The 144,179-nt window shown below is 42.1% G+C and overlaps 2 protein-coding genes and 1 pseudogene across 6 annotated transcripts; 2 read left to right on the top strand and 1 right to left on the bottom strand.

Annotated features, from left to right (window-relative positions):
- The first annotated feature begins 38,226 nt into the window (after positions 1-38,226).
- CXADR (CXADR cell adhesion molecule) lies at positions 38,227-95,855 on the top strand. Of its 4 annotated transcripts, XM_079766567.1 has the most exons (8): positions 38,249-38,446; positions 62,870-63,036; positions 68,975-69,179; positions 75,411-75,566; positions 76,396-76,518; positions 77,664-77,802; positions 79,335-79,518; positions 95,190-95,855. In XM_079766567.1, exons 1-8 carry the CDS (start codon positions 38,404-38,406, stop codon positions 95,229-95,231), a joined length of 1,059 nt encoding a protein of 352 aa, XP_079622693.1. In that variant the 5' UTR covers positions 38,249-38,403; the 3' UTR covers positions 95,232-95,855. The 4 variants fall into 4 exon arrangements, with proteins under 4 accessions (XP_079622695.1, XP_079622694.1, XP_079622693.1 ...); XM_079766566.1 differs by lacking the exon at positions 95,190-95,855 and having other exon boundaries at positions 38,250-38,446; positions 79,335-83,491; XM_079766568.1 differs by lacking the exons at positions 76,396-76,518; positions 77,664-77,802; positions 95,190-95,855 and having other exon boundaries at positions 38,246-38,446; positions 79,335-83,491.
- A 102-nt stretch (positions 95,856-95,957) lies between these two features.
- On the bottom strand, positions 95,958-115,204 carry BTG3 (BTG anti-proliferation factor 3). The gene is made up of 5 exons (XM_079766570.1): positions 114,961-115,204; positions 110,290-110,467; positions 105,819-105,956; positions 100,261-100,468; positions 95,958-96,580 (listed from the first exon to the last, which is right to left on the bottom strand). The coding sequence occupies exons 2-5, from the start codon at positions 110,460-110,462 to the stop codon at positions 96,338-96,340; spliced, it is 762 nt and encodes a 253-aa protein (XP_079622696.1). The 5' UTR covers positions 110,463-110,467; positions 114,961-115,204; the 3' UTR covers positions 95,958-96,337.
- Positions 115,205-115,882: 678 nt separating this feature from the next.
- Positions 115,883-136,184, top strand: LOC307097056 (peptidyl-prolyl cis-trans isomerase A-like; annotated as a pseudogene). Its single transcript, XR_013815240.1, has 3 exons — positions 115,883-116,080; positions 133,146-133,267; positions 135,334-136,184. The product of XR_013815240.1 is annotated as a peptidyl-prolyl cis-trans isomerase A-like (transcript).
- Positions 136,185-144,179: the final 7,995 nt, after the last annotated feature.

Below are 144,179 nucleotides of genomic sequence, written 5' to 3'. Positions count from 1 at the left end.
TTATCACTGAGTTCTAACTCTTCCTTCCTCTATAGGAAGTGGGGAGTACAAAACAATATAAACTTGCAGAAAAATATTAAGCAGCATTTTTTAAGTGGAGGTAAAAGGCACAAATAAAGGAATTTATCACCCATTCCTTCCTCTCCAATAATTCCCTCAACAAATCCTACTCTGAACCTAGAAACCACTCAGTAGGGCAAATTACTTGACCTGCTGGGCTGACTCAAGTAGTTTATTAGCTAGCTTTCTTTAGACATTATTTAAAATAAATGTTTAGCCTCATAATGTAGTAGCAATTCAGAAAAGTAGGTGTGGTTCATTAGCAGTTTAGGATGAATGTTACTAAACACAGTCTGATTCAAAAGGAACAGATATTGGAGCAAACATACATTTATTCCCTCATCTGCACCGATTTGTGCACATGAGAGAACAGACATTTATGGCAGATTATATTTTTTTTTATCGTGTAAATTCTACTATTCACTAAAAGTACCTCAAAGAATCCACATGCTGCTAAGATATTTCACTGGTAATATTCTATCCCCTTCTCTGTATCCCACATTTAAGATTTGCATGATTTCTCTTTCCAGGCTACCCCATGACTTCTTTGTAGGTTAAAAGATGTGTTAGCATTGGCCCAACTAGTGTGGCTCAGTGGTTGAGCACTGACCTATGAACCAGGAGGTCACGGTTCAATGCCCAGTCAGGGCACATGCCCAGGTTGTGGGCTCGATCCCTGGTTGTGGTGTGCAGAGGGCAATCAATTATTCTTTCTCATCATTGATGTTTCTATCTCTCTTTCCCTCTCCTTTCCTCTCTGAAATCAATTAAAAAAATAAAAATTTTTAAAAAGTTGCACTAACATTAAAAACATCACATTACACGGCTGGAGAAGCGGCCTACCAGGCCCAAGTGTTCTGCCTTTCTCAGTCCCCATGTTCCCAACAGTATGCGTTCTGCGTTTTCAACAGGCATGTTAAACGGTAACTTGAAGGTAGCTTACTTGTATTTAAACACAAGAGTAGCTGCAAACGTTGGTTTGGTTTGTAAGAAACGCAGAAAGTAGCAAGAAAAATGGTCCAGTTGTCCACGCAGTCCTTGTGCTGGCTTGGTTTCAGGTCTTGTGTCTGAAAGTGTATACAACACATTCCGAGGAGCTCTCATCCAGCACTTCTTTTATTGTTTTACTAGCTCACTTCTTGGAATGTAATACACACACACACACACACACACACACACACACACAGAAAGTTCTCGGTTCAGTAAAATTGCATAATGTGACTATGTTGGGACAGGTGCCATAACAGTTATATTCTTACCGGTAAACACTGCTGGGGCTGGTTAGAAGACACCGACTCACTCTTGTTCCAGCTCTTTCTTGCCAAAATATACAAGGAAAGATGTAGCTCCCTGAGGGAGAAAGAGAGAGCTGTTGCTTCATTTTAAATGAACAGGGTTTAAAGTTACAAACTAGAGTCAAGTCAGAACACAAACATTTTCCAAGGAATAGTAAAATACTTGTAAAAGAGCTGACGGGGCCATAGATCTTTCATTATCATCATCATACAAGTTAGTCATGCCTATTTCATATAAAAATAGGAAACATAGAGAAGCACAGAAATCATTAAGATCCCCCCACAATTCCACCTTCTAAACATGTAAACTGTGTTTGTAGAGACATATACACAAAAGAATCTGATACAAACATAGAGAAATGTTTCTTAGCCAAATAATATCACAAATTACATCTTTTTGTATAAATTGCCTGTTTTAACAACAGATCATGAAAATTTCACCAGGTCAGATATCTCGCTGGTATGCCACATCATTGTTAATGGGTGCATAGCATTCTTTAATGTAGTTATACTATAAGTTATTTAACAAATACCTTATGGTTGATTAAGTTCTTTCCAACATTAATAGTTATAAACAATTCTACAATAAACATTTTTCTACATACATTTTTGTGTATGTTTCTGATTAAATTTTAGGGTAAATTATCAGAATTGTGATTAATAGGTGAAAAGTAATGATTTCTTTTATTTATTTAAGTTTATAAGTAAATAAAATTCAAAATTAACATGTAGAAAAATACTGCCAATTCATATCTCACCAATGTGCTTTACCTTAATTATTAGTAAAGTTGTGTGCTTTCTTTATGCTTATTGACCATTTGTATCTTTTCTTTTTTAACTGCCTTTGCCCTTTTGCTTTTTGATTTGTCTCTTCCTAACTATATTATAAGACCACTCTTATTATAGAGGTTATTAGAACTTCATCTAAAATATTGCAAACCTATATGCATAAGCCTTGGACAGAGACAATAGGGTGGTGGTGGCCTAGGGTGGGGGTGGGGACGGGCTAGAAGGGATCACTGGGAGAAAAAAGGGAACATATGTAATACCTTCAACAATAAATATTTTAAAATAATAAAAATAAAATTAAAATAAATAAAATAAAATATTGCAAACATTTTCCCAAGGTAACCCAGATTTCAGATGTCCCTTGGTTTCGGGGAGGGGTGGCATGGTGTCCACATAGTTGTCTTTGCGTTTATTCCATGGCTCAGACTACCATGATATGTGAATTCCCCATGTCTTTGATGCCCTTAAAAAAATCTTCTCAAGCAAAAACCCTAATGACCGTAACTGGAGTTTTCATAGGAAATATGGAGAACAGGTTTTGCAAAACACACCCTCACAGAAAAATCCCTATTGGACATGCCAGTTCTTATTCATTATCAGCTATATGTGGGGCTGAAATAGGGAGTGGTTTGCAAACAATCCAGTTCTTCAACTTGCTTTCTCAAACTTGTCTTGATGTTCAACCAAATAAAGGACCTTCTAGTTACCAAAAATTGCCCTCCTTAGAAGATAGTTAGTGATCATCTTAACTGATTTTGAACATGCCCTTGGGATATGATGCCCAACTCAAGCACTTTACCAGAGTATTTCTTCTGATCTTTTTATGTTAAATCTCTGGAGAGCATTAATTTTCTTCACCTAACTTCTACCCATTTCTTGTCGATTTTGTTTTGAGTATCTTTTTTTTCCTTGACTGCTACTGTAATCAGTAACTTTGCCCCACAATATTATTTAACTATTCTTTTTTAAAATATATTTTTATTGATTTCAGAAAGAAAGGGGGAGGAAAAGACAGATAGAAACATCAATGATGAGAGAGAATCACTGATTGGCTGCCTCCTGCACACCTCCCACTGGGGATCAAGCCTGAAACCAGGGCCTGTGCCCCTGACTGTAATTGAACCTGGGACCCTTCAGTCCACAGGCAAACGCTCTATCCACTGAACCAAATTGGCCAAGGCAACCAGCTATTCTTTATGTATAGGAAAACTATCAATTTGGAGATTTTTATAAAGAAAAACATGATTAATACATTCTACTTAGCTGTGAATGAATAAATACTATTTTTTTTTGTGTGTGTGAAATGAACCACCTTACTAATTTCTCATTGTTTCTAATAACATTTTTTACTTTTGTTTTTCTGAATATATTATCATCATCTGCAAATAATGAAAATTGTGTCTCCTTTCAAATACTTATGCCTCTTATTACTTTCTCATGTCTAATTACATTGGTCAATATTTCTAAACGAGGAGTACTAGTGGTGGTGATGATGTTCTTTGTCTTTCAGCACAAAAAGTTCTAAAGCTTCCATTAAAAATTATGATGGGGGAAGTGGGGGGACACCTGTAATAGTGTGAACAATAAAAAATGATTAAAAAATGATGCTGGCTTTGCTATACTACATATATATACACACATGTATATAAATTTAATGTCAAAGAAGTTTGCACCTCTTCCTATTATACTGATGGTTTGAGTTTCTAATTGGTATATATTTTTTAAATATTCATTATTTTCTTCTTAGGAAAAACAGGAAGTTAGAGAAACACACTACACTTTACAGCCCACGTTAATTTATAGTTGGTCTAACCATAACTGTCACAGCTGTCAACAGTATTAGCTGTTTAACCAGAACCAAGGTGTTCACTCCTGATAGAAGGTTACATGGACAACAGTAGAGGACTGAGGGTTTTCCCTGAGAGAAGCATGAATCAGAAGTTACTGAGACAGCCATCCTCCTAAGCAGCCCCTTCTTTTCCATTTGGGAGGATTTGCCTGATGTAGCTGGTCAGCACTTAGAACAAGTGCTTCCTCTCCCTATAAAACTACCACCCTTTCCCGAAGCACTTGGGCTCCCTAAGCGCTCACAGCCCCTGACCCAAAATATTAACTAAGATCCTCATCATTGCAGCACTCAGCCTCAGTAAATTTGGAAGCAGGGCCCATAAACACCACCAATTTATATCTATGTGCTTATAACCACAGGCCTTTTAGTCACCTTAGCCAGATCTTAAGATTAATTAAAAATGACATAAAGTGCTTTTAGGTCCTTAGAGATATTCATGATGTAAATAAGTGGTTTCTGATCAAGAATGATAAATACAAAGGTAAAAATAGCTCTAGCTAGATAACCTTATGGCTCGGAGTTGGACAGAAAGGGCATTCTTCCCTATTGCATTCTTAGTCATTTTATTCCTGCCATTTTTAAAGATTTATTTATGTAAGGGAGGGAGAGAGAAAGAGAGAGAGAGAAACATCAATTTGTTGTTCCATATCTGGATGATGCTCTACTGAGCTGTTGGGAAGCCAGGGCCTCATGCCTATTTTTATCTGGAATCCACAGACTGAAGGTTACACTCTGAGGCTGAAGCTTTCTTTATTTCTTTTTTTTTTTTTTTCATGATTCAAAGTTTTTAATTCAGTAAAATGTGACAGCTTTAGTTTTCTTATTTTATCTTTTATATTTAAACTAGAGGCCTGGTGCACGGATTCATGCACTGGGCAGGGGGGGGGGTCTCAGCTGGGCCTGCGCCCTCTTGCAGTCCAGGACCCCTTGGGGGATGTCCACCTGCCGGGATCAGGCCTAAGCCGGCAGTCAGACATCCCTCTCTCACAGTCCAAGGCTCTCACAGTCCAGGGCTCTCACAGTCAGGACTCCTTGCTCCTTACAGCCTGCCTGCAGCGGAGGCGGGAGAGGCTCCCACCACCGCCGCTGCGCTCGCCAGCCATGAGCCCGACTTCTGGCTGAGTGATGCTCCCCGTGGAAGCACACTGACCACCAGGGGGCAGCTCCTGCATTGAGCGTCTGCCCCCTGGTGGTCAGTGCACATCATAGCGACCAGTCGTTCTGCCCTTTGGTCATTTTGCATATTAGGGTTTTATTATATAGGATTATTTTCTCTTTCATTATCTCCTACTTTTCATATCCACACAACAGACAAGTCAAATGTTGGACATCATTTGTTAATGAACAGCAGAAGCCAAACGTTTAAACTTATCCTAGTACAGCATTACAATTCCTCTCCTCTCCTCCCACATTGAGGTTGATGCTCTCAAATGACCCTAGTTCTAGCATAATTTTCTTCAATTTAACCAGTAGCTTTTGTAGTATTCTGCACCTAGTTCTATAATTTTAAGCGTCGAATTCAAAGAAACCTAGAGAAAGTCATGTCAGATGACTTTCCCCTCCCCAGAAAATTCTTAAAGGGACTTTTGAAACTTTCTCCCAAAGGTAGAAAAAGTAACATCCAAAAAGGTACCAGTCTGCCTTAACCAGTTTGGCTCAGTGGATAGAACATCGGCCTTCGGACTGAAGGGTCCCAGGTTCGATTCCGGTCAAGGGCATGTACCTTGGTTGCAGACACATCCCTAGTAGGGGGTGTGCAGGAGGCAGCTGATCGATGTTTCTCTCACATCGATGTTTCTAACTCTATCCCTCTCCCTTCCTCTCTGTAAAAAATCAATAAAAATATATCAAAAAGGTACCAGTCCAAGGGAAAGGGACTCCTCCCACCTCATGACTACGACTGTTATTTAGGTTCCTAGTGCCCAAAATTAAATGGGCTGGAGTTCAGGGATGGCAGGACAAAGATGTAGGAATTAACCTAAATATCTGTAGAGGGAGCAGAACAAGCAGCAAATACTTCAAAGGAAAAATAAGAGTCCGGCGGCAGTGGCTCAGTGGTTGAGTATAGACCTATGAACCAGGAGGTCATGGTTCGATTCCCAGTCAGGGCACATGCCCAGGTTTTGGGCTTAATCCCCAGTGTGGGGTGTGCAGGAAGCAACCAATGATTCTCTCTCATCATTGATATTTCTATCTCTCTATCTCTCTCTCTTCCTCTCTGAAATCAATCCTACCTAATAATAGACAAATATGCAAATTGACCGTACCTTCACTATGCCCCCGATTGGCCAGGAGGCGCGGGGGGGCGGGACTTGGGGTGTCCGGGGGGGGGGGGGGGGTGCGATTGGGCCGGCAGAACGCTGAGCTCGCGTTGCCAGCGGCGGCTCGAGCTCAGCGTCTGCGCCATGGCTGTGCTCTGGCACAGAAGGGGCCTCTGGGGCAGCGAGCTCATGTCCCACCCCGGACCATCAAAAGCGGGGGAGCTGGGTGCCTGTCCGCTCAGGCACCAGGCCTTTCAGAAGCCTCCGGCGGGGTGGAGGTTTCTGAAAGGCCTGGTGCACCAGCGGACAGGCACCCAGCTCCCCCGTGATCGAAAGCGAAAGCGTGTAGGGGACCCTACACTTGCATGATTCAATCATGCACTGGGCCTCTAGTAAAAAAATAAAAATAAAGATTATATAGGAAAAGGAGTTCAAGTCAGAAAGTATAAAGGGAAAAAATAAGGGAATCATAAACTTGGAAAGGCCCACGTAAATGGTTCATCCAGTGGTTTCTAACCCTGGTTGAGCTTTTGAAAAAATGCCAATGCCCAGGTCTTAACTGAAGGGAATCTGACTTAGCTTGTCTGCTATGGCCAAGGGGTAGTATTTTTTTTAAAATTCCTCAGATGCTTTTCCTATGGACTCAGAATCAAAAACAACTGATACAATCCTTCTCCTTCATTTTGCTGATGAAGTTAACACGAGAGGTAAAGTCACTTGGGTGGGTTTGCAGGGGGACACACTGAGAATAACCAAGATTCCCCAACACTCAATGTAGTTCTCTTTCTGTTAAGTCAGACTTCATTAAAAACAAGTTACTTCTGTCAAGTTGAGGAGACAAATCCTGTAAAGTCCAAAGAAACTGTGATTCATTACAGAAGGAATGATCAAGGAAATCAGTAGCTCCGGAAGAACCTCCTCACGTAAATGACCACTACGGGTGAGAGTCACTAAAGCAACCACAAACTGAGTGTGGCATCACTTCAAAACAGATGCAGTGAGAAGTGATGTAAAGCAAAAAAATAAAAATAAAACCCAATTGCCAGGCAAAGGCAGGATCTGTACAGGAAATAACTTGGCTGGATAAACAGAACTAAGGACTAGTCAAGACAAGCTAAGGCAAGATTACATAAACATGAGATTTATTTCTAAATCCGACAAAGCTGGACTATATGGCAACTGTATTTATTTGCAATTGCCTATGTGTACATAAATTTTATGCTGGTAATAAGCATGTATTTACAGCTTTCTGTAAGTTTTATCCCTGAGAAAGAGAAATAAAAGGAGACTCCCAAGTTCACAGGAATTGAAAATACCAATTACATTGGTGCTAAAGGTCAAATTTTTCTCGGATTTAATCTTGCAAACTTAGAATGTTTAAAAAGTTAAGTGGGGAATGACAATGAGGAAGGTCAATGGAGAAGGTCAATTAATATTTATTGGCAGAGAAGCACAGGAAAAGGAAGAATTTGTTGTTTTGTTTTGTTTTTCCACAATAGCTCCAATCTCTTCATCCTCCTTCCAGATGGTCTTTAAGGTTCAAGACTCAAAGAAGTAGTCTTATTCAAGATAAAAACTGCTTGCCATATTATCTGACTTTTTCATGTAGTCATCATTTTAAACTATTTCTCAACTTCTTTAAATATATAATCTTTCAGTCCATACTCATCCTCTCCCAGTTTACGAGCCTGAGCAAATAACAAGTAACACAACTCTCTGAATAAAGTTTCATAGACATTTTTAGAATACTTATCTCAATTGCCAGTTTTTATACACACACATGCACATAAAATTTCAAGTTGAATTTTGTGCCTAAGGACACATGATAAAAGGCCCCAAATAGTGTTACTATCAGGAAACTCTTGAAAAATGTGGCTATAGTGCAGGAAGAATAACAAGGGCAGAACTGTCATGGGTTCCTATCATGTGTCCTAAACTGGTGTTAACATTGACATCTAGGTATCATAATAGAAAAATGAAATGCTAAATACCATAAAGTAAGGACTACTATTAGCAAACAGGTTACACTCACCACAGACAAGTGGTAACCTTCATTTTAACCAGGTTAGAGTAACTTCTAGTTATTTCAAAGGCTGATTGGTCCATGTTTAGGCGGTGAAGACCCTTTCCATATCTAGCTCCTTCAGGAGTCAAGCCCGGGTGATGTGGACAGGAAGAGGAAGTAAATTCTTCAACCCATCTCAACTGTTTCCTGTTAGTAGCTTTGGTAGATATTCTGGCAATTTGAATGAAGGACAAGTAATGATTTGAGCCTCAGAAATTACCTGTAGATGTTATTCATCCAGGTTCTACTTGTGGAAAACTGTGAGTTGGTTGAAATACTCAAACCACTGTATTTTATGTTATTGAATCGTGTGTTTCACAAACTCAGATCTCAGAGCTACAGTCCCATTTTAGATCTAATTTATATGTCAGCCACATAGAAATACTTCACCCAAATGTGACTTCCCATCATCTTAATGGTAAGCCCATGAGAAGATACAAGTCCGAAAGACTTTCTAGCTCCCTATATCTACCATCTACTCTCACAAGATAAAGCGGTATCTAATAATGAGTTGCAAGTTCTCTTTGGTTTCCTCTTATGGGACCCTTAGCAATTACTAAACTCGGATTTAATCTTGCAAACTTGGAATGTTTAAAAAGTTAAGTGGGGAATGACAATGAGGAAGGTCAATGGAGAAGGTCAATTAATATTTATTGGCAGAGAAGCACGGGAACAGGAAGAATTTTTAACAAAGTAATGACACAATCAGAGTTAAGCAATGTGTTATATTCTAATTTTTAAAAAAGATTCTGATTCAGAATTATTCAGAGAAATAGAACCAATAAGAAACAGATAGATAGATAGATAGATAGATAGATAGATAGATAGATAGATAGATAGGTATTTTAAATAGTTGGCTTGTACGGTTATGGAGGCTGGCAAGTCCAAAATCAGCTGGGTAGGCCAGTATGCTACAGACTTAGAGAAAAGATAAGGCTGTCTTCAGTTCAAGTCTGAAAGCCACCTGCTGCAGAATTCTCTCTTGTTTAGAGGAGGTCAGTCTTTTGTTCTATTCAGACTTTCAACTGATTAGATGAAGCCCACCCATATTACAGAGGGCAGTCTGCTTTGCTCAAAGTTCACCAATTTAAGTGTGAGTTCATTCAAATAAAATAAATAAATAAATAAATAAATTTTAGTTAATTCTAAAACACCCTGACAGAAACATCCAGAACAATGTCTGACCACATATCTGAGCATCATGATCCAGCCACGTTAACTCATAAAATTCATCATGAACAGTTTTTTGGTCAACTGGATAGAATCCCATCACTGACAACACAAAAGCAGAGGCTGTCCACCTGCCTCGGAGGAAAACTGTAGAGGTGCTGACTGGGAGGCTGGACTGGACGACCTCTGTGCTTATTTGGGATTCTGAGTCTGAACTGCGGCACTGCCTCCTGGGAAGAGCGACACATGCCTTCTTCCTCCCTCTAACCACCGCTGTAGAACCGTATATTCTTGTGGTTTATGTATGTACTATTTAGAAGTCAGCTGACTTCTTGGGGCTGTCAGGCAGTCAACTGCCACTTCTTGATGTTATTGCTGTGTCTGCTGCGAGCAGCTAATCATGGATGTGAAAGCCCTTTTGTAATTGTTAATGCCAAGGAGATGTGTAGCTCTGGTCTTCTGTGGGCTAGATAAACCCAGATAACCCAGCTTATTATAACCATGTCTAAAATGAACATAAATAAATAATGAGCAAGAGCCTGAGTAGTTTCCTCATGGTTGAAAAGTACTGAAATGACTTAATGCATGAATCTTGTAACATCTACTTATATGCATAGAAACTAGGGTTTATTCTATTTTCCCATCTGGGTTCTAGAGATGGGAGACGGCTGGATGTGGGAGTGTGGCATCAGTGTGATGTTGTCCTATGTTGCCTGTCATTTCTGCCTAAGTTATCTGTAGAACAAAGAGCCAAATATGTAAGTAAATATCACAAATAATAACAATTCTCCAGTCTCAATCATTACTTCCCTACTCACACACTGGAGAATTAATACAGTCTTTCTGCCTTGCTGGTTATTAGTAAGTTCCTTTACTTTCAAACTCATGTTCATGAAGTAAGGTTAGAAATGCAGGCAAGGGAAGACATCTGTTTAAAAATGTACCACCATTTATTTTTAGCTACCACTTTTTCCCACCTAAGTATTAAAATACATAATGATTAGGAGCTAAGCCTATTCCATAATCTGCCCTCATTCTCTCACTTCACCAGGCCCATCATTAACCTTCCCATTAATTCTATATCTTTCAGATCTTCCTAAATCAACACTTACTCTAAATTACTATTCGAATTAAACCCAAGCTTTACATCTGCATTCTCTCTGTTCTAGTCTGAAAAGCCTGCGAGCTTTGCTGTCTCGTCTCCATTTCTGCCTCACTCCAGAATCTGGCTCAATGCCTGGACCTCCTCGAATCCAACTGCTGGCAAGCAAATCGTCTACCCATCAGCTCTCTCACGTCTGCGTATTAAAAATAGCTAATAGGACTTAGCAAACTAAAGGCCAGCTCCTGCGCCCCAGGGCTAGGAAAGTGGAGAAGGGCGGCATAGGAAGGAGAGCATCAACATTCAGAAATAAGTCCCTAAATTTCATATTGATGTTGAATTTGTCCCTGCTATGTCCATCAGGAAACATACCTGCAAGTGATTCTATGCGGAATTTTGCTTTTTTAACTGATCTTCCTGGGAAGGTACATTTTCTTAACTGTCAGGATGGCTAATGTGGCCCTGTCACTTTTATTTACGGGTCACTCTGTTTAGACTATTATTATAATAATGACCCTATTTTCAAAAATGGTTTCAGTCAAACTGTCTTCTGCCTTAGCATTCTGAAATGACCCCTTTAACACCTTCATTCCTTCACGGAAGAAGCATTATGGGCCCTGGCTGGTGTTGCTAAGTGGTTAGAGTATCCACCCAGACACGGAAGGGTCTCAGGTTTGACTCCTGGTCTCGGGCACATACCTGGGTTGCAGGTGCAATTCCAGGCCAGGCATGTGCAGGAGGAAACCAATTCATCTCTCTCTCTCTCTCCCTCTCCCTCTCTCTCTCTCTCTTTCACTCTCCCTCTCTCCCTTCCTTCCACTCTGTCTAAATATCAATGGAAAAAATATCCTCAGTGAAGATTAAATAAACAAACGAATGAATGAATGAATGAGTATGGAATACCTTCTATGGTGAGCAGGGCTGCCATGTTCCCCAACTCCATTATTTTCTCTGGAGTAAGTTGGGGGGCAGGGGAAGCATATCCCGGAAGTTGTATATTTACCAAAGGAGATAAAAAAGGTTGTCACCTAGCCCAGGCCCTCTGGGAGTAATCAATAAACACTTTTCAAAATAAGTAGATCATTGTGCATTCATTGTGTTAGTCACTCATACCTGCTGGTTATTCGTTAACGAATAGCCTAGGTCAGTGGTCGGCAAACTCATTAGTCAACAGAGCCAAATATCAACAGTACAACGATTGAAATTTCTTTTGAGAGCCAAATTTTTTAAACTTAAACTTCTTCTAACGCCACTTCTTCAAAATAGACTCACCCAGGCCGTGGTATTTTGTGGAAGAGCCACACTCAAGGGGCCAAAGAGCCGCATGTGGCTCGAGAGCCGCAGTTTGCCGACCGCGGGCCTAGGTTTATGTGTTTTGGCCTCCGTCTGGTGGCTTTCTCAATGTCCAGATTCTCTCTATCCCTGCATGAAAGTGCTCTTAGTAATCAGCGTAAGCCCAAAACAGGCAGAGTTTCGAAACCAACTGTGAACCAGGCAATAAAAATGCTCGCTTTCATATAAAGTCCCTGTCTTTTAAAATGTTAACTCTTATCAACCAATGAAATAAAGTCCAGCCCTACACCCAATGCATGACATGACCTTCATAAATGACAGAAAGTCAAGTTTGACTACCATGACCATTCCATCTAGTTTTTTTAACCAAGCAATGACAGAAAAACTGCTTGTCCAGGAAGGCCATAAAATCTGACCGTGAGAGGTTTATTTATTATCATTTGTAAAAATGTTCTTTCCATCAAAAAACTTGTTTCCTAAAAGTAACTGACCTTAGTCATAATTCTTTTGCACCTCTGTCAAACATTTCTAAGACTTGACATAACTACTTATGTTAGCTGGATCAAAACACCTTGTGATTCAGGTAGAAAAAAATTCTTCAAGCAAAGGAATTTATATAACAGTGCCTTTTACCATCCATTAAGCAGCTTTTTATGTTGGGCCAACTTGTAATGTGTATTAATGTCAGCTTGTAAGAGGAAAACCACAGTCGGCATTTTTGCTGGTTTTTCATAAGAAATCCCTATTTCAAATAACCTTCATTCGATAACTAGGCTGTGCTGAGTGCTGGAAGGAGGTACAAAGATGGACATGACATTCTCTGAGCTCTCTCTGCAATCTGGTGCCTGGGACCCAGGTCTACTCAAAAGGCAAACTCACAAGGGCTATCACCCAGGATTAAAGGGAGAGCTTCAAGAATATGAGAAGATTAACTCAAACTGGGGGATTTGCAAGTGTGTATAGTGACCACGTGGGGATGTCAGAGGAATGGGAAAACAAGGAGATTAAGAAATGAAGAGAGACTTGAGAAATTTAAGAGTGGAAGTCTGGTTGCGGAATGTAAATCCTGGGATTTGGAGGTAATATGCTCCGAGTGGTGTTTCCTGAGCTTGGTTTCATGCATTCCTCCTGTTTCATACAGGGTGCAACCTGGAAAGTATTAGTTCAGGTCTACAAAAACCTGCCCTAACCTACCTTCTTGCTGATCCTCTTGCCCATTCCATTCCTGTCTGAGGACTCCATTAATGATGAGAGAGAATCATCGATCATCTGCCTCCTGCACGCCCCCTATTTCGGATCAAGCCCACAACCTGGGCATGTGCCCTGACAGGGAATCAAACCATGACCTCCTGGTTCATAGGTCAACACTCAACCACTGAGCCACACCAGCTGGGCAATATGTGCTCTTTTAAGGGTAGGGTCTGAAAGGGGGCATTTCATAAGTGTAATAATCCAGATGCACAGAAATGATGGAAGGGCTTAGGTAAAGCAAAAATAAACCTTTTACTAAAGAAGTTATATCCCCAGGGCTTGGCTACTGAATATAACCTTCCTGGTTAGAAATTTATGATCAGATCACCCTGTGAGGTGTCTTTCCATAGAAACCCCCTTTTCATCCACAACCTTCAACCCAAGACAATCATCTGAGAACTTTTGAAAAATATTGATGACCAGGTCCCACCCCAAACCAATTATATCAATTCTCTGGGGTGGTAACCAGCATCAATATTTTTCTTTTCCCTTGATGATTCTAATCAAGGCACGTGCTGGGTGAGGTTAAGAACCACTGAATTAGAGCTACAATCAACCTGGATCCGAATAGGTCAATGAAACATTATAATTATTAATTAATTCAAACTATTAAAGATCCTGAAAAGTAACCATCTGGTTATAGAGGAATGAAAGCTAAAGATTTAAAAGATACTTTTACCTTAAGTATCAGGTCTGTATTGGAAATAAATACAGTTATTCTCGCCACATTTTGTTTTTGTTTCCTAATAAACCATAACAATCACTTGACTCTGGGAAAGGGGGTCTCTCTCTCTCTCTCTCTCTCTCTCTCTCTCTCTCTCTCTCTCTCTCTCTCTCTCTCTCTCTTTCTCTCTCTCTCTCTCTCCAGGAAATGAGTAACTCACGCATTAAGAGACCTTTTACATAAGCCCCTCTCTTATCTGCTGGAATTTGAGTGAGTTCTCTCAGCCTCCCAGTTTGTGTTCCTGAGTTTACACAATAATAAAATACACACAATGACCCTCTTACTCTTCTTTTACCAGCTGATTATTTAATACTGATTAGCTTTGAAATGCAAATAGCCCTATCAAATAGCCAGCTACTTGCCTTCACCTGAACTAAGACTGTATTAGAGTGTAAGTCAAAACCATTTTATGAAAAGACAACACAGTCCATCCAAAAGCCCCTAGGAGATCTTCTATTTTTTCAGGATTAATTTTCAGGATATGAAATTCTTTGTACTGACTAACAGACGATTTTTTTTACTAAATTCCTTAACCTTTTGCTGATCATTAACTGAACTTTCAAAGCAAACATAAAACTTCTAGCATTTGTATTTATATCAAAATATGACAAATGCACCCTGGCCAGGGTGGCTCAGTTGGTTAGAGCATAATTCACGGGTTCGATTCCCACTCAGGGCACATACCCAGGTGGTTGGTTTAAACCCCTATTGGTGAAGCAACTGATTGATAGTTCTCTCTCTCCCTCTCCCTTTCTCTCGCTTTAATAGCAACATTAAAAAAAAAAATCCTCAGGTGAAGATTAAAAAAATATATACAGGGTGTCCCAAAAAAATATACATACACTTTGAATAATTATAAAGGCAGTGTTTATTAAAATACATTTCATTTTCAAAATTGAGCTATCAGCTGTTAAAGTGTGTATACATTTTTGGGGGACACACTGTATATATAACAAATACCAGTATAAGAATTTCTTTCTATAGAGAAACTTCTCTAGCCTATTACAACAGGATCACTGTTTGTTTGTCTTAAACTGAGAGTAACAACTTTAGGGCTGTAAAATACTTTCGAGATTACCTAATTCACCCTCTTCAGTTTACAGATAAGCACTGAGGTCTAGCATGCCTTTACTAGGTCAGTATTTGGGCTGGAGGAAGCAGGGTTGGGTTGCTGAATAGTAAATTCCTGGTGGGGTGAAAACTGAGCTGACATTGGCAAGTAGGTGTCAAACCAGCTGGAGTCCCTGAGCTGAAATTCAAGGCTTGAAAGGAAAAGTCAGAGGCTGAGCAGACCCTACAACAGGATATTAAGCAACAGGAGGAGATGGGGCTGCTGTCAGGCGCCCAGCCCAGGCAACGCACACCAAGGACTCGGCTGCTGGACACTGCCTGGCCCCTGTAGAGCCAGGTGCTCTGGACACACTGGACATTCCCTTGTGACTTTTATACAGAGAAGTCATATTAAAATCTCAGTGTGCCCTAGCTGGTTTAGCTCAGTGGATAGAGCATCGGTCCGAGGACTGAAGGGTCCCGGTTCGGTTCTGGTCAAGGGCATGTACCTTGGTTGCAGGCTCAATCCCTGGCACGTGTGGGAGGCAAGCAATCAATGTGTCTCTCTCACATTGATGTTCCTCTCTCTTTGTCTCCTCCTCCTCCCTTCCACTCTCTCTAAAAATCAATGGGAAAAAATACTCGGGTGAGGATTAACTAACAAACAAAAAAAAAGGAAGAAAGAAAAATTTAAATCTCAGCATGTTACCTACCGGTTCAAGAGTTCATGTGCCCAATGCTTCAAAAGGCCAATACTCAAGATGTCAGAGTTCAGAGTAAGGAAAGGTTTATTGATTTAAAAGGCACCAGGCTGAGAAGATAGTGGCCTTAGCGGTTCCTCAAATCCATCTTAAGAGAGCCTAGAATTCAGGCTTCTTTTATGTAAAGAGAAGGGAGAAAGGGCGGGGCAAGTAGAGATTGACTATCACAGACATCTGGGTGCCAACAGGAATCCAGGGAAGAGCACAACATTTCTAAATCTCTTCATTCCTGGTCAGCCCTTGACCCCTGCTGATTGAGTCTGGTCTTGAAACTCCTGCAAATCTTTTATAAACAATCATTATTTTGTACATATTTCCCCACCTTCTCTGGAGAGGCATCCCCTAGCAAGAGGCTGTTCTTACTAAAAACTCAAGCCTCAAGCAGAATTCCTATAATGGTTAGCATATCTATAGCAGGAGCTATTTGCCTGAAGTCCATGCAAAAAAATATAGAATTAAGATCCAGTCAGAGAGACTGAACATTTCACCTTGTTACAATTAGGATAGTTTAGAAATGACACAGACCTGGGGGAGAAATGGAATGCCTGCCACAAGCTATGGAGGTACCATCCGGTTTCCACTCTCCTTAAAAAACACCTGCTATTACAGATATCTGGCTGGTGGTTGTCAGGGGTTGGGGGTGTAGACCAAAAAGGGGTTCTATGGAAAGTAACTTCACAGGGTGATCTGAACACAAATTTCTAACTGATTAGGTCATGGTGAGTAGTCAGGTCCCGGGCATATTTTTCAGAGTACAAAAGGGAGAATCAGACCACGTTCACAGAGCTGACGGAGGCAAAAAAGAAACAGCCGTCTAGAACCATTAGCCTAGTGCAGATGAAGAGTCTGAGCGTTTCAGAATGAACCTTGAACAGTTGTAGACTGAGACTTTTGTACAGTTTCTATATTTAGCCCCACACCAGGAAGTTCCCAGCTGCGCATGCATCTGTATGGTACAACTAGGAAGTGGCTGGTACGAGAGTTTCGAAAGGATCAGCAGGTGATTCAGAGCCAGAACAATCAAGAGAACAAGTCAGAGCTGTTTATCTTACTTTCAGCTACAGGATTTTTCTGTTTGTTTTTGAGAGAGAGAGAGAGAGAGAGAGAGAGAGAGAAGGCCTCATCCAGCACCCTGACTCACCTGCCTGCTTCTCCCTTGCATGATCACTCAGGACAATAAGGTTCTGACTGCCATCAGATAATCGTAGGAACAAAGCCTGGGGTCTGTTGACCACAGAGACAGGGTCCAGGTCAAACTAGAGATAAAATCTAGACCTCAGTTGTGTTTTAGCTCCATACCGAGAAAAGTGGTGAAACCAGACAAAAAAATGTCATGGCTAACATCAGGACCAGATGCGATGAGCCACCCCGTGAGGGCCAGCTACAGGTCTTTCTAACACCCTGCTGAGGTGTTGAGAGTTAACACCTTTGTCACCATAATAAATATCCAAACCTGTAGCAAATTTTTATAAGCGTATATTTGTGCCAAACTGATGACAATTGCCAGGAAGCAAGATCTCAAATGCTGTGGAAAGTGACAGCTGCAATTTATCTCCTGCATTTGGAATTAAGAAGAGAACATGCCCTAACCGGTTTGGCTCAGTGGATAGAGCGTCGGCCTGCGGACTGAAGGGTCCCAGGTTCGATTCCAGTCAAGGACATGCACCTTGGTTGCGGGCACATCCCCAGTCGGGGGTGTGCAGGAGGCAGCTGATGGATGTTTCTAACTCTTTATCCCTCTCCCTTTCTCTCTGTAAAAAATCAATAAGATATATTTAAAAATAAAGAAGAAGAAGAAGAAGAGAACGTAAGGAAGATTACATGAAGGTGGGAGAAAGCAAGGTGGGAACTGGACTACAGAATAGTTAACAAGAGTATGTCCTCCCTTGAGGGTGGTTGTTTCCAAGGAGTCTGAAAAAGAGGATTGCTCTGGCATTTCAAAGGTGTATTAACCTAGATGCACAAGAACAATGGACAGGGCTTGCTTAAGGCAAAGATAAACCTTTTACCAAAAAAGTTATATGCCTGGGGTGTGACTACCCACTAGACCTGCCCAGTTAGGGAGTTATGATCAGCTCACCCTGTAAGATTTCATTCTGTAGAACCCCTTTCTTACCCAAATCTTTGTGGTCATATGTAGTCTAAATATCTTGGTTCTCAAGTATATCGGGAATTCATATGTATTTACATTTAAGTAAGGCAAGCCGAGGGTAAAACTATGAGCAAAGGCAACCACAAATTTGCATTTCCCCAGATCTCCTTTTATCCTGTGGGAACTCCCAATTTTCTCATATTCCTCCAGAGTTGTTCTAGGAGGGACTAGAGACTATTTTCCACGAGCAACTTGGTCTATTCTTGAAACCATTTTTTTTCCTCTCCTACTCCAGCTCACTGCAGTTATTAAATATGACTCTAGTCACTTCCAATCTGCTGAGCAGCAACTGTGACACCAGTGTGTGCAGAAGTTGCTGCCACTGCTGTGGTACACTCAGAGGTGTGTCATCTTGGGGCCAATGTCTAATGTAGAAGGCCACACTTCCTTTGTCTGATCTATGAATAGCCAGATGACCTCAAGTTCAAATTCCAACTTTGCCATCCACTGGGTACATTAATATTGACATATATCCGAGTATTCATTAGATGGGAATTTTAATAGCCCTCACCTCATAGAATTGTGGTAATGACTAAATAGCAATATAATGCACATAAAACATTTAGTTAACGTTTATTGAGTGCTTAGTTCACTGTCTTAATCCATTCAGGCTGCTGTAACAGAATATCATGGACTGGGTGGCTTATAAATAACACAATTTTATTTCTCATAGCTCTTGAGGCTAGAAAATCCAGGTTCAAGGTACTGGCAGAGCCCCTTGTGTGTGGTGCGAGTCCCCTTCCTGATGCATGGAAGATAACCTTTTCACTGTGTCTTCAAACGATAGGAGGTCTCTGGGGTCTCCACCCTCATGATCTACTCTCTTCCCAGAGGGCCCACCTTCTAATACCATCACATTGGATGTTAGGATTTCAGCATAGGAACTCTGAGAGGACACAAGCATTCAGTCTATAGCCGGAGCTAAGCAATGAACTAATACTGCTATTATTGGCAAGAAGCATGGTGAAGATGTCACTCTTCATATTCCATGCAATAAGTAGCTCTGCCCATTTTTAAAAACATTTTTATTTATTTCAGAGAGGAAGGGACAGGGAGAGAGAGAAACATCAATAATGAGAGAGCCACAACCCGGGCATGTGCCCTTGACTAGAATCGAACCCGGGATCCTTCACTCCGTAGGCCAGTGCTTTACCCACTGAGTCAAACCAGCTAGAGCTCTAATGTGAATTTCTTTTAAAAAAGCATGAAGGGCCCTAGCCAGTTTGGCTCAGTGGATAGAGCATCAGCCTGTGGACCAAAGGGTCCCAGGTTCAATTCAAGTCAGGGGCACAATACCTTGGTTGCAGGCTCTTCCCCAGCCTGGACCCTGGTCAGGGCCTGTGCAGGAAGCAACCAATGGATGTGTCTCTCACATCGATGTTTCTCTCTGTCTCTCCCTCTCTTTTCCACTCTCTAAAAATCAATGGAACACTATCCTCAGGTGAGAATTAACAAAACAAAGAAGAAGAAGAGGAAGAAGAGGAAGAGGAAGAGGAAGAGGAAGAAGAAGAAGAAGAAGAAGAAGAAGAAGAAGAAGAAGAAGAAGAAGCAGCAGCAGCAGCATTTTGGTAGCTCCAATGTAGCATTTGAATTTTTGTGTAATTTCAACAGAAATGAAGTACAATCTGGCTTGACCAAGCAGAAATGCACTGAGTGCGTAATTGGACTCTGTTAACATGATAGCAATTTTCCACACTGTGTCCTGTAGATGTGTTAGGCCATATATTTTTTGCGTTTTCTTATTTCATTGTTATACATTTCCTACTTGCTTGATTAAAGAAAGAAATGGGCTTTGGGTGAGTAATCCCAACATATCCCATATGGCTCTCAACAAACGGCTGCTGGCTTTCTGACATTCCTTTTGTGCAGATGTTCCTTCACGCACAAAAATTGCTTAATGGACGGGAGAAGAATCAAATGGACAAACATTGGCAACTCAAACAGAAACTCAGATGGCGGCTCAAAGTGGATAATGAGGTTTGGTCTGCAGAACAGCCAAAAGCCATCTGCTTAAAGACATGCCTGCAGGTTCCAGGGACCAACTTCTTAGAACTACTAAGACTCCAACAACTCTCAAAAAGGATGAGAGTCAAGTAAAGGTAGTAAGAAGGAAGGGTCTCAATTCAAGTCAAAAAACAAATAAACCAAAGTAGGTTGTAATCTTCAACAGAATAAGGAATACATATATTTAGCTCCTGATAGCCTAGGTCTAATCCTTTTTCACTCTTTTTATTTTCTTCTTCGGTCCCCAAAGGGCTGCTGAGAATTTTTAAATAACGATGCTGGGCACAGAAGCCTAAAATACCAGGAAGAGTAATGAATTTTCTCCATAAGCTACCCGTAGTGTGGTATGGAGTATAAAGTAGGGTTGAATTTAACTATTGCAGGAGGGATGAGTGAAACCAGGTGGTTTCCAAAGATGGATATTAATTGGGCCCATTTAACAGGCATTCTGACGTTAAGATTGGTTGATTAGTGTAGATGACCTAAGTGACACAGAATGGATGACCTACATGGGAACCCAAAGGTAGGGGTTTGACTTGGACTAACGCTGAGGTATAGATTTGAGTGCATGTTTTTGTTTAGAAGGTGATCCCAGGCAGCTCAAGTAGAGAAATGGGGAAGTGAGACAACCACGGAGGAAAGCCAATAGAAGGTATATTGATGAGCAGATTGATTCTATGGACAATGGGTCAATCCCAGTGGGAGATCCTAAAAGATTATGTAGAGTAGGTCTTGGTATTGTCCCATGTGAAGTGTGAGGAGCTCGGGTGTTTATCTATTGATGGCTAAAGGCTGTTCCTGGGGATATTAACGCCCCAGCATTCCTCCTCTTTAGGGGTCCAGCACACTCCTTCAGTTGGAGAAAGTCTCAGGCAGACAACCAGTCCTTGGTTCTTACCCATAGAAAACATAGGAACAGAAAATGCTGCGTGAATATGGGCCCTGCACCTACAGCCTCTGCTACATGGTTCTTACGTTTTGTTGGTTATCAACCACATGGAGAATTTGATTAAAGTTATGGAACCTCTCACTAGAAAAAAAAAAAAGACTACATATATATAAATGATTTTGCCTTTGACTTATTAGGATTTAAAAGTTCTACCTGAAGTGTCAAAGAATCCCTGTCTTTGGGGATCTATACTGATCTATAGAAAAAAGATTACCGTGTCTTAACTTGCTCGAAAGTGAATACAGGGTGTAGGGGAGAAAATACGGTGAGATCTGAATGATAGAGTCCACAGTTATACTGAAACACCATGTTCTTAATGGAGGAATGGATGACATTGTTAGCAGAACTCAGAGATGTGAAGGAGGGAGGTGTTCTTGTAGCAGGTGGTATAACTAAAACATGATTATAAAAGTGCTATGCCAGAGATAGACCTAGAGATTGAACAATAGTGTTGCTAGAAATTAAATGTTTGTGTCCTTCCCAATATTTACATGTTGAAATCCTAACCACCAATGTGAATGTATTGGAGGTGGGGCCTTTGAGAGATGATTAGGTCATGGGGGTTGAACCCTCGTGAACAGAATTAGTGCCTTTATAAAAGAGACCCCAGCCCTGGCCAGTGTGGCTTGGTTGGGCATTGCCCAGTGCACTGAAAGGCTGCCAGTTCAATTTTCAGTCAGGACACATGCCTGGGTTGTGGGCTCCATCCCCAGTAGTGGGTATGCAGGAGGCAGCCAATCTTATTTCACATTCACATTGATGTCTCTCTCTGTCCCTCCCTGTCCCTTCCTCTCTCTTTAAAAATCAATTTAAAAATATTTTAAAAGACCCCAGAATACACCTGAAACTAATATTGAATGTCAACTGTAATTGAAAAATTTTAAAAAATAGTAATAAAAAAATAAGAGACCCAAGAGAGCCTCTTTCTTAGCCGTTTCCACCATGTGAGAACACAGTGCAAAGGAGGCCATCTGTGAACTAGAAGCAGGCCCTCACCAGATACTGAATCTGCCACTGCCTTGATCTTGGACTTCCGTCTCCAGAATGGTTTGTTACGTAAGCCCCCAGTCTATGCTATTTTTGTGGTGGCATCTCAAACAAACTAAGAAGTATCTTCCCAAATTGGGTGAATTGTGAACCTTGATTTGCTTCCAGTAAGGCCATCTAAGATTCCTATAGGAATCACAATAGCCTGTTTTATTTTACATTTTGAAACATGTTGTCTTATTTACTTCTAGTGTATCTTAATTATTGTTTAAAATTACTCATTATTGCACAGCTGCCGTGGCTCAGTGGTTGGGCAGCAACCTATCAACCAGGAGGTCACGGTTCGATTCCCAGTCAGGGCACATGCCTAGGTTGCGGGCTTGAGGTAGGAGGCAGCAGATCGATGATTCTCTCTCATCACTGATGTTTCTATCTCTTTCCATCTCTGCTCCTCTCCGAAATCAATAAAAATATATTAAAAATAAATGAAATTACTCATTATCATAAAATTATTATAAAATCAATATATGTAGATTATAAAGAATGTATGCAATGCAGAAAAGTACAAAAATGAAAGTGAAAAAATAATCACATTCTTTCATTAATAAGTAGCACAGTAGCAAACCTCACTTAAGACATTTTTCAGACTTGTACGCATGCATATAAGCATAACCAATGGACACAGACAGTAGCGGGGTGAGGGCATGTGCTGGGGGGTGGAGTGGCCGGGGAGAGGTCAATGGGGGGAAAAGGAGACATAGGTAAATACTTTAAACAATAAAGAATTTAAATTTTAAAAAAGACATTTTTCAGTGAAAGGAAGAAGAGTGAAAGATAAACTCTATAAATGTGATAATAATATAAATCTTATTTCTAAACACAATTTAATATGCACTGTAAGAAACAAGTGAAACGAAAGAAATTATGGAAATTAAAACTCAGGACATAGTTCTTCACTACAGGAGACAATCGTTTCTAAAAGATTCCTCTTAAGTTCACAATTTATGAAAAATACAATGAGATTGGAGTCATGTTTATTTTTTAAATAAAATCCTTACAGCTTAGCGGATAGTAATTAGCATCCTGCTGAGAAAAGATGTAGGACCTCAGTCAGCACTCCTGCAGTTCGTCTCAATGTTGTTGTTTACATTATTTTTATTCTAGTTTACACATTGTATGATTTTTTTCACATTTATTTTTCCAGTCAATAGCAAAATTTCTATAGTAACTTAATATCATTTCTTTATTTTAACAGTCATTACTCACTTTTTTTCACCACAATTTCTGTTTCCGAATTCTTTGCTTTAATCTCTTCATTGGTTGTATACTCTGAACAAGTAGTTCTTTTAATGGCTCTTGCATTGCCTAATGTTTTTAATTTATGAAAATATCTACTTGTTCCTTTTATTCTTGAACAATATCTTGTTTGAATAATTATTCTTGGGTTACACTGTATGTTAGTTTTGGGCCCCACAGTATTTCCCTTTTTGAGGATTGTTTTAATTATCTATTGCTGTGTAACAAATCCCTAGAGATTTTTGCCACTTACAACAAACCTTTGTTATCATTCGGTTTCTTCGGGTCAGGAATTTGAGAGCGGCTTAGCTGTGAGGTTCTACTTAGTTATCTCATGATAACCTGTTCAACTTATGGACGAGGGCTGAAGTCATCTCAAGGGCTGACAGAGCCTAGATCTGCTTCCAAGATGGCTCACTCACGTGGTTGCTGGTGAGAGGCTGTTTCTCCCTGGCTGGTGGCGGAAGACTTCAGTACCTCATCTCCTTGGGCCTTCCTTGCATAGCAGCTGGCTTACCGCAGAATGAATGATCCAAGAGCATGGGATTGCAACCGGCACAGAAGCTGCAGTACCTTTTGTTTCTTGCAAAAACACTTGTTTCCATTTGGTCCAAGGCATGGGAGGAGGCTCCAGGGTGGCTGAAAGTCTGCCTAGTGGTTTCGGGGGGATGCTCAGGCAGAATCCAGAACCAGGGGGACGCAGAGGGGTCCCTCATAGGCCTCTGGTCACATGCCTGGGTTGCAGGCTTGATCCCCAGCTGGGGGCGTGCAGGAGGCAGCCGAACCAATGATTCTCTCTCATCACTGATTTTTCTCTCTCTCTTCCTTTCTGAAATCAATAAAAATATATTTTTTTGCAAAAAAAAGAAAAATTCACATTAGATATGTTTAAATGTTATTTCTTCAGTTTTCTTAAGTTTCTACAAAGGGTCCATTGCCACCCCACTCCCACTCCCACTCAGCACCTCTTGCCCCATGGAAGTTTGTCTGACTCACTGACACAACAGAAATTAATATCCCGTCAGTGACACTGTCTATGTTCCCTCCTTCCTTAGCAATAGCATCTCCAGAGGGAAAACAAAAAACAAAAAAAAACTCATGAAATCAGCCACAGTTTATTTTTATATGCAAAAAGGTTTAAATAAAAGTGAAATTAGAATGCTCAGAAGTGACAAGAATGCTTTTTGTTGTTGTTGTTTAACCTTACCCGAGGATATTTTTCCCCATTGATTTTTAGAGAGAGTGGAAGGGAGAGGGAAAGAGAGAGAGAGAGAGAGAGAGAGAGAGAGAGAGAGAGAGAGAGAGAGAGAAAGAGAAACATTGATGTGAGAGGGACACATCGATTAGTTGCCTCTGGCACGCATCCCGACAGGGGCCAGGGAGAACCTGCAACCTACATAGGTGCCCTTGACCAAGAATCGAACCCGTGAACCCACAACCCTTCAGTCCATGGGCCTACACTCCAACCACTGAGCCAAACCAGCCAGGGTAAGAATGCCTTTTAATAAAGGGCAACTTCTTCAATCTTCCCAGTGCTTTTGAATCAGGAATGCTTAGTTGACTTAAAGCTATACATGTAGGAACAGGTAAGATCACCTTGATAACATGTCCATCTACACAATAGAAAGTTTCTCCTCTACCAGTGATTTACAAGTTTCCTAGTCCTTTAAAGCTTGCACTGTAAATTGGGATAATATGTTCTCATTATTAGTAATCTAAAATTAGAAATATCCAATATCCCCATGAATGGCTGAACTAGCCAAGGAGTCACCTTGTGGTCCAAGGAAAGCCTTTTTGTGCCTGTCCCGCCCTCCCTTCCCCCACCCCCCTCCCTTCCCCTCCCCCCCCCCCATACTTCACCTTCCTTCTCTTCTTTACTACTGATTAGCAAAATGCATGGCTGATAAAGGTTCTGCTCCCCAATTGCAATTAAGTGTTGGGGTGGGGGTGGAGGGTGTTTCTTCACAGCGCCAAGCAATTCTCTGACAATATAGCTGTGTGTTCCATAATTCAACTCAATTCTGACACTATCTACCCAGAGATTATATCAGACTAGAGGCCCGGTGCACGAAATTCGTGCACAGAGGGGGGTTGTCCCTCAGCCCAGCCTGTACCCTCTCCAATATGGGACCCCTCGAGGGATGTCCGACTGCCCGTTTAGGCCTGATCCCAGTGGGCAGTCGGATCCCTAAACGGGCAGTCGGACATCCCTCTCACAATCCAGGACTGCTGGCTCCCAACTGCTTGCCTGCCTGCCTTCCTGATTGCCCCTAACCACTTCTGCCTGCCAGCCTGATCACCCCCTAACCACTCTGCTGCCAGCCTGTTTGCCCCCAACTTCCCTCCTCTGCCGGCCTGGTCACCCCTAACTGCCCTCTCCTGCATGGTTGATCACCTCCAACTGCCCTCCCTTGAAGGCCTGGTCCTTCTCAACTGCCCTCCCTTGCAGGCCTGGTCCTTCTCAACTGCCCTCCCTTGCAGGCCGGGTGCCTCCCAACTCCCTCTCCTGCTGGCCATCTTGTGGTGGCCATCTTGTGTCCACATGGGGGCAGGATCTTTGACCACATGGGGGCAGCTATATTGTGTGTTGCAGTGATGATCAATCTGCATATTACTCTTTTATTAGATAGGATAGAGGCCTGGTACAGGGGTGGGGGCCAGCTGGTTTGCCCTGAAGGGTGTCCCGGATCAGGTGGGGGTTCCCTTGGGGCATGGGGTGGCCTGAGCGAGGGGCCTGTGGTGGTTTGCAGGCCGGCCACGCCCCCTGGCAACCCAAGGGGAGGCCCTGGTATCTGGAATTTATTTTCCTTCTACAATTGAAACTTTGTAGCCTGGAGCAGAGCCAAGCCTGGGGCTCCCTCCGAGGCCGGCAGCCATTTCTGTTGGGGTTATAATTGAAACTTTGTTGCCTTAAGCGGGTGGGCCCGGCCAGGGTGTGCAGAAAGCTTTGCTTCCCCTGTTGCCGGCGGCAACCCTGGCCTGCTCTCTCAAGCTCCATTCTGCCGCCATTTGTTTGAATTTGTTTACTTTCTATAATTGAAACTTTGTAGCTTGAGTGGAGGCTTAGGCCTGGCAATGGCAGGGGGAAAGCTTGGCTTCCTCTGTTACCTAGGAAATCTTGCTCTCTGTGGCTGTAGCCATCTTGGTTTGGGTTAATTTGCATGCTCACTCTGATTGGATGATGGGCATGGCTTGTGGGTGTGTCTGAGGTATGGTCAATTTGCATATTTGTCTATTATTAGGTAGGATTCCACAGGTTAAAGGCTTAGTCCTACAAGACACCCCCAACACCTGCCAAACCACTTCAGAGGCCAGTAGAAAGACCAGATTATCTATCACCGCTGCCCATGCTTCTGACAAACTGGCTATAGATTGGGAGGTCCCGATGACCCTTCTCCTGGGTTTAAATTTGTTAGAGCAGACTTCGACGCCAGTGGCAAGTCCAGGTTGTTACATGTATTTCTGTTACTTCTGCCCCACTGGCTATGAATCAGAGGTTCCTTGAGTTCAATTAATTTGCTAGAGTGGCTCACAGAACTCGGGAAACCCATTCACTCACTAGATTATGGGCTTATTGCAAAGAATGTGAAAGGCTATGAATCAACGATCAGAGGAAGAGATACACAGAGCAAGGTCCCAAATAAAGGAGCTCTGTCCTCATGGAGTTCGGGGCCCAACACCATGGCACGTGGCAGAGTTCTGGCTCACCAACCTGGGGGCTCTCTGAATCCCCTTCTTTTGGACTTCTGCGGAGGCCTCATTACATAGGCACGATTGGTTAAACCACTGGTCATGGGTGATTTATTTAACTTCCTGCCCCACTCCCTTCTCCGGAAATCAGGGGGCGTGACCGGAAGGCCCACCCTTCTATTCATGGTTAGTTCCCCCTGGCAACCAGCCCCCATCTTTAGTGGATTTCCAAAAGTCACCTCATTATCATAAGCCCAGTGGTGGTGAAAAAGAAGCTTGTTATAAATAATAAGATACCCATTTTATACTTATGGCTCTAAAGCTTTTCTGACACTTAAAACAAGAGACCAGATAGTATAACAAAAGATGTTCCCATTGCTCTTATCACTGATTCAAAGAGTCTTGAGAGCTGTGAGCCAGGAACCATGGATGCAGACCAAATACATACATAAGAAATAAGTTTTGGTCATCTGAATTAACCAAATATGTATACATATACATTTCTCATAAATTACAGTATCACAGCTGATAATTTCCCAAACTATTCATAAGGTCACCAAAGCCGCCGGGGATCTGTGGTCTCAGGCTCTCCATCCTTGCTGATTCACCACTCCTGCCACTCACTCTGTCAGCTCTAACCAGGGTCCTTCACTGTTACTTTCCACTGTGTCCCCATCCACGTCTTTCCATGCGAGATCCCTCTTCCTTGCCCGAAAGATCTGCCAATTCTCCCTCTCACTTCTTTAAAAGCAAAGACAGTCCCATTTCCCTAAAGCTACACACAACACTAGTTTCACTTCCTAATGTATGCAGCTTGCCCTTAAACTTTCTAGGCTCCATTGTTCCCGGGAAGAGAATCAGGTTTGGCAAAGACGTCTTGGCTCCTAATCGGATGCCTGAGCGAGAAAAGTTGCTGTAAAGCAAATCCCCAAAGAGGCCTTCTCATGACTGACATTTCACCCTGCCCTATCAGGAACACTAAAGTCTAAATGGGTGTTTATGGATGTCCTTGGAAAATTAGCCACATTTACAACATGGCCGCAGTAAGATTTACAACCAATCTAAAAAGCAAACTAATTCCTCAAAGGAGCGTAATCTAGGTTCGGAAATCTGGATCTCCAGCCAGGTCGTCTCCCTTTCTGGCATCTCCATGTGGATGTCCCTCAGGTGCCAGAAACCTAACATTTACACTCCACCAAACCTGCTTGTCCTCTATTCCCTACTTAGTTAATAGCGCCCTTATCCACTGATTGCCCACACCTAGAAACCTGAGAAGGCTTTGATTGTTTTCTGTTCCTCTTTGTCTACCTCCAACTGGACTCAAATCCTGCTAGTTCTTCCTCCGAAATATCGCCCAAACCTCTCTCACCGCCACAACTTGAGTTCAGAACCCATCCGCTTTTACTATAACTGTGACAATAATTTCTTCAATATCTCCTTCCTTTTGTTTTGTCCTTCTCTCGTCAGATCCTATCCTTGTTACTGCCTCTAGAGCAGTGGTTCTCAACCTTTCTAATGCCGAGACCCTTTAATACAGTTCCTCATGTTGTGGTGACCCCCAACCATGAAATTATTTTCGTTGCTACTTCATAACTGTAATTTTTCTACTGTTAATGAATCGTAATGTAAATATCTGTGTTTTCCGATGGTCTTGGGCTCTACAGGTTGAGAACCGCTGCTGTAGAGCCTAAGACCATGGGAAAACACAGATATTTACATTACGATTCATTAACATGAAGTAGCAACGAAAATAATTTTATGGTTGGGGGTCACCACAACATGAGGAACTGTATTAAAGGGTCGAGGCATTAGAAAGGTTGAGAACCACTGCTCTAGAGGCTTTTTATCCCCCAAAACACAGATAGGATTATGACAGATCCTGTTTAAAACAAAAAACAAAACAACAACAACATACACACACACACATGCCTTGGTTGCCCTATTCTGTTAAATCAAAAGGCCTGACTTTGAAGAAGAAGGAATCTTGCCCAGTGTATGTTATAGTTGGCCAACCAGTCGGCACATCTGAGGCTTTTGCTGGTAGCAACTCTCTAGGAGTCTCAGCTGTGAAACATCCAATAAGGCCAGGAAATAGACAAGTCAAATGCATAGTCTTCCCTCGGGCTTCCTCAGGTGCCCTAGAAAAATCCCTCCTGACTATTCAAGTTAACGTGAAAGTGCCTAGAAGCCAAATATAAAGAGAGAAGCCCTTTTATTTTTTTCAAGTGGGAACTCCTGTTATAGAAATAACCACTGGCTTCCCTGTCTAATCTCACATTTCCAAAGACCAGACATACATTTTGTAGTAAGTTGCAGTAGCTCCCCTTAACTACAGTTTTTCTGAGCTCTATTCCTTTCACTATTTTCCTAATTTGTCTCTTTTCATCATACTAGAATTTTAAGCGTTGGGGTTTTCATTAAATTATTAAGGCATTTTATATACTTTCCAATTCAAACATGTTAGAATAATCATGTAAAATGCCAACCATTTTCTTTCTGATTATAATTCCAAGCTGAAGCTCAGGATTTGGGTTCACATACTAAAAGAACACCTTTCCTAAAATCTGAATTAGCTCAGTCAACAAATACGTTTTGAGCCCATATCCAGCATCACACACTACAGTAGATGCTGGGGCTACCATAGTAAGGAAAAACATATATGTTCTCTGCCTCCAGGGAGCCTACAATTGGGTGAGTGGGATAGGCATTAGTCAAACAATCAAATAACACATTCAGGTATAAAATTGCAGCTGTGGCACGTGGCCTGAGGCGGGTGCCTGGTACTTTGAGAAACTGTAATTCTGGGATTTGATCTAATCAGGGTTCTCTTAGGAAGGGACATTCAATCTGAAATGGGAAGGATCGCTAGGAGAGACTCACTTGAGAAGGTCAAGTATTCCAGGCAGAGGAGACAGCATCTGTAAAGTGGCTGTAGCTACAGAAGGGGTTAGGGAGTATGGAATGAGCTTGGAGAGGTGCATAGGAGCTAAATTCTTCATAGTCAAGAAGTACTATCCTTATGGTGAACACAACTGAAGGCCCTGAAGAGCATATCTCCATGGGAAGGGAATATATGCTACCCATTATGGTCTAATCCAAAGAAAGGAGAACTTATTCTGAATTCCATCTCTGATTCCTGAAATGCCTTGTTAACACCTTAACACCTCCATGACTGTAGTTTCTTAACCCATTTACCTCAATGCACGTCATCTTGAGTTTTGTAGAGATATTTTAAGGAACAGTGAGTCATAATTGCCGAGTCCTTTCAACTCCTTGGATGAAAGATGTTGTGCGGTCTGTAAATGTAAAGCATTGTTATTACCTATCGGACAGAAAGCTGACTCCAGCCAAAAAGAAACCAGCAAGATGTAAAGTATATGGAGGCTCCACCTACTTCTGTAATATTTAAACTTGTAACCTGGGTGTAAGTTAAATGGGTTTAATGCTGGGTATGCACAGTATCTTTGATCTAAAACGCCCAGAGCACGATGCAAACATTGTCATCTATTCTCAGAGCACCCTCTGTGCACATCACAAACACCAGCCATGATAATTCTTCCTTCTGAGGACTATGATAGAGTTCAGAGTTGAATTTTCTTTCTAAAGGTTACCACCAAAGTTAGTGTAAAATCCCAGAAAGAGGATACACTCTCGGGGTTGATTCTCCAGTCCTATTTCTTTTCATTCAAACAAGGAAACAAAAACCTCAAAGCCAAATACAAGCTATGGAACTGTGGAGATGAAGGAAGAGTTTACATTTTATAAGCAACAAACTTGTATTCCTAGGTAAACATCTGTCTCTTTCTCGTCTTTAGTACAGGGCAAATTTGGTATTTTGTAGGTTGTTTTGGTCCAAGAAGAAAAGTACAGCAAAGATACTAGAGATGAAGATACCCTAAGGATAGGAACTTTTGGCAAAAGAGGTGAAATAGAGACAGAGATGAGAGGGAAATTTGTAAGTTCACTTCTTTCCTTCCCTTTTAAAGGTAACCTTTAATATTACTAGTATCACTGCAACAACTTATACTAGGTGGAGAGAGGGAGGGAGACAAGCAATGCTCAGAGCCAACGTATCCAGAGCCTGTAAAAATGTTTTCACTTCTTTTAAAATCAAAAGAAACAATATGATCCAGCGTGGATTAAATGTGTCTTTATACTAACATACTAGTAAAAGGCAATTTTAAATATTTTTTTGAGATGATAGAGATCCACAAATGCAAAAGTCAGAATGTGGCTCTGAAAATGCCTTGATTTAAATATTGGTAGGAGAACTTGTTGAGAAAATTCTTGACAAATTGATTTTTCTATCTAGCTATTATGGAATCTCACAAAAGCAACTAAATATAATATAAGTGATTAACAAACTGAATGGAGCAAACTAAGTGAAAAAACCTGGAGCGGGGGCAGGCAAGTAAGGGAGACGTGGTTTGACTTCTCTAGACAGCGCATCTACAGAGCACGGGAGTACGCTTTTACATAAGAAAGCTGTTGAAGAGAGGAGAGCGATGAACCTCATATGAGAATTTATAATGCCCTCCCTCATGCTGGTTTCAGATCCAAATTTACATTAATTGTGTAATCTGAGAAACTTAATGTCAAGAATTACTTTCAATTTTTCCTGAATTGGTAGCGACCCCTAGGACCCTGGCAGAAGGTAATACACATTCTCCCTCAAGAAAAGCACTTAAAACCCTTAAATAATTCACAAAGATACAGTTCCACAAATATGAGCTTATGAGAAAAAATAAAACACAAGAGAAAGGAAGCCTAAAATAAGCAAGAATCTGCATTTAAAAAAACAAAAAATAAAATCAGACACAAAGATTTCAAATTATGTAATTACTGCACACATAATATATATTGTGTGTTTATTATATTTACAGAAATATAAAAGATAATTGGAATTATAAGAAGAAACCAAGCAGATGTAAGAAAATGATTAAATATCTATACATAGATATGGATATGCCATAATCATATCCATTGCTTCCAAAACTTTCCTCCCAACCTCATTATTTTATTATTGTTGTTGTTGTTATTTGTGTTATGAACACAAACATAAGACCTATTCTCAGAAAAATTTAAACTATGCTATATAGTATTGTTAACTATGGGCACTATGTTGTACAGTAGATCTTTAGGATTTATTCACTTCGTATAACTTTGATTATTTTTTATATATTCTTTTTTTTAAAATATATTTTTATTGATTTTCTACAGAGAGGGATAGAGAGTTAGAAACATCGATGATAGAGAAACATCGATCAGCTGCCTCTTGCACAACCCCCACTGGGGATGTGCCCGCAACCAAGGTACATGCCCTTGACCGGAATCGAACCTGGGACCCTTCAGTCCGCAGGCCGACGCTCCATCCACTGAGCCAAACCGGCTTCGGCTATATATTCTTATTAATTTCAGAGAGGAAGGGGGAAGGAGAGAAAGAGAGATAGAAACATCAATGATGAGAGAGAAACGAGCCAGGCCCAGCCAGGGTAACTTTGAATATTTTAGATTTTTCATATATGTAAGAGGTAACATGTAATATTACCTTCTCTGTCTGGCTTATTTCACTTAACATAGTGAAATGGTTCTATACATTAAATATGTACAGCTCTTTGTATGCCAATCATATCTCAATAAAGTGTTTTTTAAATTAAAAAAATGTATAAAGGAGAAAAATAATTGTAATTAAAAACCACTTGGAGCTGGGCCAGCATGGCTCAGTGGTTGAGCATTGACCTATGAACCAAGGAGGTCATGGTTCGATTCCCGGTCAGGGCACATGCCAGGGTTTCAGGCTCTATCCCCAGTATGGGGTGTGCAGAAGGCAGCCAATCAATGATTCTCTCTCATCATTGATTAGAGGCCCGGTGCATGAAATTCATGCACAGGTAGGGTCCCTAGGCCTGGCCTGGCTGATTGGGGCCTTCTGGCTGCCGGCCTCGGGGCCTTCCTTCATTCCATGCTGCCCCCCTGGTGGTCAGTGCACATCATAGTGAGCGATCGAACTACCGTTCTCCAGGTCAAACTCCCAAGGGGACACTTTGCATATTAGCCTTTTATATATATAGAAGATGTCTCTATCTCTCTCTCCCTCTCCTTTCCTTTCTGAAATCAATAAAAATATATTTTTAAAAAAAACCACAAAACCATTTGGAGAACTAAGTAGTAGATAACACAACTAAAGAGCAAAGTTATTAACTGACAGATAAAACTAAAAAATATGACCAGAATATCAAATACAGGTACATGAAAAATATGAGAATAAGATGTGAAGGACAAAATGAGAAGGTATAACATACATCTAATTAGCACCTCAGAGGTGTTAATAAAATATGGGGAAAGCAATATTGAACAAGAATTTGAATACTAACATTTTTTTTTCCAGAATTGAGGGATGACGGGAATTCTTTCAGGCTCAAGAAATCCTTGGCTAGAAAATTAAAAATATATTTCAACCTAGACACATTGTATTGAAATTGAACAGCAAATCAAAGAGATCTTTTAAAAACAGCCAGATACAAGGACTATTAGACTTCCTTCTTTGGGGCAGCAAATGAAGCCATTATAGACTGGAATAGCATTTTGAAAGCATTGATAGAAGAGACCAGTAAGCCCCAAATGCTATACCAAGAACTCTACCTTTTAAGAATGAGGGGCAAATTAAAAATACTTTTTTTATACACAGAAATCAAGTTTACTTTGAAGAGATACTTAGTAAGGGAATTTGTAAAGAACACACTTCTGGAAGAAGGAAAATCATCCCAGAAGTAGTTTGAGATGCAAGAGAAAATGGTGAACAAAGATATGTAGACAAACCTAATTAAACATTGGTATATATTTTTTAAATGTATAACTTATAAGACGATCAGAACAAAAACACTGAATTATAATTAGGAGAGGGATTTCATAGGAGTTAAACCAGTCTGGGACCCTTGTATTAATCAAGAGCGAAGTAAAGATGTTAGTTTTCTTCAGATTTCTAAACTTTTATATGCATGGGGACATTGTATCCTCATGGACGGCAGATTTTTAAAATAAAGATGGGGAATTAAACACATGCCTCTACTCCTCCCAAAAACCACATTAAAATGACAGTAAATGACTTTTTTAAAGGCCTTCTGATACAAGGACAATGATAACAGGACAGGAGATAACAATACCAGATTTTTGGAAACTGGAAAGCAGATGGATGAAAGTTTACTGACTATACTTAAGAAAGCTGAGTTCTAAGCCCTGAGTGGTCCAAATGAACCTTCAAAGATTTTCAGGATGTGGCGGCATCAGGCCCATTTGAGAGTGGAATCACAGTGGGGCTAAAAACAGGGCGATTGGTTCAAAGTTAGTTTAAAAAGAAGTTGAACACTGAGATCCACATTTACCCCCCTCTGCAAGATGGCATAAGACTGGAACTAAACAAAGGTCTTTGGACAGGAGCTATCCAGCAGGCCTAGGGTGGGGATACTATTGTATACACAGGGATTTATCTACTAAAGTTCTTTTCCAGCCCTTCTTCTAGAAAGCTGGCTACCTAGGTTTAAGCCCGAATGCTGGACTTTTATAAAAGTAATTTTATTTGGCATCTCCCCAAACTGAGACCACGACTGAAAGTATCACCTCCACAATTCAGAACTTTCAACATGCTTCCAATATGCTTCTTATTTTCTGTTCTATTTTAATCTTTAAGCAGAAAATGAAGATTTAGCAGACATTGGAGGAAAGCAACTGGTATGAAGTGACAAAGATCAAAACAAAGAAGAAAGCAACTAGAAGGAACATTATTCTTGGATAAGAGCATTTTATTTATGTATATGTATTTTGTTTCAAAGAGGAAGAGAGATAGAAACATCAATGATGAGAGGGAATTATTGATCCGCTGCCTCCTGCACACCCCACATTGGGGATCTAACATGCAATCCAGGCATGTGCCCTTGACAGGAATAGAACTCGGGAACCTTCAGTCCACAGGCGGATGCTCTATCCACTGAGCCAAACCAGCTAGGGCAGATAAGAGCATTTTAAAAGGCCATCAATAAAATCCTCAGTTTGGGTCTATATAAACATCACTTTTGTGTATTCATTTTGGAATCTACATTATTAAAGAACTAAAAAAATTCTGGGTCACTGGCTAAGGGTTGATTTATAAATACAATATACCTGCCATAAACTAAAAATGTATGTATTTACAAGTTCATTTGCTTCAGAGTAAAAAGAGGACTTGGATGGTATTAACCCATAAAACCAATGTTCTTGGTAATATAAGTAGAACACACTTGTGAGAAACCTTCATTTCTTGTAAAGAACAGCACTATCATTTTCTAGAAAATATGAAAATCATCAGTGTCAGGTATGAAAGAGAGTTTCTCGCTTCACATACCTTCATATTCCAGGCTGAGAAGAGGTGAAAACTCCTTTAATTCTAAAGTGCAAGCCAACTTCTGAATGTAATCAGAATTTGAATCACCTGTGGTTGTGTTGAAAAATCCGTTACTGCTGAGAAATCTTTAGAAGGACAGAGTTATTTACATCTCTGTAATTATCACCTTCCGATGGGCCAGGAATCAGCTTTCTGTTGGTTTAGAGGCTATACAATGTGCAGTGCTTGGTGTTTTACTAAGACAGGGTAATTCATTTAATGAGTGCTATTTCTTTTGTTTTGTTTTTGATGTTAATCCTCACCAGAGGACATATTTTCCATTGATTTTTAGAGTGGAAGGGAAGGAGAGGGGGGGGGGGCGGGGAGAGAGAAAAGCATAAATGTGAGAGCAGTTGCCTGCCGTAAGTGCCCTGACTGGGGCCAGGGATGGAACGTGCAACGTAGGTACATGCCCTAGACCTGGAATTGAACCCAAGACCCTTCCATGCTCAGACCAACAATCTAACCATTGAGCACACTGGCCAAGGCTCTGTGTGCTATTTCTTAGCTTGTTTTGAGGATACCAAACAATCAATAATGTATCTTCCAGAATTAATGAAATTATTTCATTACAATTTCCAAGAGACCATCATTTCTAAGCTGACAATAGTTTACAAAGGCTTTTTAAGGTAGCATTGAAGAAGTTTCATATAACTGCATAATTTTAGCTACTGCTTACATGAACTAATGTAGTCACAAACCAAAGATGTGTTCATTAACCTGAAGTATAAAACAGTAATTTTGCAAAATACACATTTTCAGTACCTTCTAAAAAGATAAATTAAGATGTAATAATTTGTGAGTTATTGCATGGATATATTTTCGATATACAAATACAGGGGTTGGCAAAAGTAGGCTTACAGTGTGAATGGTATGTGAAACAGATTATTATTTTTTCAAAAATATATGTATTTTATTGATTTCAGAGAGGAAAGGAGAGGGGGAGAGAGAGAGAGAGAGAGACAGAGAGAGAGAGAGAGAGAAACATCAATGATGAGAGAGAATCATTGATCAGTTGCCTCCTGCATGCTTCACATAGGATGGAGCCGGCAACCGAGGCATATGCCCTGACCAGGAATCAAACCGTGACCTCCTGGTTCATAGGTTGATACTCAACCACTGAGCCACGCCAGCCCGGCAAACAGTTTATTCTTGTATTATTTTATTCATTATTGTATTTTCCATAAGAACAGTATAAACCTATTTTTGCCCACCCTCTATATGAATATATTCAATTCAACAAACACTAGGGAGCCTACTATAATGGGCTGTGCTTCCAAGAATGACAAAGATAAATAATGTGCCTTTTTGGCCTCCTAGAAATATTCAGAGTAAGAGAAGTGATAGAAAGCTATGAGAATGCTTACCACAAAAAGAGCCCAAAGATAGGATTGTGTGTTTTTTAAAGTACCAGAGCAGAGAGATTAAGATCTTAGGTGATCTGTAAATATTTCCTCTAATAAATGGTTGAGATGATCCCTGAAGGATGACTTTAAGGAGGAGACACTCCGAGTAGTAACTTTATAGCAAATGTGTGCTTCTTTGAAGTAAATTAATACTAGGAAAGTTTCCATAAAACAGTCTGAAATAGATAGGAACAACTTTAATACTTAATCTCTAATTTCATAAAGCTTAATGTCATAAAATTTCAAGTTACATATATTTTAGACCTTCGATTATATCCAGTAGAATTCCTATTTCCTCAACTAATAGGAAGTCCCTAGTGCTTACCCTGGACTCTCTCGCCTCACATCGGCCAGGATTCCACTGGAGAGACATTAAATCAGGATATCTAGAGTGGGGCTCAGGCATTGCTATTTTTGTGAACGTCCTCCAGATAATTTTAATGTGCAGTCAGGGTTGAAATCCACCAGGCTAAATTGCAGTTAGGCAATGTTGGTCTGGTAGCTGACTTCTCTTTTCTGGTTCAATAAATAAGAATGTTCCAATATTATTTTTATTAGCTTCCACTTTGCTAAGTATTTACTATTATGCCAGGCACGGTGCCAAGCATTCTTCTTCTTTTTTTTTTTTTCATGATCTCATCTAATTTTCCTAGCTACCACTGTGGCAGGAGCTAACTTTCTAAGTAACTTGTCCAGTGACTGCACCATCTCGGAGCCCAGGAAATTACCCACCGCGCAACGCTGCTCCTCTCCTGTAATTCAGTCCCGATATGGAACTGCTGGGAACACCGACGTCCCAGCAGCTATAAATAAACGTTATCTGAAAATAGCAACTGAGAGCTGGTGGCAACATGACAGAGGAGCAGGTAGGGAGGACGCCAGGAGCTAGAAGCGACAGTGCAGGGTGGACCTGGCAACTCCACATGCCCAGCTCCCGGGCCCTCCAACCCTGCGCCCCCAAGCCTTTTCACCACCCTCCCTGAGCCCCACTTCTCAAGCTCACTGGCCTTTGTTGGCCAATTTCAGGGCTCGAACCGCCTTGCAATGCTAGGCGGGGAAAGCCAATCTGGGTACTCCTCAAATCCGGAGCTGAAGTCGAGCGGCTCAGTCATTGCAGGAAACCGGCAAAAAAAAAAAGCCTTCTCGAGCCTTCCCTCTCAACCCACCCAACTCCCGGAGCCGGGAACCAATGCGGGGGCTGCCCAGTTCGCTTCCCAGAGCCTCGGGCGGGAGCTCCCGCCCCTGCAGCGGAGCGCCAGAGGTGGGGCGCGTGGCCGGAGGCGCCCCAGCCGCTCCTGCCCGAGGGGGCGGGGAAGGGGGAAGGCAGGAGCGGCGCTTTAGATCCCCGGGCGGACGGGCGGGCGGGCGGGCGAGTGTGGCGCGCGGTCGCCTCTGCAGCAAGGGCGTGACCACCGTGTAGCTGCCTGGGGACGGGGGCCGGCCCCACCCCGGTGCACAAATCCCGAGGATCCCGATGTCACCGCAGGGACGGAGGCGGGTGCCGCGCGGCTCAGGCTGCAGCGCCCCTTGACGCCCAGCGCCGCCGACCCGGGAGTTCCCCGCCGGAGCCGATCGGGTGCAGCCCGCCGCGCGCCGCACGCCGCACCCGGTTGCCATGGCAACCCCACGCGCCCGGCGGAGCTCGCCGGCGCCGCGGGACTCGGCCGCGGCCGGAAGTGACGCGTTTCACCTGCGGAGCGAGGGCGGGGTGGCGCGGAGGTGCAGAGGTGCCGCAGCTGGCAGCCAGTCGGGAGCGCGCGAGGCGCCGGGAGACCCGCAGCCCCGGCCGCAGCCCCTACCCCCGCAGTCGCCGCGCACGGCCGGGCCGCCACCATGGCGCTCCTGCGGTGCTTCCTGCTCCTGTGCGGAGTGGCGGGTGAGTGGAGGCGGTGCGGTGCCTGCGGTCCCCATTGCCCGGCCAGCCCCGGGGCGCTCGTGCCTGCGGCCACCCGGGAACAATGAGGCGTGGGGGGAGGGGGCGGGCGCGATTTGGGGGCGCTGCGGCACGGGTGGCGGTGCGAGTGGAACCGCACCGGGTGGTTTTGCCGGGCTGGGCGCGCGAGCCGAGAAGGTGGAGGGGCTCCGGAGGGAGCCGTGCGGGGGCGTGGGGTGTCTGGCGTTGGCGGAGCGGGGATCCGAGCCCCAGGATGAGGGGCACGGTGGAGGGGCTCCCGGGGCGCGCCGCCGGGTGGGTGGGCGCGGCGCGCTGGGTCTGCGCCCGGCATCGCTCCCGCTCCGTTCTTTGTGGCCGGTGCGGGCTCTGCTTGTATTTGCTCGTGCCCTTCCCTGGTTGGCGGCCGCGCCGTGTCCGCCCGGGGTTACCCGATTTCAGAAGCCCAGGGCGGCGAGGGTGCAGGTGTGGAAGCGTCCAAGCGGGCAGACGGAATTACAAGCGCCATGATTCAATGGACACCGAGCCCGAGATCGTCCAAGGTGGGGTTCCTGGAGGAAAGGGGCGCTGAATGCACGGGACCCCCGCGTCCCCGGGCTGGTCCCCCGAGGCGAGCCCAGCGCGCGCTGGGCGGTCACTCCACGGAGCGGACGGTGGGAAATCAAAAGTGGGTTCCTGCAAAAATGCAGTCCCTGCAAAAATGCAGTCTTGCTCTCCGCAGTCTCGGGGCAAAGTGCGTAGGGAAATTCATAACCTCGCGATCGACCTCATTTTGAAGATAAGATGGGGTGATGACGAGTCCAGGCAGTTCCTAAAGGATTTGCCAAGTGTGTTTTTCAGCTGTGCCTTTCTCGGGACGGAAAAGAGAAGAGGGCATTTTAAAAATGGTGTGCCATTAGGAAACATCATTATTTGGTCCTGGAAAACGCGGGTCTATTTCCTTGTCAGGGTTTTAACCAACTGATGTTGTCCAAATAAGCATTTGTCTCATTTTGTAAACAAATGATTCATTTAAAAAAAAGAAATCATGGGTGGGACCTTAGGAGACACACGTTGTGTAGCCCCCGGAAGGGTAATTTTTGTAAGTGCTCGAAAGCAGGATCAGGTGGCCTTTTCTGTTGGGATGGCTCTCTACTTCCTGTTGAAATGTTAATTCCATTGTTGGATGCCACAGCTGTGAGCATTACTCATGGGATCCACCTTCTATTAACAAGTCTAATCTTCGTTGTGAGTCTAGAGCACTACCTCCACCTTTTTGATACATATCATTTAGCCTTGGCTGCAATTTCCAAAGTAGAGCTTTCTGGAAAAGATGAAGGGTCAGTAACCAGTTTACATGGTCCATTCGCATTTTTGTTCTGTCAAGGACTGAACTGAAGTTGAAGCTGAGCACACGGTGTTTGTGTTCTCTGTGGGGGAAAAGATATTTTAGGCTGCATCTAAACCAGAAAAGTAGAAGAACAAACCATGCGGGAGAATTATCTTTTCAGGGGTATTTGGATAATTGGATTTTTCTGGATGCCTCACTTCGGTAGGCACAATCACAAACAAGGGTATTTTGACACACAGGCCATTCTGCTCATCAAGTGTACAGTAGGGTACAGCGAACATCTAGCTAAACTGGACAGCTTTTTTTTTTTTTTTAATCCTCACCGGAGGATATTTTCCCATTGATTTTTTTTTAGAGAGAGTGGAAGAGAGAGGGAAAGACAGAGAGAAACATCGATATGAGAGAAACACATCGATTGGTTGCCCTGCAACCACAGTATGTGCCCTTGACTGGAATTGAACTCAGGACCCTTCAGTCTTGGGGCGGAGGCTCTTATCCACTGAACCAAACCAACTAGGGCCAGAGAACTATTTTTAATTTTAATTTTCCAGCCTAGGAGACAACTCAAAAACTATGTAATTGATGTATGGTTTTGAGTATTTCTTCAGCTACTTCTTGCCACTTCAGAAATTTATGAAGAACTCCAGTTGAGTGGTAGCATAATCCTGCAGTTGGCAAAACAAGGTGGGGACTTAATATGTTTTAAAAATTGCAGTGCTGTGAGGGGTAGAGCTTCCCCTGGAGCTAGCTGTCTCTGTATGGGTTGTAAGGAGTTTGGTGCCATACTCTGGTTGCTGATAGAACTCCTTTGGATGCATTTTAATTGCCAAACTAGCAACAAGTCATCCCACAGCACTGGTAGTGGCAGTAGTAGTAGAGCAGTAGCAATGGTAGTAAAATTAAAGCCTCGATTGAACAGTTACTAAATACCAGGCATTCTTCTAGGCCCTAGAATCTAGGGCTTCACATATACTCTATCTAGCAACCTTAGAGGGGATATATTATGATGATTCCTGTTGTACAGGTGTGGAAACTGAGGCACAGGGTGGTTCTGTAACTTGCCAAGATCACAAATTTCCTTCTTCATTCTTGCTCTTATAACCATGCCATTCTGCCTCTAAAAGCAGCTACTTTGCTCTTTTAAAAATTTTTTGTTGATTGATTTGAGAGAGGGAGAGAAACGTGGATTTGTTGTTCCACCTAGTTATGCATTCATTGGTTGATTCTTGTATGTGCCCTGGCTGGAAATCGAATCCAAAACCCTGTATTGGTACAACGCTCTAACTAACTGCGCTTCCGGCCAGGGCATACTTTCTTCTTTGATTACTCTAATCCACATCCTAAATTCCTATTAACTGGTTACTAGTCATTTATTAAGAACCTACTATTGTCTTGGCTGTGTGCCAAGTATGGAGGTTTTTATCATTAGCCCTTTGAGTCCTTTATCTTTGTTGAAAACCCGAGGATCCAGGGCTCGGACTGTGTTGCAGACTAATGTGGCTCAGGTCCCTGCAGAGCAGCAGCACCTGGGCACCTTGTTAAAGCTCGGGTGCTGCTGTGTCCCACGCTGTCAGCGTGAGCGGAACTGAAAGTGCACCGGTCGGTGATTCTGGTCTCCCAATCCCTCGTTAGCCGCTGGATGGAGCAGGCCTCTGCCCTCCTGTGTGCCTCACTCACTTTATGTGTCAGGAATGGGGGTCCGACTATCTCAGAGTTGTTGAGGAGCAAAGTGAAACATTTCTTTTTAGTTTTCCTGGCGTCTTTTAATAAAGAGGATTATTAGATGTGAACTTTATCCCTCCACGGACCTCTCAACATTTACATTCCTGCCATTATCCCAACCCCCAGAGCAGAAGTTGCCTCTTCTTCAAGGGGAGCCACCCTACCTTGGCTCCTGAACCTATGTGCGATGGGATCTCCACCAGTGACTCCATTTATCTCCCTGCGCCAGGTCAGAGGGCAGGGGCATTCCCTGTGTTGTTTGTTGTTACAGTCCCAGGGTTAGCCTGTGGCTCGTGGCAGATAGCCAGTGTTCAGCAAATGTTGCGTGACTAAGTTTTTAACCTCTTTTTGCCACGAGGCTCATGTATATGATGTAGCTCTCGTCAGTTGCATTTCTCTTTATCTCCCTTCTCATGCAGTGGTCCTTGTAGTGATCATTTCACTAGCCCTGACCCATTCAGTTGTTCGGCTAAAGAAGTTAAGCATCTGCTTTCTCTCTGTCCTCATTGTTCTTTTCCACTTCCCCACCTCACCTCCAACCCCACCCCAGCTTCAATTGCCAAAGGTAACAATAACGGGGTGCCAGGTCCATTTATTTTGGGGGGAGCTCCTAGACACCTATTGTGGTCCTTTCCCACCCTGCTAACCTGATTTACTTACACTGCCTTCTACAATAGGTCCCTTCAATGTCAGCCTTCCCATGATTTGGCTCATAGTCGTCTTCTCAGTCTCCATCTTAAACCTGGGTGACCTTACCTATTCATTACTGTAACCTCTGAAATAGTTTGCTACTGACTTAAAAGGATTGCCAGCTCAGCTCACCTCTCCTTTGAACTCTGGGCCTCTATTTCCAACTGCCTAACATTCAACTTCCACCTGAATGCACTTCAGAACCCGAGGCTCATCTGTTAACTGATTAAATGACCCAATCAATGACTTGTTTCTGGCCCACTGTGTACCGTCTTGCGCTAGGGGCTCTTACATTAGTGTAGGCCTGCAAGGTGTAGAAGGTTTGATAGGACCTTCCCAGCAGATGATATAGCTTTTGAAAGACATAGATCTGAAATGGTACGATGTGTCTTGGGAGTTGAGAAATTCAGTTCATGTAAAGCAGTGGTCGGCAAACCGCGGCTCGCGAGCCACATGCGGCTCTTTGGCCCCTTGAGTGTGGCTCTTCCACAAAATACCACGGGCGGGCGCGCACGTACAGTGCGATTGAAACTTCCTGGCCCGTGCGCAGAAGGCGGTTTTCGGCCTGGGCGAGTCTATTTTGAAGAAGTGGTTCTAACACCGAGCCACACTCAAGGGACCAAAGAGCGGCATGTGGCTCGCGAGCCGCGGTTTGCCGACCACTGATATAAAGCATCTAGCCAGCACTTCTCAAACTTTTGATGTGCACTTGAGTCATTCTTATAAGAGATTCTGCATTTTAACAAGGTCCCATGATGTCACTGCTGACCACACTTAGGGTGGACAAAGATCTAAAGGCTTTTCCAAGAGCTTATTAGGAGATGAGAAATGCTAGACATCTGTCAAGATAAAGTGCACCCCTCCCCCCGGACCTCCCGCAGCGGCACCAAGAAGCCGGTGGAGGCATTATGAGGTTAGACACTGACATCATTCCCTTGAATGATGCAGAACTCTGCAGCAGCTCCAGGGCAGGCAGACCTGATAGAGCCAACGCAGGACTCCATCTGGGATGGCCCTGACGTAAGCAATCTCTGTTGAAACACAGCAGAGTGCACAGCCGGGCTTCCTCTTTGATCTGGAAAGTTGTTTTGAGGAATTGCAGTGGAACTGGTTGAATGAGTGGCAGGAAGAGGTTGGAGAGAAGCAGTAAGATTTTTGGCTTGAGGGAATGGTGAAGTCAATAGCCCATAAAGAAAAGAGGAACAAGTTTTAGGGAAGTGACAGTGAGCTTAAGTTTGAACAGGTTGTATTTGAGGTGCCTGAGGGGATGAAGGGGGAAAATATCCAGTAAGGAGATGTAAACCAAGGTCTGGATCTTAGGAGAGAGGCGAGGATTAGTGAGAGAGGCAGGAATCACCGCTGATAGGTGGCACCAGTGTGAGGTTAATCAGGAAAGGCAGGAAGGACTGACTAGAGGAGAAGGTGAAATGGGACACTGGGGAACACCAACAGCCAGCAAGTAGACACAAGGTGAACGACGAGGAGTGACGGGGAATGTAGGAGAACTAGAGGGTGCGGGGGTCTCAGACACTGAAACGGAAATAAGGCCAGTGGGTCTTACCATTAGGAGGTTATTAAGAACACTCCAGGAAATTAATCGGTTCCACAGGGAGGACAGTGTCTGTAAGGGGTGAGAGTAAAGCCAGATTGTAGTCGATGTACTAGTAGGAGTGGCCTCAGGCGAGTGGAATGAGAAATCTCTGTGCACTTGCAGTTGTGTTGACAGTACGGCCGTGACTCATGGCCGTAGTTTCACGAGTCAGTAGCAGACCCAGGGGAGAAGGGAGAAGCCAGCCCATAAGGACTCCTTTAACTTCCAGTTTCCTCCTTGTACCTTCAGTGTTGGGGTTTCTCAGTTTATGGCTTCAGCTACCATGTGAGTCTCCGCAGCCTCCAGCCTGTTTCTAGTCTGTTCCCAAGCTCTGCCCATCATTTCGATCCACCCACTGTTGACTCCCCGGAGGCACCTCCGGTTGAACCTGTCTACATACCACGGTGGCCTCTCACATTCCATGGCATTTTCAGCCACCAAGATGGCCAGGCAGAAATCTGGGTGTCTTCCTTGACTCTTCCTCTGCTTCACTTGCTTACAGTCAGTTTCCAAGTCACGTGCATCTCTCCAGCCACTGTTCCCGGTTATCTCAGTATCTCTCAAGATGGCTGTTGAAATAGCTTCGTCATTGGCGTGCTCCTACGTGAGCTTACCCTGTGCTCCGGGCACTTCCCGCTGCCAGGCATGTGTACACCTACCAGGTGTGCCTTTATCGCGATGGTTTTCCTTCACCAGGCTGTACATTTTATGAGGTCAGGGATTGTCTGTTTATTCTCCCTGGCATTCCCAGTACGTGGCACAGTGCATGTGAATTGAATAAACCGGGAAAGGTGTACTAGACAGGAGTTCATGTTTGTTGACTTGAGAAAAACACCTAGAGGGGAGGGAGCATTTGAAGATCAAGAATAGGTACGTCGTGGAGGAGGTGAGCAGGGCTGGGCCCAGTGTCCTGCCCAGGCCAGCGTGGTGCGCCAGCTTTGCCACGAGCCACACCTAAGTAAAGTTGAGAATAGAGACTGCGGATTCTTTTTTTAATCCTCACCTGAGGATATGTTCTCTTTGATTTGAGAGAGAGAGAGAAACGTTGATGTTGCCTCCCATACATGCCCCAACTGGGGACTGAACCAGCAGCCAGGTAGGGATGTGCCCTGACTGGGAATCGAACTCCACAACCTTTTGGTGTACGGGACACTCCAACCAGCTGAGCCACCCAACCAGGGTGAAACTGCGAATTTTTTATTTGGTTTGATTGGTAGCCAGCAAGTAATGTATGTGAGCTTTAAAGTAGTTACTAATGCCCGGCCAATCTGGCTCAGTGGTTGAGCGTTGACCTATGAACCAGGAGGTCATGGTTCATCAATTCCTGCCTGTGTTGTGGGCTCAATCCCCAGTGTGGGGTGTGCTGGAGGCAACTGATCAATGATTTCTCTCATTGATGTTTCTCTCTCTCCCTTTCCCTTTTCTCTCTGAAATCAATAAATATATATTTTTAAAAACATCTTATGTTTAAAAATAAGTTATTAAAGTAATCCAGAAAATAATTAGAATTTACCTAACTAAAATGAGCTTATGCCTTTATTTTCCTGTCTTTCACCTATCTGGTATAGTTTAAGAAAACAAATCTAAATATTCTAGAATAATCGTTCGATTGGTCTTAGAATTACATGGATTTCTGTTAATGAGTGTGGTGCTAAGTGGAAGTAAAAAGCAGTAAAGTTTTCCAGGACTGGCTCCCTCCCTCATTGTCTACGTGGTCTCTTCCGTGGTCCTGAAAGTACAGTGGAGGAATGTGAGGGGATGGAGAAGGCCACCTGGGCATGGCGAAGCGATCTACGCAGGAAGCCAGCAGAATTCAGGATTGACTTTGCTGTTCTCTTGGGGCTCTGTTAGTGGCATTTCTTTGTAATTTATACCATTTGTTGAATCCATCCCTATCTCCAAGTAAAAGAAAGTGGGAAGGAAGTTGAAAATGTTTCCACATTCAGTGGCAAACTTGTAACTTAAAGAGACATTTTATCTCTCTTATGCTTTCCCATCTCATTGACTTTCTTGACTCACCCCTGGCTTCTAATAAAGAGTTAGCCAGCTAGAGTTTAAGCCTTAAAGGCCTTAACTTGACTCAGCATTATTCGCAATTTATTTTCACTGTTAGGAAGCTCTTAGAACAAAAGACTGAGGGAAGGAGATAATAACAGTCTATTTTTAGGGTAAGTGTGAGATCAATGGCCTGGTTTAGTTTGCCCTTTGATAGTTGCTGAGAAAAAGGATTAAAGGTCAAATTAACCAGTGTGTTTACATACTGAGACAGTGCAAATTTCTTTGGAAACTGTTAAATCACTTCCATTCTTTCGAAGTTTTTTCCCCCATTGATTTTGAGAGAGAGTGGAAGGGAGGGGGAGAGACAGACAGAAGCATCAATGTGAGAGAGACACATTGATTGGTTGCCTTCTGCTCGTGCCCCAGCCAGGGCCAGGATCGACCGTACAACCAAGGTATGTGCCCTTGACCGGAATCAAACCCGGGACCCTTCAGTCTGAGGGCTAGTACTCTGTCCACTGAGCTAAAACGGCTAGAGCCTTTTGAAGATATTTGTTTCCATTTATTTTTAAAATATTTTTATTGACTTCAGAGCGGAAGGGAGAGGGGGAGGGAGAGGGAGAGAAAAACATCAATGATGAGAGACAATCATTGATTGGCTACCTCCTGCACACCTCCCACTGGGGGTCTAGCCCCGCATGTGCCTGGACTGGGAATGGGACCTTCTAGTTCATAGGTGGATACTCAACCACTGAACCACACCAGCCAGGCCCCATTTACTTCTAAGAGATAAAAATGTGTATAGATTTTGAGTAGAAACAACATAACTAATGGTGGTTACTTTTCACCTTCCAATAGGGTAGATGAGAGATTTGTAACCGTGTGCTGCAAGAATCTTGAAAACATGCAGTATACCTGACTCTAGTCAGGGCCACACACAGTGTCTTTTCCCTTAGATTGTCAATTAAAAAAACAAAAACAAAAAACGGCAACAGACAACACAACACTATGAATGAATGAATCAAAATTATACCTTTTCTTTTTTGTCAGATTGGCAAAAAAATATATATTTTTGGGTGTGCTGCAGAATTTTAGCAATTAGTGTGTGTGCCATGAGATGAGAAAGGTTGAAAATCACTGGGGTCGATGTATGTTTGTGAGTTTTAGAGGTTCCTCCAGAGGAAGGGTGCGTTGGCTGCACAGGTGAACTGCTCTCAAGGAACATTCAGATACACTGAACCCAACGTGCTGAGCCGTGTCTTTGTTAAGTTGTTACAGTGACTCTACCTGACCCCCCTCAGTCTCCGATTCCCCAGTGAAGAGAGCTTTGAACTCCTGAATACCAGAGGATTCCCCTGGGTGTTTTCTCCAATAGACCAGACAAAAACTCTCTAGTGCTTTGTTTTGGGGCACTTCTACAGTAAGAATTGAGAAGCCTTTTTAACCTACTTGGTTGTACAATGTGAAACCTGATTCGTACGGTAACTCTGGGCTAGAAAAGTGACTCTACTTTAGTTTTTAAGACAATGTCACACGTATGTCCTTTGAATCCACTCTCCTGACAACCTTGTGGTAGGAAGAACACTTCATACTACTTTTTTTAATTAAAAAACTAGAGGCCCGGTGCACGAAATTCATGCATGGGGTGGGGGGTTTGTCCCTCAGCTCAGCCTGCACCCTCTCCAATCTGGGACTCCTCGAGAGATGTCTGACTGCCCGTTTAGGCCCGATCCCAGTCGGACATCCCTCTCACAATCCAGGACTGCTGGCTCCCAACTGCTTGCCTGCCTGCCTTCCTGATTTCCCTAACCACTTCTGCCTGCCAGCCTGATCACCCCCTAACCCAGTGATGGCGAACCTATGATACGCGTGTCAGCACTGACACGCGTAGCCATTTCTGATGACACGCGGTCGCTGAGGCGGCCGCATGCCGAGGATGAAACATTTGCTGCTCCTGAGGATGAAACATTTGTGAAATAATGTTTTTTCCTCAAAGTGACACACTACCCGAGTTATGCTCAGTTTTTTGGCAAAGTTTGACACACCAAGCTCAAAAGGTTGCCCATCACTGCCCTAACCACTCCCCTGCCAGCCTGATTGCCCCTAACTGCCCTCCCCTGCCAGCCTGGTCACCCCTAACTGCCCTCCCCTGCAGGCCTGGTCCCCCCCCCCCCCCCCCCCGAGCTGCCCTCCCCTGCCGACCCAGTTACCCCTAACTGCCCTCCCCTGCCAGCCTCATCGCCCCCAACTGCCCTCCCCTACAGGCCTGGTCACCCTGAACTGCCTAACGCCCTCCCCTGCCAGGCTCATCGCCCCTAACTGCTCTCCCCTGCTCGTCTGGTCCCCCGCCCCAACTACCCTCCCCTGCAGGCCTGGTGCCCCCCCCCCCCCAACTGCCCTTCCTTGCAGGCCTGGTCCCCCCTAACTGCTCTCCCCTGCAGGCCTGGGTCCCTCCCAACTGCCCCTCCCTTGCAGGCCTGGTCCTTCCCAACTGCCCTCCCCTGCTGGCCATCTTGTGGCGGCCATCTTGTGTCCACATGGGGACAGCCATCTTGTGTGTTGGAGTGATGGTCAATTTGCATATTACTCTTTTTTATTAGATAGGTGTTTTTTTCTGGTCTTCCTTAAGCACATCCGCAGATGTTATATGAGCAGTGGGATTCAGATGGAATTGGAGCTCTCGGGCTCCTCCTCAGCCCCAACAGGTTATACCTGGTAGGAATATTGAGGCCAGAGTTGTGAAACATTCTATTTGTTTAACCCAAATAAGCTAGTTAGAGAAAAAGACAGGTATCACATGATCTCCCTCATATGTGGAATCTAATAAACAAAATAAACTGATGAACAGAATAGATCTAGAGACACAGAAGCATGGAACAGGCTGTAGAATCTCAGAAGGTGGGGGTGGGTGGGAAGAGATCAACCATTGGTTATATGTATAACCAATGGATACAGACAATTGTGTGGAGAAGGCTTGGGGCAAGGGTGGACTAGAATGAGGAAATGGGGGGGGGGTGCACATATGTAATAACTTTCAACAATAAAAATGGATGGAAGGAAGGAGAATATATTTTGTTTAACCCAAAATACAAAAAATATTTTCATATGTGATCTAATTAAACATTAATGAGGTAAATTCTTTTTAGAGATCTGGTCAATATTTGGCCTTCATCTCAAGTGCTCAGTAGCCATATGTGGCTAGCACCTACTCTATTTATTGGTCAGCATGGGTCTAGAACTTGGAGCTTTAGCTCCAGTTACATTCCACCATATCTAGTCTCAGAACATCTACTAACTAAAAAAAGCATGGATGTGGCGTGCCATCAAAATAGCTTTGTCAGATGGAACATGCCTTTGGAATTGCTTTCGTGAGATTTTAACTAGAAAATAATTATTTGTATTACAGGGTATTCCTGTTGGCAACTAGTTAAATAAAATCCCTTGTTTTTTACTTAGTTTCTTATAACATTAGAGCATTTGTTACTTACACACAAAATTATATCAGCTGTCCATTTTCAGTAGTTACATGCATTTATATTTTTGGTATAAGGCATAAAGAAACAAATATATTCACAAAAGTCACATTTTTAGCTTGCCTATGGGGGAATAAATGCATTTATGGAGAGAATAAGAATAGAATGGTCCCTGGTGATGTTGCTAGGGAAATTGGAATTCATTTTGGGATATTAGAAAAGAATTAATGCCAAGATTGAGGCAATCAAGTTAGACATGCTTATAACAGGGGTGATTTTCTTATTGTAATTAACCCTTTCTTTATTAACTTTGGGATTTTCCAGAGATAACATTATTTACTCATTTTGGTATTATGTCTATTTCTTTGCTTTTTTTTTTATTTTCTGTGATCTCATCTTTATAAGACACTTCACCCGAGTTTTTCTTTTTTTGCACCAAGTACTCAGTTATTCCTGTCTCATGCTAATTAAAGGAAGAGAGCCTGAGGTTTTTATGAGCAAGGAAGCAAAGGCAGATTGCTTAAAATGGAGCGATACAGATTATTCTATGAAGGTGGTGAAAATATTCACCATGGCAACGGATCTGCTTTACCCGTAATGCAAAATACCCTATTTGCATTTGTTTTGTCAGAGAATTCTGAAACTAGTATCTCTGTATTAGAGAACACGGGGAAGGTAATATGCTACACAGTTGAGAAAGGGCTGAGGCTTAATTTTGATCAGAATTAAAATCTGAATGCTAAAAAAAGAAAAGAAAAAATAACAAAAAAATTTTTAATGGTTTCCTGAGATGAGTGTGTGTGGGTGAAGGGAATGGGAAGGGGTGGGTCCCAATCCAGGACAACAAATACTTAAAATCTGTCTGCATGTCTACATTCTGAACTCCCCTTGTCTGGTTTTCAATTATAATTTTCTAGAGGCCCGGTGCATGAATTCGTGCATGGGTGGGGCTCCGGGGTGGCCTGTGAAGATCGGTGCCGCAGCTCACACCCCCAACCTCCCAGCCCCACCTGGCACTGCCCCCTCACCTGCTCCACCACCCCGCCTGCGGGGCGATCGATTGGGGCGATCTGGGAGCTGGGTGGTGGCTCCGCCCCCTGCTGCCGCTGCTGGTCTCAGGGCAATTGGGCCCATGCTCGCACCTACCTTGGCCTGGCATCGCCCCCTCACCTGTTCCACCATCCCACTGGTCCCGCTCTCATCGGGGCCCATCGCCTCCACTGCCACCTGCTGCCAGCGCCTGCCATGTTCCGTGCCACCCCCTGGTGGTCAGCACACATCATAACAAGCAGTCGAACTCCTGGTTGAACAACTGCCCGAGGGGACAATTTACATATTAGGCTTTTATTATATAGGATAGGATATTTTCCCTGGTCCTGATTTATACATTATATGTTAAATATTTCTTATAGAACACCTCAATCTCTGTGGGTGAAGTTTGCAGCTAAATAAATAATGTGTACCTATGGGCGAGGAGTTGAAGTAAGTGCTTTGAGAGATATGAGGAAGACACCGTTGTGATACTCTTAGCAGGCTTGTACCTGGAGGAAGGAGACAGCAGAGCGGGCTGGCGGTCAGATGGTTGCTGGTGAAAATGGGTCCTTGCGTGTCACAAGAAATTAATGTCCAAGGGCACATGCCTGGGAGAAGTTTAAACATAGCGGTAAGGTTTACTGGGGTGAAGGGAAATAATACACCCTCAGGGATGGAGAGGGCAGACAGGCTCTTGCAGCACAGCCCTGAGAATCCCAAGAATCATCCGTGTATTTTCTTGGTTTTCCGAATGAGTGAGCTCTCTTTCAACTTATCCAGTCTACTTCCTGGGGTTTTCCCAGGCTTGTGCTGGGCCCTCCCCTTAACCAGTCCCTTTCGTAGACCTTCAGGGTGCCATGCCCTCATCCAATCCGATCCTTTTCGAAGGCCAGGCTTCACCCCTGTTTGTTGCCATTTTGGCTGCTACTTTTGTTACCTACTGCACAGGCCTCAAGGTAGAAGGACCTTCCCCTGTGCTCTTGGCCTCTACTGCACATGTGCCCAGCAAAGGAATTTCCCCCCTCCCTCACCAACAGTCCAGGTTCCAGGCCAGCTGTTCTCCGGGGAGATTTTTTTTCTGTCCCCCTTCTCAGACTAGGTCCCGAAGGTGGAGGATGGGGTGGTCTCCTGGGGAGCCTGTGAGTGCTGCAACTTCCTAGTGAAGTAGGCTTCATGTAGACAGTTCAGCTCCCTAGTTCATTAGGCTTAATGTCTGATTCCCTTTGCTCCCTTCCTTTATTATAACTAGCTAACCGCGCCAACAAGATCAGATGTGCTATGCAGTGTAAAGATGTGTGGCGTTCTGATCATTCTCTCCTCCAGACCATTTCCCCCTCCCCCTTGTGTACCAGCCCTTCAGCCTTGAGTCTCCTGCTCATTATATCAGACTTCTGGTTGCTTCTCCACATTGACCAAGAAATGTCTTGCCACTGTGGGGGAGCAGGAAACTTTCCTCTGTCCTCAAAGGTTTTTTTCGGCTGGTCTAACAATTACATCAAGAGAAAACCAAATTTCATACATATGTGTGCATGAGAACCCCACATACGCGAGAGTCTCAGGGACAGAGAGTTAAAATGATGTATAGATGGCAGTCTGAGCTAAGGATGACATAAGGTGCCTTGTGGCTTCAGACGGTCATTGCAGGATGACAAGAAGAGCAGATACTCCGTAATGAGTAGTTTGCTGTCCCATAGCTTAGTATGGGCAAGGCCCTTAATTCAGATTCTTCTATTCCTCTTGAGTCCAAAAGGTCTTGGTTTCCTTAGCTCAAGATAATTTGCATACTACAGAGGCACATCTTGGGGTGACTTGTTTTGAACCCCTATACCTCATACTCCCGTCCCCTCCCCCAACTCCATCACAGCATTATATTAGCATTTTCAGATTTACACTTTTTTACAATTCATTTTTCTAACACCCTTACACTACAGTTCCGTGACCTTTAAAATACAGCGATTTTCTACCCATTTCGCTTAGGCAACTCTCTCCTTATACTTCATCTTCCTCTGAAATCTTGAACTCTGTTGTCAAGCTAGCTTGAGCTTTTGCCACTTTTTGCTTCAGTGAGATCTCTGGGCCCTTACCCCTTTCCACCAGCTCTGGTCTCTGGTTACTTTAAAACCAGAATTTCTTCACCAATCCCAGGGTCCCGTGGCCAAACTGGAGAGAAAGAGCTAAGGCACAGCTGTGTACCCTGGGGAGACTGGTTTCATTGTAATTTGAAGTACAAATTTCATTGTATGAAGCACCAGAACAGTATGTTTTTAACAAATAAAAATAACTTAACTCTTTCAGCTCTTTTAAAACTTATTTTTGATAAACCTTTTAGTTGAAGTATGACATTCATACATAAGAAAGTAGGCAGTCTAGAGCATTCTTTATACGCGTACAGGTGACAGCATTATCCCAGACTGACACATCTATGTAGTTATCACCCAGATCGAGAAATAGAAATACCCCGCTTTCAGAAGTCCCCTCATACTCCCTCAGGTTACTTCCTTCACTCCTCAACAGCACAGATTAGTGCAGGTGCCTTATAGAAGTGGAATCGTACAGTGTATTTTTTTGTGCGACATTCACTTACTATCATGCTTGCAAGATTATTCACATTGTGTAGCTCTGGGTTATTCATTTTCATTGCTATGTAGGGTTCTATTGTTTGATCATACCACAATTGATTTACACATTCTCCTGTTGATTGACATTTCCCCCCTCAGTTTTTTGCTATTGTGAAAATGCTGCTATGACATTCTCAGGCATGGGTTTTAGTGCACATATTTCTCTACCTATGAATTGAGTTTCTGGGGTCCCGTAGGTTATATGTTTAGCTGTGGTTGATACTGCCAGTTTCCCAAAGTTAATCATTCCAGATGACACTTCCACCAGTAGGCTATGACAGTTCCAGTTGCTCCACATCCTCAAAAATATTAATATTTTATGTCCATCCCTCTGTTCTAATTTATTTATTTTATTATCTAATTTAATTTGTTGATTTTTGAGAGAGGAAGGGTGGGAGGGAGGAGAAAGAGAGAGAGAAAAACATCTGGTTTTCTTGTTCCACTTATGCATTCATTGGTTGCTTCTTGTATGTGCCCTCACCAGAGCTCAAACCCACAACCTTTGTGTACTAGGATGACACTCTAACCCAGGGGTTGGCAAACTGCGGCTCGCGAGCCACATGCGGCTCTTTGGCCCCTTGAGTGTGGCTCTTCCACAAAATACCATGGCCTGGGCAAGTCTATTTTGAAGAACTGGTGTTAGAAGAAGTTTAAGTTTAAAAAATTTGGCTCTCAAAAGAAATTTCAATCGTTGTACTGTTGACGTTTGGCTCTGTTGACTAATGAGTTTGCCGACCACTGCTCTAACCAAATGAGCTACCCGGCCAGGACCCCGCCATTCTAATTTAAAGGTGTCTAACCTCCCATTTTCTAAGTATCTTCCTTTTCTGGGATCTTGATCCTTAAGTCTCTGTTCTACTATATGTGTTCTGCTGTCATTTTATTGCTCTCTCCTTTTGACTTATAAACATGCTCTACATTTCTCATTTCAAAACAAACTTTCTTTGATCGTCACACTTCACTGTATTCGCCCGTCCTTGAGAGCTTCGAAAGTTCCGCCGACCACTTCTGTTTTCACGCATAAACCTCAGCCTCTGTAGTCAGATATATCCCTTTGCAACACCCCACAAAGGCTTCAGTAAAGCAGCTCAGGCCTAGGTCACCAATGATGTTCTGATTGCCAAACCTAGTCGATACATTTCAGTGTCATTTATTCCCTAACTGATTCAGAGTTCTTCCTCTATGGACTAAGTGTGAGGGATAAAAAATTGTAAGTTACCTTCCCAATACTACAGGAGTTTATTTCCTAGTAGAAGTGACAGGGTTATAAGATGTCAGTGAACTGTCATTCTAGACACTGTTTATTGAAAAGATCATACCAGGTCATGCTGAAACTGTCCTAATGCTTTACATGCATTATTTTATTTAACCCCTACAATGAAGTAGGCATTATTACTATTAATTCCCATTTTATTTTTTAAAAATACATTTTCATTGATTTCAGGGAAAGGGAGAGACAGACAGAAACATCAGTGATGAGAGAGAATCATTGATCGGCTGCCTCCTGCAAATCCCCTACTGGGGATCAAGCCTACAACACGGGCATGTGCACTGACTGGGAATCAAACCATGACCTCCTGGTTCATAGGTCGATGCTCAACCATTGAGCCACACTGGCCAGGCATTAATTCCCATTCTAAAGAAAACATTAAGACTTAAAAAAGAGTAGAAACTTGCATGCAGTCAAGCAGTTAGAAATCTCCGTTTGAATTTGAACCCAGATCTGACTTTTTAAAAATATGTTTTTATTGATTTCTAGAGAGAGAGAAATGGAGAGGGATAGAGAGATAGAAACATCGATGAGAGAGATACATTGATTGGCTGCCTCCTGCACACCCCTACCGGGGATCGAGCCTGCAGCTGGGCATGTACCCTGACTGGGAATGGAACCAGGGACCTTTGGTCATGGGTCGATGCTGGACCACTGAGCCACACCAGCTGGGCCAGATCTGACTTTAGAGCCCACACTATTAATGGGCAGGACTGCTTCCCTAATTCAGTATGCTACTGGTTCAGAAATGTCAGCACTGGTGCGGTGAACTCGGCACTGCTGCCCCGGCCTTTTTGAGTTGTGGTTGGGGGAGGAGGTGGTGGATGTCAGGGGAAGGCTTCTTGTTGGTTGATTGATGGATGGTCTAAAATCACGACGTATTTAGACCTGCAACTGATAATTGAGTTCAACACCCTTAATTTATGTCTGAGCCCCAGAGAAGCAACATGTCCAAAATGATCAAGCTTTGACAATGGATTCTTAGTCTAGTATTTATTTCTCTATTTAAAACAAGGTTCACCCAAACTCCTGAGCTACGTACTACCTAAAATGCTCTCTCTTTAGAAATGTGTAAAGGAGAAGAATAGTATAAACCCAGGCCCTCACCTACCATGGTGATTGGAATGGGTCTGATAACACCCCGTGTTTATAGTGATTTTAGAAATGAATCCTCTGTGTCCGGGGGTGTTCACTGGTGGGCTGCTGCTTACCCAGTGACTGCGGTTTGGGAGCCAGGCTGCCTGCGTTTGCATCACAGCGGGGATAGCAGTAGCACCTCCCTCAGAGCTGGTATGAGAATTGGAGGAGTTAATATGTTTGAAGTATTTTGAAAAGTGCCTGGCCTCAGTCACTCTTGGTTACTATTGTCAAGATGATGATTTCCATTTCCGTTTAGATATTTCCTGGGTGCCTGCTTTTCCATTTCTCCTTGTGGGTGGAGAGCTGGGAATTTATATTTTTTAAAAAAAACTGCATAGAAAAGCAAATAAGTATACTTAGTAATGTTAACGTAAAAAACCATTGAGGCCTGTAAAGAATTTTTGTGAGTTTATTTGAGCCAAACTGTCGGCATATGCCAGGAAGCAGAACCTCAACGAATTGAGATAATGCTCCGGAGAATGGCAGGTTATATATCTGTATTTATACATTGCAATCAAAGAAAAAGGACATAGGTGAGTTACATGAAATCCACTGGTGATAGATTAAGGAGGTGGGATAAAGCAAAGCGGGGGTGGGGGTGGGAGCCCATGGGATTGGATAAAAAGTAAAATGATGGACATACTTAGGTGGGTACAGGAACAATTAACATGATAATGAAGGAATTTGTGGTATCTGTCCTGGCGCCCAGCACATTAGGTTGTGCCCCAAGGGGTCCAGAAAAAGGGAAGTTACAAGTTACCCAGACATTTCAAAGGATATGTTATCATAGATGCAAAAAGACAGATAGGCTCGGGTAAGGTAAAGGTTGACCTTGTCAGTGAAGATACCGGCCTAGGATGTCACCACCCACTGTAACTGCGTTTAGTTAAAGTTTAATTTCAGACCATCCTTTGTGGTTACTTTAGGTCTCTGAGTTTGCAAGACTGCCATGCAGGCCTCCCCTGAGCTTGTCAGGTTAGCATGTGGCCCCTTTCATCCACAATGTCATTTCTCGTTTTCAACACATCTGACTATTCTTAGTTCTATATACATATTAACATACTGTGCTGAGTAGCACACATGAGAGTTAAACAACCAAAACTCCTACTGGATAGCAAAGAGCGTAATTTCTAGCTTCCTTAAGTGTTTTCTTTAATCCCCAAGCAGTGTTAAAAGCCTAGCTGGAGTAGGGAACTAGAACTAACTTACGTAAAGCGTTTTTCTTTTTGCTTTCTAGAAACACTGTTTAGATGACTTTTTAAATATCGCTAATTCCAAGGCTGCTTCCTGGCGAGAAGGAAGGGGGAAACTAGCACAGGTAGGAATTAACGTCTGGTAAAGAGGGAAGGGAATTGATCCAGGTCACATGGTGGCTGTGCTGGCGGAGGCCAGAGCGGCACCAGGTGCTAGACTGGCATGGCACACGGTGTTAGACCAGGGAGGTCAGACCAGACCTGGGTTCCCGCAGCCTCGGTACTTGAGTTCTGGCTAAGAAAGAATTCAGAGCCAAGACCCAAACTATAAGAGACATCCTGTCTAATAAAAGAGTAATATGCAAATTGACCATCACTCCAGCATACAAGATGGCTGTCCCCGTGTGGACACAAGATGGCCACCACAAGATGGCCAGCAGGGGAGGGCAGTTGGGAGGGAAGTTGTGGGCGATCAGGCCAGCAGGGGAGGGCAGTTGGGCGGGGGGGACCAGGCCTGCAGGGGAGGGCAGTTGGGGGGGACCAGGCCTGCAGGGGAGCAGTTAGGCATCAATCAGGCTGGCAGGGGAGTGGTTAGGGGGTGATCAGGCTGGCAGGCAGAAGCGGTTAGGGACAACCAGGAAGGCAGGCAAGATATCCTGATTGTGAGAGGGATCCCAGATTGGACAGGGTGCAGGCTGGGCTGTGGGATACCCCCACCCCATGCACGAATTTCATGCACCGGGCCTCTAGTTTTATTTAGAAAATCACAGAGATCAAAAAAGTGAGTGGTAGGAGAAATGGGCTCAGGAAACAGCTGTCCTTGGAAGTTAGGAATAAGGAAGGTAAAGGTAATTAATGTCCCTGGAGGGGAAGGGGAAGGAGAGAGGAAGGTACAGGTAATGCCCCAGGGAGGGGCAGGAGAAAGAGAGAGGAAGGTACAGGTAATGCCCCAGGGAGGCAGATGAGGGGAAGGGAAAAGCAAGGGGGTGCTCCTGGGAGGGAGAGCACAGGGTCCTCTGGTCTAAGGGCTTTTAAGGGTGGAAATATTGGGGGATGCCCCAGAGGAGGATCCCAATAGATTATCTATCAGCTTTCAGGTGTGTCCTTTGAGAGTCATGGTCTCTGATGATTAGTGGGCTGGTCGGCACCAGGCAAGGGTCATCAGTCAGTGCAGCTGGTCTTGAGGCAGCCAAGGCATCACTTGTCTGATTTTGCTGCTTTTCTGAGCCTGGAGCTGAAATACAGCTGAGGCCTATCTCTTATCTTTCGAGAGGAAAAGGTCAGGGGGACTAAACTGCATGACTATCGATATGAAAAATCAGAGGTTACAAACCACATGACCAGTAATATGATAGGGAAGGATAGGTTACCCTGGGGGCGAGGTTCTTGTCTTCCAGTTTTGCCCCTTGCAACTAGGCATCTGGTGAGTTTCTGTCACTGGCCCATCATCTTGGCTCTGCTCATGTCTGACTGCCTGTAACACCCTGACTGGGAATGGAACCCACAACCTTTGGTGTATGGGATGATGCTCCAACCGACTGAGCAACCCAGCTAGGGCTTAACTAGTGTTCCTATGTAAGGTTTCTAACTTTTGTGATCTGAACTCAGCAATCTAATGGGATGAATGTGTCCTGTCTGTTTAAAATAGTAAACCATTATGACATTCTTTGACATTTCTCAAAAAAATCTCAATGTCAAATAAATTCTTTATCACAGCTGATATTAAGGTCATCATAATATATCCCTTCCCAAGAAACTAAAGAAATATACAGGACTTTAGGAATTAAACTTACATTTTTATTTTCATTTCTGATTTTTCTTTTTTTGTTACTATCTTTGGAATGACTCCAGAAATTCTGAGAAACCACTTATCAATGGTAATAGTTTTCTGCTTGATGTTGTTCTAGATATAGCTCAGAGATAGGCAGCTTTTCATCCATAGTTGTGATTTTAGAATAGTCACAACTAAAAGTTTTTCTTAATGTTGTATTTCCCTCATAATTGTATATAATTGTACATAAAGTTGCATATAAAGCTGAAATCATACTCGCTTTTTATTTATTTTTAGTTAATGCTTACCTGAGGATATTTTTTTCCATTGATTTTTAGATAGAGTGGTAGAGAGGGGCATAGACAGAGACATCGATATGAGAGAAAGTGCCCTTGACCAGAATCGAACCCGAGACCCTTCAGTTGGAGGACCACTGCTCTATCCACTGAGCCAAACTAGCTAGGGCTGATCGTGTTTGTTTGTTTGTTTGTTTGTTTTAACCCAGATTTGCTAACATTTATTGTAATATGGATAGTAAAGTAATAAGCAATGGACTGCTCCCATCGGCACGGGACAGGCTTGCTCAGCTCCCTCTGAGCTCTGTCTCCTGTCTGGGCTTCATTGCTCCACCCCTCTGCTTCCCTGGATACGGGGCTTCCATGGCCTTCCTGCTTTCCCCACAAGGTCTGGTGGTCCTCTCTACCATCATCACTCCTTCTCCTTCCCTCTGCTCTGAGCTCCGCCCTCCACTCTCAGTTTTACAGTTTTGTGTAACCACAGGTCCAAAGGGCTTACTAAATAAGGCTTGGGGACATACCCTCCAAAGAAAATCTGTTCAGTGAGTGAACCTGTTTGCTTACTAGTAAGGGCAGGGCATGTAAACAGCTACCTCTGAGAGCGTGTTGTGTAATAGGAGGAAGTGGTTTACTCTGCCTGCCTGTGGGGATGGGGAGAGCCTTGGAGAGGAGGTGAAAGGTGGCGGTCCTCCGATAAGTGGCTGGAGGTGCTCTCAGCGGGAGAAAGTGGGCATTTCAGATGGGAAAGCACCCACAAACACACTTGCTCCGAAGATGGGGACTTCACGCTTCTCCCAGTGCTTCCTTCCTCTCATTAACTGTTTTCTAAGGTACTCTGGAAAGATAAAAGTGATTTTTATGTATCAAACAAGAATAAAAATTACTATTACAAAAACTAAGTTGTATTTTATTCTAATTTGAATTTAGAAAAATTTTCATTCTCATAGTCTTACCTCTATATTTTGGCGCTGTGTCTTGATTCGTTTTGGAATGGAAGTTTCATTCTGGGCTGTACTCAGATTGTCTTTATCTTACTCAGTACTTAAAGTATTACTACCAAGATAAATACAGGCAACAAATTGTAGTGGCTATAGAAAGGAGATCTTCAAGTAGCAGGATTCATCTTCAACTGGCAGATTAATGCTCTTTCACCATTTCTAAAATTGATCAACTTTATAACCTAGTCACCAATTCTTTTCTACTAATGAACAAGGAACTACAACGGGACAGAGGTGTCCATAATTTCTCCCAACCCTAATGGAACTAATGATTTAATGGTAAGTCAGTATTATAAAGAATCCGTTAAAAGCACTAGAAAGTATGGGCAGAACATAAGCTCATCTAGAAGATGTGACAAAACCATGGAGCCTACTTTAGTCAACTTCACAATAGAGTTTATTAGGGAAAAATCTCCAGGATACCATATGCTAAGGCCAAAAGGGTGATACAGATAGCAGAAAGTAAAGTACTGTGAGCACTTGTAGAGAAACAGAGAAAAAATCATTCTAGGCTAAGAGGTAGAGTGCTACCTTGGTGAATGAGGTAGGAATGGAACAGGGTTTATTAGAAACTAGAGACCCAGTGCACGGGGGTGGGAGGGTTGGGGGGGGAGGTGGGAGCATGGGGGGGCGGCCTTAGCCTGGCCTGCACCCTCTCACAATCCAGGACCCCTTGGGAGATGTAGCAGTGTGGTCAGGGAGGAGCCTGAGCCAGCGCCACACTGCTGGCACTCATCCCGGAGAGACTCCCGCCACCAGCCGTGAGCCGTGAGCCTAGCTTCTGACTTAATGGCACTCCCCACTGTGGGATGTGGGAGCGCACTCACCACCAGGGGGCAGCTCCTGCGTTGAGCATCTACTCCTTGGTGGTCAGTGCACATCATAGCGACTGGTCGTTCCAGTTGTTCGGTCGTAATGGTCGCTTAGGCTTTTATATATATAGATGATAGAAAGTGTGTATTTGGGGATTGCATCTTAATTCAGGAGAGACCCTTGAGATCACACACATCAATATCAAATCACATAGTTTTAAATAGAAATGTTAGATATGAAATGCAGATTGGAGTAGTATGGACTTCTTGGAGGCAATATTAAGTAGTCTATTTGGGCTGAATTAGTGGATTTGGATGATGTATCATCATCAATCTTTGCCCAAACTCTAGAGACTTAAAAACAAAAATATGTCTGTTCCTCATCCTATGGGTTGCCAGTTTAGGCTAGGCTCGGAGGGGAAGGAAGCTCTGGGCTCACGGCGGCTGCCGACAGCTGGTCTGGACTGCGGCCCAGTATTCTAGGGGGCCTGCATGGTGGGCAGCTGCAGCTATTGGTCAGACACCTCAGTTCTCTTCTATGTGATTTGTTCATTCGGTGGCAGGTGGCAGGGGTTTGAGAGGGCGAGAGGGGGAGCAGCAAGGCCTTTTGAGGCCTCACCTCAGAATAACCGCACTCATGCCGTTTCCTACTGGCCAGTATTAGGCCGGCCTCTGATTTAAGGGAGCAGAGAGTCTGTGTCCAGTTTTAATCTGCTGTTTAAGGAGTGCACTTAAATGTGATAAAACGCTTAGGATGGTTCGTTCCTGAATATAAATGGTCTTGACTGTAATCTGGCTTTTCTTTCCTTCTCAATCTTTTGGCTCCAACTTTGTTAGCATCTTATTACAAGTGATAGCCAATGGGCTAATGGAAAGGACCACGGGATGGCCAATTCCTCATTTTTGGTTTGTTCTCATTATGGAAAATTAGGATTTGGATTTACTCTAATTTTTCTCTCATGTGTTTGTTTTTATGGCGGGAGCAAGGGAAGAGAAGGGGAGGAAGCCAGGACCCAGGGACCATGCATGATTTTAGTGCCTCGGGCCTCTTCCGGGTCATAATCCAGCCACGGAAGTTAGTATGGGTGATGGAGAGGCCTAAATGGGAGAGCTGCTGAAATCTGCTGTTCAGTTGAAACTTTGGTTCTGCATACATTCGATGTTTAAATTTATTTGTGAGAAAATGTCATCATAAGGGAAACATAGATTGACCAACTAGTGCTATGCAATCTTTTACAGAGTAAATAATAAAAAATTAAGTTTTGTGTGATAGTTCATTTACAGACTAAATCTGCATTTATACCGAATTGTTAGGTTGTTCAAACTCTGATCTTTCATAAGACATGAGTAGTGAACAGACCTGTTTTTGTGTGTGAAATTGATATGAACAAAATTGCTTTTGTTAAAAAAAAAAGTGAATTGATTGAACTATTTTTACTCTTATATAGATTAGGAAGTGGTGCCATTTTGCTCAGAGGTTATTTCTACCTTTTATGCATGTAAAAGATTGTTGTAAACCATTAGCAGCAAGAAGGATACTTTATCTTTATTGAATTTATTGGGGTGACATTGGCTAATAAAATTATAGATTTCAGGGATGCAATTCTGTAATACATCAGCTGTATATTGTATTGTGTTCACAACCCCAACTCAAGAAGAAGGATACTTTTTTTGTACTTACAATGTGTCAGTGGGGTGAAGCCATCTCTTTTGACAAACTCAATCAGCAGAATCTCTTGGACATTTGTTTGGGGCTCAGGGCATCTTATTTTGGTGGCTTCTTTTCCAGTTTTGTTGAGAGATAATTGACATACGACACGGCATAAGTTTAAGATGTACAGCATGATTTGACTTACACGTAGTGTGAAATAATTACTACAGTAAATTTAGTCAAGATCCATCGGCTCATAGAGATACACACACAAAAAGAAAGCAAAAGAAAAAAAATATGTTTTTTTCCTTGTGCTGAGAACTCTTGGGATCTACCCACTTAGCTTAGAAATATTTTCAAGCATTCAATACAAGTTATGGAATCAAAACTAAAACAAAACTTAGAATTAAAGAAGTAAAAAAGGTGTCAGAATTCATCAGCATGCGTCCCAGCGGTAAGGAATGCCCATTGTGTTGATGGCACCAAGGCGAGCATGGCTAATGTGGCCTTGAATTGGCATGGCACAGCTGGCCTTGCAGAGATTGCAGCTAAATTCAGTTTTAAACATCTGCTTGGATGTGAACACCCTCTGTACAGTTGGGAAGTTCACCGAGCTCTTAAAGGAAATTATATTGAGTAAGACCTTATATTGTCATTCTGATTTTACAAAGGCACCAACTGAAAACCGGGCACCGCTGAGTCTGAACTCTCTCACCCTGGTCCCAAATCGCATCTGGTTCCCACCGCATCCGGTGTCCCTTCTGAACGGCTGGGTGGGCCGAGGGTTCAGATGCTTAGTCCGCGTGTGTGTTTCCTTCTCCAGATGTCACCAGAAGTTTGAGTATCACCAGTCCTGACCACATGATTGAAAAGGCCAAAGGGGAAACTGCCTATTTGCCCTGCAAATTTACGCAAGGTCCGGAAGACCAGGGACCGCTGGACATCGAGTGGCTGCTGTCCCCGGCCGATAATCAGAAGGTGGATCAAGTGGTAAGTTTGCTAAGGGCTCGCTTGCTCGCTCAGCAGCTGTCTGTGGAACTTGTCTTCGGTGCCCATCACTGCGCTGACCACATAGGTTAGGGGGCACAGGAACCTCTGAAAGTCCGGTGTAAAGTGTGGACGAGTCGGGAAGTAGTGGAGCGTGGAGCAGGCATGATAGCACGGCAGAAATGTGCGTAGTGCGTGTTAAGGGTCGGCAAGCAAGTTAGACTTTGTGAAAAGTTGATAGGATTGAGTTTCTAACTTTAACACAAGAGTTCTGATACCAGTATAAGGGTCATCAGGTGTAGCAGGGTATAACACAGTTACATATTATTACAGAATCTGTTCTCCATATTTCTTTATTTTTAAATCCTCACCGGAGGATATTTTTTCATTGGTTTTTAGAGAGTGTGTGTGTGGGGCAGTGGGGGGGAGAGAGAGAGAAAGAGAAAGAAACATTCATGTGAGAGATACATCTATTAATACCTCCCACAGGTGCCCTGACCCAGGCCAGGGATCAAGTGAGAGAAACATTCATGTGAGAGAGACATCTATTAATAACTGCCACAGGTGCCCTGACCCAGGCCAGGGATCGAGAGAGAGAAACATTCATGTGAGAGAGACATCGATTAATACCTCCCACAGGTGCCCTGACCCAGGCCAGGGATCAAGCCCACAACTGAGGCATGTGCCCTTGATTGGGAATCGAACCTGAGACCCTTTAGTCTGTGAGCCAATGCTCCAACCACTGAGCCAAACTGGCCAGGGCTGTTCTCCATATTTCTCCAAGGTAAATATCCTATATAATGAATTTCTTTAAAAGCAAAGCAAAATCTTCCTAGAAAAATTAAATATCAAAATATTGTTACAATCTCATCTCTAAATAAATATATATGTATATCAATCAAGCTTTACCTTTTAATGGTACCAAAATGTTTCACTTAATTTAGAATATTGCATATTAGCTTCATCTGGCACATGTAATAAAAAATAAAGTCAATGTTAGTAAGTTATATTAGACCAGGGAGAGGGAAATAAATGTATGGTAATACATTTAACGCTTGAACAACACAAGTTTGAACTGTGCAGTTCCATTATACATAGGTTATTTTAATAAATACTCTAAATGTATTTTCTCTATGAATTTCTTACTATTTTCTTTTCTCTAGTTTACTTTTTTTTTTGGTAAAAATACAGTATTGAATGCATATCCTACCTAATAAAAGAGTAATATGCAAATTGACCCTAACTCTGCTACACCCACTAGCCACGCCCACTAGCCACGCCCACCAGCCAGTCAGGAGCAAATATGCAAATAAACCCAACCAAGATGGCTACAGCCACAGAGAGCAGGAGGGAGGCTTGGGTTTCCCCAGCAACAGAGGAAGCTAAGCTTTCCACCTGCCCTTACCGGCCTAAGCCTCCACTTAAGGCTACAAAGTTTCAATTATAGAAGGTAAACAAATCCAAACAGAAATGGCGGCAGCTACTGAGCTGGAAAGAGCAGGAGGCAAGGGTTGCCCCTGGCAATGGAGGAAGTAAAGCTTCTGCAGCCCTGGCTGGCCTAGGCCTCCGCTCCAGGCTACAAAGTTTCAATTATAGATATACACAAACCCCAAAAGAAATGGCTGCCGGCCACGGAGCGAGCAGGAGTCCTGGCTCCGCTCCAGGCTACAAAGTTTCAATTGTAGAAGATACATAAATCCCAGATACCAGGGCCTCTGCTTGGGTCGCCAGGGGGCGTGGCTGGCCTGCAAACCACCACAGGCCCTTCACCCAGGCCACCCCACACCCCAAGGGAACCCCCACCCTGATCTGGGACACCCTTCAGGGCAAACCAGCTGGCCCCCACCCATGCACCAGGCCTCTATCCTATCTAATAAAAGAGTAATATGCAGATTGACCATCACTCCAACACACAAGATGGCTGCCCCCATGTGGTCAAAGATCCTGCCCCCATGTGGACACAAGATGGCCACCACAAGATGGCCAGCAGGGGAGGGCAGTTGGGAGGGACCAGGCCTGCAAGGGAGGGCAGTTGGAGGCGATCAACTCTGCAGTGGAGGGCAGTTAGGGGTGACCAGGCCGGCAGAGGAGGAAAGTTGGGGGCAAACAGGCTGGCAGGGGAGCAGTTAGGCATCAATCAGGCTGGCAGCGGAGTGGTTAGGGAGTGATCAGGCTGGCAGGCAGGCGAGCAGTTGGGAGCCAGCAGTCCTGGATTGTGAGAGGGATGTCCGACTGCCCGTTTAGGCCCAATTCCGAATCGGGCCTAAACGGGCAGTCGGACATCCCTCAAGAGGTCCCAGATTGGAGAGGGTGCAGGCTGGGCTGAGGGACACCCCCCTCCGTGCACGAATTCCGTGCACCGGGCCTCTAGTAACATATAAAATATGTCCTGATTGACTATTTATGTTCTTGGGAAGGCTTTCAGTCAATGGAAGACTATTAGCAGTTAACTTTTGGGGCAGTCAAAAGTTGTATATGCAGCCCTGGCTGGGTGGCTCATTTGTTTGAAGCATTGTCCCATACACCAAAAGGTTGCAGGTTCAATTCCCGGTTGGGACGCGTAAAGGGAGGCAACCGATTGATGTTTCTCTGTCCCCCTTCCTCTCTCTCTGAAATAAATAAAAACATATCCTCAAGTGAGGATTAAAAAAAAAAGTTATATGCAAATTTTCTACTCGGGGTGGGGTGGGTGCTGGTATTCCTAAACCCTGCATTGTTTGAGGGTCAACTATGTACATATTTAGAAGAGAAATTTCATTTTTACGTACGATCCATGTAAAAGAAGGGGTAGGTTATTCAGCCAATTAATGGCTGAATCAGGGCAGTAAGGTAATTACTATTTCTAGCAAATCCAGGCAGTTTGCCCGTGATGTATTTGTGAAGGAAATAATTAAGGTTCTTTCCCAAGTTGAGAATGACTAGGGCCACTCCCTCCAAGGACACACCTCTGCCCTGGTTCTGCTACTGGGAATTCCTTCTGTCTCCCTGAGCAAAGTAAATTGAAATGGACTCATTCTGTCTGCTCAGCCCAGATGCCCTGTGTCCTCCCTCCTTGCCTTGCCCTTCACACCCCACCCCCACCCCCTTTCCATGGAGGGCCAGCACCGTTGAACACAGGCTTCTTTCTGCCTGAGGTCCTGCGTACCCTCACGGCCCTGGCAGCACAGTGCCCATCTCCCTTTCACACCCGGGACTCCGCCCTCGTGGTTAGGATGAACGGATGGGGAGTGCGGGTCTTACTTCAGTGCTTTTGGCTTCAGACGTGTAAGTGAAGCTATAACAAGGTGCTCCTAGAGTCCAAGAAGCCCGGTGTGTGTCCGTAGTCTTGTGTGTCTGTTCCCGGGAGGGGTGGGAGGCACAGCCTTGCTTCCTGGAGGACTTGTGGGATAGCAGGAAACCAGGATTTAAGCATCCACCTGTGGGTTACAAAAACTAGCCTCGGAGTGTAACGCAGTACCCTCAGGCCCAAAGAGAGCTAGAAGGGTTAGGGGGAGATTGGTGCAGAAGAGGGTGCTTACATAGAATTTAGCTACATTATATGTTAGCTGTGCCCTTTTCATCTATTTATATTAGCAGGCAGAAATTGGGCTGGAGAAATTTCCATCCTACTCCTGGTGTGATCTCTTTAGGCAGTAGACAGTATGCCATGGACTGTGTACTTACTCTGTGCTCTGTGGTATTTCATACACTTTAATTATATGTATTTAAGCCTTAAAAACAACCCTCTAAAATGAGAATTATTGTTGTACACATGAGGAGGAGAAAACGGAGGCCCGGAGATTGGAATGAACACTCCCAGGGTCACATAGCTGGCAACATTGCCGCTGGGGTTGGAAGCCAGGTCTCTGACTTGTCCCCCTTTGCACCTTAGTATCCTTTGCACCATCCTGTACTGCCTCCATGTCCCAGAAGCCTCTGTTTCCTCAAGTGTAACATGGGAACAAAGATACCTACCTCTCAAGATTGTAATGAGAGTTTTCTGAAATACTGTATGCATAGTGTTGCAAGCCTAGCCATCATATGGAAATGTTAATAAAATACTGTGCCAGCCCAAAGGGATCTGGTGTGCATCTTAGCTGTGTGACTTTGTAAAAGCTGATCTGGGAGGGTCACAGCTTTCCTGCAGCTAAAGGATAAATGTGGGTAAGACCACCACCCTGCAGGGTTGTGAAGAGAAACCAAAATTGCCTGGTAAATGTTAGTTAATTCTCCATTTCTTAACTGCCGTTCATAACCTTGTCTCTGTGGGAAGACTACGATAGTTTACAAAGTTGCTACCAGTGGGGACACATCTTATTTGTCATTCCCTCTTCAAAAGACTACTAACGTGTGTGAGTAGCAAAATGTGGGATTGAAAGTACTGTAGATTGAACTTTCTGGGGAGTCCATGATTAAATCCAAAGGAACATACGAGGGCAGCCTCGTTGGAGGAGTTAGTAATGCTGTTGACACGTGGGTGTGGCGAGAAGATGGAGCAAATAAAGTAATGGCCATGTTTACAGAGTAAGTTGGCCGTGCACCTTCAGCTGTCTACTGTGACTGAGTGCTTCCTCGAAGCAGACCCTGAATATATAAACAAGAGATCTTTAGTGAGTTAGGATGGGGGTCAACATGGCAGGAAGGTGATAATACAGAAAGGAACCCACGTCTCTGCCCTCAAGACAGTCCTACAGAGGACATTCCTTTTGATTGTACTCTTTTCGCATAATTAACATCTCAGATAAAAAATTATTTGCAGAATATAGACCATAGTCATGTTTCTGGTTATTATTTGAGTTTGGCACCACTGCTTTTTGGCCCTTGGGTCTCAGATGACCCGAATGAAGGATTTCTTGGCACATGTGAAAAATTATAAAGTGTGTTGAATTGATTTTAGTTATACTTAGAGGTGACTATTATAATTCTCTTCCAAGAGAAGTTATTTCCCCACTGAATTTAGCCTTCAGGTATTTCCGTTAAACTCAGAAAACTCAGTGGAATTAGGAAAGGGTCTTTGCTCTTCTAACAGAAGATTGAAAGATCCTGTTACCCTGGGCACACATCTTAAGAGGTTTATTTTATTACTTTAATCTATGAGAGTCTAGAACCTTCAATTATTAAATACTAGAGGCCCGGTGCACAAAAATTGATGAACTGGGGGGGGGGGGGTTCCCCTCAGCTTGGCCTGCCCCCTCTCACAGTCTGGGAGCCCTCAGGGATGTCCTACTGAAGGCTTAGGCCCACTCCCCGTGGGGGTGGTGACCAGGCCAATCAGGGGAAGGCGCCGCCCCCATCACCCCGATGCTGCTGCCACTGCCGGCCACTGCGGCTGCCTGAGCCCCGGGCCTCTGCAAAAGGGGTCGAGGTGCTGGACTGGCCCGCCTCTCCCTCGCTGCGCTGCTCACCCGTGCCACCGGCCCTAGGCCCTCACAGCCGCTGTGGCTTTGTCTGGAAGATGTCCTAATTAGCATATTACCCCTTTATTAGTATAGATTAATGCTCCAACTTAGTATTAAGACAGAAATGTCTTTTTTGTCGTTTTTGTTAGATTTCACAGGTAAATGATCATAAGCCCTTTTTTGGGAATGGTGATGGTGTATGCTTGATTTTATATACTTGATTGGCATACCTACTGCCAGCCTCGGAGGCAGCTGAGAAATAGTTACAGAAATTCACAATTCTGTGTTCTTGTCCAGTTTCACTAACACATAGCCCTAATACAGGGCTGTGTTAATCATGCTCGGTCTTTGTTTCCACATTAAAATGAGAGAGTGTGACCACACTCAGGATCATATTGATCGCTCTCCATTTTCTTAATCTGTGCTTTGGATCGCTGTGGTTTCCTCGTATATGTGTTCTTACTGTCTTTTGGGGTCATACAGTGGCCTGGTGTATCTAGAGCTCCTTTAATGACACAGCTTTTGCCTTGTTGTGTTCCTGTCTTATTTTGGTTTTCTTTTAGATTATTTTATATTCTGGAGACAAAATTTACGATGACTACTATCCAGATCTAAAAGGACGAGTACATTTCACAAGTAGTGACCTCAAAGCAGGGGATGCGTCAATAAATGTGACCAATTTACAGCTGTCAGATATTGGCACATATCAGTGCAAAGTAAAAAAAGCCCCTGGCGTTGGAAATAAGAAGATTCAGCTGAAAGTTCTTGGTAAGTTCTTTTTATTAATGTTACTTGTTGCCCTAACCAGTTTGGCTTAGTGGATAGAGCATGGGCCTGCGGACTGAAGGGGCCCAGGTTCGATTCCAGTCAAGGGCATGTACCTTGGTTGCGGGCACATCCCCAGTAGGAGGTGTGCAGGAGGCAGCTGATCGATGTTTCTAACTCTCTATCCTTCTCCCTTCCTCTCTGTAAAAAATCAATAAATTATATTTTTTTAAAAATGTTACTTTTAACAGGGTGAGTTGTCATGGTAGGAGAGTAGCATTTATGTGAGACAAAGCTTAGTTTTTTAGAGTAATAATTTGAAACACTTGAAGTAATTCTACCCTCAAATAACATAAAAATTGCCTTCTTTTTTAGATAGAAAAAATAAGTGACTAGTTTCCTGGTGAAATTCATAAAAGGGTTTGAAAGTAAGTGAAGAGGTTCTGTGATATAGGAAAAGAGCCCTGAGCCAGGAGCTAGGGGATCCAGGTTTGTTTTGGTTTTGGTGTTGTCCTGAGATTTGTTCAGAGAACTAAAGAGCATCTTTATTTCCTGGGCTCTGGCCTACCTTTGTGAAACATTACGAGTTGTAATTGTCATTAAACCTCTATTTGATCTCATTCAGTTCAAAATTGTTATGGGTACTGTAAACTTTCTCAAACTACATTACCCAGCAAATAAATGAAGTTTCTATGATGATGAATTGGAGTATTTAGAATGGAGGAGATGGAGTGTGGTAGAAGGAATATTGAGTTGGGATTAGACCATTAGACATCAGAGCCATTTAACTCCTTGAGCCTCTCAGTTTTTTCATCCTCAAAAGGAGGGGATTAGCCACATGGTCACTTGGATGTCTTGTCGCTCTCTCTCCGATAGGTAAGAAAGAGGTAAGTGTAAACTTTTTGCAAGCTGCTCAAGACTGCCAAGTTGACCATCCTTCTCTAGATTATGTGACCATGCATCAGCACTTTTAACCCTTCACATGAGAAACAAAATTCCCTGTTTTACAGAACTAGTAAGGGGGTAAGCGTTTTGGTTCCAGACTCATTTTGAACATCACTCTTTTCAGAGCAGGAGCAAGAAGGCAGGTTTCCGTGCACTCGGTGGCCACGTAGGGGCTGTCTGCTGGCAGCGTCGCTGAGTGGGCACACGGGGGGGGGGGGGTGGTGAAGGCACTTGGTTCTAAATGGCACCCATTCGAGATATTTCCTATGGTACGAGAGCAAGTGAACCTGAATGAGGAACCTGGAAAAGTACCCTCGTAGCGTTGGAAATTCTAGCTTTCTGTGTCTACATTCAGCAAACATGGAGTCACCTTTCTTTTTTATAAATGTGAACGCAGGTAAAAGTTGAGGAAATCTGAACTCATGTCTCAGACCCAGGTGTACCCGGGATTATAACCCTGACTGTGTATCTTCTTTTAGCCCTACTCTCCAGAAAACATTGAGTTAAGATATATATGGAATTTTAACTGGTTCCTGGTGTCCCAAGCAGAGTATACCAGTTAATCAGACTGTCGGAATTTTTTGTTGTGAAGTCCCTGTTTGATGGGGCAGGTACACTGGGAGGGATGTGATCGGCATGTATTCCCAGTAGAGGTGTGGACAAGCTCAGTGTGTGAGTGTGTGTGTGTGTGTGTGTGTGTGTGTGTGTGTGTGTGTGAGAGAGAGAGAGAGAGAGAGAGAGAGAGAGAGAGAGAGGAGAGAGGAGAGAGAGAGAGAGGTGTTGAGGTTGAGGTTGAGAGAGAGGTTGAGATTGATTCTGTAGGACCAGGTCCTGGGTTGAATTTGTAGGTTTCCATGGAAAGGCTCTATAGCACAGGCTGCACATATCCCAGAAGGAGCCCAGCTTGGACAATAGTATGGTCAAGCACACTGAGGACAGCAGCCATGTCTGTGGGGAAGGAGGAATGACACTTTTTTCATTAAGTCACAACCTGGACATTGAATTCCTCGGAATGGATCAGCGGGAGGCACTGACTCAGGAAACTCTCTCCTTGGCTCTGTGAGGCGTCACCAGGACCAAGTGAGACCCTGAATGCAAACTAGGGAGGGAGCCCGGGTTCAATGCAGGGTGAGAGGAGGAAGCAGGAAGTGAGTGCTGATGACTGGTGCTCTGATCCCGTGAGTGTGTCTCAGAGTCAGAGGACAGCTCCTTGGGGGGCTCCCTTCCGTGTCGTCAGATGAGTCACTGTTGTCAGATGAGTCACGCTGTGGGAGAAACCACTAGGATTTTCTTTGAAAGTGAAAGTTGGACAGATGCTCGTCTGTTAGCTTTTCCTGAAGTCCTGCTGAGACAATCTGTGGCGGAAGGACAAAGTGACGTGCTCTCTCGAGGGACCAGACCAGGTGGTAACCCAGTGGGGCTCTTGCTTGGTTCCCTGTGAGAGGCCCTGTGTAAACATTGACACGTGTGTGGGAAACCTGGAGATGCCCTGTGCTGTTTGCAGAGTAACCAGAGCTGCGTCGTGGAGCTCCATGCGCTGCGTGGACCTGAGCCGGGATGACTGTCGGTTGCCTGGGGGTGAGGGGCGCCGTGCTGTGTTGAGGGCCCGCCCTGCTCCGGCAGATGCACCAGCTGTGCGTGCGGATGCAGCTCCGTCGTGAAGCTGAAAGGGGAATGGATGGAGAACCCACAGCATGAACCAGTACTGTGGCCACACCAGAGCCTTTCCCCACAGCCTTTCCCCAAAAGGGCCTGTCCCTGAGACCCTTGGAACCAACAGGCTGGGCTGTGAAGAGCAGAGCATTCACCGTGAACACTTTCCTGGGCATGTGGTGGCTCAGTCAGCACTGGGATGTGGAAGCCATTAGTAGAGGGCAGGACTCTTTCTTTTCATTTTTTACTCTGAAATAACTTTTAGTTTTATGGAAAGTTTCAAATATACTAAGGAGTTCCTAAGAGTGTACCCATCATCTAATTTCTCCTGATACTAACATTTCACAAAATCATATACCGTTATCAAAACCAAGAAATTAATGTTGGGGCAATACCATTAACTAATCTACAGACCTAAGTTGAATCTCACAGTTTTCTACTAAAGTCCCTTTGTGCTAGGATCAAGCCTAAGATTCACATATGTGTGTATGTCTCCTGAGTTCCCTTCCGTCGTGTAAGGGCATGTGATGTTATATCTCATTGACAGTCATGATCACTAGGTTTAAGTTTTATCTGATGAGTTTCTCCACTGAAAGCTTACAATTTTTTCCTTCTGTAATGAAAAAAATAAAATCTTGGGGAGCCACTTTTAGAGTATACAAATATCTCGTTTCTTCTCAAATTTTGGCCAATGATTTTGCCTGAAATTGGTGTTTTGAACCAAGCAAAATGAGCATTTTTGGATGGATGACATGGTGATGAAAGTATACAGGGTGGGGCAAAAGTAGGTTTACAATTGTTCATATGGAAAATGCGATAATTAATAAGTTATATAAGAATAAACTCTGTTCCACATACTCACAGCTGTAACCCTTTTGCCACCCCCTGCATATCCTGTTCCTTACGGGGATTTAGTGTGTGTTTCCTATAGACTGAGGTAGGCCACTAGCATGGAGGGATAATGATGCAAAACATATATGGAGCACAGCAATACTAAGTTGCTGGGACACATGTACCCTTAGCTGAGAAGAATTAGCTCTGCCAATGATCGTGGTTGCAAATATCCTGAAGAAAATGGCCAGGTATCCTGGAATCCCAGACCAAAGAAACATTAGGGGCTAAAACTTCACCTGTGTCCCTGTGTGGTTTTCTTCCTTTCGATCCAGCCAGCTGCCATGGGTGAAGAGTTAGTCTTCCCTGTGGTGTCATGACTGGGGACAGAAAGTAGGTGGGCCACTCCTAGGCGACACTCAAAAACCATTGTGGGTAAAATCTTGTTCTCTTGTGGATGGAGGATGTTGAGATCTCAAACCCACTGGGGCCTGGGATGTCCTGAGCAGTCACTTTAAATAACTGTTCATTATTGGGTATGTTTGGTACATGGGAAAGGGCCATCGTTAGTAAGAAAGATGAAGGTTGGGGTTAGTATGCTGTATTACCAGTAGATATCTGGTGTACAAAGCATTGCTTTCATGTCCCACTGCGAGTTTATGTAATAAAGGATTTATTGGTAGTTTGAAGAAATGAGGAACAAAGCTCATCTTGTTTAAGACTCACAGGATGAAATAATTTGCAAAACCTCTTTCAGTGTCCAATTCATGCAGTCTCCAGGGCAACTGATCAATCTGAAAAGGAGACAGATTTGCTTAGGAAATCAGCAATGCCATCAAATGCATCTGTTGATCCTTAGAAAACAGTACAAGTAGTAACAGATGAAGGAGAGAAATACCATCAAATTATCAAGAAGTGATAGATCTTGTTGGCCAAATTTGAGAAATGGTTTCAGTTAGAGTTAAAGATATTCATACCGTAGATGATCCAGCAATGACTGAGAAAAGGAAAACATACCAGCATTTACAGGAGTGTTCAAGCAGTGTTGTTCATCATTGTGTACCACTGTAAAACCCGTTCATGTTTATTCATAGCAGTGGAAGAGTGAAAGCCGGCTCAGACTAAGGAAAAGAAAAAAGCAGTCCTGCCATCATCTATCAGGCTGGGAGGACAGGTCCAGACAGCCAGCTGCAGAGCCTAGAGGGGACGTTGTTCCTCCCAAGGCCGTGGAGCTGCAGTGAACTAGAGGCTACCACTGCCTCCCCAGTGTCGCCCCCAGCCCCTGTTCCCATCCTTTACTGAGCAGGGCACACAATTGCTAAAGGGCCCTTGTCACCAGTTTAATTCCTGGTTCTCCTAACCTGCCTCAGAAAAGGCAATGGAGCCCTAACCGGTTTGGCTCAGTGGATAGAGCGTCGGCCTGCGGACTGAAGGGTCCCAGGTTCGATTCCGGTCAAGGGCATGTACCTTGGTTGCGGGCACATCCCCAGTAGAGGGTGTGCAGGAGGCAGCTGATCGATGTTTCTCTTCTCATTGATGTTTCTAACTCTTTATCCTTCCCCCTTCCTCTCTGTAAAAAATCAGTAAAATATATTTAAAAAAAAGAAAAGGCATTGGATTCAGAACCGATCTCTCTTCTTGGAGACTCCCCTGGAATCCTTCAGGAGCCCTCCTCTCTCGTCCAGTGACCTCCCACAGCTCCTCCCAGTGCCTTCCTCACTGGCCAGTCAGTCTGGCTTTGACAGATGACACCCTGCTCCTGGTGAGCTTAGGGAGTTAGCTTTCACAGGAGCCCAAAAGCTGGAATCCACGTTCACCGGCAGAGGAATGGATCACTCCGTTCGTTGTAGTCAGTGGAATACAACTCAGCAGTGAAAAAGAATGGATTTTTAAAACATGGATCAATGTCGGAAGCCTTACAGTGAATAAAGAAGCTAGACTGAAGCTCGCACTGTATTACTCCATTTACATGACCCTAGAAGCAGCAGAACTAACCTGTACTGATAAAGTCCGGCCCGTGGGGCCAGGGTTGAGAGTGAGATGACTGCACCCAGCACAAGGGAACTGGCTTGGGAGTGGATTGGGGTGGCGCCCAACAGGGTGCGTGTGTGTGTTCGTGTGCACACACATTTGTTGAACATGATCAACTCACACTATTAAAATGTGTTACTTTTATTGTGTGTGTATCATGCTTTAGTAAAGTTCACCAAGAGAATGTGAAACACCAAGGTGTTAATTCGGTGTTGGGGTGAATTTCAGGAAATGGGGTTAGCAGCTTCTCTTAACGGTTACCCAGGGAGACCTGGAATATAGCCTCAGATTTACCTTTTTATCTAGAGCAGTGCTCCCTGGGTGCGTTGGGGTTAATGTAATGCACCAAGTGAATTGACCCTGTTGCCAGCATTTTTTATTATAATCCCCCGAGTGGCACGTAATGGCACCAGAAGGATGTGACGTGACACGTCCTCCCACGCCCGGCGTGGGGTAGAGGAGGAGCTTAGGAACGGAGGAGGGCGCTTCCTTGAGTCTGAAGAGGTGCAGCCCACGGGGTGCTTGCTTTTTCCAGGTGTGCCCCGTGGAGTAAGGGACACAGAGCCCGGCCTGAGGTGCTGCCAGACCTCCCTGAGCCCCGGCCTTGCCTGTTTTGTGTTGCATAACAGATTGCAGTTACTCAGTCTTGTCCACTCTGAACCAGAACCTTGTGATCATCGTCAGTGGTTGTGCAGCATGCTCTGTGTTTAAGAACCATTGTAAACAGAAAGTCTGTTTTTCTGTATAAAGTTATAATTTATTTTCTCTTCTCAGTTAAGCCTTCGGGGACAAGATGTTATGTGGATGGATCAGAAGAAATTGGGAATGACTTTAAACTGAAATGTGAACCAAAGGAAGGTTCACTTCCGTTACAGTATGAATGGCAGAAAATGTCCAACTCACAGAAACTGCCCACAGCACTGATAACAGGTACCGCGGGTTAGACAGCTTGTACCGTGTGCCACAGATGTGGACTTCACTCGTGTGTGTGTGTGTGTGTGTGTGTGTGTGTGTGTTTTATATCCCCAGACACCCTCCCTCTTCTATACAGAACAATCAGGATTGCATGGGACTTATTCAGTGTTTTAGGAAGACAGCTTATTGTCATGTAGTATAAACAGATACATTTCTATAACAGTTTCGCTGTTTGAGATATTATAATTGGTTTCTTTGGTATGTTTTTTAATTGATGATAATACTATCAGAAAACGTTCATGATCTTAAATGAATAAGTTATAAGGAGTTGGATCTTGAAGGTTTCATGAGCCTACATTAGTGTTGAAGATACTGCTGTTTACCCATGATGTGTCTGTTACAAAACAAATCAAAAGCACCTCTGTGGCACTAACTGGAAAGTTACAAACTGGTTAAATCCAATTGCTCACTTTGTTACAACTGACCTGTTATTCAAACTGTTCTCCACCTTCCAAGTAGGATTTCTCTGAGCCTCTGTTTCTTTTTTCCAATTAAGAAATAAACGGTATGGCCCCTTCTGACTTTCTTTTGTCTGTTTCTTCCATCTGGGGGGCGGGGTGGATGGAATGGGTTTTGCAAATCTTCTGCTCAAATGAACCGGAGGTGCAGTGGTTTGCCTTCTGGAGACCGGCACGTGTCTTATCTGCCTGGCGTTGGTTCCGCACCCAGCTTCAGCCTCTCTCGCTTTGGCCTGGACTGTCAAGCCTAGCAGAGTTTGCCTTCACTGAAGTCTCAGCAATCCTGTAAAAATGGGTTTCCCTCTGCCCCGTCTCTCTCTTCATAGAAATGACTTCCTCTGTGATCACTGTAAAAAATGCCACCACTGAGTACTCTGGGACGTACAAGTGCACAGTCAGCAACAGAGTGGGCTCTGACCAGTGCCTGCTGCGCCTGGATGTTGTTCCTCGTAAGTACCTTCCGTCGGGGGTGATAACGTTTGCTCCCCTTGTCTTTATACAGAAGGCCCCCCCCCCCCCCCCCCCCAATTCAGTTAGCAAGGGTGTATTGAGGGCAAGTGGATGCAAACTGAGCAGAGCACTCTGGCTTGGTTAGTAGCTTTCCTGAGTCACCGAAAGAAAAAACTACATTTTATTAGAAAAACCATCATTATTGTAGCAACATGAAGAACATGAGAGTTGTCAAGTCAACTCTTACACCATATTTAGCCATTGTAAGGATAAGCTATTTGGAACATTCTTATATGCCAACTCAGAAAGCTGGGAACATTAAAATCTTTTAATCTGGTTTGATCACATTTATGCTTAATATATGTTATACAGCCCAGCTGGCATGGTTCAGTGGTTGAGCATTGACCTATGAACCAGGAGGTCACAGTTCGATTCCTGGTCAGGGCACGTGCCCAGGTTATGGGCTTGATCCCCAGTGTGGGGTGTGCCAGAGGCAGTCGATCAATGATTCTCTTTCATCATTGATGTTTCTCTCTCCCCCTCTCCCTTCCACTCTGAAATCAATAAATATATATACATACTAGAGGCCTGGTGCATGAAAATTCACGCACTCAGAGGGGTCCCTCAGCCCGGCCTGCACCCTCTCACAGTCTGAGATCCCTTGGGGGATGTCCACCTGCTGGCTTAGTCCGGCTGTTAGTCAGACATCCTTAGCGCTGCTGTGGAGGCAGGAGAGGCTCCCACTACCGCCACTGTGCTGGCCAGCCATGAGCCGGCTTCTGGCTGAGCAGCGCTCCCCCTGTGGAAGCGCACTGACCACCAGGGGGCAGCTCCTGTGTTGAGCATCTGCCCCCTGGTGATCAGTGAGTGTCATAGCAACCGGTTGTTCCGCCTTTAGGGTCAATTTGCATATTACCCTTTTATTATATAGGATATGTATAAAATTAATACGTAAAATAAAATAGATTATACAGTTCAAAAGAAAGTTCTTTTAGTAAATTTTCCCCTTGGACCAAAAAGCTAATTTGTTTCTTATAGTTATTGTATACAATGAGATCAATCTGTCATTGTGTATCCTTACCTTCAATATGACTAGATAGAGTGGTGTTGTTTATCATTATTTCCTATGAACATCTTATTCTAGCATCAAACAGAGCTGGAACAATTGCCGGAGCTATTATAGGAACTCTGCTTGCTCTCATGCTCATCTGCGTGATCATCTTTTGCTGCCATAAAAAGCGCAGAGAGGAAAAATATGAAAAAGAAGTTCATCATGATATCAGGTAATCCAGTGACACCAGAGTTGATTGACGTGTAGTGTACTAAATTTATTATGTCTAAAGCATTACTTCTCTTAACCATCCAAAACATTTGCCCCTGTGAGAACTGGATAAAAGCTAAAGCTCTTCCCTTCAACACATTTGAAAGCTCTTACTTTCCCTGGCAAGTGTGCAGATTCAATCAACCTCCATTAGGCCGTGCCCCAGTCCCTCTCCAGTACTGGATCCTATTTTAAGAACCACTACAAATTAGTTTATCTCAAAACCGTTCGCCCTCTCCAAATCAAGTACAGGTATGGCATATTCCCCCCTCCCCCCCCCCCAAAAAAAGGAAGAAAAAAGACCTAATTACATCAAGTGACAGAACTATTGGTAATATGATTTTTAACAAAATGTTCTAAACCAGGAGATCTTAACTGGAAGTGTACGTTCGATTATTGAACTTGAAGAAATAATAACATGTGACTAAATAATGCCCAGGAAATTGACATTTGGTAGGTATGAGGTAGGGTCTGGGCACTTGCATTTTTAAAATGCACCAGATATAACTCAGTCCTTGGTGTGAAAATTCTTCTGCCTGGATTCCTGTTTTTTTTGCAGACTGGAAGCTGCTGTTTTCAGCTAAGGTCTTAGATCAGTAACTTTAATAGCAAAAAGGATTTTTTTTTTCTTTTTTGGTAGAAATATATCTGTAGGTGTTAGAGCTTTAGTAACTACTAGAGGCCCAGTGCACGAATTCATGCATGGGTGGGGTCTGGCTGGCCCGCTCCGATTGGGGCGATGGGGCCAGGCTGCCAGGCCGGCCAAGGAGAGGGGACACGGGCGGTTGGCCAGCCAGCCCTGCCCCCGATGGGGGGAGGGGCCACAGGTGGTTGGCCGGCCAGCCCCACCCCCTGGTCGAACTCCCAGTCGAACTGGTCAAGGGGACAATTTGCATATTAGCCTTTTATTACATAGGATAAAGTGTTACATGACTGTAATGAGATTATCTTGATTAGTTGTACTGGAATATGAACATATTTGAGGTTTGTTCCTTGTAAGACATTATAAAATCATAAATTTTTGTAAACACTGCCTTTTACTATATGAGAAGAGCTATATTCTGTAAATGATAACTAAGAAACAAATACACAGTTTGTGACATTATACTGTACTAGAGACCCGGTGCACGAATTCATGCACAGTTGGGATCCCTCGGCCTGGCCAGTGATCGGGGCCGATTGGGGCTGGCCAAGGGAAGGGACCACGGGAGGTTGGCCAGCCTCAGGAGGTTGGCTGTGGGAGCTCACTAACCATCAGGGGGCAGCTCCTGTGTTGAGCGTCTGCCCCCTGGTGGTCAGTGCGTCGTCATAGCAGCCAATCGAAACGGTCGCTTAGGCTTTTATATATATAGATTGTGCCTGCTTTTTTGTATGTCACACACACTTTTATATACTTAGTGCTTAAATAGCCCCCACCCATGAGTCATAGGCTGCACAATTGTAGGTTTCTAGAAACTCATTCTTTCGATTATATTGGGGATCTTTGCTTTCCAGGGAAGACGTGCCTCCCCCCAAGAGCCGGACGTCCACGGCCAGAAGCTACATCGGCAGCAATCACTCATCTCTGGGGTCCATGTCTCCTTCCAACATGGAGGGCTATTCCAAGACTCAGTATAACCAAGTACCAAGCGAAGATTTTGAACGCGCTCCTCAGAGTCCGACTCTCCCACCCGCCAAGGTAGCTGCCCCTAATCTCAGTAGGATGGGAGCGGTGCCGGTGATGATTCCAGCCCAGAGCAAGGACGGGTCTATAGTATAGGGCCTCCAAACCTCTCACATCCGTGCTCCACACTTCTCTTCTTCTTTTGAAATAGGAAAACCTATTTTGTTCTAAATTTTGCTGCCAGCATCAATAGATCAAAAAGTGAACCAAAAACTGTAAGAAACATACTTTAAAAGGTTGTGTTTGTTTATATCGGACTAGTAAAGGCATTAGAGTTACTAAAGACAAATTTGCCATCTGAAAAAGATTTCTTAACCTTTTGCACTCGGATGTCGAGTGTGACTCGACACGGTTAGCTTCGGTAGCAGCTCGAGAAAAAAGCAAGCGAGTGCAAAGTGTTAAAGAAGTTGATTTTGAAGGTTTCTAACTACCAATACTTAGTAATATGTAGCACTTTGGATATGAAATCATAGGAGAAGATATTGGTGAACTTAAATGCACACCAAGCTGATACTTGAATCATCTTAAAAAGTAGTATTTTTTCATTCCTGCCATTATTTTTAGGATGCCTTTCTCAATTAATTTATGACCCAAAATTGGCAAAGAAGCATGCATGGCAAAAATTCTTATAGTCCTTTATGTTTGTTCTTTGAAAACTCTAAATGTGTTTGGAATAGCTCTAGTAACATAAAAACACTCTCTACAGGGTTCTAGAAATTACTAGTTCTACTTTCAGGTCATGCATAAGCCTTGTCTATGGAATGATTGCTTAAGTATTTGATTGATAGACTGTTATAGGCAACGGAGGCATAGTAAGCTCTTTTATGTGCTAAAGTAAAGGAGCACCTATGGATTTATTTAGCAAGTTTGCTCTCACTATACAGAGCGATGACACTAGGTACAGTAGTGAGAGTGGATTTCAGCGATGAGCAATCTGGGGTGATCTCCAGAACGGTGACCCGCCAGAGCAAGGATGGAGAATCCTGCAGTCCCCAACCACATACTGGCTCTCTGCGTTAGGTGATATTTTTCTAATAAGAAAAAATTATGACATTAATTATTTGACAGATACAGATTGAAATTCCCTAATTATTGGTTCCAAATTTTAAAAAGTTTTTCCCCAGTTCAGCGTTTTGTTGTCGGTTTTGGATGGTGTTGCATGTTATATGTTCTGGAAACATGGAATCCTAAGTCTACCTTCCTGAATGCAGTTCTTGGAGGATGTTTCTTCATAGGCTCAGAATGACGGAGCGCATTGTAAGCTAGTCAGTGTCCTCCACGGTTCTGTCTTCCAGACTTGGGAGGGTGCACAGTTGCTATTCTGCCAACGTGTCTGTGCAGTTGCAGAAAATTCAGTTGAGTTTTGAATAGTTTGAGTCCTAGTTTTGTGAAAGTGATTTATTCTTTAAAAAAAAAAAATAGAAAGGAAAGGGGGTAAACGGAATACTCCCAACTGCCAAATGTGTTAAATACTGTTTTAGTAGAAGAAAGTAAATTTATTGTATTTCCCTTAAGATTGCGAGGGAGTGTGGATATAGTAGAATGAGCCAGCCGTTTCTTCATAGTAAGTAAGGTCTGCAATAAATTATTTCACTAGCTCTAAAACCTGTTCCCTCGATTTTGTAGGGAGTTGGTTTCTGTTCATCTCTTTGGGTGCTGTGGTGGTTCATGCTGCATTAGAAATTAATGTTGGCATGACTTTCTGATTAGTAAGAGTATTGTGTACACTTTTTAATGGTAAATTTAAGCGGAATGTCTGTGTAATGGATTAGTGTATAGTTTTACATATTCGGAAGCCTTTTTTAAATAGGGTTTTAACCTTACACAATATTGCATTTATACTTGTGTTAACAGTTTCATTTGTGCCTTTTGGGTAATTTAATTTTTATTATGAATTTCTGGTGCCTATGAGCTAGCTATCACCTGAAAGGTGCTTAGAGGTGAAGGTACTGTTCCTAAAAACGCATCACTGTGACACCTTTCTATCCTCAGACTTCAGTCTTGCCTCTTTTCTGTTCTTTTTGTATGCAAATTAACAGACTAAAATTTCAACATCCCCAACACTCTTTGGCTGTGTTTCTGATTTTATAATAGTAACTATTTTTGAACTCCAGATGTCTGGTCTGTTTTATATGAATACATTTATATACAATAGTACTAAGAAATACCAGCACAAACTCTGAGAAACAACTTTCGGTCTTTACTAGTTTTTCATGCACTGAAGATTATGCTATCAATCTAAGTAGAAATTACTACAAAAAATGGATCCATATAAGGCTTTCCTGGCCTTAGACTTAGTAGTTGGTCTAGGATTTAGCTACAAATAAGTCAGAATCTCTTCCAGAAGCACCTGCACCCTAAGAAACGAGCTCACAAAGAAATCAGTTGTGTATCTTGTACAGACCTATTGGGCGAGATGAAATTTAGAGGACAGAATTCAGTTTTAGACTATGTCTTCAGCTACTCTCATTGTAAATTTCAGTTAACCTGAAAGTCAGATAGTTCTGATTGACCCATTAAGGGATTCTCACTGGTAATTTCATTTAAACCAGAGATCATATATTTGTTCTGGAATTATTGGTAATCATCAAGCAATTCAACAAAACTTGCTATTCGAGCATTTCCATTGGAGCTTACGTAAGTCAAGGACAGCACTGCATCTTCGAGGCAAGAGCAATCGATTCCACTTTACACCTAAGAGACTCAACACCAGTTGAGTTACACAGGATAACTTGAGAAGTAGTGGTACCTTAGAGGATGTAGTTCTTAGAGGATGTAGTTCTGTGCTTTACAGGTGTTCTTTTATTCTGATATTCCCCTGTTAGAAGGCAAAAAGAAAAAGAAAGAAAGAAATCTGCCATGGAGTTGTTACAGTGGAAATACAGCCATTGTATTACAAAGCGAACCACAGCCAGAGTGTGTCGTAGGGGGAGGTTAATTCAAGAAACACAATTAGATTATTGGTATGAATTAATATCTGATTTTTATTAAAAAGATGATTTCCAAGATTGAGTTTCATAAATAAGGAGCAAGTCAAGGGGCAAATAAGCATTTTTATTAAATATAAAAAGAACTCGTTGCATGAAGTTAGACATCAAATTCTATAATGGATGGCTTTTTAAAATAACCATTCTCTGTCTTTCTGTGTGCGTGCAGCATGTAAATTTGAAGTTATGTAAATGTTTCAAGTTTTTCCTAATCTCTTCACCTCCACAGTGTTTAGGGCTTTCAGACCCCTTATTCCAGTGTGAACAGAAAAGGTCCATATTATGTGCTTAATGCTTTGATGTGTCATGCAAGGAGTAGTTTGTAGAAAATGTTGACACCATTTTAACTTCTTAGTGGCTTGTGACATTATATATTATATATATATGTACATAAATCTTTGTAATATTCTGTGTTTAGTAGTATAAATGTTCTGGGCAAGTTTTAATATTTCAAATGCCTTTGGATAGTCTTGCAATAAAGGCAACATGTTCTGCAGTTGGATTTTTTTTTACTTGTTTGCCTATTTTGACACTAAAATATGGTCCATAACTGAGCACAGATTCTACTTATTCATGTTATGGAAGCAGGGAAGAATAATAAATGTGTGAATTGCAGTTCTGCTTATCTTATGGATAGTAACACCAGCAAATATCTTATCTTATGGGTAACACCAGCAAATATCTTATCTTATGGATAGTAACACCAGCAAATATTTTCTGTATCTGGCTTCTTACTGTTAATCAAGTTTTACAAAGTGCACTGTTTTGTAATTTGAGTGTGGAAAGTACCTGCTGGGATTGGTTTTGGACATGAACACTAAAAGCTCCAATCAAGGAAGAACTTTGCATTTTTGCACTGACGTATTTAATGACACAAGTGTCAAGCGAACCACAATTCACTGACTCACTTATTCTCCTCCCTTACTGTGAACCTTTGTTATAAATAAACTTGTACTACTGAGAAAAAAATATTTTGACACTTCACATATGCAAGTAGAGAATTGATAGTGTCAGTTTCAAAGATGATTTTTGTATTTAAAGTTCCTGGCTTAAATATCCAATGGTGCAGATTTTGAACTTTGTAAGAACAAATTTGGTTAAAAAAGCAAGAACTTGCTCTAGCGTTGTGACCTTGTGTACTTTTCAAATAAAATTAAGAAAGTAGTTTTCTGCCTCGTGGTGTGGCTTCATTGTGCTTAAAAAAAAAAAAGTCTATAAAGCTTCAATATGATGTTTCTCCCTGCTCTCTGAGTCAAGGTTTCTTTTTCCACACCCCTTGCATCCTTTATTAAAACAGAATAAAGATCAGGACAATCACACATCAATGGAAACATGAAACATACATGTATGTTTCCCCACCCTACGTCTATATGCAACATAATATTTGGGGTTGAAACCTCCAAAGTGCTGTGATCACAGTGTATTATAGCATAAACTCAAAGCACTTCTCAGCTGCATTAAAAATGTGCATGCATGTATATATTGAACACATCTGGTTCTAGTTTAAAGCTATTTTCATTTACCCTAAACATTGATTTCAGAAAACAAAACAAAACAAAAAACAGGATGGGGTTAGTAATAGGTCTGTAAGACCTTTTGAGGAATATTGTTTGCCCTCTAGTTTCTTAGTCTCGGCAATTTTCACACTTCGGGCTGGGTAACTCTTTGTTGTGGGGGAGCGCCCTATGCATTGTAGGCTGTTCAGTATCATCCCTGGTCTCTACCTCCTGGGTACCAGCAGACCTTCTCCCTCCCCCAGATGTGACAACCAAAACTGTCTCCCAATGTGTTTCCAAATGTCCACGGGGGGCGGGGGGGGGGGGGGCAGCGCAACACCCCCTACCCAGGTTGAGAACAACTGGTTTATACTAACATGAAGTTTTCTACTGGGAGGCTTAAAGGAGAAGAGCGTAGGAGTCAGACGTGTTGGAACACCACTCGTTACCAGATGCTTTACTGGGCTTCAGTTTGCTCGTGCTTTAGAATGGGGATACACATTCCTACGTCCCAGGGCATGTTGGAAGCTTTTAAAGAACTAGAATTGATCCAATGAAAAAGGCTTTGCACTTGTCCCTGGTAGCTGGGATGCTGATCGTGATCCACAGATTTTCAAGGACCCAAGATTACAATAAAATACGCTAAGTGCCACTACCGAGTATAATTTAATGCCTTTCGTTTAGACCATATTTTAATCTTGCAGCTCTAAAGGCCGCATCATGTTTCTAGGTTAATTAACTACCAAATGGCAAAACTGATGACACAAAATTGAATACAAGTCCATTGTTATTAGATAAAAGTGGTTTAAAGTCTAAGGCATAAACAAATGTAAGTTCTAAATGCAATCAAGGCCACAGTGAGAGATTAGGAAGGTAGTCCCAACTCAGCTCCATTCTTCTTTGCTGGTATTTCTGAAATATAAATCAAATGTGATTTGTTATTTAAATGACTTTTCTAACTTCGATAACTTTGGGGGGGGGGGGCGGGGAAATTATCCTAAAGTAACTACAGAAAAAGAATTCCTGGAGTTAATGAAAGAACCAAGAAATAAATTTTGGTCTAGTGAACCAAGAACTAACTAGCTCCTTGATCAGTTTGCTTCTCGTTTCACTGCTGAGCTGTGAAAATTCTAACTCGGGTGGAGAACGAGAGGGTGGGAGAAGGTGCAGGAAATCACAGACGTAAAACCTGATGTCAGTCCCCACCAAAGTACTAGAAGCCAGCGTGATCTTGTCTTGCCCTGAGTCACTGGCCCCGGTCCTAGTGGATTGGTTCTTAAAATGTAACTGTGACCATATTAAAGTCCAGCCCATCATCATCTCGTGGTCCATCCCATTTCTCCCTGGTTTGTTTTCTCCACACCTTTAGGCGCACCTCTACACACCTGCTGGGGGCCTGGGGTTTCATACCTTTGTGAACATGCAGTTTCTTCAGCCAGAGAACAGCCCCTCCTTGTCTACTTGCCCATCACATATTTGCCCTAGACGTGTAAATTCAAACACTTGTCCTTTGAGTCATTTTTCCTGATCCGCACCCCTGCCCCTCACTCACATGCTAATCGAGAGGCGTGTCTGGGTCCTCAGTATTGCCAGTGCATGTCTTTTATGGCACAAAACCTTTTGTGTTCTAATTACTTAACATGCTTACTAGATCCCCTTTGTGAGTTTAAACCTCATTTATTCCCCCAATATTCCCAGTTCCTAACTCTGGCATGTTGCTCAGTACATACTGAATGAATTTTTAGGGAAGAAATGGCACTAGGGGCAAGTCTGCATTCAGTAAGTTCACGCCATATGTTCTGCAAGACAACTTGTCCGGTTTCTTCCCAAAAGAGAAAAAGTGAGTGGGCGTGTGTGGTGAGAAAGTCTGCACATGACTTGAAAAGTTAATTTGTATAAGTACAGGATGGGGTGACCTGGCTCCATAGGAGTCAACTTAAAAATCACCATCTCCTACTTATAAAAACCTGGAGGAGTAAAAGAAATTTCTAAAACCCACAGATTCTGAGTAGGTCTGGAGTGAAGTCAGTGACTTTCTCTCTTAGGTTTCAGACTTTCACAACTAGCCCTCCACTACCATACTTACACTGGGGTATACATACAGGTTTTTTGAAAATATGTTTTTATTGATTTTAGAGACGAAGGAAAGGGAGAGAGAAACATGGATGAGGATTGGCTGCCTCCTGCGCACCCTCTACTGGGGATCGAGCCCACCATCTGGGCCTGGGCCCTGGCTGGGAATTGAACCAGTGACCTCCTCTGATTCATGGGTCGATGCTCAACCAATGAGCTACACCAGCCGGGCTACATGTTTTTTCTCATTTAACAAATCCTCTTAGATTATTCTGTATTTATGTTATCTATTTTCTGTCATCTATACATCTATCTAACTCTTACTTGTTTTCAAAACTAATATTTACATCAAAGTGATACTCTATTTAAACAGTCTCGAATTGATGCCCATTTAAATTGATCCCATCTTTTTAGATATAATGAGTAAAATTACAAGAGGTGTGTTCCTGTATACATCACGATGTCTATGTGTATATGTATCTTTACTAGAAAGGGAGGTGCTGACTGTAGAGTATTGTGATAGCTTTTATTAGAATAGCTTTGTACATGTTGTAGCAGCCTGTGCTGCAATGGATGAGTGCTTATCTCACCCCCAATCCTCACCAATACTCTTACCCAACTTTTTGGTCTCTGGGAAGAAAATTATTTCATGGTTTAAAATTCTCTTGTTATTTGTCCAGTTGAGCATCTTACGTTTAAAAACTATTTGAGAACTGTGTTCATGTGCTTTGCCCATTTTTCTTTTATATTACTACTAGAGGCCCGGTGCACAATATTTGTGCAAGAGTAGGCCTTCCTTCCCCCCAGGTGCTGACACCAGCTTCCCTCTGGCACCCGGGACCCGGCCTTCCCTCACAGCCCAGCTTCGTCCGGAAGGTCTCCGGAAGGATGTCCGGTCTAATTAGCATATTACTCTTTTATTACTATAGATTCTGCTAATTTGGAGCTCTTAAATGTAATAAAATTAGCCTTTTGTGATATAAAATAAAAGGTTTGGTTTTGGGGGGCCAGGTTATCCTTTTTCTTTGACTCTGTTTATGGTCTTTCCCTGCTGACCATGCAATCCTAATCCCTCCTAAACTGTTCCTCAGGGGCCCTGAGGACCGCCTGTCTCTTCCTGTGCTTGTCTCCTCTCCTACGCCGATGTGATTTCTCAAAGGCAGAGGAGCATCTTGACATCTCAATGTTGGCTACAATAGATTCTCAGTAATCTTTGCTGGTAATTGCAACAGCTCTGGCTGCGTTCCAGTCCAGCCATCACCACATGTGTTCCCATCACAGTGTGTTTCTTTATCTTGGTTTTCCTCAAGTTTCTGGAGTTTTTGCCCAAAGCAGTTTTATGGAATCAGCACAAACTGAAGTAATGAAGACAATTAGTTATCTTGCACTTGAAAACAAGATGTGTCTAGGTCATGTGTTAGGTCAGCTGTCACACACTATTCCAAGTTGAAGGTTGGCTGCCGGCAGTGTGCTGTTTGAATGTTGCTAAGTAGGACATTTCCCCTCTCATGTAGGCCCAGAACTGTCAACAGTGAGAACATTTCCAGGGAACAGTAGGATGACCTTGCAATTCTGAGAGGAGAGAGTATGATAACAGCACATGCCAATAATTTGCAACCTGTTGGGAAATCATAGTCCTCCAACATCAACCTCCACCAGTCTTTTCATCTAGTGACAAGGAGGGGACATTTTATTCGCTCATAGAAGCAACACAAAGTGAAATAATTCTGTGAAAGGAAACATAATCTCTGCCCTTCCAACTAAAAGATACTATCTGCGCCCAGCCGGCATGGCTCAGTGGTTGCGTGTAGACCTATGAACCAGGAGATCACAGTTCGATTCCTGGGTTGTGGACTCAATCCCCAGTGTGGGGCGTGCAAGAGGCAGCCAGTCACCATCATTGATGTTTCTGTCTCACCCTCTCCCTTCCTCTCTGAAATCAATAAAAATATAAAAGATACTATTGCTATGTTCAGGACAAGATAAAGATGCACTCACTATACAGTAGCCCAGTAGGGCTTTATGAGTATGTTTATGTGGGCTTGATTTAAACTTTTTGTAATGATATTATGGGCAAAAGGTCTGTGATCTTGTTACCCGTATTTTCCGGCATATAGGACGACTTTTTAGCCCAGGAAAATCTTCTATACGCCCAGTCGTCTTATACGCCAGAAAATACGGTAAGTGAAAACGTACAAAGCAGTTCAAATTTTGTAAAAACAAAACCAACGAAATATCCATAGTCTATGTGATCTAGTTCAATATCATTTTATGAAAAACATCAAGATCCAGAAAGGTTTTGATTTCCCAAGGCCACCATTAGAAACAGAATCTGGGTCTCCTGGTTCCTGGTGCAGTATTTTTCTAAGAACCTTGAGTCCTTGGCAGTCCCGGCCCTGAGTGAACCGTATGAAAGGAAGGAAGGGAAGAGTTAGCGTGCGCAGCTCTCCCCTCTCACTCCGTCCCAGCAGCACCAGCCTGGGAGAAGGCCAGTGAAAGCAGGGCAGACTGGCCTCGCCAGTGCCCTCTGCTCCTTCTGCAAAGTGCTCACCAGTCCCCAGGGCACACAGCGTCGCCAGCTGCACTCTTCTTAGGGAGGCCCGTGGTGGCCCCGGAGGGTGGAGGGTGTATGATGGACAAGAGTCTGCTTTGTTCGGTTCCAAGCCTATTTATGCAAGAAACTGCAAAGAAAGCACAGTTTAACTCAAGATGGATGTACTATGGATGTGTGTTATGAGGAAAACAGACACTCCTAGCAATAGACCCATATTCTAAGAAAAATTCTTAATCCCACATCAAAAATTTGGTGACTGAATGTATATTGATCTATGTTAAACGCTTAAAAATGTTTAAGGGATATGTAATTTTTAATGATTTTCCATTTAAACTTGTTTGATTGGCACTCCTAATTATGTCAGGGAAGAGGAGTTTTACTGTAAATTTGCATACCAAATCCCTATTCAAGATCTTATCTTTGTGTGTGTGTGTGTTTGTGTGTGTGTGTGTATGTGTGTTCCTCTCCACATTTCACAGTGAGTATCAAGCATCACAACTAGTATTTTAAAATATATATATATATCTTATTGATTTCAGAGAGGAAGGGAGAGGGAGAGATAGAAACATCAATGATGAGAATCATTGATTGGCTGCCTCCTGCACGCCCCACACTGGGGATTGAGTCTGCAACCCAGGCATGTGCCCTGACCAGGAATCGAACCATGACCTGGTTCATAGGTTGACACTCAACCACTGAGCTACACTGGCCGGACACAACTGGTATTTTTTTTAAATTATTTACCAAAGGATCTTATTAGCTATCAATATCAGATTTTAAATGTGGTCAGTCTTATCATTGGGCAATATTAGGAAACATTAAATAGTGAGGTTTTACTTAGTAATAATTCAGATGACAAAAGTGAGTTTTACATTTTTCATGTTAGTCCCTTTAGACAAAGTTCAAAAATTTTAAATATACTTTCCTTTTTAATCAGTAAATTTTATTTCATTTCTTTAGAAAAAGCATTTGATGATCTATAAGATAAAAAAAAAATTTCCCATTGAATTTAGTGAAACAAATAGTCAATCATGCTGGCTGTTTTCTGTTGAACTTTACAGCTTTACTTATCAATTTGACTCTAAAAAATGTATCATCTATAATTTTCTGTGTATGATTTTTAAAAGTTGGCAGTTGTGTTTGTCTCTTTATTTCTGAACTTGGAAGGAAAATTATCCTTCTCCCACCCCACCCTCAACAAAGGTAGTTATATTTCGACATATGATTGAAGACATTTCCAAAAGAGATCTGTAGCTTAATATCTAATGATAAAGATGGGTTAAATCAAGGCACATACATATGAATACCATGAAAGTATTAAAACCCGTGTTTAAAACAAATTAGTGACATAATAAAATGTTCCACATTTTCCAATTGCATAACCATAAAATGAATATATTTCATGTCATAACACAGCAGTATGGGAGAATATAAATTAAAAGCTCCCTCTTTTAAACATTCCCCATCCACTGAAATATTAACAGTGGTTATCTTTGCTAGAGGGATTACAGGTGATTTTAATGATCTTTCCTCTGCTTTTAGCTATTTGTTTCCTAAATTGGCATTCGTTTTAATAACAAAAATAATTCTAATAAATATCTTGTGTATAATAATTATGGAATACTTGGTTAAAGTTCTTAGTTACCTATGATAATTTCTACATGTAGATCCATAGGAAAAGCAGTGATTTAAACTAACCGCTAATACTTCTCATGGAGAAGGGAAATTATTTTCAAATACAATTTGTAGCTGGAAGTTGGAAGATTATCTGATGCCCTCTTGTGGCCAAAATTTTTTCAAAGGTGATTTGTTTTCTTTTCATTGAAATCTTGTCTAAACCAAGAAAAGAACAAAATATTCTATTGCTTTCCAAATGACAAACAAATAATGCTTACACACTATTACTAACACTTTAAGGGTAACCACTATTAAGGGGTTAGTCTATCTCTCTTGCTCCTAAAAGCACACTTCCTGGGTTTGAAGACGTTTAGATCATTTGGGCAACTTGGATACTCTGAAACTCAGTTTCAATGATAACCCTGTTAAGTTCTATTATTAGCCTCATTTTTTGCACCTATCTTCACCCCTCACACAATATGGTGGACAGCTTTGCGCATCAGTAGTCACAGATTATTCTTGCATTGGCCTTACTCTTACGTAGTATGAATTATGTTTATCATGGCAAGTAATGCATCAATTGCACATTGATTTATAAATTTGCAAAAGTATTTCCAATTATCTTCTAGATATATACTAGTAGAATTTGCGTTTTTTGACATTGTCAAATTGCCTTCCACAATGAATGCAAACCACAATCTTTTCAATGTTTGTCACTGTGTTAGGTGAAAAGTGGTTATTTCATGGTGTTAGCTTTTATTTCCTTTGTCATTAGTGTGCCATTAGCACATCTTCTGTTTTTAGCCATTTGTATTTCTTTATATATGGCTCTGCTAAATAATTTAATTATATATAGGAGTTTTTATATAAAGAATGTTAGTTCATTTTCTTTTAAATATTTTGTGGAAATTTTCCCCTTTGGAGTTTGTCTTTTAATATGTCTTTTTCTTCAATTCCAAATCACCAAATCTTTCTGTCCAGTGGGGAAGATTTTCCTACGCTAAGGCTTGTAAATATCTCATTTATTTCCTCAGTGCTTTTATAGTTTTATAATTTTCATTTTATCTTTAATCTATCCAGAATTTTTATGGTTTGAAGTAGGAATTTAACTTTAAAAATTGCGTAGCCAAATAGTTCACTATTAATATTTTATTAGTAACTCATTTCCAATTTGTAAAGCCACATTCACCATACATTAAACTCTGTATGGTCATTCACTGCCTAACATTTCCATCAATGACAGACCACATATACGACAGTGGGATATCATATAGCCTAGGTGTTTATTAGGTTATACAATCTAGGAATATTGAGGCAATTTAGAAATATGGTGTTTCTTCTATTCAGTTCTTTTTGTCTTTTGGAAATTTTTTATAAATTTTTCTCCTCTATAGGACTCACACTTTTCTGTTGTTGTTAAAGTTTAATTTTAAGTATTCAATACTCTTTCTTAATAGGAATTTTTTCCCTACAAAGTACTACTTAAATTTTTTATCACAAAATTATGAGATATATAATTGGGAACACCACCACTCTATCACAAGCATTTATTATTTTGGAATATTTCCTTCTAGACACAGTATGATCAGCAACAAAATTTTGTAACCACATTGCAATCATTTAATTCAGAAATGTAACAGATATCCTCTACATGGAATTTGATTATGAGTAATGTATAGTATTTGTATTTAATAGAAATAAGCCCTCTGAACTTGTCTTAAGTGCTTTAAAAAATATTTGTGATTTTACCCCTCTAATTATAAAGTAATAATGCTCAGTATAAAAATCTAGACTGAAATGCACAATGTAGACAAATTAAGTTCTCTGTATCTGCCCTCTTTCTGCTGCCTCTGAGAATACTACTATTAACAATTTGGCCCCGACTTGCAGCATTTTATTCCATGTCACTACAAATCCATCTTTTGTGGCTACATGGTATTTTCTATTTTTTAAAAAACTAGATGTTTGTTTTTTAAATATATTTTTATTGATTTCAGAGAGGAGAGGGATAGAAACATCAATGATGAGAAATAATCATCGATCAGCTGCCTCCTGCACTGTTGATTGAGCCTGCAACCCGGACATGTGCCGTGATCCGGAATTGAACCTTGATCTCCGGGTTCATAGGTCGACATTCAACCACTGAGCCACATCAGCCAGGCAGCTTTCTTTTGCTTTAAATCAGTGGTTCCCAACATGGGGTACACACCCCATAGGAGGGCAATTCGATTGTTAAGGGGGGGCAATTCGAGTTATTAACAGTGAATTTTTTGCATTTATGATTCTAGGGGCCTCATATCTATAATAATAAAAGCATAATATGCTAATTAAACCCAACAGCCAAACAACCTTCCAGACGTCATTCCAGGGGCCGAGGCAAAGGCAGTTAGGGGCAATCAGGCAGGCAGGCGAGCGGTTAGGAGCCAGAGGTCCCGGATTGCGAGAGGGTGCAGGCCGGGCTGAGGGACCCCCCACCCATGCACGAATTTTGTGCACTGGGCCTCTAGAACAGTATATAAATATATAGTGACATATTTATGTATTTCAGTTCTCTATTATGTTTTGAAACTTTATTTGCTATTCATGTCACTTCATATTATTTTTTAAATAATTTCTTAGTGATTTCTTCTTCAGTTCTTCAACTGTCCTTTCTTTTATTTTTCTCTTTCATGGATGCCATGTTCTGTGGAAGCTTGTTTAGACCATTAATGGCCTTTTAGGCTTCCTTCATGTGAATAGTTTACTTTTTGAATAATAAGAATTATGTCACGGGGGGAAGGGGGCATCAGGATTTTAGAGATGCTTAGGTGGGGCATGGCCAAAATAATGTTGGGAACCACTGCTTTAAGTGTATTTTAGAACAAGATGGGAGGTGGATATCAAGTCACAAATCTTCTACAGGTAGTTCATCTAATATACAAATTCAAAATTAGCATTTTCCCCAAGGCACTCTGCCATTTTGTTGTCAGCAGGAATGAGTAAGAAATTTAGATGATTTTATAGTAACCTAATGTGGAAAGAAAGGTCCAATTACCAGGGGGATGCCAAAAATACTTCCTTGTCAGTATGGCTAGTATACTTCTGGATTTTCCCAACAAGCGTATAACTACAACTAGAGGCCCGGTGCATGAAATCCATGCACAGGTGGGGTCCCTAGGGCTGGCCTGCGATCAGGGCTAATTGGGGCCAGGTCGATCAGGGCCAGGCCAGAGAGGAGGCGACAGTTGCCGGGACGGGTGCAGAAGGAATAGACGCTGGATGCTGATGCCACCATGGTCGGCACTCCGCCACTGCGCGGTTCCCTGCCTCCCCCTCCACTGCTTCTCTCGCTGCCGCACTGCCCCTGGGCGGGCCAGTGGTGGGCCAGTTGGGGCCTGCCAGCCAGGGGGAGGGACAGGGCACAGGAGGTTGGCCGCCAGCCCCAAGGAGGGAGCCAGACTTTGGCCCCACTGGGACTGGGGCCGCATTCACCACCACTCACCCCAGTTCCCCATCCCAGCCAGGGCCGGGGGAAGTTGGCCGTGAGAGCGCACTGACCACCAGGGAACAGCTCCTGTGTTGAGTGTCTGCCCCCGGTGTTCAGTGCACATCATAGCAACCAGTCGTTCCAGTCACTTAGGCTTTTATATATATAGACTAGTGGCCTGGTGCACAAAATTTGTTCATGGGGGGTGAGGGGAAGGATGTCACTTAGCCCAGCATGCACCCCCTCCAATCTCGGACATCCCTCTTACAATCCAGGACCGCTGGACCCCCGGCCGGGCGGCCTTTTGGTTGGGTGGCACCACAGGCCTGTGCGCGCCCCCGCCAGTGGTCACTCCCAGGCCAAACAGCGTGGCATGCCTGCTTGCGACCCTGGCCAGGTGGCCTCCAGGCTGGGCGGTGCTGTGGGCCTATGCGCACCTCCACTGGTGTCCGCTTTCGCCGGATGCCGCTCCCAGCCGTGCATGACCGGTCATGACTGTTATGGTGTCCAGGCTAATTAGCATATCCCTCTATTATTATATAGGATGTGAGCAAATTAACAGAACAAATGCTAACTCCCTGATTAAAATACCTAAAACCTGTCATCTTTACAATTGACCACAAATCTCCCTTTGTCACACAAAACTCTTATCCATAATAGCAAGTTTTCTTTTTAAATATATTTTATTGATTTTTTACAGAGAGGAAGAGAGAGAGAGCGAGTTAGAAACATTGATGAGAGAGAAACATCGATCAGCTGCCTCCTGCACACCCCCCACTGGGGATGTGCCCGCAACCAAGGTACATGCCCCAGACCGCAATCGAACCTGGGACCCTTCAGTCCGCAGGCCGACGCTCTATCCACTGAGCCAAACCGGTTTTGGCCATAATAGCAAGTTTTTAAAAATTTCCGACTTAAGTAAAACTACTCTCACTTGTGATGCCAGTTACCCCTAGAAAAATAAACTGAAGTTTGAATAGGCATTCACTATATACAGGGGTAGGCAAAAGTAGGTTTACAGTTGTGCAAAAATACAATAAATTTTTTGTGTACCCACGATTGTAAACCTATTTTTGCCAATCCCTGTCTTTTCAGAGGAAAAAGTATAAAGTTTGGAAGTATGTTAAAAGTTGTTTGAATATGGTTTATCAAAGAATACAATAACATTAAAACTAGAAAAGTATCTAAGGTTTAAAAATAAGTTTTATGTTGAGATTGCACTTCAATCTCCATACTTTCAAATCTGAGTTATGATCATGACTTAATGTTTGTGCACTTCTCTGATATTAGGTCAACAGAATTTATCAGAAAAAATGACTACAGGAATTTAGAATAGCCAAGGCTATCCAATGATTTATTAGCAAGTTACGACTTTTTCTGATGTTAAATAATTTAAAGATGTGGAAAACGGGAAAAATTATTGATCTTAATTCTTTAAAATGTATCATGGGGGAGAAAAATCCAAATTCTTATTTCTCCTTTTCTTTTTGTAGTTCAAGTACACTTACAAGACTGATGGCATTACAGTGGTGTAAATATGAAGGACTGCTGAAGAATCTGAAGTACTGTTCTATTTGGCTTTATTTTGGACCTCTAGTAAAGACTAACATGTTGTAAAAAAGCAAATGGACACAGAAATTAAGAGTGGCTGAAAGGACATTTCTGCTTTATGCACTGGCATTACGAACATAAGTCAAATGTCTTATCAAAATTAGTACAGGCCGGTCCTGACCAATGTCACTCAGTTGGAGCATTGTCCCGTGCACCAAAATGTGGCGGGTTCTATTCCTGGTAAGGGTGCATACACAGGTTGCAGGTTCAATCCTGGGTCAGGGTACAGGAGGCAACTGATGAATATTCCTTTCCCCACCCCCATCTCCTCCTCCTCCCCCCTGCCCCCCCAAAAAAGGGGAAAAAAACTTTAGTACAGGCCAAATCTTTGGGTAGGAAAGTCCTATGTATAGTGACTTTAATAATTTGAAAGATGTTTTATTATGTTTATATTTTCAATGAGCTACTAATGAATTTTATTCTTTTATATGCATATTTTGCCACTGTAGACTTTGGGAAAAGTACGGTTTTTAAAAGTTGATTTTTTAAAGGAAAATTAAAAATTTGTTTTTTCTTTGCTAAATATTGAATTAAACAGTGAAGTGAGACATGCCCTTTACTCTTTCTCCCTTTTTTATGCACAGAACAGAAGCACACATTGTCATGCCTCAAACTACTTTTTATTTGCAACTACATGATTTCACACAATTCTTCTAAACAATGACATAAAATATATTTCCCTGCGTATAAATAACTTACATACTCTCCATAAAGTAAATGCTCAAAGGTGCTATTATAACAGATCGCCCACTCCTACAGTGTTCTCGTATGCAACAGAGTTGATGCACAATATATAAATACTCAAATCCAATATTAAAAACTCAGGCACTTGACTAACTTTAATAAAATTTCTCAAACTATACCAACATATCTAAAGTGCATATATTTTTTAGAAAGATTATTCTCAATAACTTCTATAAAAATAAGTTTGATGGTTTAACCCATCTAACTTTACTACTATGAGTATGAACTTTTAATATGCAGTCAGGCTTATTCTACCTTCTCTCAACACTAATAGAATCAAAAGCAGCTAGTGAGGTGCTAACATGTGAGGATTAATCCAGTGATTCCGGTCACAATGCATTCCAGGAGGAGGTACCCATGTTACTGGAATTGGGCGATATGGTTTATTATTCTTCCTTCCCTGATGTGGATAACCAAATGGGACAGGCGGAGGGTAGTGACACTGATGGCCATTCCCTCGGTACATCCCTGGCTTTTTTCTGGGCAAAGGGTGCCACATTGGAAGAGGTGGGAATATCAATTCTGAAATCTGCAGGAAAGAAAAAACACTAAGTTAATTCAAAGGAAAAATTAGTCATGTGTTATGTAAAACTAAATGAGTTTCCAGATTCCTTATTAAAGAAAAACAAAATCACTCACCCACAACCCTAAGAATGATATTCCCATGGTCAAGTCTAAATAAAGGGTGGGCCAAAACTAGGTTCACAGTTGTGAGTATGCAACTGAGTTTATTCTTTTTTTTTTTTAAATATATTTTATTGATTTTTTACAGAAAGGAAGAGAGAGGGATAGAGAGTTAGAAACATCGATGAGAGAGAAACATCGATCAGCTGCCTCTTGCACACCCCCTACTGGGGATGTGCCCGCAACCAAGGTACATGCCCTTGACTGGAATCGAACCTGGGACCCTTGAGTCCGCAGGCCGACGCTCTATCCACTGAGCCAAACCGGTTTCAGCTGAGTTTATTCTTGTATTATTTATTAATTATTGCATTATTTCCAGTATGAACACCTGTAAACCTATTTTGGCCCAACCCTATATATTAAAAACCTTATATATGATAAGTGATTAAATGAGAATTAATTAATAAACACAGCACTCTGAGGCAACCAGAAAAAAATCAAAACACAGAATGAATGGAAGCTTGTAAGGAGGTAGCTTTATTATTTGGGGTAGGCAAAGACTTCTTCCAGGGGACACAAAAAACATAAGAAAAAATTATGATAAATTTGACTTCATTAAAATTTAAAATCTCCCTATATTTTCTTCTAAAAACAGAAGATATTTATTTAGCTTTTATGTTTAGGTCTATGATCCATCTCAAATTAATTTTTTAATGTATGGTGTCAGGTAGCAGTTAGGTTATTTTTTAAAGAAAATATATACATTATCCAATTATTTCAGTATTAAGTTCTTAAATACTTTTCCTATTGAATTACTTTGGCACTTTTATTTTAAAAAGACTGTACATCTGTTGGTCATTTCTGTACTCTCTATATTACATGAATATATTTGTGTATCTTTAAACCATTACCACACTTTATTGATAAACACAATGGCTTTATGTGAGGCCTCCAAGTTGATTCTCTTGTAAGTTTTAGAATCTATTTGTCTTTTGGGATTCAGTTTGATATTGAGTTGAATCTATAGATCAATTTGGGGAGAAATGACATAATCTTCACTTCTTAATTAGTGGAGAGTTATCACTGAAGGTACCTTTCAGAAAATACAGACTCCTCAGAAACAAAGACCCCAAGCTAAGAATTATTGTCCTTACTTTGATAAATCCCTTTTTGAAGTTCTTGGCAATGCCAGGTTCGATGAAAAAGTAGATAGGGACCTGGGCAGGTAGCTCAGTTGGTTAGAGCATCACATCCCAACACACCAAGGCTGAGGGTTCGACCCCGTCAGGGCACATAAGGTAAGGCTCAGTTGTTTGGAGGAGTGTACCGATGCTCCATGGTTGCAGGTTGAACTCCCGTCAGGGCACATACAAGACTCAACCAATGAATGCATAAGAGTAAGTAGAACAACAAATCGATGTCTGTCTCTCTTCTCTCTTTCTCCCCCTTCTTCTCTCTCTCTCTCAAATCAATAAAAAAAAAATTAAATTTAAAAAAAGTAGATAGGAAGGAAAGATTAAAATTGGCCACTTGCACCAGCTGCCTACACAATGGTGTACAAACAGGCTTCTCTGTTCATGAAATTTTTTGTTACTGGATACAATGTCAAAGAGAAATGTTTTACTTAAAATGCAAGAGTCTTTCATATCCTGATATAATTTTATCCTAACAGTCTCTCAACATGGGGGGAAATAAATACAATTTTAAAATAAATTTAAAAGTCAACTTACTTGTAAAATATTAGAAGCAATCAGTTCAATTTGCGACTTACATTTTTGCTTTGAGTAACAACAAACAAAATTCTGATATAAAATTGCCACATATTTGAATGAATCCCAAGTAATTTAACAACAGTAATTTACAGTATATAATATATATCATGCAGAGAAAAAAAATGCCCAACATATTTAAGGCAAAGGTCTTAGAAATGATCCCTGAAATACAGCTATTTCATTTACTTATCTATATAGGAAATCTCTCAGAAAAAATACAAAAATAACTGGTAATGAGTATCTCCATGGGAGGGCACAGGACTAGTGGTTGAAGGAAGATTGTCACTATTATACTCTTATACTGTTTGTTGTTTTTAAAAGCAGGCGCACATGTTATCTTATAATACACATGTATACATATGTCCCTAAAATGTAATAATCTTCAGAACTATTCTTCCTCTCAAACCTAGGAAGGATAATTCAACTGAAAAACAAAATAAGAAATAAAAAATTAAGTTATACTGAAAGAATGTTCATTATATAAATGTATGCTGAATTTAAAGGTTTAGTTTTTCAAACTCAAAACTCTGATTTCTTACTCTTTAAGGTCTAAATTTTCATTTCAGTCCAAATCTGACTCTACCGTGAACGTGGTATGTTTCATTAAGTCTAATTAAGACCAAATTAATAAAAATATGTGTACTTAAAAGCATACAATTGCCCTAGCTGGTTTGGCTCAGTGGCTTGAGTGTCGGCCTGTGGACTGAAGGGTGCTGAGTTCAATTCTGGTCAAGGGCACATGCCTGGGTTATGGGCTTGATCCCAGTAGAGGCATGCAGGAGGCAGCCAATCAATGATTCCCTCTCATCATTGATGTTTCTATCTCTCTTTCCCTTCATTTCTGAAATCAATAAAAATATATTAAAGAATAATAATAAAAGCATATAATTAGCCCTTGAACAACAGGGGTTAGGTGTACCAACCACTCAAAAATCGATTAATTAACTTTTGACTTCCCCAAAAGCTTAACTTTAATACATCGGTTGCCCTTGGTATCTGCGGGGGATAGGTTCCAGGACCGCAAGAGATACCAAAATCTGCAGGTGCTCAAGTCCTCTATCTAAAATAGTGCTGATTAATGCATAGTGAGCCCTCCACATCCTCTAACTCCCAATCTCGGATTGAAAACAGTACGGGCATTTATTGAAAAAAATCTACATGTTGTTCCAAGGGTCAACTGTGCTCAAAATTAGAAAATGTTCATGTACATAATAAGGCTCAACTCAAATGATTTAATTTTTTTTTTACTTAAAAATATTTTTTTCTGTTGAAAAGTACTGTTGTTAATAATTTTTATAAATATATTAAATGTTCTTTGGCATGTAGGGTATAAATAGTAAATAGTTAAACATGTTATAAGTGCATGTATGGTAGCTATGTAACTCTTCAACTTAAAGCGAAGGAGATATTGTTTTGGCTTGAATGAAAAATTAACTGAAATATAATTTAAATTATGGAAAAGTAGAGAACAAGAAAGTTAAACCCAAAGATACAAGTTGGAAGTAAGTGTTAAAGACTACAAAAAATGAGTGGTTATTTTTTAATATAAGAATTTTTTTAAATATCAGAATGTTTTGTCACCACGTTCTTTCTTTCTCTTCTTTGCCACATTCTTTGAAACATGTTTATCTGACTTATTGAATAGTAAAGCAGACCTTTGATAAAGTGTCTCAGGATGCCTATTTATATCTCAGAGGAGCCACTTCGTGTGGAAAGGCAAGAACTCAGAATCTCAAATTAGAGAAAGCAGAGCAACATGGATTGATTTGGCATGCCCTGCTCAGGGACCTTCAATATGCTATTTCATGATTACCTGGTACATGGGGCTTGGAGTTGCAGTCACCGAACTGGATTTCACCTCTACTTCCTTACTTGTTTCTTCATCTGAAGAAGAGGATCCTGAATGATAATCAGAGGTAACCTTATCAAGGGCCCTGGTGACTTTCTTAGAGATCTCATCCTTGTTCTCATCCTCATTTTCAAAGCTGGCAACAATAAATGCATTGTTTTTTTCTCCATACCTAAGAATTAAAAAAATAAAAATCTTACAAAAGCTTGAAGTCATAGCAACAAAGCAAGAAATATCCATAAAAACAATAAACTAGTCTGGACATGTCAGTGGTCCAATGCAAAAAAGGAACCCTCTAAGAACTTCATCCTAAATATATAGTATCCTAACCCAGCTCTGTGCCAACAGGCATGCCACAATTCTGTTCCTGGTCTATTCTCTTTCCCAATTTTCTTTTCTATTGCCTCCTAATAAAAAGTTAAGAAAAATTCATTGTTTTGATTATATTTTGTATGTACCATTAAAGTGGCAATACAGTAAAATCTTCCAATGTACTTTTAACTGACCCCTGGTAATGTAATTCCCAATTATTCAAGTCAGAAATCAACTAGACATTTCCTATGAGATTTAATTTTACCATGATTAATAAAAAAGGGGCCTGTATTTCCTATATCTACACTGACAAAAATAAGAACTGAGGCAACTGTTGAAGTTAAAAAAACACAACAAAAAACAACACACCTATTGTTGAGGAAATAAAAGGTTTTTGCTTGAATTATACTACTTACCTCATACAGATTCCTATAATTGCTCACCACTCATTTTCATGTTTTTTAAAAAGTAAAACAAGTCTTTTTATCCTTCCAAAGCATGATTAAAAAAAAATTTCCTTTATTGATTGGTTTTAGAGAGAGGGTAAGGGAGAAATATCAATTTCTTGTTCCAGCTAAAACGGGAATTTTTAGGGGTTAAAAGACAGATTTTAGGAAATGTTAGAAATCGAGGGGACCATGGAAGGAGCACAGGGCTGCAGAGCAGCAGAAGGTATATTTCCATAGAACAGGGGAGCTGAAAAGGTGCAACAGGTACATTTCCCTAGAATGAGGGAGCTGGGAACAGCAAAAGGTCTATATTTACAAAATAAAGAGAAGGAAGCCCTTCATCCAGAAGAAGAAGAAGAAAGCCCAAAGGGAATAGGAAAACAATAAGGAATGGGGGCGGGGGGAAGAGAACCTTACATGTCCCATGTGAGGTTCAACCTTTGAGCCCAGGTGTTACTATAGTAACCAGTCCAAGGGAATTTCGTGCACTGGGCCTCTAGTCCTATCTAATAAAGAGGGAATATGCTAATTGACCATCATGCCCTCACAAAGATGGTGGCACCCACAGCCAATAAGGAGGGAATATGCTAATTGACTGCCACGCCCTCAATGATGGCGGCACCCACAGCCACAAGATGGTGGCACCCAGTCCCCTCAGCCCCGCCGGGGTGGCAGGCGCACAGCATGGCCGGGCCTGCCCCGCGCGCCTGCCTCAGGAGTCCCCCAGTACCCTCAGCCCCCCAGGGCTGGACCGAGGCGCAGGCAAGCCTCGGATGGTGGTTGCCCAGCTGCCCAAGGCTCAAGTAACCAGGGCTGGCTGAGGCTTGCGCTGCCAGCAGTGGCAGCAGCAGAGGTGTGATGGGGTGTGGCCTTCCCGATTGCTGGGTCGCCTCCCGACCCTGAGGGCTCCCGGACTGTAAGAGGGGGAAGGCTGGGCTGAGGAACTCCCCCTCCAGTGCATGAATTTTCATGCACCGGGCCTCTAGTCTATAAGGTAAAAGGCCTAAATGCAATAAAGCCTTTGAAAGTCTGTATAGAAATTAAGTAGTCTTATAGGTGAGTTCTGTGTCTATATAGCTGTTCTATCTTCTATTCACACAGTCTGAGTTGAGCCATAAATGCTACCTAACTATGGTGGATAACTCCCTCTTCTATTCTTTTTCAGTTTACCTCATAAAAGGAGCTGCTACAGGATGGCAGAAAAAGCATTGGAGATGTTCTGGTTCTGGCTCTGCCATTAACTAGCTCTGTGGCTAGGGGCAAGTCATTTAGTCTCTCTAGGCCTCAGTTTCCTATCTGCTGGGTCAGGAAACTGGAGCTGGTTGGATACTGGTTAGTCTTGGGCTGGTGATTCTTAGTATAAATATGCCTGAACAGCTGGGCCAAGTTCCTCATAATACAGAATTCATGTATTATAATTTCACAAGTTTACTTAGCATAGGGTTTTAGCAATAGAAATTTACCCTTCTGTCCTCTACAGCATTTAAAGTTTAAGTAAATCTTGATATAATCAAAGGTTAATTCATATGTTAATGTCAATATTAACAATGGGCTTAGGCCTACCTTCAGTTTTGCCCATTAATGGAGTCAAAATTCAAGCAAAACAGAAAGGTAGGAAATTGGAGAAAAATCCGTCTTTGTAGAAGCAGAAATCTAAACCAAGGGCAGACATCTAATGATTGAAGGATCAGCTGTATCAACTCAGATTTCTTTGACATGAAATTTCAATTAGGTTCTGCAACTTTCCCTTTGTAGTATTTTGGTATGAGTGGTCTCTTCAGTAACATTAGAATGTGTAGTTAAGTCCTTACAATTAGTAGTGAAAAATTTTTAAACTTGCCATTTTTCAATGACACACTACTAAAACAATAAGGCCAATTTAGTTAATTTGAAACAAATCAATAGTATCCAATGCTCTTTATCAGGAAAAGAAAGGATCATAGAAATTATCATTTTTTTGCTTCTACCCCTATCTCATCACCAATTTATTTATTTAAATAATTCTTTATTGTTGAAAGTATTACATATGTCCCTCTACCCCCCCCCCCCGCCCCCACTGACCCCTTCAGCCCTCCCCCACCAGCCTTCAGGACCCAGGGGGGTTATGCATATATGCATTCAAGGTCTTTGGTTGATTACCTCTCCCTTCCTCCTCTCCCCCCTCCCCAGTCTTCCCTCTGAGATTCTGCACTCTGTTATTTTTTTAAAGGTATAGAAATATACTGAGTAGATAATAAAGCTGCCAGATTTTCCTTATTGGAAAGAACTGTTATGTATTCTGTATCCTCTCAAATATTTCACTAAGTAATAACCTTTTTAAGTATATAACACTTGGCACCCTTCCAATACTTTATCCTGATGGAGTAATTCAGACTATGAAGAATGTTCTCTTTCAGTGCATTTCAATTTTTTCATAACCTTAGCTAGTCTCTAGTTATTATTAGTTATTGAGTAATTATTTTAATGACTCGTATATTTATTCAATTATATAACTAACTGCTAGATCACATGTGTTTTAATTTTCAGAATATTTCTTTCCAGTTTTGGTCCAAAAGCACTAATCACTATCTCAATCTTCTCTATTAATTTACAGTATAACTTCTACTCAATCGCTAACAATCTTTCGTTTTGGGAGTTCTATTATCATTGAATCACCACATTCTGAAGATGATGTGAAGAAAAAAAAATCATATCACAGTCAACATTTGGCAAAATTTTAATCACATATAAATTAGAAGGCTACTAAATGTAAAGATTCTCTTATATTAACCAGATGAAAGCACAGTAATTTTTCATTATCTGGCCAAGTAATGAGGTACCCACTTAAGCAGAATGTTCACATAACTAAAGCTTTTATCTTGAGGTGCCAAGATTTAGTTTAAACATTTCAAATAATTATGTCCAAAACGTTTATATAATTACAGAACTTCTTAAACATCTTTGGACATAGAAACTTTCCCCTAATGATTTAAGATCATTGTATTAAACATTCATTTAATACATTTGAACTAACTTCAGCTTTTTCGCTTCCACCTCTATGTTAAACTATATGACCTTTTTTATTTTGTAGTTTGAATAGTATGAACAACCTTTCAAATGATGCTTATAATTTTTTATTAGTTGAAAACTACACTACTTAAAGAACTGTGTTAAATTAAGAGTCAATCAGAATCTAAATGTGGGGCTAATAAAAATGCAAGCAATTCAATATAGTAACTTTGTGAGAGTTATTTCTTGTATACTGAGCTCTTCTGTAAGGTCCAGTGGCCAGTCTTTAAAGTCAGACCCTGGTCTCACTTGAGTCCTTATTTAGTCCCCAAATCTAAATTGTTTGACCTTCTTGGATCAAAATTTGAGATGTCTTGCTCTTTCTTTTCCTAACTGAGAAGGGAGTATCAGAGAATCTACTACCTATGCCTGGTGTCCCAAAACAGTAGCTTATAAGCAGGCAGCTCCAGGGCAGTCCAGACAATTCAGTGAAAGAAAAACCAAGTATTTTTTTGGCATAACATGTCTTTATCTCCACTTTCACTATTGGAGATCAGGTCAAACGTATCCTATTCTATGTAATAAAAGGCTAATATGCAGATTGTCCTCTCAACTGGGAGTTCAACCAGGGGGCAGGGCCGGTCAGCCAACTGCCCACGGCCCCTTCCCCCGGCTGGCCCGGCCTGATCAGGGCAGGCCAGCTGGACCCCACCCGTGCACAAATTCGTGCACTGGGCCTCTAGTTATTAATATGTAACTTTGAACTTTATTAGGATTGCATCATAAAGCATCTCTACTACAGTCAACTGGTGAACTGTACCTCAAAATTAAAGAGAAATACCCTAAAGGAACAACTGTAGGAAATTATTCAGAGGGTTCCAAGCATCTGTTCATCCTGTTCCTCCTGCCTGGAAATGTCCTTCCCACCTTGTCATCTAGTCAACTGCAACTCATCCTTCCTCAATCAGCTCAAGTATCAACTACTCAATAGTCTTTTCAGCACTCAGCAGAGCAGTAATTTTCTCCATTGTGCCATCAACTGACTGCATTTTGTACATATTTCATTTTAGCACAAACCATACTGTTATAAGCTGCTTATTCTTCTAATTTATTACACTCTGAACTACCTGAAAGACAAATGGCACTTTCATTTTTAAAAAACCAACACTAATTTAAAGTACAAATTTAATTGTACTTTGCTCATTCTAAAAACATTCATTGCCTGGCTCACAATGAATGTTTTTAGAATGAGCAAAGTACAATTAAATTTCATACCTAACACTCACCTTTTACAATTCTGCTCATTAGGGTACAAAAAAATAATTTCCATTATGAAAATATCACTTAAAAATCAAAAAGGGAGGTAAGAGTAGAAACAAACAAAAACAGAGACCAACCAAAAGTTATCCAGTATTATTTGGGATTAGCTTCTTTCCTAATTTGAAGAGGGGAAAGACAAGGGCACCACCAATGAAAGAAGACAATAATTGACCTTCAGGAATCTAGGTCTCTAAATTTTATTTCTTGATCTATAATAAACTTCTTGGCAAAGCTTTAGAAAAACCCTGTCCAATCAGTTTCTTTAGCTACAAAATAAGAATGTAACCAGTCCTTCACTATCACCTCCAGAAAAGTACTTTACAAAATCCACATCTGAAAAGGCAAGCAACCAACTTCTGGCTATAAAAATACACAAGCAGGCAGTACCTGAAAGAATTTCATGATGTCAATTCCAGCATGGTAATCAGTTCAGCCACCAAATTAAAAACTCACCGACAGCACACCTCACATGGGTCCACCCACAGAGTGAGTTCCTTTGGCAAGCCCAGGTCACTGTACAAAATGCAGCTATTCTCACAGGCTTTCAAGACGTCAGGATCAACTCTCTGAAACTTATTGACACGAATACACCTACAACAAAGTGGAATAATGTTAATAGCTTTACTTGAATCATAATCATAAGCCTTGTTATATCCTTTAGTATTTGCCAACATGAATAAAAAAAAAAAATACCCTGGCAGAGAACTCCGTAGTGTGTGTATCCTACACAGATAATAAATATGAACTAAAGGCAAAAAGCAGCATCAACAAGACTATACAGCCTGGTAAAAAGAAAAGGGCATCTATGTGAGCCCAGGGAAATCATTAGAACTGGCTCTACTTCATTTTACCTAGAAACCACTAATCTAACATGTACATTAAATGAGTAAGGAGTATTAAAGTTGCATGAAATTATTTAGAGCTCTGAAGGTAAAAGTTTTAATAGGCCAAGTTTACATGTTAGCAAAACCTCTCACAACAAAAAACCTCAACCAATATTTCAAATAATATTTAGAAATCCTTATGACAAATCTTGATCTTATACATCTCAAATAATAAGTGTTAAAAATTATGTCCTTTGCCTTACCTATAACTTTTCTATAAAAATAGAATCAGTCAAGGACACTGAACCATTCATATCACATACTTAAGATTAAAATGTAACACAAAAGTGTTATTGGCTTATTTCATTTAACTGCTGTTATGCAAGGGTTTTCTTTATTTTTAATAGCTGTCAAAATAAGTGAAAAGATTTCTAAAACAATAGAGTCTCTGTTCCATTATTTTTTAACCTAACAAATATATCTACTGAACAGAATGTTCAAAGATGGCTCCTAGTACAAATGCAAAAATACATGTTAAAATAAATATTCTGCTTACAGAAAAAAGTTAGCTACAATGAAAGTATTTATTGCCAACTAAGAAATCAATTAAGATAACCTAGGTTTTAGTATTAGTGCTAGTAACTTATTTATTGGGTGAATTCAATTCCCCATATCTGGATTGCAGGCTCGATCACCACCCCAGGATTCATGTGGGAGGCAGTCAATCACTGTGTCTCACATCAATGTTTCTCTCTCTCCTTTGTCCCTCTCTCCCTCTTTTCCTCCCTCCTTTCCACTCTCTCTGAAAAGCAATGGAAAAAATATCCTCGGGTGAGGACTAACCAAAAATAAATCAATATGGAAAATACAATGTAAATGACAAATAGTAATTATACCATAAATGCAATGACATCAATAGAATAATGTGCCATTTAAAGTTTTTAAAAGAAATTATTAGTTGATTTGTATTTCCTTTTAAACAGTGAAAAAATTCTCAGTTGATAACAGCTAATATGCATATTTAAATAATAATACAGTGTAGACCGACTCTAGAACAAAAAGGGTTGAAATTGCTCATGTCCACTTATGCAAATTTTTTTCAGTAAGTACCTGTACACTATTTTTGATCTGTGGTTGGGAGTTTGTGGATAAGCAGGCCAACTGTATGCTATGATCTATGCCATTTTACATAAAAAACTTGAGAAACTGCAGATTTTGGTATCTGAGCAGAGTCCTGGAACCCCCAGGGACACTGAGGGACAACTTAAAATTTGGGGGAAGTAAAAAAATACACACAGATTTTTTGACTTTGCATAGGTCAACACTCCTAACCCCGCCTGATATTCAAGGGTCAACTGTAATTAACTCTTTCTGAAGGTTTACTGTGCAACAATTTCCTAAATCCTTTGCACATATTAACTCTTAATTTTCATAATTTTCTTGAGTTAGATGCTATTTTCCCATTTTAAGAAAGAAGGCAAAGAGAATTTGAGTAACTTGCCCAACATCACAGCTAAAAAATCGTTAATCCAGACCACCAGACTCCAAAGTTCATTTTTATTAAATAGCACCCTATTCTGTCTGTACCTATCTTAACATCATTAACGATTTAGCAAATTTAAAGTGAAAAAAATTATTTTACAGCATGTAAGATGCTTTTTGTTCCTTTCTGTAAGATGGTCCGTTATACATTTTAATGTTTAGATTGATTCAAAAGTCCCATGTGCCCTAGAATCAAAGGGAGTTAAGGGTAAGGAGAGATCTTAGATAATTACATGCTTTTGTTATGTACAAGTAGAGTGATGTAGGTTCTAAGTTAAAAAAAACATATATGTAAATATAGTTTAGAGATTCTGCTTCAACAAAATTTACATATCTTACATATTTTTTGCTGTTTTTTCACTCTCTATATACTGTGACTACATATCCATTAACCACTCTTCAAATACAGGATTTCTTTTTAAAGTTGCATAAAAATAGTCTATCAATTACTCATTGTTACCAATTTAGTTTCCAATTATAAAGTGTAAGAAACATCTATATTCATACATATTTGTATGCATTTCTGATTATGTTTCTAGAATACATTTTTAGGAGACACTGTTCAAGAGTATGAATATTTTTCCAGATCTTGATGCCAAATTGTCCTCCAAAAGCATCTTACTTGTATATATTGCAGAGAAACAATTTTAATTTATAAGCACTTTAGAAGAAAAAGAACATGTCCAACCTTCTCTATGGATCGAATAGTATACAAACTCTGGTTTAATCCTATAATCTATTCATTTTTATAATAGTAACGACCCACCATTAAGTCTAATAGTTTTCTACTTCAAAGATGGCTTAAAAATGACTTAATAATGACACTTCTGATCACATGCCAATTTAATCCTGTTTGGCTAACTTTTTCCCCTCAAGTTTTTAGAAGTAATGGAAATGAAATTATATACTGTCTGACCTTTAAGCATTTACTTGACAGTATCTCCTTTTTCAGTAATAGTATGGTAGCTTGGCACTTCCATATGCCTTCATCCAATGTCAATTACACCAGTGTAAGCCTCAATAGCTCTAACACACAAAAGCTGTTCACTCTATCAATAATGAAGATGTGCAAAAAACAACTAAGAGAATCAAGTGACAAGATAAAAAATAACTTGAGTCTACTTTATATAGAACATCCACATTTGTACTTTAACTGAACACACTTTCCAATTTACTAGGAAACCTCTTTGGGTAAAATTGAAAGAGAAAATATATCGATCACTTTGATTCTTTTCTTTTCGATAGAACACAGGCTCATCTGGCTTTTAGCAAATGAGAAATAAATCATATTTTCACTTCCCTTGTTGATTCAATAGTCTTGTACTTACAAGAACTCAATTTTTACATCAAAGAAGTGCTGATTTGTGGGAGAAACTTTGGGGGCAGCAATATGCATAAGTAAAAGAATTTCTGAAATCACGATAGCCACAACTGTTCCACTTTTCTTTTTTGTGGCCACATCCACAAATGGGGCATGTTTTGACAGACGAGTTTAGCAGGACATTCCCAACCTAGGTTCCCGAGCGGTCACATCAATACTAGGGAGTGAGCATGCTAGGACATGTTCTGTAGGAGTCTGTTCTTCTTTACTTTAAGCTGTAAATGTAACATCAAACCAAAGTACAAAGGACAGCTTCAAGTGAAGATTACCTTCTCCCTCAGAGCCAAGGTAGTGGTCACACTGTGGTATACAGAAAGCCCATAAGGATTTAGGGTCAGTTAGACCTGAGTTCAAGTCTCAGAGCTAATATTTAACAGTTATGGATCTTAGGTAAGTTACCTTCATCTATAAAATAGTTACACTGGCTTCTACAATAAAGAATTATATGTAGTGCCCTAACCAGTTTGGCTCAGTGGATGGAGCGTCGGCCTGCGGACTCAAGGGTCCCATGTTCGATTCCGGTCAAGGGCATGTACCTTGGTTGCGGGCACATACCCAGTGGGGAGTGTGTAGGAGGCAGCTGATGGATGTTTCTCTCATCGATGTGTCTAACTCTCTGTCCCTCTCCCTGTCCTTCGCCCAGTAAAAGATCAATAAAATATATTTGAAAATAAAAATTATGTGTAGTGTAAGTGCAATTCTTCCTGTGTCTAGAACAAATTAGGTGTCTAATAAGCTTAGTTCCCGTTTGCTATAAAACTTATTTTTTTAAAAAACATGTAACATATAATTTACTTTTAGATTCAAGAAGACTCATTTCCCTCAACTCCTACCATGTACCTTTATGGATGACAGTTTTGGTGGTCCCCAGAATTGTGAAAACCCCCAAGTACCTGTGATATAGAGGACACACTCAATCAGGAGCAAACTATAACTACAAGAAGACTAACTCCTGGTAGACTAACTTTTGGGAGCTCCCAAGTCTAGGCAGGGGGACTCCAACAGCAAATACATATATTTTCAAATAAGTAAAGAAAAAAATACCAAGACACCTCAGAGTTCTGTATTTTGCAGATAAACTATGAAAGGCATGTACTGGACACCCTGCAGTCCTTTGGCTTTGCACTCATTTCAGGAGCTGATCAGCTTCTTCACTTAGTCCAGTCTAATCCTTTACCTGTAGGCCTGTCCTTTTGATGGTTTTTCAGGATACCAGTGATTTTTATATTTTTCTTGAAGTATCAGAGTCAATTTCTCAGCAAACCTCTCAACTGCTTCTTTTTTCAACTTATCATGTTTTCGAACTAGCCTTGTGAAAAAGAAGACAACGGCAGCAATTTCGTTCTTCATCTTTCCTGCAAAGATAAAATAGTTTTTCTCAGAACAAAACATAAACACTGGAAGATAAAGCTCTGCAAAATATCCCTTCTTGCAGCTCCCCTTCCTCCTTCCAATTTTATCTTGTTTCATTGGCTCATATCTGGAGTAGAGAACAATCACTACTTTATGCCATAAAGACCTTATAAAATACTGTTAAAAATCTTATCACTTAGCTCTTTGAAAAAACTCAGTAAAGAGAACATACCAAATTATTCCTATTGGTTTAAATAAAATCAGAGATATCAAAGAGAGGTACTATAATAATACAACTATATAATTTTTACTCAATGTGTCAATATTTAGTTGCAATAACTTAAGTTTGAAAGTCTGTGAAATAATCTGAATTTTGAAACACACTACTTTAAAATTCGGTATTGTAGAGCCATTATAGAAAACAGTTTGGCATTCCTAAAAGGTTACACATAGGGCTACCATATGACCCAGCAATTCTACTCCTAGCTACAAACCCAAGAGAAATGAAAACATATGTCCACAAAAACTCATACACAAATGCCCATAGCAGCATTCATAACAGCCAAAAAATGGAAATAACCCAAACGTCCATCAACTGATGAATGGACAAAGTGTGGAATATAGTAGTATATGCAATGGAATGTTATTTGGCAATAAAAAGAATGACATACTGATATACATTACAACACAGGTGAACCTTGAATACATTATGCTAAGAGAAAGAAGCAAGTCAAAAAGAACAAAATTGTATAATTCCATTTATATGAAACTAGAGGCCCGGTGCATGAAATTTGTGCACGTGGTTGGGGGGCAGGGGGTCCCACAGCCCAGCCTGCACCCTCTCCAATCTGGGACCCCTTGGGGGATGTCCAACTGCCGGTTTAGGCCCCATCCCACAGAGATCGGGCCTAAACAGGCAGTCGGACATCCCTCTCACAATCCAGGACTGCTGGCTCCCAACCGCTTGCCTGCCTGATTGCCCCTAACCGCTTCTGCCTGCCAGCCTGATTGCCCCATAACTGTCCTCCCCTATAGGCCTGGTCGCCCCTAACTGCCCTCCCCTGCTGGCCTGGACTCCCCAACTGCCCTCCCTTGCAGGCTTGGTTGCCCACAACTGCCCTCTCCTGCAGGCCTGGCCCCCCCCAACTGCCCTCCCCTGCGGGCCTGGTCCGCTGCAACTGTCATGCCCTGCAGGCCTGGTGCCTCCCAACTGCCCTCCCCTGCCGGCCATCTTGTGGTGGCCATCTTGTGTCCACATGGGGGCGGCCATCTTTGACCAGATGAGGGAGGCCATCTTGTGTGTTGGAGTGATGGTCAATTTGCATATTACCTCTTTATTATTTAGGAGGATGTCCAGAACAGGCAAATCTATATAGAAAGAAGGTAGATTAGTGGCTTAGGGGCATGAGGGACTGAGGGAGAAAAGTGATGTCAATGAGTACAGGGTTTCTTTTTGAGGTTATGCGAATACTAGAGGCCCAGTGCACAAAATTCGTGCACGCAGGGGGCAGGGGGGGTCCCCTCAGCCCAGCCTGCACCCTCTCCAATCCGGGAACCCTTGGGGGATGTCCAACTGCCGGTTTAGGCCCAAACCCCAGGATCGGGCCTAAACCGGCAGTTGGACATCCCTCTCACAATCCTGAACCACTGTTTCCTAATCGCTCACCTGCCTGGTTGCCCCTAAGTGCCTCTGCGTGCCAGCCTGATCTCCCCTAACTGCCCCCCCCCCCCGCTGCCGGCCAGGTCACCAACTGCCCCCTCCTGGCCAGCCTGGTCACCCCTTACTGCCCCCCCTGCTGGCGTGGTCACCCCCAACTGCCCCCCCCCCCCCGCTGGCCTGGTCGCCCCAAACTGTCCCCCCTGCCGACCTGGTCACCCCACACAGTCTGCTGTTCAGTCATTTGATTGTCCCTCACTAACCCCCCTGCCAGCCTGGTCGTAGGCAGCCATCTTGTGAGGGCACGAGGGTCAATTTGCATATTACCTGTTTATTATAAAGGATCCTAAAATCGACTGTGGTAATGGCTGTACAACTCTGAATATACTAAAACCAACAAACTGTACATTTTAAATATAAGAATTGTATGTGAATTCTATTTCCATAAAGCTGCTATACTAAAGAAAAAAAATTCAGTATGGAGTGTCTGTAAGCATTCTTTTAGGAATCTAAATGATATGCAAAACAAAAAAAAGAGTGGGTCTATCAGAACATATTTAAGAGGATGAAACCTCTGGGTCATCTATAGAAAATCAAACTAAAATAATCAGAAATTTAGCTGTATTTAGGAAGTGCCTCAAGGAGGAGTCTTTAAATGGCAGATCTGATTTATCATTGATTAATCCATAAAGGCAAAAACAACCTTGTCCTGGGGTTGTTTCAATGTATATTCTGTCTTTATGCGATGAGCTCATTCATTTGGCTGCTGTAAGTAACCTGGAGTTATTCAGATTCTGCATTTACTAAGTAGCCAATTATTAAAGACTTACAGCCTCTGCTATGTTTCGTATAAAACCCGACTAACCTGATAGTTTGTGTTCTCACACATTCAAAAAGTAAAGGAGATTCTGTTAGCTTCCTTTTTTCTTTTCTTAAACCTGCTCTTAAAAGTCCCTCTCTTCATGATATGAGTCCTTTACTTCTTGTGCACAAACAAGGGATCTCACTGTGAAATAAATGCTATATAGTTATCTGAGAGGTGTGCTGGCGCCTTAGCCACCCTGATCCTGGATGGGAAGACACCCAAGCCCTGGAATCCTAGAATGCCAAATCCACTCTCTATGGCCAGCCACCAGGCCCCAGGTGCAGGCACACACATCCACCCAGCCCTCCACCACTGCTGGGCAGCCTCCTCCTGAAAAATATAAATGGGAGCCATTTCCACGTTATAAAACTCTATTTATACACAACCCATGTTATGATGGAAGGGAAAACCCAATGCAATTTAATACATGGTTTGGGATAAAAGTTGCTGATGGAACCACCTTAGCCTCTGGTCCCACCAAACAAAACAAGGAACCACACTCGGGGAAATGTACGGAATTGGTAACTAGATCCTTCTCCTCATTCATCAAATTGCCCAACGGGGTTCTACCTATCTGGGCTTGGGATTTTTGTTTTTGTTTTCCCCTTTTATCTTTGCTCTGTTCCATATCAAAAATAAAAGGAAGGAAACAACCACTTAGTGGTCTGCTGTTGGTGGTAACACAGGATGAGTCATATGGGATTCCTTTTTTTTCGGGTTCAGTTGGAAGGAGCGATGCCTGGAAGAGCTGAAACAACAGGAACCTCCCCACCGGTCCGTATTCCTCGGGAGTCCCAGGAGGTCCACGAGGGAGGGTCACCCCGTCAGGCAGGGAGCGAGCGCGAGAAGCCAGCAGCCGGCGGGGGGCCCCCTCCGACCCCGGGCACCTGGAGGAGGTGGCGTGGCGGCCAAGGCCTCCTCCCACACTCGAACGCGGCGAAGCTCCATTTCCAAGACCGCCCGGTGATGTCACCCCGGGACGTCGTCACCGCGGCGGCCGCTCCGCAAGTTGCACTTTGTTCCGCGGGGTCCTGGGCTCGCGGGGGCGGCGCGGCCCCCGAGGGAAGCCCCGCCCGGGCCTCCCGGAGTGGCTCCCTCCGTCCTTTCCCCTCCGCTGTAACGAAGGGCTAACCGCGACCGGTTCTGGAAACAGTATCTTTCCCGCTGGACGTCCCCAAGGTGGAGGAAGCGGCCGCGGCGGGGGGTGGGGGGCTGAGGAGGCGGCGGCGGCGGCGGCACGGGACCCCCCGCCCTCGGGCCGGGAGGACGGGGCTGGCGAACCCCTCGGAACCCGCGGCTGAGCCCCCCGCCCGAGTCCCCTGGGTGCGAGGTGCCGAGGCATCCAACACCTCCTCCCGCTCCTCAGGGACCGGCCTGCGGGCGCGTCCAACTTCTGCAACCGGGCTTTCCCCGAGTTCAGGGGGCAGGGCCCCATCCCCCCAACAGCCTGGCAGGGGGCGCCCCCCACCGGCCTGGCCGCCCCCACGCCGGGTCCGGTCTCTGCGGGGCCTGGCTCGAGGGCCGGGCTCCCCCCTCAGGCGCGACCCTTCGGACAGCAAGGGTCTCGGGCTCCAGAACGCCGGCGGGCGCGGGCGGGGGCGGCAGGGGGCGGCAAGGGGCAGGGCGGCCGCTCGCCCCGAGGAGGCAGGCGCCGCGCGGTGGAAACGTGGCAGCAGCCGGGAGGCGGCGTCTCCTCCGTCCCGATCTCCCGACCCCCCGACCCCGATCCCGCCGAGGGCCACCCCCCCATCCCCCGGAAACCTCGCCGGCCGCCCCCGCGGCCCCCAACCCTTGCTTCGCGCCGAGCCGGAGCCGATGCAACCTGGCTCGATCCCGCACTCCTTCCCGGCTCCCCGGCGCGCCTCCCCAAGGAGCCATCGACGTGGCCGCGGGGGCGGGGGGCGCCCGGGTCCCCCCTCACCCTGAAGTCCTCAACCCCAACAAGCCCGACTCCCCCGGCCCGGTCTCCTCACCGCCGCCGCCGCCGCCGCTCTGGGGCCGTAGATTCGGCGGCCCCGACCAACTCCGGGCGGGGAACCACGGGCTCCGCCTCACGGGGGGGAGGGGGAGGGCCGCTTCTCGGCGGCCAGAAGCGCAGCAAGCCCGGTGCGGCTCGCGCGGCTCCCGCGTCGTCGGGCGGGCAGACGGGCGCGAGCGGCGAGCGCAGCCTGAGGTAGCGCCGGGGGCTCGCGGGCCGGAAGAGGGGAGGGGCGATGACCCGGGAAAGGGTTGGCGCCGCGCGGGACGGGCTCGCGCGCCTGGGGGGGCGGGGCCTGGGGGCGGGGCTTCGCAGAGGCCACGCCCCCGGAGCCCGGGCGCGACCGCCCCGCGCGGACCTAGTCCGACGGCGAGGACCGCCCCGCGCCCCCGGTGAGACGTGTTCTCGGGGCCGAGCTCATCCCCGCCGCCTTCCTATTTGCTGCGGACCCTACAGGGGTCGTGGGGCCTCGTGCCTGGGCTGCCTGGGCATCGGCTTCCCTCTTTGCTCCCTTCTGGCCCCCCTGCGCCCTGACATCTGCTGTGTTGGGAGTGCGAGTTCTGCATCCAGCTCTGCAGGGCTCCATCTCTCTAGATCCAGGGCTTGTTTGGGGGGGAGATGGGGGGGCGGACGGGCCACGGGGACCTGACGGAAGGGAGGCTGCGGGGATGGGCTCTGGTCCTCGACCTTCTCGCCGTGGTAGTGACTGCAGGCTCGTCAACTGTGCAGCCGCCATGCTCTGTTTTAGGTCAGCTGGGCCCTCCCCTGGCTGGACAGGTGGCCCCCTCGGAGCAGGGACTACCTCTTGCTGACCGGTGTGTCCCTCCCGGCCTGGCCCTGAGCCCAGTGTCTTGCATAAAGGAGGGGCTGCTGGGATGTTGACGGAAAGAATGGATCCTTGCGAGTCCAGGCTTTTGGCTAACAAGAGGCTTCCACTCAAGGACTTCCCAGAGGCAAAGCTTAATCTCTGAGCAAGCACAAATGTGGAAAAAGGTACGGTAACTTGTTGAAGAAAAGGAGGAACATCTTTTCAACCTTGTATATTGAATTGGCAGCATGGTATTCGTTTTGTGGAAGAACTTTGGTCTGTCGAACAGGCCCCCTCCAAATGCAAGGTATTTCTACTTTCTAAAAATTACTATTAAAAGAAAGCCAGTTTTCACTCTTTCTGACTAAAACATGTAAATTACTCAAGAACTGATTGTTCAAGTTATACATTGACCAGGTTCCTCAAGACACAGGAGGCTTCAGAGCATGTTTTCAACCCAGTTTTTATGAATTTTTAAATTTTTTAATACCAATATTAGTGATTATAGCCTATTAGCAATTCAAAACAATATTTTTTAAGCAAACATAAATAGGCAATCCCAAGACCAGTACAATAAACTTTATTTTTTTTAAAGTATACTCTAGCCCTAGCCGGTTTGGCTCAGTGGATAGAGCATCAGCTTGCAGACTGAAGGATCCCAGGTTCGATTCCCGCAAACATGCCTGGGTTGTGGGCTCGATCCCCAGTAGGGGGCGTGCATGAGTCAGCCAATCAATGGTTCTCTCTCATCATTGATGTTTCTATCTATCCCTCTCCCTTCCTCTCTGAAATCAATAAAGAAATATATATATATATATATATATATATATATATATATACACACACACACACATATATATATATATATATATATATATATATATATATATATGTATATTTTAAAAAGTATACTGTAGTACCTAGGGGTACTGGACTGGTCAATTTAAAGAGAGTACTGATATTTATACCCTGGAATATACTAGGAGATGTGAGGGTGTTTTCATTCTAAACTCATAACAATCTGATTGAGGTTATTTTACTGATGAAGCTTTTTATCGCTCCAATGTCATAAAATACCTAGGAAGCCATAAATATTACTCAAAATTTGTTCTGAAATTCCTATAGCTCAAGATTGCTATTTTGTGTAAAGTTTAGAAATCTGTGACCCACGTGGTCCAGACTTAGAGCAATACCATGCCCCCCCAACCCCCCACAAAAAAAAATATAGGCAAGTACCTGAAATCTAATTACAAAATAACTTTTTAAGGTTCTCGTCCTGAACACTGTGAAGCAGATAAATAACAACACATCTTAAACACTTCTCTTTTTTCTCCTCCACTGTTCTCACACAAGGTCACTGCTTGTGTGCTTTCAAAATGTGGCCAGTTCTCTAGCCCTGGCTGAGTGCTTCAGATCTTTTCCCCCAGCTCGCTTTCCTTCTGAGTCGGAATCACAAAAGCCCCAAAGAATTGTTCTATCAAGGCCGGACCCTCCTCTTTAGGAAGCTGGAAGAGAGAAGCAGATTTGATACAAACAATTACATAATAATATGTACTTTTCCTTTCACAGCTGATTCCTTCTAAATGTTCACCAAGATCCTGTGTTAATAGGTCTAGTTTGCTTTTTAGCATAAGTGATTTCTTTAGAAAATGAGCCACCTTAAATAGGGCAGGGGCTTTACAATCACACACATCTTGTGGTTGTATCCCAAAGTCACGAGTCACGCACCATCTCCAAAACTAAGAATAGCTTTCTATAACTCTTTAAAATCTGTCATTCCTTTAAGTTTAGAGAAGTTCAATATTAAAAACAATAATCTCAGGTACCATCTTCTTCATCCACATGTCAAGTTGGAATCTGGACAGAGTTCTGTTATGTAACATCAGGGAAAAGTGTGCAGCCTTTGGGGACGGTGGGATTTGAAACCTTTTCATTCTAAAAACATTACACTATATTTCTTCAAAGTTTTCTAGAACTTAACCAATTGTCTAAGTGAAAATAAATTGAATCTATTTTCTTTGTTTTAATTTCTTAAATACCCATAAACTGGCAGTGGTTAAAAAAAAAAAAGCATAAAGAAAATTTGAAATCTTCATTATTTTCTCCATTACATCATGCAATGAAATGACTTCCAAAAGTCAAAACACAAACTCTCTTGATGAATGAGGCAATGGAAATTGGGCACACTAACTTCCTATTTTAAGTTGTATTAACCGGTGAAACTCCTTCCTGCTCCAACTGTACCCCAAACATGTCCCATGTTTTTCTGAAAATGTGTTGATCCAACTTCTCAGATTTTTTGTTGGTAGTTGGTTAGGATTTGATCATTTGTGTGAACTAGATTGGGAAAATGTATAGATGGGCTGAACACTCAAGTAGAGCTTCATATTAAAACCGGGTATAAAATGTCCCTGCTGATTAGGAGAGGTACCACTGTTGTAGAGTTCCTTTGATATTACTTTCTTGTACTCCAAACCAGCAGAGAAACTGAATTCTATTAGCAAGTAGTGTACTAATCCCTACCCATATTCCATGTAACGAAATTGGGAATAGAATTGTATTCAATTAGCAAAAGTTTCACAAATATTATAACAGAAAGAACTGTTTTGAAATATAACTGTTAGGGCTCTCCAGAGAAACAAAACCAATAGGATGCATATATGGAGAGAGAGTTTTATTTTAAGGAATTGGCTCATGAAATTATGGGACCTGGCAAGTCCAAAATCTGTAGGGCAGGCTGGCAGGCTGAAAACCCAGGCAAGAGTTGAAGTTGCAGTCTTGAGTCCAAAATCCATAGGCAGGATTTTGCTTACTATCTTAATGAAGTAATATTCATTCTACTCCAGAAAACCTCAGTTTTTGCTTTTAAGGCCTTCGACAGATTGAAGCCTACCCTCATTAATGAGGGTAATCTCCTTTATATAAAGCCTATCCTATCTAATAAAAGAGTAATATGCAAATTGACCATCACTCCAATACACAAGAGGCTGCTCCCATGTGGTCAAAGATGGCCGCCACAAGATGACCAGCAGGGGAGGGCAATTGGGAGGGACCAGGCCTGCAGGAGAGGGCAGTTGGGGGGGGGGGACCAGGCTGGCAGGGGAGGGCAGTTAGGGGTGACCAGGCTGGCAGAGGAGGGCAGTTGGAGATGACCAGGCCTGCAAGGGAGGGCAGTTAGGGTGACCAGACTGGCAGAGGAGGGCAGTTGGGGGTGACCAGGCTGGCAGAGGAGGGCAGTTGGAGATGACCAGGCCTGCAAGGGAGGGCAGTTAGGGTGACCAGGCCTGCAGTGGAGGGCAGTTGGGGCTGATAAGGTCAGCAGAGGAGGGCAGTTGGGGGGGACCAGGCCTGCAGGGGAGGGCAGTTGGGACAACCAGGCCGGCAGAGGAGGGCAGTTAGGGGTGACCAGGCCAGCAGGAGAGGGCAGTTAGGGGCGACCAGGCCAGCAGGGGAGGGCAGTTAGGGTCAATTGGGCCAGCAGGGGAGCAGTTAGGCGTCAATCAGGCTGGCAGGGGAGTGGTTAAGGGGTAATCAGGCTGGCAGGCAGGCAAGTGGTTGGGAGCTAGTAGTCCTGGATTGTGAGAGGGCAGTCGGACATTCCTTGAGGGGTCCCAGATTGGAGAGGGTGCAGGCTGGGCTGAGTGTCAACCCCGCCCCCCATGCACAAATTTCATGCACTAGGCCTCTAGTTGATTATAAATGTCAATCACATCTACAAAATACCCATTACTGCAACATCTAGTCTAGTGTTTGACCAAACAACTGGACACCATGCTCTAGCCCAAGTTGACACATAAAATTAACCATCACAACAACCTTCATGCTATAGTATTTCCTCAGAGGCACAAAATAAGTAGGTTTAAATATATAAATCCCCTAGTGAACAACATAAAGCATGCTTTCATTAAGAAAACAAGTCCCCTTGTTTTTTTACTTTTCTTCAGGTGTGTGGTGGTGGGAAGGGTGGGGATGGGGAGATAGGACTATATGTCAGTTTTCAGGGACCCTCTTCTGCATAACCATGTCAAATATTTGTGCTACAGCATTGAGAACAGTGCATCTATTAGGATCAAACAATGATCAAATATTGCTCACAATCTTTGGAAGGTAGAGATGTGAACGACTTGCATATTGTAAGTTGTATTATAAATTAAGTGCCACAAAAAAATAGAAAGGCAATAGTGTTGTCCTATATAATAAAAGCCTAATATGCAAATCGACCGAACAGCAGAACGAACGGTGGAACGAGCGGTTGCTATGACGTGCACTAACCACCAGGGGGCAGACGTTCACACAAAGGAGCTGCCCCCAGCCCGCAGGCTCCAGGCTGGCCAAGGCGGGTGCCAGCAGGGGTCCCCAGATTGTCCCACCAGTTGCCCCACAGATTAGCCCTGATCACCGGCCAGGCCTAAAGACCCTACCCGTGCATGAATTTTGTGCACCAGGCCTCTAGTAGTTATATAAAAAACTTTCTTTCATCTGAAAGGAAGTTTCCTAAAGTTGTGAGTGCAGCATTGCAAACCTTCCTTAGAACTTTTTCAATACAAGCAGGTAGAGGGGGAGAGGACATAAGCATAAGGACATTGCTTCGAAGGCAGAGTCACTCCTTTTTATGTGGGCAATGTCAGTTGCACCACAGAGATGGCTAGAATTAATCAAATTCACACAGCAAGTTTTGACACTGGATGGCCTAATTAGGGTGATTATGGATAAGGTTTAAAAAATCTCCTTTGTCAGCAGATGATCCAAAGAAGTGTTGCCATAAAGAGCATGTTCCCACCCCACACCTGGCCCAAGAGAAACTCAAAACATGGAGCTAAAGTTACCACATTAATAATTATTTGTGATGTGGTTGGCAAAAATAGTTTGTCATTGTGTTTATAGGAGTACTCACTTTAAGCAGATGATTGCAGCAGGTCAAGTTTTTCTCCACCTGGTAGGAAGGTGTCAACAACTCTTACTTTTTTGTGTGATACAAAAGCATATATATAGAGAGATTTATGACAGAGAGGTGGGTTTTTCTTAGTTTTGTTTTTTTTTAACTAGCGTCAAACAGTCACAAGTACTTCTTTCTTTTCAGACGGAAAGTTGGTAAGAATAATAAACTAGCTATGGCTCATATCAGTAGCAACAAATGAAACACAATGGGGCAGTGTGTGTGGAAGGAAACAGAGTAGGACAAAGTTCTTGTGTTCGTATTTTTCTGTTTTGTTTTGCCTTTGTTTTAGATTGCAGACATATAAATAGTGAATTTTCATAGTGTCGAGGAACCAAGGTGAATTGGAAGAATAATACTCCATCAGATGTTCAGCATAAATGTTATATATACATATATATGTATAATTCTAGGATGTTAAAATATCTCAGAGCAACTACTATTGGAAGAATAGAATTCATTAGTCTTTTGATATGGGTGCATAACTTATGCAAATTTCAATGGGCTTTTTCAACTATATGATCTGTGTTTAATTTGGAAGACCTTACATTAGTGATAACTCTTTATTTTGGATTTCGGTGATAGCATGGATTTCATTCAATTTTGTTATTTTTAAGACAGGTAACTCATTAAGGTCATAAATAAATATTTTAAAAATATTTGGTTAATGAGATCCTTCATATATTTGTATTTACAAATCAGAAAAATAAACAATCTAAGAGAAACTTTCAAAAAGGAGTAAGCCACAAAGCACTGGTCTTCTCTCTTCACACTCATTTCCTCAGGGTTTGAACTAATCATCTTCTGCCTTTGAACACTTGATGTGAGCGGACTTCCTAATTAATAGTTCCAGCTCCAGATAATTCTCTGAACCCCAGACTTGTGCATCTAACAGCTTAATACACAACTTCACTTAGATGTCTGATAGGCATTTCATTCATAACATGTCCCAAGATGAACCCTTGTTTGCCCCCGCCTCTCAACCTGCACGACATGTACTAGTACTCCTCCTTAATTGTTTGTTATCTCATCTCAGTACAACTCTTCTACCCTTGGCTCAGGCCAATGATTTTGGAATCAACAAGCTCCTTCCTCTCTTTGCCAACACCCAACAGGCCATCGATGAGCAAATCTTTTTGACTCGTCTTTTGATTTCCAACTGTTTTTGGCCCACTCAAATGGCCATATGATGTTCTGCAAGGCCACGCAGTAGTTGCCACCTCATTTACCTTCTTCCAATCCATCCTCTTCACTTCCTGTCATAGTCTCCTATTACACTCTCCTCTCATTTCAATCCGGTGTCATGATCTACATTAGTTTTCTATTGCTACATAAAAAAATGACCAGAAATTGTCACAAATTAAGCAGCTTAAAACAATACAAATTTATTATCCCACAATTCTGTAGGTCAGAATTTGGGTTGGCTTGGCTGTTTTCTCGGGTTTTTGGCAAAATCCTGTGCCTGATTTTTGTAGGACTGAGGTCCCTGTTTCCTTGCTGGCTGTCAACAAGGGGCTGTCCTTAGCCCCAGAGCCCTCTCCCTGGGATTTGCTTATGGGACCTTACATTTCAGAGTCAGCAACAGTGCATGGTATTCTTCTCACACTTGGAATCCCTGATTTTCCCTTCTGCTGAATGTGAAGTGAACTGAATTTGAGAAAAGGGAGACATCACGTGTAGACATTAAGACATTTGCTGAAAAACTAATACTATATTAAGAGCATAATATGAACATGAAAAGTAAAATGTATTAATCCACTAAATAGATTTACATTGGCATTGTAGGTTATTGAGCTGAAATATAGAACTGACAATTTTTTCTTAAGGAAAGGAAGATTATGACATGGAGAATCATGCAGAATTCAGTGGTAAATGGTTTAGTATAGTTTTATAGCTTGTTGCTTTTATAATCTTAGGTTATAAAAGAAAAGAGTTGAACTGAAAGTGTCATGCTCTTACCCAATTTCATTGCCCCACGGCTTTCCACGCTCTTTTCTTTTTGTTGGCCAGCACACTACTTCATTTTAAGCCAAGTATTTGAAAGTGTCAAATGAAAGTACTGCTGCAGCCAGGTGGCAGCTGCCTTTGTTTTTACTTGAGTGTGAGTTAGCTTCACAGATGTCAGCTTGTATTCTTTTTTAATGAAGTAATTTCTACGAATTCCAAATACACTGAAATATTGCCAGAATTACCTTGAAAAACTTAGTGTACATTAATAAATGCAGACGCCAGCAGCAGTTCAAGTATATCAAATATCCATTCTCAAAGAGCTTAGGGGATCAACATGATAGTATTAACAATTTTAGCTTTTTTAAAAAATTCATGGTTGGTATTGTTTTTATTTTATACAGTTCTCTACAGATTATCATTGTACATATTTCTCCACCTTACTGCCATCTATGACACGCTATAAAGTAAAGACATTTTTTGTGTTGCCCAGCCACCCCCAAGTACAATAGACTAGACACACTGATTATGCTAACAACAAAGGTAAGATGAGATTTATTGTACACTATTTCAAAAATGTCTGAATTTGGGTAAAAATAGCTAACGTATTTCCAGATTCAGAGTGGACTATTGGAAGTTAACAAAATTCACACATCTCTCTAAGAGTAAAGGGTCTGTGGGTTAAGGTTGGGGCCTGAGTTAATAAATCTATGAAATATAAAGTTTAAGGGTTTGGAGGGAAACTTAAGAGAATACAATGTGAATTAACAGCCTTAGGAAAGTTCAACAATAGGAAGAACCATGAAAAGAACTATTAAAAAAAAAACAGATAAGGAAAGAATGCAGAATTACAGAGTTGCATATTGGTGTTGGAGGCTCAGCTAAAAAGGGATTAGGACAAACTGGTCAAGGTTTCCCAAGGGCAACATTTAAGGGACACAAACCAAATTGGCAATTCAGGTGGTCATTAATAGTATAACGTCTACTTAAAACTAAAGGGAACAGATTTGGGTCAGAGCCTGTGTCTATAGGTATGAAGGGTTTGAAGAAGGGAGCTTAAATTCTGGCTTGAACAATGGTCAAGATGGCTGCAAGTTTTAAATCTAATTTTTTAGACCTAGGCTAAGGTATTTGTATACTATGAGACTACACCTGGAATTTTCTTTAACTCTATGTATGAAGCTTATATTTCGAAATGTCCTCACACACACTAGTCAAGATTAGTGGGTCTTTTGGACTGATGGTATGTTCTGCAATAAAGTGAACAGAAGAGGAAGAAAATGTCAAAAGTTCATGAATCCAAGAGTATTATCTTCAGAGGAGAGATTTTATCTCTCTTAAACTGGACATAAGAGTGGAGCTCTATAAGGAGGATCTGCCATTTGGGACCTGCCTGGGGCAGAATAAGGTAGGGGTACCGCATTCTGTCATAGCTAAATTTGTGATACGGTATTTGTCTTTCTCTCTCTAACTTATTTCACTCAGCATAATACCTTCTATGTCCTTTATGTTGTTGTAAATGGCAAGATTTCATTTTTTTTTAATCACTAAGTCATATTTCATGGTATGTAGGTACCACTTCTTCTTTATCCATTCACCTATTGATGGACATTTAGGTTGCTTCCATATCTTGGCTATTGTAAATAATGCTGCAATGAACATTTGGATGCATATATCTTTTTGATTTAGTGTTTTTGATTTCTTCAGATAAATACCCAGAAGTAGAATTGCTGGTTCCTTTGTGATCTCTTATTATAGCCTTTTTTTAAAAAAATTATTTATTGTCTAAACTAAAGTTTTACATATGTCTCCTTTTTCCCCCACTTGACCTCCTCCCCCCCAGCCATTCCCACCCCCAGCAAGCCCACACCGCCCCAGTGTCTATATCCATTGGTTATGCTAATATGCATGCAAAGTCTGTTTTGTCTGGTATAAGTATTGGTACCCCAGCTTTTTTTTTTCCCATTTTTATGCAATATCTTTTCCATGCGTCTTTGGAGCTGAAGTGACTCTCTTGTAGACAGCATATGTGAGGGTCTTGTTTTGTTATCCACTCAGCCATCATATGTCTTTTAATTGGAGCATTAATCCATTTGCTTTTTAAACTTACTGTTGACAGATATATATTTATTGATATTTATTGTCATTTTATTATTCATATTTTTTTAATCTTTTTTTGTTCTTCTTCTTAAAGAATACCCTTTAACATTTCTTGTAATACTGGTTTGTTGATGAACTCCTTCAGCTTTTTCTTGTCTGGGAAATAAAAGAAATTTTTATTTCTATCTGTCCTTCAATTCCAAATGATAGCTCTGCTGGGTAGAGTAATCTTGGTTATAGGTCCTTGTTTTTCATCACTTTGAATATTTTGTGTCACTCCCTTCTGGCCTGCAAAGATTCTGTTTCCTATCTTCATTTTTATGTTTCCTGTCTCTTTGTTGAAGTTCTCACTGAGTTCATCTGTTCTTCCCCAAAGTTCATTGACCATCCTTATAACCAGTGTTTTGAACTCTGCATCTGGTAGATTGTTTGACTCCATTTTATTTAGTTCTTTTTCTGGAGTTTTGCTCTGTCCTTTCATTTGGGACATATTGGAGTTTGTTGTTGTTGTTGTTGTTGTTGTTGTTGTTGTTGTTGTTATAGTTTTTGTCACCAGGATGGGGCAAACAGTGTGAGCCAGGTTGATGGAAGACTTAGATATGGGGCACACCTGCTGGCTCTGTGTGGGGAGGGCTTAGCAAAGGAACAATGGCCTTTGCCATCACTCTGTTTGGGAGAAAGCTGCCCTTCAAGTCTCACCCCAAAGCCAAACAATTCTGCTCCTTCCCATATATTCCTGGCACCTTCTGACCTGCTGCCCCTGCACTGGACCTCAGAGCCAGTGAGTTCAAGTAAGTCTGTGCATGGGCCCTTTAAGAGGAAGTTCTGAGACTCCACCAGCCCTTCTCACTCAGTCACAATCCTCGCTGGTTTTTATAGACAGAAATTATTCTCTTCCTGGCAATGGAACCCTGGGCTGAGGGCCTAGTGGGGGGTCTGGGACCCCCTCACTCCTCAGGGGGCCCCTCCCAGCTGATATATCCCTCCTGAATTTTATCTACCACATGTAGGTGTGGGACTAGCCCATTCTACATCTTTGCCCCTCCTGGTGTATGAAGCTTCTTCTGTATCTCCTTAGTTATAGGACTTCTGTTCAGCTAGACTTCAGGAAGTTATGAGTGATGGTTATTCTGTAGTTTAATTGTAGTTTTGATGTGGTTGTGGGAGGATGCAAGTAGCATATTTACCTATGCTACCATTTTGATCAGAGCTTCTAGCTATAGCATTTTCATACATGCTTTTTATCTGGTTGAGGAAGTTCCTTTCTAGTTGTATTTTCTGAGGTAATATGAAAACTACAAAAGTAATTGCTTGGCACAAATTGAATAATTAAAATATTATATCAATTATGTTCTTCAATCTTGATGTATTATCTTTTTAATAAAATGTTCAGTAATACCTGAGTCCCTTCTTGTTTTGGACAGAAAGAAACCACATTGGCTAAGGTAAAAAGGGGGGTTATTTGATCATGGAACTGAAAGTTGTGCTCAGGGACTTGTGATGCCATCAGGGCCCAGTTTCTGTCTCCCAGGATCTCTGACCTATAGCTTCTGGCACATTCTTAGACATCATCTTTTCTTGTTATGGTAAAAATAGCCAGCAGCTCCAGATCTTATGACTTCTCACATGAAAGCACACCAGAAAAGAGTGTCTCTGTCCTGGAAGTCTCAGCAAAAGTTTTGTGGTGTCCTGCCAGTGTGGCTCAGTGGTTGAGCATCAACATATGAACTAGGAGGTCACGGTTTGATTTCTGGTCAGGGCACTTGCCCGGGTTGCAGGCTCAATCCCTGTAGGGGTCTTGCAGGAGGCAGTCTGTCGATGATCTTCCTCTCATCGATGTTTCTATTTCTCTATCCACCTCCCTTCCTCTCTCTCTAAAAATCAGTAAAAAAATATAAAACAAAACAAAACAAAAACACAAAAAACTGCTCTAATTCTAATCTCTACAGCATTCTCAGCCTCTTTTCAGAACTCATTATGTTCTTGTCTCAATGTAAACTTGGCTTTTCCTTGACATCATTACTTCTCAGGCAGCTTTTTTTAGAAGATGCCCACCATTCTTTCTTCATCTGTATCTCTTGGCCAGGAGATGACATTCACTTAGACCTTCATTGTCACTTCCAAGCCTTGACTTTTCAATCATATCAAAAAAATCTCTTTCTTTGAGTTGTATGATACCCAACTCTAACACCCACAACTCTGCCTTAACTAACCTGGTCACTTTCACTATCACTGAGGATGATGACAAGAAGAATGTGAATTGAAAATGATCCCCCATGTCTTCCAGTCTCTCAGTACCTCTTTCTGGAAACAACTATAATCACCATTTTTTAGAATTTTTTCCGGAGATATCTTATGCAAATATAATCATGAGCATATAATTTATTCATATACACAAATGGTAGAATATTCTATACACTATTCTGAATCCTTTCTTTTTTTCTTTTTGCTTAACAAAATACTTAGAATAATTTTTCTTATCAGTACATACAAATCTTCCTATTTTTAAAATATGTTTTTATTGATTTCAGAAAGAGGAAGGGAGATGGACAGAGAGATAGGAACATCAATGATGAGAGAGAATCTTTGATCACCTACCTCCTGCATGTCTCCTACTGGGGATTGAGCCCGCAACCCGGGCATGTGCCCTGACTGAGAATCAAACAGGTGACCTCCTGGTGCATAGGATGACGTTCAACCAATTGAGCCACACTGACGAGGCTCAAATTTTTCTTTTTTAAAAAAAGTCTCTGCCATTGTAAATAAGGCTGCCTAAAATAACATTTTATCTATGTCATCCTTTATATTTGCAAGTTATTTGTGGCATCAGTTCTTAGAAGTGAGATTGCTGGGTCAAAAGATACTTACATTTTTTACATTGTAGTAGATATTGACAAAATTGCTCTTGGTAGGCTGTGTGCTTATTTACACCCATCAGCAATGTTTGAGTCAGTTTCCAATTATCCTTGCCAACACCATATTTTATTCATTTCTTTCACCTTTGCCAATTTGATAATTAAAAAACGTTTCATAAAAGTTTTAATTTGTGATTTTCCTACTTTGAGTGAGGATGCTCATCTTTTCAAATGTTTAACACTGTATTCCCTTTTCTGTGAATTCTTAGCCATCTCCTTTGCTTATTGTGATATGTGATTTATAATAAGAAATATATACTTTGGTCTTGGTTCCTGTTTTTGTCACTGAGCTCCTAAAACCTTTGGAATTTCCTAAGCGATAAGAGCAACATATGTGTTTTTATTATGTTAATGGAGACTTTTGGCACTTAAGATTGGAGGCTGGTTGCCTGGAGAACCAAACACTTTCCGTTTCACCCCCTCCAGGCCTCCAGGGAGGGCCAAGGAAAAGGACTGGAGATAGAATCAATCAGCACTTACCAATGATTTAATCAATTATGCCTATGGAAGCCTCCATTAAAAACCCAAAAGAACAAGGTTTGAAGAATTTCTGGGTTGCTGAACCAGAACTCTTCCCGGTGCCACAGTGCTGGACCACAAACTCCACAAAGACAGAAAAAGCTCCTTTGCCCTATGTATCTCTTCATCTGGATGCTAATTGTATCCTTTAATATCCTTTGTAATAAACCCATAATCTAGTGAGTAAACAGGTTTTCCAAGTTCTGTGAGCTGCTGTAGCAAATTAATTGAACCCAAGAAGGAGGTTGTGGGAACCTGATTTTATAGCTTTTTGGTCAGAAGCATGAATAAAAGCTAAGCTTGTGATTGGCATCTGAAGTTGAGGGCTGTTTTGTGGGACTGAGCCCTTAACCTGTGGAATTTGATGCTCTATCTGAGTAGATAATGTCAGAATTAGTTGGACTATGGAACACACAGCAGATGTCAGAGAACTGCTTGGTGGTGTGGTGTGTCACATGTTAGAATTCACAGCAGAACCCTAACCTATTTCCTGATTTTATTGCAGGTCTTTATATAATAAGGAAAATAGACCTTTACAGAAATGTGAGGTGCAATATATTTTTTCCTAGTTTGTTGAATCACTATTTGGTTTTGGTGTTTCTTGTGTAGAACAATTTTATTTAGATATTGTTTCGTTGATCAATCTTTCCATTTTGCTATCTCTATTTTATATTATACCAATACTTCCCCTATTTTGAGATGATTTAAACAACTTCTGTACTCCATGGTGACTATCCTATATAATAAAAGCCTAATATGCTAAGTGTCCTACCATTAGTTCGACCGTTTGACCAGTCGCTATGATGCACACTGACCACCAGGAGGCAAATGCTCCAACCAGTAGGTTAGCTTGCTCCTGGGGTCTGGCCAATCGGGACTGGGTGAGACGGACCAGACAGAGCCCTGGAGCCCTCCCGCGGTCCCTCCTCATCCCCAATGGTGCACCAGTGGGTTCCCTCGGCCTGGCCTGCGCCCTCTCGCAATCCGGGACCCCTTGGGGGATGTCAGAGAGCCAGTTTTGTCCCAATCCCTGCAGGCCAGGCCAAGGGACCCCACCAGTGCATGAATCCATGCACCGGGCCTCTAGTAGTTAATAATACTGTATTGCATATTTGAAAATTACTAAGAGAGTAGATCTTAAAAGTTTGAATCACAAGAAAAGAATTTGTAACTATGTATAGTGATGGACATTAACTGGACTTGTGGTGATCATTTTGCAACATATATAAATATTGAATTATTATGTTTTATACCATAAATTATAATAATGTTATATGTGTTAGGGTTTGACCGGTGACGGGGACTGTGAAAGAATTCACAACTATAAGAAGAGATGCAGAGAGGAAGTTTACTGTCCTTTCCACAAAGGGAAAGGGCTAAGTACTGCTAATCAATACAGGGCAAGAAACAAAAAGCGGATTCCCTTTTTAAAGAGTCTTGACTGCTGTTTCTAGGGAGGAGTATTGGGTGCTGAAGTTGAGTTGTTTGTTTTTCAGGAGACAGTCTTGAGGATGCCCTAGGGAGGTGTCTTATCAGTATTTTCCCAAGCCTGTAAAACATGCTTAGAGCAAAAGTTATGAAGAGTTCAAAAGAGGCTTGTTTGAAGGGGTAGTAGGGAAGGGAACTTTATACTAACTATAGACTCTTTGTTGTGAATTATCCCTGAGTTCTGAAAATAGCAGGGAGGAGGTGGATGTAAGAATGTAGCCTTGAGAGTAGTCTATCTTGTCCCTCAGTTTGAACAGAGAGGCTGATTGAACCAGAGGAGCTAACAATCTTGGGGTTTAATTACCAGGTGGCCTTTTCATAAATTGTGGAAGGCCACAGCAAAGAAAAAGAAAGGCCTTTTTCCTGTCCTTACAATATGTCAATTATATTTCAATTAAAAGAAATTAACCTTAATTTTGGTAGAAAAGAAACACTTAAAATATATTTCATTTTTGTAAAACTTGATTAAGGAGCTTCTCAAAATTCCACTTAATGTGAATTTTGTCAGTAAATGTCAACTAAGAAAAAAATTTTCATCTATTACTTCAATTTTTATGTGTTTAGTTTTAGACACAAATCTTTGGTCCATATATAATCCTAGTCTTTCTAACTCTTGCCACTATGGGAGAATCACTTCAGTGTAAAGGACCTTCTCAACTTTCTACCCACTACTGTCTTTGATCTCCTTTGCTCAGATAGCCACCTCCCTTAAGACCTCTCTTTAGCATATCTCAGAACTTCTCATCACCTATGAGACCCTTCTCCTTTTCCAAAAACTTAAAACTCTCACATTCCACTTCCTCATTATGATCTCTTATCCTTCTAGGATCCTTGCTCCCTTAATTTGATTGCAAATTTATAATAGTTTTATCAAGATCTCTGGCCCTTAATATCTCCCTTTTTTTTAAAATATTGTCTGCCCCTCCTAGGTAGGACCACATAATGATTTTCATGAGCCCTAAACATTTTTGCCTCCATTGTCTTCTTGCTCAATAAAAAATTAAGTTATATTTTACAACTGCACTTATATAAAGATAACTATATTTACATATATATTTAACCTTTTCTTTGCCTTAAAGTTTATTTTTCTTCTGTTTCTAAAAGAAAATTAAAACATTTTTGTGGTGCTCTAAAGCTCTGTAGCTTAAACATCATTCAGCCCTGCTCCTAGGCACTGATTTACTGCTTTGACCACTTTCTCAATGGTCAAAGCAGTAAATCATCACCATCCTCTGCTCTTTGGCCCCTTGTTTTTCTGTGTCTTTGTACTGCCAAACCTCAAACCTATATTAATCTTCTGAGCCCTACTAGAGAAAAATTATAAAGGAGATTGGTGCCATCACAGTTTAAGGGGTCCATGACATGAACTGGGCCCTCAATATGTTTAACTATTTTTATACATGTTCCTGATCACTTATCTGTTCATTCCTCATGTTTGCTATTCCAAATCATTTAGCATTTTATTCAACTAAGAGAAAATAAAGCATGCACTCTTTTAACTCTCCATTCTTCCATATTCTGATTAGCCTTGGCTGGGTAACAAAACATTCCAAGATTCAGTGGCTTAAAACAAAAATTATTCTTCTCTTAAGATTTTGTGGATTGACAGGCACAGCTGGGCCGTTCTCATTTTGGGTCTCTCGTGTGATTGCAGCTTAACCTACAGTCAGTTTGACCTATAGACAATTGAAGATTTGAGTTGAATACTCAAGATGTCATTCCCACATGGCTGGCAATTGCTGTTAGCTGTAAGCTAGGAGCTGGGGTGGGGCTGTCAACCAGAGTACCTACATGGGGCCAGCCTCTCTATGTGCCTCCATGGTGGCTGGGTCTGAAAGGGAGAGGCCCAAAAGCAAGCATTCCAAATCTGGGTCATAAGCCATGGAAGTCCCAATATGTCAATTCTACTGCATTCTATTGGTCAAGAAAATCACTAAGAAAAACCTACATTCAAGGGTAAGAGAAAGACTCCATCTTTTGATGGAGGAGTGGTACAGTTACATTACTGAAGAGCATATGGATAGAAAATACAATCTGCCATATGTAAAATTGGTTGCTTTTATACCCATTTTTACTTTCTTCATTCCCATCTCTGAGGAAGTGGTATCTATCTGTTCATAGCTGATTTTTAACATAACAGCTAGTTTGTGCTTAGCCTTTTATATACCTCATTTTATCAAATTTCTCTCCTCTTATGTGTTCAGTCTTTTCCCTCTACTGGCTATTTTCTTATGAATAGCCTCAGGTCTCCCCTTTAAGAATAAAAAATTTATCTTTGTCTCATATTCCACTCTAAATAATTGCCTTATATTTCTCTATGTACAAACATGATTTTTGAAAATTGGGACTGTCATTGATTTTATCTTTCTGACTTCCAATTCACTACTCAATCTACTGCGTACTAGATATGGACTACCATCCCTTACATCATATTACTGAAGACTTCATAATTCCCTAATCCAACAGGTACTTTAAAATCTTTATCTCAACCTTTTGGTAATATTTAAAGATGTTGGTTACTACCTTGTACTTGAGACGATGTATAGGCTTTTATGAATCCACTACTGATTTTCTATATGACTTCTTGGCTTTATAGTAGATAATAAAGTCTTAGAGAATGAAAGGAAAGAATAGGATAGTATGTTAGTTCCCTATGGCTCTGTAATACCACCCACTTGGTGGTTTAAAACAATAGGAATTATTTATTCTTTCTCAGTTACAGAGGCCAGAATCTAAAATCAGTGGCACTGGGCTGAAATCAAGGTATCCACAAGGCTGTGCTCCCTTCAGAGGTTCTAAGGGAGAATAAATTCTCTTTCTCTTTCAGCTTCTGATTGCTACTGACATTCCTTACCTTGGGATCACTTCAATTTTCAAGTTTGGAATCTGCAAATCTGTTTAGTCTTCATGTTGCCTTCTTCTTGATATATATGTCAAACCTCCCCCCAGCACCTTTTTCTTATAAAGACATATGTCACAGCATTTAGGGCCCACACAGATAATCCAGGGCAATCTCCTCATCTCAAAATCCTTAATTTAATCACACCAAATCCTTTTCCAAATAGGGTAACATTTACAGGTCCCAGGGATTAGGGCATGGGTGTGTTTTGGGGTCCCATTTCTTAGCTTAGCATAAATGAAGAAGAAAACTAACCTCATAATTCAAAATGTTATGGAAGGTCATGGATAACTGGTTGAGATGAGTATAGCTAATATAAGCTAAAACATGAATTTCAAACAAACAATGGAAATTACTATTATTATTGAGGTCAATTTGTTATTTCACTTACTTATGCATTCATTGGTTGATTCTTATACATGGCCTGACTGGAGATTGAACACACAATCTTGACATATTGGGACAATGCTCTAACGAAAACTGAACTAGTCTGGCCAGGACAGCAATGGAAATTATTAAGGTAGTTTGTGTTTTGTGTGTGTGTGTTTTTTTTTTTAACTTTTTAAAGGCTGGAAAACCCAGTTCAGAAGAATAAAAATGGCAACTCTTGCAGACTGAGGACTAGTAGAAGGAAGAAGCTGTCGTGGAATGGGCTGCAAGGGAAGGAATCAGGAAAAAGCTAAATTTCAGGTAAGACAAGAAAGTTGAAGTGGCGTTAGATGAGTACCTACATTGACATAGCAATTATAGTGAAGTCTTGTTAGTAAGCACTATAAATCAATCTTAAAAATAACTTGTTTAAACTAACAGTGATTGCACAAATCATTTCTCATGGTTTCCAAATCACTATCCTAGAATAGATACTGTATAGTTAATGCCTCATTAATTCATTAAAAGACTACTAAAATTCCAGACACTAGTGCTTGACTATGCCCTTATTCAGGAACTTTAATTAAATAGAATCAATTGAATTAATGATCTAATGAAGGAAATAATCTTAAGAAAGACTTGCAGTTTGATTTCCCCTAGCCAGAGAAAAGTTGTCTTAGGAGACTCATTTGACCACTGACCTATCAAGATAAGCACACTTGCTTGTGTAACCAAGTAGTCATTCAGATATGCAGCTCCATAAATCTAATTTATATACCTTTTTCTTCTTTAGTTCTCATCTAAAAAGATAAAAATTTAAAAAGCAATCAATTGTTAATAACAGTAAAATCATATTTCATATTACATATCATGAATTTGCTTTGAAATGTGGGGAAAAGATTTTTAGTGTTGACCATGATAGACTGAAGTTCAAAAAGAGAAAAAGCCCAAAATGTACCATAATTGCTCCTGAAGTACAGTCTATTATTGATTTCTTCCCCATCATCTCATCAAACAGAAAGTGAAGAGAGGAAAATACAAGTTCAGAGGGACTAGCTGCTCAGGTATTGGACAGGAGCTTTGAGTGAAAATTTCTGGCTCATTAAAAACATTTAAAGGAAGCAGCTTGTCTTCATGTAGGAATCATTATTCTCAGTTTGAGTTCATCCTCTGGAGTTTTCACCTCTTCAGCAGGGCCCATTCTGGACAATTTCTAAGAAGTGCTTCTTTAATGGGAGGGATTTATGTTAAGTTGGTTCAGGAGAGGTAGACAATTGTGGAGCCTTTTTAATGGACTACAAAAGACTGTCGAGTAATTAAATAGATTTCTTTTTCCTTAGACTGTTCCATGGTTTTAAAAACACTCCACTGAGCATGTAAAATCAATTTCCATTACTGGCCTTGACCTTTGCAGTTTTATAAACATGTTTTTTTCCTGAGTTTGGAATGTGGCTCAAAGGCAATAGTAGAAGACTAGATGAGATAAGTCGTTGTAATAAAAGTTACTGCTTTTACAGTAAAAGTCTTCTTTTCACACAGGCAGTCATTCAACTGTGTATGTTATAAATATCTTATCTAATAAAAGAGTAATATACAAATTGATCATCACTGCAACACACAATATAGCTGCCCCCATGTGGTCAAAGATCCTGCCCCCATGTGGACACAAGATGGCCACTACAAGATGGCCAGCAGGGGAGGGCAGTTGGGAGGCACCCGGCCTGCAAGGGAGGGCAGTTGAGAGGGACCAGGCTTGCAAGGGAGGGCAGTTGGAGGTGATAAACCCTGCAAGAGAGGGCAGTTAGGGGTGACCAGGCCGGCAGAGGAGGGCAGTTGGAGGTGATCAATCCTGCAGGAGAGGGCAGTTAGGGGTGACCAGGCTGGCAGAGGAGGGAAGTTGGGGGCAAACAGGCTGGCAGGGGAGCAGTTAAGCATCAACCAGGCTGGCAGCGGAGTGGTTAGGGGGTGATCAGGCTGGCAGGCAGAAGCGGTTAGGGGCAATCAGGAAGGCAGGCAGGCAAGCAGTTGGGAGCCAGCAGTCCTGGATTGTGAGAGGGATGTCCCAGATTGGAGAGGGTACAGGCTGGGCTGAGGGACAACCCCCTGCCATGCACGAATTTCGTGCACCGGGCTTCTAGTCATTATATAAACACCTGCTTCTTTATACTACATATGTATATATGTTTTTATATTGAAGGCAGGCTTTTTAATTTTTATTGCTCTATAATGAAAAAAAAAAAAGCACTTGGTTTTCTCTGCTAAAAGTATTTTCCCCTTTTCCATTCCAAGAAAGTAGCCAAGCCATTATGTTTCTTTGCCCCAGGGGCTTTAGGTTGCTTGAATGCAAAGCAGATATCACCAGAGGACAGCGTCATTCCTTTCTGTAGGTTCTGTTTTGGAACACGAGCCCATTGTGGGGATTATGCCACATCACCCAGAGTGGAGGAGAAGAAAGATGAGGGCTGGCTTTGCAGCCCCCGCGGTTCCAGAGCCGCCCGTGACCAGCTACGGTGAACCTCGCCGTGTTCTTCGACATCTCCCTGGACAGCGTGCCCTTGGACCGTGTCTCCTTCGAGCTGTTTGCAGACAAAGTTCCAATGACAGCAGAAAACTTCAGTGCTCTGAGCTCTGGGGAGAAAGGATTTGGTTATAAAGGTTCCTGCTTTCACAGAATTACTCCAGGATTTATGTGCCAGGGTAGTGACTTCACAGGCCATAATGGCACAGGCAGCAAGTCCATCCATGGGGAGAAATTTGAGGATGAGAACTTCATCCTGAAACATACAGGTCCTGGCATCTTGTCCATGGCAAATGCTGGGCCTAACACAAACTGGTTCCCAGTTTTTCATCTGCGCTGCCAAGCCTGAGTGGTTGGATGGCAAGCATGTGGTCTTTGGCCAGGTGAAAGAAGGCATGGATATTGTGACAGCCATGGAGCGCTTTGGGTCCAGGAATGGCAAGACCAGCAAGAAGATCACCATTGCTGACTGTGGACAACTCTAATAAATTTGACTTTTGTTTTTATCTTAATCACCAGACCATTCTTTCTGTAGCTCAGGAGAGCACCCCTTCACTCCGATTTGCTTGGAATCCTATATAATAAAAGGCTAATATGCAAATTGTCCCCTTGACCAGGAGTTCAACTGGGAGTTCAACCAGGGGGAGGGGCCTGCTGGCCAACTGCCCTCGGCCGCTCCCCCCGACTGGTTTGATCCCAATTGGGACAGGTCAGCTGGACCCCACCAGTGCACAAATTTGTGCACCTGGCCTCTAGTGTTCTATAATCTTTGTGCTCTTGCCACGGTTCATTGGGTTCCATAATTTCCTTGCCCCTTCCCAGTCTAGCTGGATTGCAGAGTTAAGTTTATGATTATGAAATAAAAACTAAACAGTTGTCTATCAAAATAAAAAAGAAATAAAAAAAAGATAGATGAGGGCTTTTGAAGGGTGGAGGTGGAAATAAAACTGCCTATTGGCAATCAATTTCTTCAGATGAGCAGAAGGTGGGGAGTTTGGGTGGTTTCCAAAGAAGGAAGTGCTTGTTACCTTTCAGTTGAGTAGATTCCTACAGGACGTTGAGGAGCCATGGTCTCAGGAATTGAGATGACAGAGACCCTTGTTCAAGTTTAGCTGTGAGTACAGTTTCCCACAGGGACCAGATCATGTGGCCTGGACAATGAACAAGGCAGTAGGCATGGTGGAGACCACAGCCTTCCTTTCAATATTTTAGAATGCAGAAGACATCCCCATCCCCAACCTTTGTATCACCTGGAAATGAGAGGGGAGGAGGGCGGTCCAGAAATGACAGAAATGGAATTTCCTGCCAGGCAATTTCTGCTCTAAGAACTCAATTGTTTTAAACAAAATAAAGAAATGTGATATTTCTTATATGGTGAAATTTTCATTCTTGATTTTTTGGTTTCAGTCATTCCATTTTGGAATATGATTTTTCTTTAGTCCTCATACTTACATCACACCCCATCACATGCATCCTTTTTTGCTTCCCATCTTTCTAGTATAGTTATTTTATAGTTTAGGTTAGAGAAAAATTGTTGTGTTACTATGATGACGTACCCTATTTTTCCATGTATAAGACACAATTGTGTTACTATGATGACGTACCCTATTTTTCCATGTATAAGACACAATTTTTTTCTAAAATCTTTAGACTGAAAATCGAGGGGCGTCTTATACATGGAAGTCGGAAGTCAGCCGAGGAGGGAGTCTTGCGGGTGCGTAGCTGCCCATACCTTGTTAAACAGGCTTCCTCCAATCACGAGCCTTATTGTTACTGACGTCAGCTGATGCCGTAATTGGAGGTGGAGGTGGAGAGTGCACAGATACAACAGAGACCGGAGCGTTCGGAGCCCATAAAGATGTCAAAAAATAAAAAGATAAATACCGGTAAGCGATTGTCTTACTCTGCAAAATTCAAACTGAATGCAATCAGCTATGCAAAAGAACATGGGAAATAGAGCTGTAGAGAGACAATTTGGACCTCCCTCCACTGAGTGTGTGATCAGACAGTGGAGAAAACAGGAAAAAAAAACTTTTTAAGATGCCAAAAAAGAAGGCCTTAAGAGGAAAACTAGCAAAATGTTTAAAATATTGATTTCTTAATTTCGGGTTGGAAAAGTGGGGGGCATCTTATACATGGAAAAATACAGTATATACTATTCATAGCTGTGCCTTGTAGAATGCAGTGATTTATACAATAAGATTATTACTTTCATTCTCAAATGTGTTTTTCTTGGATTAAATAATTGTCCTAAAATTTTTTTTGATTAGTTTTCTACATATTCCTAATTGAAACGTTTTGCCATTTGCATAAATCTCTTATTGCTGTGTCCAGACACATAAGGCATTCTGGCGTTTCCTGAAGCACGCTAAACTGCCCTACTCCAGAAAGGCTATCCTCAGCGTCCCCACACGGCTGTGACCATAGACGTGCCCTTAACCAGAGTTTTGCGGTTCTCTCCAACTTGTCTCCCCTGTGGAGTTCCTGTCTCCAAGGTCTTGTCTTCCTCTTTCTTGGTTTAACCACTGTGAAGCACAATTTCTAAGTGGCTATCTGAGAGGCTGCAGGTGATGTAAAAATTTTCCTACCGTGAAAGTGTGAAAATGTCCTTATTCTTCGCTCATACTTATTTGATAGGTTGGCTGAATATAGACATATATGTTGAGAAATACTTTCTTCATAATCTTTAAGGTACTGCTTTTCTATTCCCAGTGTGCTGTTGAAAAATCCAAAGCTATTCAGATTATCTTTTCAGGTGACCATCTCCCCACCCCCCTTCTGCATCCTTACTCTCAACCTTGCCTTTGTCCCAGTGTTTTAAGATTTCACAATGGTGTGACTTTGGTGTGGTTCATTCTCAAACATTACCTGGGACATGATATCACACTGGATATTAGGTCATTTTTGTTCTGGGAAATTACTTTAAATGTTTTTAAAATAATTTTCTCTCATTTTCTCTGTTGTGTTTCTTGGGGAGTTCTTATATTGAATGTTGAACTTGTGAACTTGTCCTCTAATTTTCTGATTTTTCTCTCCTCTTTTCCATTTTTTGAATCCCCCCCCTTTTTTTGTGTGCTCTGCTTTCTGAGAAATTTCTCCAGTTTTATCTTCTAACACTTCTATTGACATTTTCATTTATGCCATTGCATTTTTAACAGTTCTATTGATTGATTGATTTTTTTTTACAACAGGCTATACTAGTTTCATAGAAACAGTATCTTCTCATACCTCCATAAATATACCAATGATAATATATTTTCTTCTCTGTATTGTCTCTGGTTCTTCTAGTTTGCTTAAACTGTAACTCAGTTCTTTGTTTTTTTGTATTAAACAATATCTAAGATATCTGGTGATCCTCTGTGTTTGCACATATTTAAGAGTGTGGCATGCTTAGAGTGTGAGAGTGGATATTGTTGACTTGGCTATACGTAGGGAGATCTGTCTAGGTAAGTGTTAATATAACTGTATGCAATGATGGGCATGTTATATATTGACACTGTCCAATACCATAACCACTAGCACATGTGTCTGTTGATAATTTGAAATGTGGCTAGTGCTACTGAGGAACTGATGCTTCAATTTTAGTTAATTTAATTAATCCAAAATTTAATGTAAATCACTACAGGTAGCTAGTAGCTACTGAAACATAGGGTTTGGGGTGCAGATTCTTCTTGTGGGTCCTTGTCTGACGAAGTTGAAGAATAAATTCGTGGACTAAAGGCTTCTTTAATAAAAATGTGGAAGTTTATTGTAAGCGTATACAAACTCTCTCTGGGGAGGGGTCCCCAAATGGGAAAAACCTACTCTCTCTCTCTCTAATGGGAAAAAAAAAATCTAAATCCAAAAATTTTTCTTTGTCTCTTTGTCTCCGGGTTTATAAAGGCTGTAGCTCTTTGTCTGAACATGACCCTTTCTAATTGGACCCTTCCTTAATTTAGGATCCCCATGCTTTCCTCATTGGTCACTCTGCTACCTAGTGCAGAGTGACCAATGAGGAAATTGCATTGGTTACTCAATGCATTGGTTACTCTGCCACATAGCATCAGTTTCAAAGCTCAAAGCCCATGTGGTGCCCTGTTCTTTCTCTCCCCCTTATCTTGCAACATTCCTCTATCCTCTGTGAAAATATGTTTCCCTCTTCCCGGTATCCTATGACTTTTCTTTATCCTCTGTGAAAATATTCCGGCATCTTAGAGCTATTTTTGACTTTCACATATGCATTCCTCTCCCATTGACCCGCCTTATCTCCTGATATTGCCTGTCCTATCTCTAAAATTCCTTTCACTATTATATTGAACAATGCAAGTCCAGGTTTTCTTTTTGAAGTGTGTGTGTGTGTGTGTGTGTGTGTGTGTGTGAGAGAGAGAGAGAGAGAGAGAGAGAGAGAGAGAGAGAGAGAGAGAAAGAAAGAATTTGGTTGGATTCATTAGAGAAATAGCTTTGAGCTGCTTTCTGGCCAAATTGCTAGCATTCTGAGAACCAGGTAGAGGAAGAGGAGAAGTGGGCAGGGATAAATTTTGTTTTCAATATGCCAACACCCACCTAATCTTAATTTTCTGTCCTGTATTGCCACCCCTCAGCTCTCCTAGAGCTCTCTGTTTTAGCTTTTTCAAAAAATAAACTTCTAGGCTTTTGCTAGGAGTAGAGAGGAGATCTGAGGCTCTAACTGCTTCCTGGTTTCTATTCTACGGTCCACTTCCTGAGCTGCCTAGTGCATCCAGCTCTCGAGACTTGTGTGTAATCAAATGCTTCTCAGCTTCTCTGCCACCTTGGGACACATCACTCTGGGATCTGGCACATCAGTTACCTTTCATTAATCTTCCCAATTTTCAAATGTTGAACCTGTCTTGTCTTTCCTCTTTCTTTGTCATTATTTGGTGTCCTGGGGGCAAAAATTCTTTACCATGTTTTTATGGGGTTTCAGAAAAGTATAAAAACAAATGACTATTTTTCAGTCACCTTTACTTCACAGTTAGTTTATTTCATGTGTGTGTTGTCTTAGTTTGTTCAGGCCACTATAACAAAAATATCTTAGACTGAATGGCTTAACAGCCAACATTTATTTCTCACAGTTCTGGAGGCTAGGAAGTTCAGTAACAAGGTGCTGGCAGATTTGGTGTTTGATGGGACACTAATCCTGTTCATGAGGACTCCACTCTAATGACCTAATTACCTTCCAAAGGCTGTACCTCCTAATACCATCATGTTTGGGGTTAGGATTTTAAAATATGAATTTTGGGGAGACCCAAACATTCAGTCCATACCATGGGTTTACATTTATAATCTTTCCAATCTAATCACTTACTACACTGCTTTTTTTAAACATTCATTTTACAGAGAGGAAGGGAGAGGAATAGAGAGTTAGGAATATTGATCAGCTGCCTTCTGCATGCCCCCTACTGGGGATCGAGCCTGAAACCAAGGTACATGTCCTTGACCAGAATCGAACCAGGACCCTTCAGTCCTCAGGCCGAGGCTCTATCCACTGAGCCAAACCGGTTAGGGCTACTATGCTACTTTTTAAGTTGATCTTCAAAAGAATTATTTACAGTGTCACCCAACTGTTATAATTTAGAATTCATACCTCTAGCAATAATTTCAAATCTATTTAAAATATTTTTGCCTTTTTTTTTTTAGCTGACTTCTACAAGCATTTGAACTTTAACTTATTGAGACTGAATGTGGATAATTGAATAGGCCTTTCATAACAGGAGAGACGACGTACAGGTTCAAATATAAGGTGATCCTTTTTAGCTCTAAGAAAAAAATTGGAGAACAATTATACCTTTTATTTAGATATATGCAGTTAGCTTTCAAAATAATTGAATAGACCTCCTATAAGAGAGACTTTATAAAGACTCAAATATAGGGCAATTATTTTTATTTCTATGGCATAACTTTTGGAGAAAATACCATTTATATTCAAGTTCAGATGGTATTTAGGCAAATCTGTACAAAATATAAAGCATGGGTGTAACTTAAATACATAATCAGTGCTATTGTGTTTTCCCTCCTTTTCTCAAACTATGAAGGTTGGATTTTCCTGGAGGTGCAAATTCAAATTACTATGAATTACAGAAAATGAGGTGCTATTTATTGTTCATCCATGTTTAGATGGAATTGGGCATAAGCACAATATGTATTTAAAGGAATCTATGACAAAGGAGATCAACACAGTCATGGGTAGAGTAAGCCATTTAACTTATTTATAAAGCCATACATTTTAAACTTGTATTACAGTTTGGACTTTTTATGGAGTTGGATGGTTTATTTCTGCTCCTCATTTCCTCACAGTAGGTAGTTGACTTTTCTTGCAAAATAAAGATGGCTCCTCAGGTGAGCCTAGACAGTCTTTTGGATGCTAAAATGAGTCTCTTCTCAGTGGATTGGTTTTCTGTTTTTATTAAATCAACAGTTTGATTTGTGTGTAAATCTTAGCGGCTGGGAAATCCCATTTGTGTCTATTTTTCTGTTCAAGTTCTGGTTGAAGCTATTGCTCCACCCACATTGTTCTTCCTTTTCCCTGAACTCCTACCCCACGTGGAATTTGCACCGCATGATTTAGAATCTAATTCTATAGTGTTGTTTTGCTGCTGCTTGCTTCAGACAGTTTTTCATTCCCCTCCACCTCCACTGCCCTCCTCATCTAACTAAATTGTGATGGTTCAGAAGACAAAAGTCATGTTTGGTATGTCTTTTCCTTTTTTTAATCCTCACCCGAGGATATTTTTTTCCATTGATTTTTAGAGAGAGTGGAGGGGGGTGGGAGGAGAGAGGGAGAGAAACATCGATGTGAGAAAGACACATCAATTGGTTGCCTCCTCATGCACCCCTACCCAGGGGCTGGGAATGGAGCCTGCACCTGAGGTACGTGCCCTTGACAGGGAATCAAACCGAAGATCCTTTGGTCCACGGGGAGTGATGCGCTAAGCACTGAGCAAAACCAACCACGGCTGGTATGTCTTTGTAACCTGCACAGGGCCACTCTTGTAGAGACACTCAGGTTAGCTTTCTCATTGAGAGAGAATTGGGACATATGCTACCATTTATCTTGTACATCCTCTGTCCCAAGTGCCAGGTAGACACTTTACATAATATTTCTCATCCTTACATAGATACTGCAAAAGTACTGATATTTTTACCTCATTTCTCAGTCGAATCTGACACTCAGAGAAGGCAAGTAACTTACATATAGCTACTAAGCATCTGAACCCAGCTTAAACCCGCGATTAAACCCATGCTCTTCCTGCTACCCCAATTCAACCTGCCTTATTCTCAGAACTCACATAGAGTCCAGATGAACATATTAGAGCATCGTTACTTAGCTTTCATCTAGGTTTGTCATTGGACTACTAACCTAGGTGGAATTCAAGTTCTATCCTGCTGACTTCCAAGGTTAGCTCTGCCCTTTTGAGAATTAGGCGACCAACTTTCTGAGCAGACGTTTTGTCTCTTTAGGGCCATTGGAGCCTGGCGAGAGCCCTGGAGTGTCAAGATGTCATCCATGAACAGCCTGGTTCTGAAACCCAGTACTCCCCCCTAGTCTAATGCTGGCAGGGCTTGTTGTAGTGACGTAGGGCCTGGAACTTGTCTCTTCCTTTTCTTCTCTGCATTTCATCGCTCCCACATTTTTTAAAGCGAAACTTCCTCTATGATATAATAATGGGTAAGCACTCCGAGTTTCCAAGTGACAAGTGAGTGCCAGGACTATTTTCTTTGCCTTGGGAAGCTATAAATTCCCAGGTCTACTCAGATTCCAGTGACTTTCAGAGACACCGAGCCGCCGCTCTCCTTAAGAAAGGCCACCAATGGGAGTGATTTCTGGTGACGCAATGCTGATATTTTAGTACCATCCTGGAGAAGGGAAGAGGGGGGTTTCTCCGGAGCCAGATGAACTCATAATTAGTTCTCACCCAGGCTGCTTAAGCAATTATGGTGAAACCAAATCACATTACTTTTTTTTCTCCTGCTCTTGCTAAAAGCCTCAACCCTGCTCCTTCTGCCCCATAGGGCCCTTGGCTGGCCATTATTTCTAATACCACAGATGCTGTTGCTCGCTCTTGTTTCCAGGCTACCACTGTCACTGTGTAAAATAAGAAGTGTGGGGGAAATAATGCACACCTCTCGGTCTCACTACTTCAGAGGCACCTAGCAACCCTGTCTCCAGGCAGGCAGCACGCATCTCCCTGGTAGTTTATTGCCCACTCACAGCAGAGGCGGTGTGCTCTCTGCAAATAGTCTTCATCTTTGCCGGTGCCAGCGTGGCGGTGGGGTGCCGGTGTCATTTGGTGTCCTCAGGGACGTTTGGTTCTTGTTCTGGGAAGACTAGGGCAAAGCAACGACGATTTCCCCAAAGCTGTTTGTGGAATCAGAAATTAGGTTAAGAGGTTCCATACTCGAGGTGGTGTAGCCTAAAATCAAAAGCAATGGTTCTCAACCTTTGTTTTGTCCAGTCTTTGACAGTTTTCTGACCTGAACCTTCCAGATTGTTCATGACATTCTTTTCTAAAGGATGTTTCCCAGGTATGTCTATGTGGCGAGCAGCCCTTCTGGCCATTTTGTCCATCTACCCCCCCTGCCCAGCCACCCGCCTGTCAGCCAGTCCCACAGTTTTCAGCATATCCGCTCTGAGCCTCCGAAATACCAATTGGGCTGCAGAGAGCCCTGTGCTGGCTCACCAACCAGCCACATGGACATTTCACTTTAGACTCATAT

Source organism: Cnephaeus nilssonii (genome assembly GCF_951640355.1).
Source record: "Cnephaeus nilssonii genome assembly, chromosome: 3".
Lineage (NCBI taxonomy): Eukaryota > Metazoa > Chordata > Mammalia > Chiroptera > Vespertilionidae > Cnephaeus > Cnephaeus nilssonii.
Note: the sequence above shows the minus strand (reverse complement) of the source record. Positions and strands in the feature narration are given on the sequence as shown.

Coding starts and splice junctions, on each gene's coding strand:
- CXADR (XM_079766566.1), top strand. CDS start 38,404: ATGGCGCTCCTGCGGTGCTTCCTGCTCCTGTGCGGAGTGGCGG. Junction 75,567..76,395: donor GCCCACAGCACTGATAACAG/GTACCGCGGGTT, acceptor CTCTCTTCATAG/AAATGACTTCCTCTGTGATC. Junction 77,803..79,334: donor GAAGTTCATCATGATATCAG/GTAATCCAGTGA, acceptor TTTGCTTTCCAG/GGAAGACGTGCCTCCCCCCA.
- BTG3 (XM_079766570.1), bottom strand. CDS start 110,462: ATGAAGAACGAAATTGCTGCCGTTGTCTTCTTTTTCACAAGGCTAGTT. Junction 100,469..105,818: donor CCATGTGAGGTGTGCTGTCG/GTGAGTTTTTAA, acceptor TTTAATTCTTAG/GTATGGAGAAAAAAACAATG. Junction 96,581..100,260: donor CTCCAAGCCCCATGTACCAG/GTAATCATGAAA, acceptor TCTTTCCTGCAG/ATTTCAGAATTGATATTCCC.